This window comes from Dendropsophus ebraccatus, chromosome 8, assembly GCF_027789765.1.
Source record: "Dendropsophus ebraccatus isolate aDenEbr1 chromosome 8, aDenEbr1.pat, whole genome shotgun sequence".
Taxonomy (NCBI): domain Eukaryota; kingdom Metazoa; phylum Chordata; class Amphibia; order Anura; family Hylidae; genus Dendropsophus; species Dendropsophus ebraccatus.
In genome coordinates this window covers 28,099,879-28,223,659 of record NC_091461.1, presented here as the reverse complement: position 1 = coordinate 28,223,659, position 123,781 = coordinate 28,099,879, and the positions used below count along the sequence as shown (strand labels likewise).

The window sequence follows — 123,781 nt, the reverse complement described above, 5'->3', positions numbered from 1 at the left end:
GGACAGCCGAAGCTTTAGCTTCGGCTGTCCAGGCATGATGGGAATTGTAGTTTTGCAACACCTGGAGGGCCGAAGGTTCCCCATCCCTGCTTTACACCATGTTTGATAACTCTGGCCGGGCACCTCTGACTACTTATATCTACGCATTTGTGGAGGTTTATTATTTTAGGTATGAGTTTTTAAATATTCAAATGTAAATGGCAAAGTGATCAGCTGATCAGCAAAGGTCTGGATTTCATGGCTCTAAAAATCCTCCAAACTAGGGATGAAAGTGAACAGCCGCCTAAACCATCCAGCAACTGTTCGAGTGTCGACACTGAAAATATTGGGCAGTTTAAAGGGACCTTTCAACAATCACCAACAAATGTGAACACAGATGATCAGGGCACTAGAGAAGAGCAAACCTGGCGATAGTTTGAACTTATATGAACCTGAACGATCAGCATTTGAATCCCGCTGTCTGGAAAACATGGATAAAGACTATGGCCTATGGCTGCATCCATATTTACCAGGCATGCCTAGGGCTACATCCACCTTCTCTAGGCAGCGGGATTCAAATGGCAGTTGTTCGAGTTTGTGCACGCCCGAGCTTTTGGCAGGTTTGTTCATCTCTACAAGGTATCTATCTGTTCGCGTGACTTTGCATGGACTCTCAGTGCTCTCTGCTGCCACTTTTGTCTGTGACAGGAACTGTCCAGAGCAGGAGAAGTTGTCTATGGAAATATGCTACTGCTCTGGACAGTTCCTGACATGGACAGAGGTGGCAGCAGAGAGCACTGTGTCAGACAGGAGAGAATACACCACTTCCTGCAGGACATACAGCAGCTGATAAGTACTGGAAGAATAAAATTTTAAATACAGTGGTACCTCGGTTCTCGAACTTAATTGGTTCCAGAAGGCAGTTTGAGAACCAAGCAGTTTGAGAACCGAGCAGTGTCTTCCCATAGGAAATAATGTAAATGGGTTTAATTGGTTCCAACACCCACCAATAATTACCTAGAATACTAATTTATTACATTGAAAAGTGTCCAGTTTTATCCCTACAGTACAGTGCAGAATGGTACTATATTGTACAGTGCATTATATACAAGAAATGTTCAACAAAAGCAACAATAATAGTACAGAAGTCACTAACGCCTCACTCATCCTTTACTGTATAGAGTCCCCCCGACAATCCCAACGCTGTAACAGATGGGAGATGGTGGTGTACTACTACTGTACTATATATGCAGTCCGGCAGTCTTATACAGTACTGTACTGTATGTGAAGCCTCACCAGTGCTAAACTCACCTGGTACATCCCACCGTCCAGGCTCGCAAAAATGTTCAGATACCGAGTAAAGTGCCCGAAAAGTGTTTGAGAACTGAGCAGAGTTTGAGAACCAAAGCAAACTTTCCTTGAAATTACAGTTTGAGGTCCAGCAGTTTGAGAACTGAGGTACCACAGTATAAGTAAATTACAAATCTATAAAATCTATATTTCTGATATCAGTTGATTTGAAAGAATTTTTTTGTCGCTGGATAACCCCTTTAAGGGTCAGATGAAAGTTTGTGGAGGCCATGGGCAAAAAAAAAAGTAACTCAGTAACAGTACCATGTAACAGATGTGAGTATGCCAGGGATCTGAAAAATGACCTATTAGCGCGGATTAACATCTTTCTGTTGCTGATGGTAACATATATCATACCACTCTGGTGTATGGAGTCTTTTTCTTGATGTACCATATAGATTACAAATAACATGGGGATTAACATTATCTCCCTGATATACAGCGTGGATTATAAATTAACCCTTCCAAAACTGTATGAATGACAGTTATTCCCTTGACAGCTGCACAGGTTACAAATGACCTTCTTCATCTACTGTGAGGAGTAACACCCAGTGCTTGAAGTAATTTAGTACATGGAAGAACTTCATCTATCCCCAATGTCTAAAAATTTTACAAAAAAATAGCTAAGGGGGTAGTTGCCCCCGTCACTCTCTGTACACTCTGGCCTAGAATAACATCCACCAATGGGATAGATATAATTTATGCTAGAATTACCAGTTGCCTGGATTGTTCTTCTCTACTGCTGGGTATTATACAGTATAAAGTCTTCAATGTGACCTTGACAATATCATAGGTGAACATTAGAGAAGAGCAAACCTCAAGCACAGTCTGAACCCAAGTCTGCAGCATTTGATTACCAATGGATGAAAAAGTTGGATACCACCCCAGGGAGTCCTTGAAAACATAAATACAGCCTAAGGGCCCTATATCCTTATATCGTTCGACTTTAAAGCGTAACTGTCATTTCAGGGCCATTTTTTTGAAAACATTAAATATCAACAGTACAAGCGATTTTAAGAAATTCTGTAATAGGTTTTATAAACCAAAGGGTTTTCTTCTGGACTGAAAAAGCAATCTCCCAGCCTCCCCCCTAACTTCAGAAGCAGCAGGATTTCTGTCTCCATTATGTGGCTATGGAGAGGGGAGGGGCTGTTAGGAGTGACTGAGCACGGAGCAGTCTTGAAAAGCACAACACCCTGCAATCTTCTCTCAGTAAGTTCATAGATAAGCACTGACCTTTCTGACCCCAGAATCCTGTGTTTTAGGTGCCCAGAGAGTCTACAAACAGCTGACCTTCATGTCACCTCTTCCTGCTCCCTCATTTCACTCGGCCCCTCCCCCCTCAATAAGGATAGAATGGAGAGAGCAGAACCCGTCTTCACTGGCTTCTCTGTAATGAAGACATGTTTGCCTGATAATACACAGATAAGAAGTCAGGGGGGGAGGCTGGGAGATTGCTTCTTGAGTACAGGAGGAGGCTTTTTTGGCTGATGAAACCTATTACAGAGTTTCTTAAAATCGCTTATACTACTGATTTCTGCAATAAAAAAAAATATGACAGTTACGCTTTAAGACTATGTTCACACTACGTAAAAGTACGTCCGTTGTTGCCATCGGCAACAACGGCCGTACTTTGTATGCCTGTGAACACTGCCTATTGATCTATGGGATCCCGGCCGGAGCGTATACACATAGTATATGCTCTGGCCGGGATCCTGTGCGGCGCCGCAAATAACTGACATGCCAGTGAATTGCGGCCGTAGGAAACCTTGTCAGTTCACACAACTAAGCGAGTGGTTCCGCCAGCTTGCTTCATTGTGTGCTGTGGGAGGGCGGCTCTGCCCGCTTGCTTCATTGTGTGCTGTAGGAGGTACTTAAGTACCGGCCGGGATAATCTGGGCAGAGACCGGTCTGGGTCACGGAACGGCCGGTCGTTCACGTAATGTGAACATAGCCTAAGTGTGTATGCAGGCAACAAACTAACGACCAGCAACATACTAAAGAATTTTTGTTAATCGAATCTTTTGAGTCGACCATAAAGTCATTGTTAATCGTTAGCAAATCTTTCGGTATATGTACACATCGACCCTATGGCTGTATCCATGTTACCCAGGCAGTCTTAGCTGTAGAAGTTGAATGCAGCCCTATCAGTAATCGAATGCCGCTCGGGTTTGGATGAACCTTAGCGTGCTCAAAGTTCGCTCATCTCTAGTGACCATATCTAGGAAGAACATACTAGAACATAGGTTCTTATGTGGACTTTTTCATTTCTTTGATGATGTACAGTTTGAAATAGAAGGACTAATGTGGGGTTAAAATCCAATAAGGGCAACATCTGCATGGAATTATTATGTATTAGTTTCCTCTCGGTAGTCCACTTTCCTTCCAAACTTGGATAATTTGGCAGACCCAACAGGATACCATCACGAGATAAAGTATGGCAGCTATGCAACATTCTAAGAGACCCATGGATGGTCCCCCCTTGCTTACTTGTCAATGGTATGGAGTATTTACTACACATAAGCCAAGGAGCTAGGCATGAGGGCACGTAGACCCCTTAGATAACTCCAGCCTGATCCCTTCTGCATGAAGAGACTGATGAAATTGCCCTACAAGCGTTACTAAGCAGAAGGGCTGAGCGGTGACGGAGTGTACTGCACTATATAATATAAATGAATGTAATGGGGCGTAAGTCCTCGCAATATGACCTAATTACACCCCATTAACTACATTAATCATTCCCTACATCCTGGTTTTCTTAATGTGAACCTACAGTATGTCTTATTTTTGTCAAAGTCAACAATTTACAACCGGCTTTGAGTCGTTCATAGAGGGTCTATATTTCTAGTACTCTATAATGTACTATATAGTGTCTGCTTTTATGGTAGATAGGAGTGTAATAATGTATTCCAACATTGTAAACTGGACTCCACTTAACTTCCTAGATACAGTCTGCTAAGCTGTAATAATTATGTATGTACGTGTACAACAGTTAAGGGGATTGGCAATTATTACAACTCTGCCTTATGCGAGCGCACATGTGACGTCAGCACTGGGGGAGAGAGCATAAAGCTGCCCCAAGCCACAAGAGTGATTGACAGGGCGCAGAGCCAATTGCTCCTCCCCTGTCAATCAAAGCGCCACATTAAACTTATCAGGAGCAAATAAAATTAAAGGGTTAGGCTAACCATCTGGCAGTGCTTGCCCGGGTGCTAGCAATGCATTTGAAATTCTTGCCAGTTTCTTGATGCGCACCAGAAGCTGTCTGGAATAGTAGATGCTCTCATAGACTTCTATGGGGTCATCTATCTGGATTTGCTTATAAGAAATTTACTGGATGTGTGCATGCAGTCTTAGGCTATGTTCACACTACGTATCTTTCCAGCCGTAGTGCGAACCGCGAATATACGCACGTAGGGGGATATGTATCATTTGGCGTATCTTTGATTTTTGGTGGAAAGTGGTGTTTTGCGAATAAAATATTCGCAAAATGGCACTTTCCGCTGGGTACGCCGGGGGGCGGGGAGGAGTGTGTGGAGGGGGCGGAACGGGGGCGCGGACTCATAGTCCGCGCGATTCATTATCTTTTTCTGTTAAAGTTACGCCGAAAACCTACTCCAGTCCTCAGCTGGCGTAGGTTTTCGGCTGTGCGGAGCATTTTTAAGTCCGGCGCAAAAATGTTATTTCCCCCTCTGCTGCACGCTGGCGCGTATACTGACCACAGGTTAATGGTGTCCCGTGGCGCGGCCATGTTCCGGTCACATGACGCGCTCCTGTGGCCCCTCTTCTGTCTCTTGTGAATTAAGGACGGAAGTCACGCTTTCCAATGCATTCTGTATGGGAGAGTGTGACTTTCGGCCTTCAATCACACTTCTAACCTGTCTATTTCAGTAACTTTACCTGTATTTTTGTGAAATCACAATTCTGGAGCATCTTTTTACAATTATGTGTTGTGCCCTTGCTCTGTTATTTTTACTATAAATATGATACAATAGCAAACTGGGTGTTATTAGTTGGGGGCGTGTCCCTACATTGTCTTAGACTATTCAATCACACCTGATAGTGTCAGACAATGCAGGGACACGCCCCCAAATGGTAACACCCAGTTGACAATTTAGTCTTACATTTCTACAGATTAATCAACTATTCATCAACCTGCTATAGTCTTGTAAACAATATTAGGTTGCCCCATAGTGAAGATATGAGCTGCCCCCTCACATTGCCATGCTATCTAGGGGCATGTCATATCAACGGCTTTAGGAATTTCCCTAGCCTAGGGGTGGATCAACTATTCAGGATATTAGTTTAAAATAGAATAAGATCACTTCTTTCAGATGTGTCTGGTTTATTGCAGGAAATGGATAACGTGCTTCGGGGCCAGATCGAGTCCGGACCAAAACGCGTTGTTCATTCTCTGCAATAAACTCCTCTCAGCACGGCGTAGCGCTTCTATATACATTAATCGCCCCTTTTGAACTACTGTTTATATCCTTTTCCTAGATGACGCTAGGATGCAGTACCTGGGGAAATGATCCTGGGAGCCCACCAATAAAGAACCGGTGAGAAATGACATGACAGTTAGTGTTCAAGCAGGTTCTGAGCTGGGGGCCCACCGGAGGGTGGGCCTGTCCGACACTGCTAGGAAGCTAAGGGAGCTGCAACCACTGCATTCTGTTCATTTACAACCGCTTTAGGGTAGTACTTGTAGAACCTGGTTATGCACAACCACTCCAGATGGGTGTGATTTTCAGTGTTCTCTGAATCTTATTATTATTATTTTATTTTATTTATTTATTTATTTTTGCACGGCTCACAAGTCACCCTGAGGCCAGTTCTGTGGAGACACATAATGCAGCAAATGGAGATAGCCATTAAATAATGTAACATAATTCAGCATTCATAGGTTATGGAGTTCTTTAATCGAACCTATAAAACGGCACCATATGCATTAGGAACACTTGGTAAATGGCACGTCCCTGCTTTTATGAAGGCTGTAGAGTTATATAATAGCAGCAGCTGTCAATTCTTTTCTGCCATGAAACTTGCCTACATTAGATGTTTTGGCAGACACAGCTTTCCTGTTTGGAGGCAGGGATTTCAGAGAAGGATAATCCATTATCATGAAAATAATCTTCAGACTGCAGGATGATAAATGGTCTTTACGGAGGACCGGCCAGAGCTGCAGACATGTCTGTTTCAGTATCTCTACGCATTCACAATGCAATAACAATCCTGGTCGCATATCTAAAAATCTGCATTGTGTCGTCCTACTGTTTTTCCTCCTGGAAATGTACAACTAAATTGACTACTGGATTGTACCAATACCCTTGTGTAGTGTTCCAGTTACAGTTACCATCCATCAGTGTACAGCCCTTTTCTACCCTGTGTGGGGTCCTGTAAGTAAAGTCTTCGTATAACATTGCACTCAATCAAAAATATTTGAATATGTCTTGAAAGGATGAGTGATGCCTTGGTCACATGATGCATTGAAACTTTTTTTTAAACTGAGGATATTATAATCAGGGCCGGCCTTTGGGGTGTGCGACCTGTGCCTTTGCACAGGGCGCATCACTCCTGGCCAGCTGGGGGGGCACTCTGCAGACAGCTGCACACATAACTGGTCTGGCAGACAGACATTCTGTCTGTCTGCCAGAGCGCCTCCCTAGCTGGCCGCCTGCCCTCTTTGCATAGGGGTTGGTTCGGGCGCTCCTAAAGCCAGACGGACTGGGGACCTGGCAAATTAACTTTCCGGGTACATCCCGGTAAGCTCGGCCCCCCGTCGATAAGCCCCGCCCCTGGCACCCACCGCGGGTGGGATACTTTGCCACAATGCAGCATGCTGAACTGGAGTGTCATCAGCTGTGTGTGTCAGCTGTTCTCTGTGGCACAGTAGCATCAGTGTGGTGACCTGTCACCTCTGCCCACCCGTGTGCCTCCTCCCTCCAGCAATTCCTGCAGTGTCCAGCATGCTGTGCCCCTGCTGTAAGCCTGATGCTTCTCTCTCCTCTGTCTAGCTCTTTATCCTCCCTCTCATCTACCTCTCTCTATCTCTTTTATCTATCTCTCCCCTATCTATCTCCTATCTATCTATATATCTCCTATCTATCTATATATCTCCTATCTATCTATCTATCTATCTATCTATCTATCTATCTATCTATCTCCTATCTATCTATCTATCTATCTCCTATCTATCTATCTATCTATCTATCTATCTATCTATCTCCTATCTATCTATCTCCTATCTATCTATCTATCTATCTATCTATCTATCTATCTCCTATCTATCTATATATCTCCTATCTATCTATCTATCTATCTATCTATCTATCTATCTATCTATTATCTATCTATCTCCTATCTATCTATCTATCTATCTATCTATCTATCTATCTATCTATCTCCTCAAAAATTTATTCACATCCCAAATCAATACATTGAAAGCTTTCATTGTATTGATATGGGATGTGAATAAATTTTTGCACCATTTTTTCACTACCTCCGGAGTGCTGCAGCCTTTTTGAAGGATATATTTACCATTGCCTGGTGGACCCCCAGCATGCTTGCCGGCACCCAATTTTCTTCTCTGAGTGCCGTGTACACTATTTGCATTTTATCTATCTATCTATCTATCTCCATTCAATTATCTAACTATTAGGTGGTATCAACAGTGGCGGGGGGTGGGGGGCGCCAAAAGAAAGCTTCGCACAGGGCGCCATCTACCCTAAGGCCGGCCCTGATTATAATACAGTTGTTTGAGAGAACGATGCCCCCTGCTGAATTTCCTTCTAGGAGAAGTTCTAGCCTCCTAAGTGCCTCTGAGCCCAGCCTAGTTTAAGTCAAATTTGTTACAAGGAAGTCACTGTCCTGTTTCAGTCCATGCTGCAAGGATATAGACCTTCATGTCTTCTCCTCCAAGAAAGATTTATATCATTGTCAGGGGAGAATAACGCTAAATAAAGGTCCATGTGCAAATCTCTTTTGAGGTCTTCAGTCTTAGTGCTGGATGGCTGATACATCATCATGTATCCTGCTTACTTGCCTACAGTTATAGTTCAGAGTACAAGCGTCAGTAACTGGACTGTGTGTATCCTTTCTTTATCATATAGCAATAGTGCTCTCACTAGCAAATTAGTAAAATGCCTTAGATGTTTTCTATTCAGTACACCTGATAATGAAGTGACTATTAAAGGGACAGTGACCAAATACTCAACCACCCTTGGGCTTTGTTCACAAAGAGTATTTTTGCTCAGTATTGTTCAACCAAAACCAGGAGTAGAATGAAACCATAGAAAGGCTCTGTTCTCACACTGTGGAAACTTTGTGAATGGCAAATAATTGCTGTTATTTTAAAACAACAGTTTTGCCCATCCCTACTACCTTTAGTACTCTAAACCTAACATATTGTAATCCTTACCTCCCTTACTATACCAGCACTCTCATATCTACTATACTCAGGGCCGTCTTAACCATTGGGCATGGTAGGCGGCTGCCCGGGGGCCCTTGCGTCCTAGGGGGCCCCTGCCCTGTGTCATATTCCCTGGCCCTTTAACTGGGAGTGCTCCTGATCAGCGCTGGTAGATAGGGGCTGTGCACAGCTCGCTCTTGTGGCCGGAAGCTGCATTCTGCTTCCGGTCACTAGAGGTCTCTCTCACCCCCTGCATTCCCGTGCGGAGCAGGAGAGTGACGTCACCAGCAGAGCCCTGAGAGGAAGAAGCTGGAGGCCTGAAGCACAAAGCCTGAGTGAGTATGTGCTGATACCAGAGGGGGGAGGCTAGCTGGCAGGGAAGGTGTTAATCATGGGAGTGCTCTCTGCAGGGATGCAGACAGGGCCGTGGGTGAACTGGTAAACAGGGAGGGGGAGGGATCGGGGGTGTAACTCCTCTGAGTGTATATATATATCTCCATTCAGTGTATACAGCAATGTATTATATACTTATCCTCCTCCTGAGTGTGTATATATATCTCCATTCAGTGTATACAGCAGTGTATTATATACTCATCCTTCACCTATCACTCCATTGTTGTCTCCCTGTATGTATACTGTATAATACAATATACAGGGAAACAACATGGTTCATATATAATATAATAGTCATGTTGTTGCCCCTCTGTACATATGAGACATGTTGTTTTGCCCTTCTCTATATATAAGCCATGTTGTTTCCCTGTATTCTGTATTATACAGTATACATACAGGGAGACAACATGGTTCTCATATATAATAGTCATGTTGTTGCCCCTCTGTATATATGAGACATGTTGTTGCCCCTCTCTATATATGAACCATGTTGTTTCCCTGTATATTGTATTATACAGTATACATACAGGGAAACAACATGGTTCTCATATATAATAGTCATGTTGTTGCCCCTCTGTATATATGAACCATGTTGTTTCCCTGTACAGTATATTGTATTATACAGTATACATACAGGGAAACAACATGGTTCATATATAATAGTCATGTTGTTGCCCCTCTGTATATATGAGACATGTTGTTTTGCCCTTCTCTATATATAAGCCGTGTTGTTTCCCTGTATACTGTATAATACAGTATACACAGACTCCCTGTATTATACAGTATACAGGGAGACAACATGGCGTATATGCAGAGGGACAGCAACATGTCTCATATATAGAGAGGGGCACCAATATATATTAATTAGGCTTTTACCCACCACCTGTATACCCCACATATACCTGTACCCCCCATATATATATTTGTACACATATATCACTATTATAGGCTATATAACCACCTACCTACTGCTCCACCCTTATACCTGTATCTATATGGTAGATAAATAGGTGGTAAGGTATATTGCCTGTAATAGTGATATACTGTATGTGTGCAACATATATGACAATCACTATTATAGGCAATATACAGTGGTGCCTTGGATTACGAGCATAATTCGTTCCAGGACCGTGCTTGTAATCCAAATCACTCTTAAACCAAAGCAAATTTTCCCATAAGAAATTATAGAAATGCAGACAATTGGTTCCACACCCAAAAAATAATGATTTATTATTCTGAATAACATGTAAAACAGATGAAACAAACATATTGTGATATTATAAGTTACTGTACAGTAATGGAGCGGATGGGAAACACAAGGGCTGATAGAGACTGCAGGGAGCATGAAGGAATGAGCAGGACAGATGTGGGCACATACATGCAGCGCTCTCTGTCCGGGGAGAGAGGGGTTACAGCTATGGAGAGATTACCCCCACAGTCCTGTCCCCTGATGTAGGCCCCAGCCTGAAGTGGATCTGCTATGATTTGGCAGGTGAGGGAGACTTCCTGGGTCAGAGTACAGAGCTGTAGACCCCGCTATTCAGACCATGTCCCTCCTCCACCCGCCCTCCCACCCAATACAGGGAGCTCTTAAACCAAAACAATGCTCTTAAACCAAGTCACAGTTTTGAAAAACTGTGAGCTCTTAAACCAAGTTACTCTTAAACCAAGGTACCACTGTACCTCACCAGATAAAAGGGGCGGCGGCAGCTAGCGGGGGGGGGGGGGTTAATTCGCACCTCTGCCCAGGGGCCCATAATGCTGTTAAGACGGCCCTGACTATCCTAGTTCTACTATCTCTACCATACCAACCCCCACCATACTGTCCATCCCTACAGTCTTTATTATAGCAGCTCTTTGCCCATCTCCTTTGCAGACCATTAATCCTATGTGCACTAAGCTGACACAGGATTCTGGTCTTTTCATGTATTACTTCTATTTGCAAGATCAGAATTTGATCACTGCTGGAACAAATCAATAAAAGAACAGACTGGGGGCGCCATTAAGCTAACAGTATTCTTAGGACCTAGTGCAGGGATGGGAAACCTTCGGCCATATAGCTGTTGCAAGACTACAATTCCCATCATGCCTGGGCTTTAGCTTTGGCTACCCCGGCATGATGGGAATTGTAGTTTTGCAACAACTGGAGGGCCAAAGGTTCCCCATCCCTGACCTAGTGTTACCAGTGATGCTACTTTCTCTGAAATTTTGGTTTGTGGTATACATACATACAGCTCTATGTTCACTTGAATGGGCCTCAATGAATGTGTGAATGTGTGTGAATAAGAACAGACATGGCTTGAGTGTGCTGAGCGATGGGGGTTCCTGGGGGTCAAACCCTCTTTATTAAACTTCAATGTCTAATTCCTAGAGAATCTCTTTTAAATAAAATATACTTAGAAGCAGAACAACAAAAAAGATGGCGTGCCAGATTTGTCAAATGGCAAACATCATTGATGCCCAGTAACTCCAATTATTTACAAGGCCCATTGGTGTCATAGTACAGTCCGCTTTACTATTATGTTCAGCAAGTGCCATAGAGGCTCTGAAGTGACCTCCAATGCAGATGTGAACAGAGTCATATAACAACATAAACAGTACTACAGAAACACATGGCATAACTGAAAAGCTATAATAATAGAAACACCCTGTATACCCCAACCTTCATTATTCAAGAAACTGTCCATAGAAATCATAGGTCATCAATTTCACCCTTCCATACACCCCTATTTATACATTGTCCTTATGAATGTCCTTGGCAGGATGTTCTATAGGAATATACATTTCCTCTTGGAATACATCCCAGAATTCCACCATGTTGATATCATTGCTTTTCATATCTCTTCAAAGCAGATTTTAAAATAATAAGGTGCAAACTGTGGGAAATATCCATAAAGCTCCATGTAACTGTAATATATTCACATTCCCACATTGGTGAAAGAGGTTTCTCAAACCCAATTTAAAAATGAAGACATATCTTTCTGTGGCCTTTAAGGCTTATTTTATGGAAACTGTGTTCTAGTGTACATGCTGTAACTGATTCCTGCTCCTGTTGAACACTCTAGTCAGGAATTTAGCCTTCTCTATCTCCATCCCACTAAGTGGCAGGCTTCTGTGGGTGTATTCTGCAAGGTTTTGGTCAAGAAGGTGAATCGGAAGGAAGATAGAGTTGGCTGAATTCTTGGCTAGAGTGTATAACAGGAACAGGAAGGAAGTACAATAGACAGGAAATCAGGCAATAAAAACAGCAGCAGAAGGAAAGCACGAAAAACCACAGAAAGGTAATAAAATAGCTTCATTTGCCAATATATGTTCATTTATTAGACAGTAGAAAAAAGATTTTATTCAGGTTTATAGGTTTATTGGTAAACCCTATTAATGCAGGACCATTCATGGTAGCTGTACTGAATGAAGTTAACACAAGTGATGATCGATCCCATTAATTCTGGCAGGTCTGGCCATCTCATGTATAAGGGGGCACAACTTTTTTCCTAACAGATTATGTTATGGGATAGAAGGAAATGACAATGCAGTGCAAGGGATGACATCATAGCCCATCATAGCTCTAATGGAGAATTTGAATAATTTTTTTGTTTCTAAGATTTAAACTAAGTTATTAAACTATATTGTTCCCAAATACAAACTGTCATAGACGCCAGCTGTCACACTGCCAGCACCGCCATCTAATCATAATTAAAGCTCTCTTATGAAAATCCAGTCTTGGCTGCCGCTAACCCATTACTTTTCTCGTCTGATCAATGCGCAATTGACTTCTAAATTGGTAAAATTTGATGTTTTGTTTATTTTCATGTAAATTATTCAAAAATATGAAAAAAAAAATATTTTTTTAATATAACACAATAGATGATTGTGGAATAAAAAGGGAAATGTTTACAAAATATTTTGGAATGAAAAGTAAGGAGTGTTAGTCCCTGTTCATACAATGGATTTTCATGTGGTTTTTGATGTGAATTTCTTGGGCAAGATTTATCAAACATGGTGTAAAGTGAAACTGGCTCAGTTGCCCCTAGCAACCAATCAGATTCCACCTTTCATTCCTCACAGACTCTTTGGAAAATGAAAGGTGAAATCTGATTGGTTGCTAGGGGCAACTGAGCCAGTTTCACTTTACACCATGTTGGATAAATCTCGCCCAAGTGTTTTTCACTGCAAACCATGTCACATCTATTCTGTCATCAATTGAGAGGACCCGTCTCAGTGACATGAATGGGAAACATTACTGAGCATACTCTGTGACCTGTAAAGAGAGGGGGAGACTGAGCTGTGAGCTTCCTGTATCATCATGTACTGGTGCCACCTTTTGCTGCAATGCTGCACAGATCACTGTTCAGCAGCCTCCTCCTTATCACTACAGACGGAACAGGAATTACCAGCTTAGTTTTTGGCATAGTAGTGAATGATTCTTTTATAATATGTAATGTAAAAATGAAAATTATGCACACAAAATTCTTTAGAGTATTTTCAGGGGATCTGCCCTATACACAAAGTCCTGCAATCATGGCAACATACTGCAAGTGTGTGTAGTGGGATATAGAGTACATGTTACTGCTTTACCATTAGTAATATGCCCAGTGCCCCATCTTTCTCCAAAGCCAAAATGTTTTAAAGAGGCACTCAAACACAAGGTCCTTAAAGAACATGTCAAAAATTTCTATTTAAAAAAAAAAAAAAGAAAATCTCCAGTCTTCCAGTATTTATCAGCTGCTGTGTGTCCTGCAGTAAGTGATATATTCTTTCCAGTCTGACTTGGTGCTCTCTGCTGCCACCTCTGTTCATGTCAAGAACTGTCCAGAGCAGCAGGAAATCACCATAGAAAACTTATGCTGAATGTATGTTACCACAATTTTATATCTATATAATATACCGAATGTTATTCCTGTTGTTTCTAAACGTTAACTATACTGTTGGCACTAAAGTCAGTGCTTGTAGATTGGTTTGCAAAGTCATTGATGGAAGATTGGTTTGCAATTAAGCTCCATTTACTTCAATGGAACTGATTTTAAAACCTAAATGGTGCGTTTACACAGACAGATTTATCTGACAGATCTTTGAAGCCAAAATCAGGAACAGACTATAAACAGGGATCAGGTTATAAAGGAAAGACTGGGATCTATCCTCTTTTCAAATCCATTCCTGGCTTTGGCTTCCAAAATCTGTCAGATAAATCTTTCTGTGTAAACGTGTAAAAGCGTTTTGCAAGAAGAGCTCACAAGTTTTAAAATTTAAACTTGGTTTAAGAGCATTGCTTTGGTTTAAGAGCCCCCTGTATTGGATGGGAGCTCCAGCTGAAGTGAATAAGAACATGGCCACTACATAGTTTAGAGAGTCATCTACTTTCTGCTCTGTTGGTACCCCACCAAGCAAATATTGATCAACTATCTTAATGCTCCGTTTACACGGAACGATAATTTGCCCGATCGTACGATTAACGACTTCGAAGTAACGATTTTTCTTTTATAACGATCAGCGTTTAGAAGGAGCGATATATCGTACGGAAAATTAGTTTTGCGATCGTTTTGCGCACATAGGTAAAATAGGTGAAGAACTGTTTACACGGAACGATCTGCAAATTTTTTGCGAACGACGATTTAAGAACATTCAAAGATCAAAATGAACGATTTCTCGCTCGTCGTTTGATCGTTCTTTGCGTTTACACGTACGATTATCGTTCAAATTCGATCGTTATTGTGCAAATTTGCACGATAATCGTTCTGTGTTAACGCAGCATTAGGATAGGTCATTAATATGTGTAAATGGAAAACCCCTTTAATCGCTATATAAGGCCATGTTTAGATCATAATAATAATAGATGTAAATGGGGTTTTCTGATGCAGATTTTCTAATTCCTTTGTCGTGGTTTGACGTGGTTCCATTGAAGCGAATCTGAACTGCAATTCCACACACAACCTGAGAACAGGGGTGGTGCTGTTTTTGCAAGAAAGTAGCTGTGCTTTTTTCTAATCCTGGATAACCCTTTTAATCACAACCTCTGACGCATAGCACATGACAAAGCTGCCATAGAAGTGCACTGGACCAACTTCCCCTTCATAAGCCTTCATTTACATGCACAGGTATAGGGATGCTTTTTTCTTCACATTTTCTAGGAACTCTATAGGAAGCAAGAATACAATCCCTGCCTTTCTCTTTATGTATGTAGAGCACATTGCTTCTGATTGATCCACCCAGGAGACCCTTTTACTCTTCGCTCTCCATCCCATCACTGTGCACGTTCAGGATGAGATGGATCCTGCTGCACCAACGCTACAATACTTTTCCATCTGTCAGCAGTAATGGCTTTACTTCTATAGAGCAATAATAAAGATGGATAAGGGAAGTGGGAGAGGTAGGTGGAACCATAGTGGTGCATGAACAAATTGCCTGCCGAGATATATTAAACCCTTTACGATTCCAACCTCCCTCCCCTTCAATACTGATGGAGGAGAATATGACATAATTTGCTATTAGCGAGTGATATAAAGATCCTGAGATGGCTTATACTCTATGTATAATTGCCATGAGATATTCTCACCATGAGTGATTACATTGTCATTATGCGGTTATATTCCACCCTCCATTATAACATCAATGATCTTATTACATGTAAATGGTCTCCGCTATCTCACACAATCATATGAAGACACTCATTTACTCTAATGGCTGCATAATGTTGTAGTTATCAGATCTATAGAAGATGCTGGGACTCCAAGTAGTGAGGGGGGAAACCATCCGGAAAGCAATGACATGGATGAGAATTGTGAATTCCAGCGAGAAAATTCTGAGGGGCTCTGGAGGAACTTGGGAAGTCTACTGACGTACATGCTAAACATGTCCGCGGGCATTCATTTGCATTGCGTCCTTTTAGCCTGTATGTGTAAGCATATCATAAAATAACAAGAGTGTGGATTGGCATAGCAGACAATGTTCTTCCAGTCCTTTACCCGCATACTTTTTGTAATGTAAGCCTACGGGTGATATGGATGCCTCTGTATGACGCAAAATCCAAAAACACAACTCGGCTATGTTCTCACTTCCCGTCCACCCATTGGGCGAGCAGGGGATACAGCAGGGGCACGCCAGGAGAAGGGGCGAATCTGCACCTTCTGCCTGCCGTATACCAGGGGGCAACAATAGTAAATGTCTCCTTTATTGTTTATGGCTATGGAAACGCTGCCACCTCTTTAAATAGATGGCCGCTAATCATGATCGTGATCAAAATTAGCGGCCCTCTATGTTACGAGATGGCCGCCTTTATCTGATATTTTTCCGAAGTGCGAACATAGCCATAGACACTAAGGGGGATATTTACTATTGTTGCGCCCCTGGTGTACGGTATACCCCGATGGGTGGGCGGGAAGGGGGGTGGTGCGGCAAGGCGGAGAGGGGGAGTAAATCATAACAGAAATCTACACCTGCTCATGAGGGTGTGTGGCGGGCGCAAGTCAGGCCAGATTTACTAAGAGGTGTGCATCTCTTAGTGAATCTGGCGGGGCAATTGATAGCGGGGCCTAATTTAAGACCAGCATCCGAGTACGCCGGTCTTCATAAATGCTTCCTAAATATATAAATTAGGCCTCATGCACACATCCGTTTTTCTCCAGGATGCATGATGTCCAGGAGAACCCATCACTGTGTCATCAGTCTTTGCTAATCCGCAAAGGGTAAGGGTATGTGCACATAGAACCCTGACAAAAAACCCGTCACAGATTCCACAGCTCGCACCCGCTCGCCGACTCTGTTCATTCTTTGGACGGACCGCAGAATCCGTCCATGCATAAAATGGAGTCTATGGCACAGGCCGAAATGCACGCGGCCGCCAGAGGCCCCGAGCGGGTGCGAGCTGTGGAATTTCAGACAGGTTTTCTGTCGGCATTCCATAGTGTGCACATACCCTTATAAAATGCCTCAGAGTGGAGCCTGTCTAGGGCTTGTTAGTAGTGTTGAGCGGACCTGTTCAACCGTTTGGGTTCAGCAACGTTCTCTGAAACCAAACGCTCAGTATTTGATTCTCCAAGGCTACAGAATTTGGATGCCGCCCTAGAGCTGGCAGGAAAACCCAGATATAGCCTATGGCTTTATCCATGTTTTCCAGGACTCCCTAGGGTGGCATCCAAATTCTGCAGCCTTGGGGAATCAAATACTCAGCGTTTGGTTTCAGAGAACGTTGCTGAACTCAAAAGATTGGACAGGTCCGCTCAACACTAATAGCTAGGCAATGCTGCAGTAAAAACCAGATGGATGGTGCATCCTGTGTTGTCCGTTAAGGACTGACCCACTGACTTCTATTGGTGCTAGTGCTACTTTTTTCACGGAACAAATCAGTGATCAAAATGGATGTGTGAATAACCACACTGAAACGAATAGGTTTTTTTTTTGTCCGCGAATCAGGATCATCTGTGACATCAGGGTGACATCATCAGATAGAACCCGAACACTAAACACACTCGGCTATATGGAGGGATCTTACATGCTTTCAGGAAATTTTGGAGGCCTAAAGGTGCCCATACACCTTTAATAGCTGTTGAGTATTTCTTCCAATGCCTCCATACACATGAATGATCGGCTCAGCCAAACAATTATGTCTTCTAAAAGGAGAGAAGGGAGTTAAGTTGCTGCCAGACAGCTCTGGTGGCAGCTTATCTCCCCAAAAACAAAATGGTCAGCAATGAAGTCTAACATGCCCAGGGTTTCTCTCACAGAGATGAGTTGGGAGTCTGGCATGCACATCTGAGAGTAGGCCAGTCCTACCATAGCAGAGTTGGCTGACTTTTAACCAATCACAGCTCAGCTCTCAATTCTAATATCACACTAGTAAAATGAATGCTAAGCTGTGATTGGTTGCTATGAACAACAGCAGTTTCAGTAGAAATGAATGGGTCAATGATTGGTTGCTATGGGCAACAAACAGATGTTAATTATATGACAATTAGCTGGTCTCCCTGAGCTCAGCGATTGCTGTGTTTTGTTGGTCTATTTTTCATCGCCCCCATAGCGAGAATCCTACTCCACACTGACGAGGGGCAACTAACCTGAAACGGCCGTCTGTAGATGGATGCCTGCCTTGGTAAACCCTTGTCATGTCGCAATACTCGCCACAGAGTTAGACTTTGACGTAAAAAGGGGCCACCCTGGTAATTCCCTATTTATGTTCCAATACTCACAACCGAGTGGGACTTAAGGGGCTATGTATCAGGGTGGTTTGGTGATCTCCCCACTGGGAGGCACCCCCATGGCAATAGGCTTTCCTCTCCTGGAGGGATATCTGGCTATTCCAGTGTTTTGAGACTCGTAACTGAGGCTCCACAGACCCCTCTTTGGCATATTTAAATTTATAGGGGGCAATGTATCAATGGAGACTCTCAAGTGAGTACTCCATCTGATTTTTTGTCACTGGTCTCCCTGAGCTCAGCGATTGCTGTTTTGTTAATTATATGACAACGCCATAAATCTCTCCGGAAATCATACATCTATAGTAACTATGGCAGTATATGGAGTTTGAAATAATTGATATATTCAATGTTCACCTATGTCTCAGCGTTTGTAGTGTGCTGCTATATTGTGCACATCTGTCATACACCTCCAGAAAATATACTATGCCTCCCTGGGGGAGCTCCATTGGCATAACCCTCTGGGAGCTCCACTTTCTAAAAAGGTGCTCTTGTATGGAGGCTCTTATAGAAGATGCAATGCTGCAAACAGAAGCAGATTCTGCTAGACGCACGGCTTCTTGTCTGGATATAGAGAGGGGCTATATGATGACGTATCCCACTGTATACTATTAGGAAGATACTGTGCAGATTTCCATCTGGGCTCTGTTGGGGGTCCTCAGAGGGAAGGCGTACAATGTAATGTGAACACAGCCCGAGACAGGAACATTTAGTTTAGGAAATGACAGGACCTGAACTTCATAGACTGCTCTAGGGTGGCTATCCCCTTAAAGGGGGTTTCTAGGACGCAACAACTTGTTGCCTATCCTTAGTATTAGACTTTCAGGGTACCATCACATCGCACTCCTGATGATCAGCTGTCCGGCACCCCAATCTACACAGTGAACAGGCCCAGCCCTGCATCATTCATCGTATTTTTGATGTTTCTCTGTCACTGCCGCTCAGCTCCCATTAAAGTGAATAGAAGCATCAAATTGGAGCCATCACTATAAAATAAAGAGCACACGGCATACTGGCCACGTTCGCTGTGTAGTGCAGGCCACCAACTGGCGATTGATTGATTTATTATTTATTATCCTGAGGATAGGCCATCAATCTTTTCAGCCCTGGAAACCCCTTTAAATTTGGAAACATTTCTGAAACCTTATTTAAAGGGTATTGCCATCTCGACAAGTTATGGATTATCGGCAGGATCCATAAGATAGGGCATAATTTATTGTAGGCGGTCTGACCACTGGAGCCCTCCACAATCCTGAGTATGGGAAAATCCCAGCAGGATGGAGCTATAGGCCATGCATGGGTGCCACTGTTTCATTAATTCCCTATAGACCTGCTGGAGACAGACAAATGCAGCTGTCGGCTATGTTCGGCAGCACCATAAAAATAAATGGAGCAGTGGCATGTATGTACAGCCTGTTGCTTAGATTTTGTGGGGACGGTCCATTTTCGAGATCCTAGGGGGGGGCCCCTGTGGTTGGACCTCCCTGATTTCTTAGTTAACCTGTAGATACTGTGAATAGGGCATAACTTTCAAGAAAGGTAATGTCCCTTTAAAAGGCTTTGTCTATGCTAAGCTATTCCCTGGTCCTATAGTAGAAGGACTACACACCAGGCCCGCATTGGTAATCTGGCGGACCAGGCAGATGCCTGCTGGACCGCCAAGATTACCAGTCAGTGGGGCCGCACACACACACACACACACACACATAAAAAAAGAGGTGATCGGGGGCCTTCCACTATAGGAATGCCCAGGGACCAGCTACAGTCTGTAGTAGAACTAAGTAGTAGGGAAATAAAGCATTACATTAAAATTCCCATTACAATTAAAGGACCATAGGGCCATGTTCACACATTCAGGATTCTATCAGGATATATGTATAAATCCCCTCCCTAAACTCTCAGCAATTATACCTGCAAAATGCAGCTAGTGCAAATGAAAGGGTATTTTATTGCCTATTCATATGCAGCAGAAAAAAAATCCATATAGAATAATGAATAATAACAAAAACTCACTGAATGACTGAAAGAGATCTTAAAGCTGTGTATACTGAAGAATAGGATCACTTCTAATATCCCTTTAAATAGTATTCACACTGACTCCTTGCATCATATCACATTGCTCTCAGGATTTCCTTCCTCATTGTTCAGCAGTTCTCATTGTGATTATGTACAGTAAGTTCATGTTCCATGAGATATCTGCATAATCTAAACAGTCCTTAGTTTTTAGGCATGGTAACATACCAAGTAGATTGTTATAGAGAACTATTCTTCTAGGGCACCTTAATTGTCTGGCAGAGCTGCACTGTAATTATAGATATGGCTGATCCCCAGCAGACCCTTTATAGAGGTACTTTGAAATCAACTGGTGTCAGAAAGTTATATAGATTTGTAATTTACTTCCATTTAAAAATATCAAGTCTTCCAATACTTATCAGCTGCTGTAGGTCCTGCAGGAAGTGGTGTATTCTTTTCAGTCTGACACAGTGCTCTCTGCTGACACCTCTGTCCGAGACAGAAACTGTGCACAGAAGAAGGGGTACTCTATGGGGATATGCCACTGCAAATACTCCCATCTTGTTGACCCCCCTCCCTCGTCTTCCCACTTATCCTCTTGTCTCTCCTGTCGGTTGCTGTTGCACCTTCTGTTTTTTTTGTCTGTACTTAAGCCACAAGCAGCGTGCAACCTGCAGTGTGAACAGAGTCATAGATGCCATAGTCCTCTGTTGGGAAATGATTGCACCTAACCATCAGCAATGTAGTAGTGAAGATTGTTGGTGGTTCGGAGCATGATAACTCTAATATTCTGCATACTCTATAGGATATGGTAGCAACATGAGGCTGGATACTTCATGGAAAGTCAGGAAAATTGTCAGAGCTTCAATTCTAATCCATGACAGCATCACCATAGAATGTCACACAGACAATGCTCCCCTGTTCTGATAGATGGAACATAGGGATTATATGGCCGACCAGCTTTTCTCCCAAGCTCTTGTGATGTCCCCACACGCTCCCTTTGTTTTCATAGCTAAGGAAGACGCATTTATTGCTTGGAGTTGAACATAGAGACACATTCAAGTAGAAGAGCCTGAACGAACATTATTGTTATATAGTGGGGGTACTTTACTTTGAAAGGGAGTCTTCATGACTAAAATAATATTGGTAACCTTTTTTAAAGGGGGTATTTCGAGTTGTTACTTTTATTTTATTTTTTAAGTGCCCAACTTATACTTTTTTTGCTACCTTCTCTCCTTGTTTCTTGTTTTTGGGGTCAGCACATCTACTGGCCACAGGCCTAATCACTTTAAACTGCATATGATGGCAAGTATTAATACTGAAAACTCCCAGTCTGACATTATCTGGTCCCCGCTCGTCACCACTACTAACAAGGAACCGCCTGTTCGGCCAATCACTGGCCACCGTGGAGCCCCGCCTCAGTCATCATTGGCTGAGCAGACTGCTCCTCTGGGGGAGATTTATCAAACATGGTGTAAAGTGAAACTGGCTCAGTTGCCCCTGGCAACCAATCAGATTCCACCTTTTATTTTCCAAAGAGTCTGTGAGGGAAGAAAGGTGGAATCCGATTGGTTGCTAGGGGCAACTGAGCCAGTTTCACTTTACACCATGTTTGATAAATCTCCCCCATTGTCTTTGGCACAAAACAAAGCAATTATGTGCTGGGACCTAATGAAGTGGGGGATCAGGGAAGGGGAGTACAAGTTTTTTTTTTATCACACCCCCAACCAACCATATTTTTAAAAAGTGCATGTCCCCAGATTTCCCCTTTAAATAAACATCCCAGTGTCTGCATTATAAAGGTTGTCTAATTACTGACAACTTCTTTAATGGGAGCAGCTGATCCAAAACCTGTAGGCCAAGACCAGCCCTAAAGTTACAATACGGCGGCCACTACAGAAGAAATAGTAGTATTACAGGTGGCTATTCAGATCAGCCAGAGCAAGAATCGCTTTGGCTCATATAATTTACCTTTATAGAGCATATGAATTATGGTCGTCCTGACGGAACGCCGCCTTTAATGCATGACATCAGTATAAAAATATCGGTCAATAAACACGTGGCTACAATGTCAACAATAAATCAAGAGTGACTTGTGTAACTTAGGCCTCCTTGTAAACGCGCCTTTAATTTCCTATACTGTATACAAAACAAAGTAAATATATAATAGAATAAAAAAGTGGCACAAAACATCACGAAAGCCGAAAGAACAAATAAATAGTCAGGATGTGGATTAAGTGTCGCCTGGGGCAATCTTCCTATTGTATTGTCTGTATACAGAAGGATTATACAGGCGTTCTTCGAACATGCCTGCCCTTCTTACGGCTTCTCTGGAAAGATGAAAAGCAATGCTGCCAGCCAGCAGATCTGCCTTCACAGCAAATCACAAATGCACACAAAGAATGCATTGCTATACAATGTATACTGCCCCCACCAGCGTTATATGACACAGTACTGTACATCAGAGCATGTAACTACACCAGCACAGAAGCAGCTATAGTAGCAAGATACCTAGCAAGATGTGGCAGAGCTGAGTTTGTCATATGGTACAACTCACTGCATCATTATATCAGAATGGCTTGTAGGTATACCTCCTGCATTATCCTAATGCAAAGTATTAACATATCAGATCAACTCTGCTATATCTGTATAGCATGCATACATTAACGGCCGAGACTGTATAACCTGTAAGAAATAGCTTATAACTGCACCTTGACTACACCATTGATCCTTGAAAAATCTATTAGAATTGACGGCAGGGTGCAACTACAAGTTACCATTTGCAATAGAGGTATCACATGTAGGGTGAATTCAGCTGCATATGGGTGGAACGGCTGCAGTCAATCCACCAAAATACAGCAGGCCTTACGTTACATTGCAACAGGAAAAACAATGTCTACATCAAGATGATAAACGCAATAGAAAAGCATGCATATACAGTACATAGCATGATAGGGACCAACCTTATAAGAACAGATCCATGGATCTCTGCTCCATTACCTGTGGATAACACATCAGGTACTAAATGCAGCAGGTCCTTCCTATTACAGCTACACTAGTCTCATCCCCCCCTATATACATGCAAGCCATTTCTGCTGTGGATTTCCATAATGTGCAGGGAGGGGGATGCTGGATGTATGATGAAAAAAAAAATCTACATGTAGCAAATGGAAGAAAGCTGCTCACCATATATACACACCCACAAAGTGGAGCATCAGGCCAGCCTAGCTGAGAGGATGCTGAGGATGGATTTCACAGGAAAGATGCTGTTTCCCAGTGATGCACTGTGAGTTCTGCTCCCTCCTGGGAGAATGAGCTCATTGCTAGCATTCACCAACCTCCTATCAGCCTTTGCAGTGTCATTGCAGCTAGCATTTCAGTGCAAGCACGTCATCAAGCGAACACTTATAAAACTGCAAAACCTTCTTCTTCGCAGACAGAAGGGAAAGTGCCCTGAGCAAAGATGCCCCAGCGAGCCAACCGATGCCAAACAAACCCTGGCAGTGCCGCCTGCTAATGTAATAACCTTGATGTCAATTCCTTCACTCCTGCTATGCATGCTGGTCCTAAGCTCTCCCATTCCCTGACCGGATTACAAAATAATGGAAGAAGTGATATTGTGGGATTGCTACGGGGATGGATTGTGAAAGCGAGGCCTAAAAAGAGGCAGAGGCCCTGGAATTGCTGGAGAAGATAAGGGGTTAAAAAGAGAATGAATTCCTGGAGACTTTCCCCGGTTTCTCTTGGAAATGGACGGATACGCTAAAGATCCAGGGCTGGGGTTGTAGAGAGGAGATTGTGCTTATTATAATATTTATATTATTATTACTATTATTATATAAACATTGGTATTTCTTTATTTTGCACACACCATGGAAAAAAATCCATCCGTTCTATGTTGTATTTTGTAGGATTTATTAGGTTCTTCGCTTTATGTCAGAAGCTTTTCTCACAAGGGTCCTAAATAGAGATGAGCGAACCGGGTTCGGGTTCGAGTCGATCCGACCCCGATTGTTCGGTATTTGATTAGCTGGGGCTGCTAAACTTGGATAAAGCTCTAAGGTTGTCTGGAAAACATGGATACAGCCAATGACTATATCCATGATTTCCACATAGCCTTAGGGCTTTATCCAACTTCAGCAGCCCCCGCTAATCAAATGCCGAACGTTTGGGTTCGGATCGACTCGAGCATGCTCCAGGTTCACTCATCTCTAGTCCTAAACCAATAGACTATTCACCCCCCTTGGCAGTTTCACCACAAAGGAGATTAAAGCATACCTGTAAAGATTTTTAAAGGCTTCCATGGTTTTCTTAGGGTCCTATTACACAAATCGATTTTTAACGATTAACGGCTAACGATAAACGTTGGCAAACGAGATTGTTTATCGTTAACCTGAAATCGCTGACTATATTACACAGAACGATGGTTGTTAGTTACGATTGTTACTATGATCGTTATTACGATCGTTTACTCTTTCTGATCCCAGCAAAACAATGAACAATTTGCAATTACACTGAACGATTAGTGAACAAATGCCAAACTTGAGCGAACGAATGTGGAATTACAGCGAACAATTAGCGAGCGATTAACGATAATTTTAGGGTCAGCTCTAAGGGCCCTATTCCACCGGACAATTATCGTTCAGATTATCGTTAAATCGTTCGAATCTAAACGATAATCGTTCGGTTGAAATGCAGTTAACGATTGACGACCGAACGAGAAATCGTTGATCGCTTTATAAGACCTGGACCTATTTTTATCTTTGCTCGTTCGCAAAACGTTCGCAAATGGTTCGCATTGAATAAGACATCGTTCGGTCGTTCGCAATAGATACGCAATAGCGAATAAATAGCGAAGAAAAAACTATCGCAGTTACAATCGTAAGTAACGATTATCGTTCCATGGAGATGAGTGAACGTTTTCAGGTCTTTCGCAATAGCGGTCGTTTGAGATCGTTAATCGTTAACGATTATGCAAACAATAATCGTCCGGTGGAATAGGGCCCTAAATCAACGATCAACGACATCAAAGACAGCCTGGCGTTCATAGTACAGTATAGATAATGTCATGATGTCCTGATTTGTGCAAAATTGCCATAAAAAAACTGTGATTTTTTGCAAATCATGTCGGAAGTGTGGCCTGGAGACAGTACACCACTGAAAGTATAAGTCTTTTTGGGTGGTCATGGGCCCCCCAGGAGCTTAGGGCCCCGGGCTGCCGCCCGAAACGCCCCTGTTATAATCCGCTACTGCTTGAGATAGTGTAAGTCAAAGTTCACTAGACTAAGCAGACTGGAACACAGTACATTACTATAAATGTCATGTGTAGGGAGATGGGGTTGCTGTTGCACTGGGTTTGCAAAGTGCTATGTGAGAAGGCATGACAGTAACAGTATCAAAGCAAATAATGGGTTACACCACGGATAGGGAACCTTTTGGGCCTCCAGTTGTTGCAAAACTACAACTCCCATCATGCCTGGACAGCCAAAGCTAAAGCTTTGGCTGTCCAGGCATGATGGGAATTGTAGTTTTGCAACAGCTGGAGGGCAGAAGGTTCCCCAACCCTGTGTTATACTAAACACTGAATTTCTACTACTGCTTATAGTGATAATGATTCCATTCAGGAGTCAGCACTATGTACACACACAAAAGGACTGCTGCCCAGAACTTTATAAATGATCTGAATTCAGAAAGAAGCCTTGATTTACCTTTAAGACACAGTTTGGACCCTCTGGAGAAGGCAGGCTCACATTTTGCAGGTACATACACTCCTGCACATAACACTAGCTAAGACCCTCTCACACTTTCTGTGTTCTCTTCTGGTGTCTCTGTTACTAGGGAGGGAGTCTAAGACTAGGCATTAGACAGCAGACTGCGGGCAAGTTAGGCGCCTATTGGGGATGACTTTAGGGCTTTTTTTCTGAGGTAGGGAGCTATTTTGGTTGAATGAAATAATTACAAGTATTCTACAGATCACATGAGCTGTCACATGGTGGAAAATTCTGTGAAACAACAATGATCAATTAAAGGGGTACTCCGGTGAAAAGAAATTTCTTTCTGATTATTTATATAGATTTGTAATGTACTTCTGTTTAAATATCTCAAGCCTTCCAGTACTTATCAGCTGCTTTATGTCCTGCAGAAGTGGTGTATTCTTTCCAGTCTGACACAGTGCTCTCTGCTGCCACCTCTGTCCATGACAGGAACTGTCCAGAGCAGCAGCAAATCCCCATAGAAAACCTCTCCTGCTCTGGACAGTTCCTGACATGGACAGAGGTGGCAGTAGAGAACACTGTGAAAAGAAGACACCACTTTCTGCAGGACTTACATGGAGCGAGAAGTCAATAGTTCGGCTTCATCCGAACTCTAATGAAGCCTGGTTCACACCTATATCTGAGCCCGACAGGTCCAATCAACACTGCACATAATAAGGACATTTTTAAAAGCAATGTGAACTAAGGGCACTGAGCACTAGCTTAAGGGCACACTGACATTTTTTTTTTACAGCTTATAAAAAAAGAAATTTTTTGCCAGTTACTTGCCATTTTCTTTTATTAGTTTTTTACATTTTTATATATATATATATATATATATATATATATTATTTTATTTCTTTTTTTCTACAGCAAATACTACTATGCAAACACAGTTTGTTTGTTTGTTTTCTTAAATTAACAGTTTTTGGCCCATACGCAGCGTAAAAACAATCTTGCAAAACCCCACCCAAACTGTAGACAAGAGTGGTGCTGTCTCTAAAAGACAGTGGCCAGCTTTTTTTTAACGCTGGATAACCCCTTTAAGGGAAGTGAGGAAGAGGGAAGTACATTTTTACAACTTGAGGCTATGTTCACACGACATATATTTCAGGCAGTATTTGGTCCTCAAGTCAGGTCCTCATAGCAACCAAAACCAGGAGTGGATTGAAAATACAGAACATCTGTTCACACAATGTTGAAGTTGAGTAGATGGCCTCCATCCTGCAGTAGCGGCCGGGTGATCTTTTGGCCCGCAGAGTTCTGATGCGAGCGCATCAATGCATGCCCGCATCAGAACTCCCCACTGCACACTATGGAGCGACCGTAGCCATTCACTCTGTTGTGTGAACTGACAGGGTCTTCTGCGGCCGCTATTCGCTGAATAGCAGCCGCAGAAAACTGACATGTCAGTTCTTTGCGGTGCCGCTAGGGATCCCGGCCGGAGCGTATACCATGTGTATATGCTCCGGCCAAGATTCCATAGGCAGTAATGTGACGTTTATTTTCGTATAAATTTTTTTAAAGTTTTACGAAAATATACGTTGTGTGAACATAGCCTGATACATATTCTGGCAGGTGAAGTAGCTTTCAATGGTCAGTAAGCCCCTCTAAGCACTGGTTATTGGTCCAGATAAATCACAGAAAGTTATCCTGTAAAGACTCCTCCATGAATCTCCCAGCTCTTATGTTTATAGTAACATTATTACCCTGCTTATGACTACAGTGAGTATCACTGAAACAACTGGCTCTGTCTTATTTCTTACTCCTGACGTGATGTTTATTAGTGGAGGTAACATTTCACTTAGGTATAAAGAGATCCGCCGTGCGCTGTGATCCCTTAATCTCTACCACTGACTCATACACTGAGAATAGACTCTATTACAGCTATACTGGGATACACTCACATTCTATCTATTAATCCATAAAAATCATAGGGAAATTCAAAGCCCATCAGCCCATGGAGGCCATCCACCATATTGTATGAATATATAATCCATTGATTGTGGTGGCATATACTGTGAGCCTCCCCTGATCTCTGTTCTGATGAAGTATTAGTTAGTATTAGGGCCCTATTCCACCAGACGATTATCGTTGAGATTATCGTTAAATCGTTCGAATCTAAACGATAATCGTTTAGTTGAAATGCAGTTAACGATTAACGACCGAACAAGAAATCGTTGATCGCTTTATAAGACCTGGACCTAATTTTATCGTTGCTCGTTCGCAAAATGTTCGCAAATCGTTCGCATCGAATAAGACGTCGTTCGGTCGTTCGCAGTAGCTATGAACGCAATAGCGAAGAAAAAACGATCGCAAATACGATCATAAATAACGATGATCGTTCCATGGAAATGAGTGAACGTTTACAGGTCTTTCGCAATAGCGGTCGTTTGAGATCGTTAATCGTTAACGATTATGCGAACGATAATCGTCCGGTAAAATAGGGCCCTTAGGGTCCATTTACACAGAAAGATTAGCTGACAGATTAACTGCCAAAGATTTGAAGCCAAAGCCAGGAATGGATTTGAAAAGAGTAAAAATCTCAGGCTTTTCTTTATGATCTGATCTCTGTTTATAGTCTGTTCCTGGCTTTGGTTTTAAATTTTTGGCAGATAATCTGTCAGATAATCTTTCTGTGTAAATGGACCCTTAGTATTAGTAATATAGTATTAGAATAGAAATCAGACTTGGAGAAGCTGTCTATGTCAGGAGTGCTGCAGCCATGGCATAGCAGAGTGAGTGGTGACTGTTATCGCCACTCACTATACTACACGGTGCAGAGCCTGCAGCGTTCCTGACACAGACAATTTTGCCAAGTATGATATCTATTCGAGAGCTAAATACCATTAGAATAAAATTCAAGGGAGGCTCAGTAATGCTAGCTCTGCAAACAGCAACACTAGCAATATGTCAGAATTAGGGTTTCAGCAGCCTAGCAGGGTTTCAGCAGCCATTGGCGGCAGTAGAGGGGCTGGTTCTCCCCCTTACTCCACTAATACTATGTAAAAATGTTTAAAAAACGAAGTATACATTTTGTTTAATAAAGTTGCACTCAAAAATTATAAAACTTTATTAAGGAAAAGTAAAAAAAAAACACGGCTGTGTCACAGAACGGCCGCTGTCTGTGAAGTGCACCCGAGTGAATATCACTTCTTTTGAATTGGAATGCAGGCGGAATGTTAGGGTGTGTCCACATTCCAGTTAACCTTAGCAGACAATGTAAAGTATGGCCAGAGCTGCACTTTACATTGTCTGCACAGTCAACTTCATGCGGCCGCTATTCAGTGAATACACATGTATTAGCATTATTATACAGCATGTATACACTCCAGCCTGGATTCCATAGGAAACAATGTGAATTCGCCCTTTTAATAAATAGTGGCCGGTGTTGCAATCTGCTGGTATTTATTGAAACTATACAGCGTGTGAACGAGGCCTAAACCAAGTCCCATGTTTTCATCTGTCTTTGTTGACCAAATATCAAAACCCATCAGGAAGACAGAAGGTTCCCATTAGTACTTTTTCAATTAACATTTTTTTCTCAACGCATCAAAATGAAAAATGGAGCCATTTTGCAAGGTCTTAATTTAAAAAAAATTCCAACTGTTGAGTTTCTACAGCTCATATGCAACCTATACATCTCCGTGGTAACAGACAACAGACGTCACTTTTTTGCTATCCAGCTTAATGTATATCAGCATAAGGTAGGGGGCAAATAGTGTGGCTGACAACAGAGATACAATACAAAGAATTTGTGGTCTGTTACCATGGAGATATATAGAGGGACAGTTACTAAGGAGTCTAATCTGAGTGTTTAATCAGTGCCAGTATGTTGTGTTATTTACTATGAAGTCGCATTGGCTTTGTAAGTGAGTCTAAGGCCGCATTCACACATTCCGTATTGGTGGTGGCAAATAAATTTTATCTCATGGTAGCATAAAATAGAAGCTGAACAGAATGATGTATCACTTACATTGTTCTGTGCAGCTGATATGGAGATATCCTTGTGAATATGTGCATGAGCCCAGTAGTCCTGGATATTCATAAGAAGCAGAAAACTCCACCCACCAGCTGCTGATTGGTAGTTATCTATCCATGCTGTGTATAGGCAGTCAGCTCTCAATCAGCAGCTGGAGAGAAGGGGGAGGGGTGTGGCAAGACTCCTATTCTCCTGCATATTAGGGGAACAGCTGAAAAGAATAATATAAGTAATACACCGATCTGTTCAGCATTCCTGACACTAGTTTATGCTGTACCTTTTTAAGGCAGTATATACCTAGTAAGTTAACAAGAAACATTTCTGCATCTATTTGGATCCCAGCAAACTGGGCTACCAATGTGATTAGTTGGCACGATATTTCAGTTGTATGTGAAATCTGTGTCACATTAGTAGTATTTAAAGGGGTTATCCAGGATTAGAAAAAACTCAGCTACTTTTTTGAAAAACAGCAACACCCCTGTCACCAGGTTATGTGTGGTATTACAATTCAGCTCTATTCACTTCTATTTAACTGAGCAGCAAAACCCCACACCCAAACTGTGGACAAGAGTGGTGCTGTTTCTAAAGGAAAGTGGCCTGCTTTTTTGAGCCTGGATAAACCCTTTAAGCTTGAAACCTCAAACTACTAAGATCTAAGAACAGGTATATAAAAGTAGGTATAGGTGTAGGGAAAAAACAAGATCCTATGTGTAGGACTGCAGCATATTTGGAGATTTTTCTACAATCCCGTATAATATTGAATGCATTTATCATTGTTGAGTTTGTGAAAATCCTTTGTGTTTGTATGTATTCATTTTCCAGTAGATGTTGGCTTGGACAGGGATTTCAGGGGATTTCCATTTCTGTGCAATAGATGTAGTGGTAGCTGTAACTATAACACAAAACAGGTTGAACAATCACCATTTATACTCAAAGGTTAAAGGGGTTATCCAGTGCTACAAAAACATGGCCACTTGCTTCCAGAGACAAAACGATTCTTGTCTCCAGTTCAGGTGCAGTTTGCAATTAAGCTCCATTCACTTCAATGGAACTAAGGTGCAAACCCCACCCAATCTGGAGACTAGAGTGGTGCTGTCTCTGAAAGAAAGTGGCCATGTTTTTGTAGCACTGGATAACCCCTTTAAGGCATCAAGTGCACAGACCCTATACCCTCTGGTCCAGACAGAACAGCCAGTAAATGTAAGGAATGCTGCCTCTCAGGTATATTCAATGGTTCTCAGATGGGTAATGGCTTTAGATGTCCAGTTTGGAAGATGTTTGACATTACTGTGTCATCTCGGCATTTTGACAGCTAAAGAAATATCTTGTGAAATCAAATAAATTGGAGATCTGAGTCATCACGTAAGTATACAAAGTACGGCCGTTTTGCCGATTGCAACGACGGCCGTACTTTTACGCTGTGTGAACATAGCCTTAGAGGGAAAAGTACTGCTAGTGGTGCAGAGATTCCACCTACCTGTATGGTTAAGGAGATTGCAGGGATTTGTTTGCCTTGCATAGGGGTAGGTTCTTATAGTTTGGGCTAGAGGTTCTAAAAGTGGATACCACTGTCAACGTGTTGGCAGCATTGCCTTGGCAAAGACGTGATATTTAGCTAGGTTGTGATCATATTTGCAAAAAAGAAGAGAACTGATGTTGTTTGGCTTTTGTTGGAAGAGGAATGTTGAGTAATTTCAGTACCCAAGCCTTTAAGTTGTTTATAACGTTATTTCCTGTATTGCGGCCAAGTCTGATAAAGGAGAAGTCTAATGAGTACCTTGTAGGCATTCTATAAGAAACTCAGTTGCCATTAGGAAAATCTTTACTATACCAAGTCATTTTACACAACTGTTGCTTTCAAGACTTTGGGATCAGCATGGTAGTGCCCTAGTGCACACAGTAAGGCTCGTAAAAGCATGGTTGGATGAGTTGTGTCCAGCAAAGAGAGAAGCCTTTAAAGGGATTACTTATTCCCTACATTATTCTCCCTACAGGAGATTGAGCAGAGTTCATAGCATGGATATGTTGGAAGGGATTTCCAAACTTTGGGTATCGCAATACGAGTAGGTACCCACTGGTTACCACCTTCTGGCAAAGATCAAAAGCTTAGGGATTTCCTCCAGTTTGTTCCCCGTCCCATAGATATTGCAGCAGCCGAAGGTTTCTCTGAAGCAGATGAGAGAATGGATGCAGAGATATTTGGTGAGATAGAGGTTGAAGCTTCTCAGTCATCTTAGTTGGGAAACCCCATTTGTAAAGGATTTTATTCCCTCTCGGTGAGGATGTAACTGGTCCCAGTTCTTTCCTTTCTAGCTTTGTGGTCTGAGAGAGGTTAATAAAAAGGAAAACTTTGGAACAGGAAGAATAGGGAAGTTCCTGATCGCTACAATAAAGTGAAGCCTGGCCAAGAAGTCACGAGATTTATGTCCTGGCAATCCTTTAGGCTTGGGAAACCTATGTGCCCCATCAATAGCAAAGTCCTAACAAGTTGTGTTTAAAACTGACGCCGCCATAAGCCATAGATATAGGATTCTTCATGCACAGTCCCCTCCCTGGAGTGTCCAACCCTAGAAAAGGGTCTTTATGTATAAGATTGCTGATGGAAGATCAGAGTAGGATGAAAGATCAAAGTATACATATATATATATTGTTTATTTACATCAAAAGTCAAGTCCGGCACAGGAACCTTTATTACCACGGATCACAAAGTACATTGGTAAATTGGTCGAATAAACATGTCAAAGAAAAAGGCAAGAAAGGGTAGGTTCACACTGAGGAATAGGTGAGGAATTAGGTGTGGAATTGAAGAGGAATCCGCTCTTAGGGTGGGTTCACACTACGGAACCTGAGCAGAGAATTTCTACTGGATTCCGTAGCACTTGCCCGTTCACGGACGCGCGCCTCTCCGCCGGCTCCATAGACACCATTCAATGGTCAATTCTTTTGGCGGAATGCGGAATCCACCCGACCCGTGCATAAAATGGTGTCTATGACACGGGCGGAGAGGGGCGCGGCAGTGAACGGGTACGAGCTACGGAATCCGTTGGAAATTCTCTGCTCAGGTTCCATAGTGTGAGCCCACCCTTATTTCAGCTTTAAATTCCTCCCGTAAAATATGTACAGAGTAGGGATGGTCCGAACCCTCCCAGGTTCAGGTTCGTATGAACCCGACCGCTCGGCATCAGATCCCCGCTGTCTGCCCGCTCCTATGGCTATGGCTGTATCCCAGTTTTCCAGGCGGTCCTCCCGCTGGATCCGCCCGCTGCACGGAGCGGGCAGACAGCGGGAATCATTACCGAGAGTTCGGGTTCGGACCATCCCTAGTACAGAGCAATGTCTCATTGTGTTCAATGGGATTTCTTCTCTGTTGTTCACGCTGCAGAATTTCCAAGCAGAATTTTCTGCCGCTGATCTGCTTTCTGCCCAAAATATTGACATGTCAATTCTTTGTGTAGACTCTGCTAGAGGAATCCTATAGAAGTCAGTGGTAGCTTAAAGGGGTTATCCAGCGCTACAAAAACATGGCCACTTTTCCCCCTCTCTTGTCTCCAGGTCAGGTGCAATTTGCACTTAAGCTCCATTTACTTCAATGGAACTGAGTTTGAAACCCCACCCAATCTGCAGACAAGAGAGGGGAAAAAGTGGCCATGTTTTTGTAGTGCTGGATAACCCCTTTAACTTGGTTATCCAGCGCTACAAAAACATGGCCACTTTCTTTCAGAGACCGCCCCACTCTTGTCTCTAGTTCAGGTGCGGTTGGCAATTAAGCTCCATTCACTTCAATGGAACTGAGCAGCAAAACCTGCACCCAAGCTGGATACAAGAGCGGGGCTGTCTCTGGAAGAAAGTGGCCATGTTTTTGTTGTGCTGGATAACCCCTTTAAATTCTACTTGCATTCTGCTCAAATTCTGCTCAAATTCTACTCCTATCCTGCCAGAGCTAAATAGACGAGGAATTTCAAGCAGAAAACTTTCCTCTACAATTCCTCGAGAATTCCTCAGTGTGAACCTACTCTAATTGCTGGACTAACACATATTATAAAGAAAGCTCAAGAAGAATATATAAACTATAAGTAGTTGCTGCAAACCAGCTTTACTATTGTTATTATTACTAGTATTTGCTGGGTAATGGTCTATTCAGTATCATATGTGTTATTTAGGATGAGCATTTTGTCCCTATTGTCCCCTTTTTTTAATCTAAAGTTATTATAACTTATGAGGCCACATTCACATGGTTTAAGGGGAAATCCAATGAAATTTGTTTTGTAATTTACTTCCAGTACTTATCAGCTGCTGTATGTCCTGCAGGAAGCTTTCAGATGCTGTGTAGAGCAGCAACAAATCCCAATAGAAAACCTCTCGTGCTCTGGACAGTTTCTGACATGGACAGAGGTGGAGCAGAGAGCACTGTGTCAGACTGGAAAGAATACACCACTTCCTGCAGGACATACAGCAGCTGATTCTGTTCTGGAAGACTTGAGATTTTCAAATAGAAGTAAATTACAAATCTGTATAATGTTACTTGTAATAGGTAAAATTCTATTGAGGTTTTAGAAAAATAAACATCATAAATCTGATTTCTGCCATAGCATTGCATGAGGATTGGTCTCATTGAAATTCATTCATTATAAAATCCAGGTGTGGTCAATAGTATGAGCTATAGATCACATGTTCGGGGCATAAAATACCTACTGACAATTATTACCTGTTACTACAGATTCTGTTCAGAATTAGTTATAGAACCTGCAAATAAATCTGGACAGAATCCAAAAGCTGTGAACATGGTGAATGGGTCCTATTACATATTACTGAGTCACCCGGTAAACATTCTCTTAGATTGACGCTTGTTTACTGAGTCTTTTCCATCCTTGGTAATTGTGAGATCAGGCTGCATTGCTGGAGCATTCGGGCAGCCCTCTGCCTCTATCAGCCATTGGCTACACATCCTCTATCATACAGGGAGATGTGTGGATGACAGACCATTTTTTGACAGCTCAAAACAATCCTTAGCCCTATTACAGAGAACAGTATGGGCCTGGGCTGCTGATAATCACTCCATATAATAGGGCTTTACCTGATTTTGTATCTCTTGTTGTTGTTTTAGTTTTATATGATTATTATTATTTTTTTTTTAATTATTGTTATACAGTGGTACCTTAATTTGTCCAGAAAAGCAATATACCGAGCAGTGTTTTTCCATTAGGAAATAATGTGAATGTGTTTAATTGGTTCCAACAGCAACCAATAATTAACTACTGTACAGTAATCTGGAATCAAAGGCGCTTTATAAATAAATAAATAAATAAATAATAATAATAATTATTATTAATATAATAATACAATACTCATTTAGGCCGGGTTTACATATGTCCGGCGGTGCGGCGGCGTTTCCCTCCGGCGCAGGAGAAAAGCGCCGGAGGGAAACGCATCTTTGAACTGATCCCATTGTTTTCAGTGGGATCGTTCAAAATGTGCGGCGGTGAACTAGTGGCCGCCGCATCGCCGGACCGTCGGTGCGTTAGGACGCATCTTGCAGCGTCCTGGCGGACCGCCGCTCCGGTGATGCGGCGCCGCACCAATACAATGGAATAGAGCGCCGGATGCCTCGCCGGGCAGGACGCATCCCGTTCGGCTCTGGCATCCGGCGTTCAGGCAAATAGTACACAAAATAAACATATATCTCCCCCTGTGTGCTCTCCCCCTCCCCTATAGTCCCCCCTTGGTCCCCCAGTAGTATATCACCCCCCCCCTGTTTCTCCTCCAGTAGTATATAGCCCCCCTGTTGCCCCCCCAGTAATATTTAGCTTCCCTGTGTGCTCTCCCCCAAGTAGTATACAGCATTGCTGTGCGCTCTCCCCCAATAGTATATAGCCCCCCATGTGCGCTCTCCCCCTCCCATATAGCCCCCCTGTGCGCTCTCCCCCTCCCATATAGCCCCCCTGTGCGCTCTCCCCTTGTAGTATATAGCCCCCCTGTGAGCTCCCCCAATTTAGTATATAGCCCCCGTGCGCTCCCCCGCAAATCCCATTGAAAATGACAGGAAAACATACTGGGGAAAAAAATGTCAACTGATGAGCGCAACTTGTGACAACTGATGACAACTGATGGAAACTGATGGCAACTGATGGTTTTTAATGAAAAGACGGATAGAAAAACTGATGACAACTGATGCATTTTTGGCATCAGTTGTGACATTAGTTGTGGTCAGTTTTTAGGCAAAAAACGCAACTGATGCCAACTTATATATGTAAACCCAGCCTTAGTCCATTGAAAAGTTCCCAGTTAAATCACTGCAGTACAGGACAGAGCAGCATTAGGCTATGTTCACACAGCGTATATTTTCATTCTGACATGCCAGTTTTCTGCGGCCGCAATTCATTGAATAGCGGCCGTAGAAAACCCTGTCAGTTCACACTATGAAGTGAGCATGCTCCATTGTGTGCAGTGGGGAGTTTTGATGCAAGCGCGCAGGGATGTACCTGCATCAGAACTCTGCGGCCGGAATGATCATCTGGCCGGTACTGAAGTACTGGCCGGGATGATCTTTGCAGAAACCGGCGGAACGGCCGGTCTGTTCTGGCGTGTGAACATGGCCTTATTGTGTACAATACATTTAAAACAAGAAATGTCCAATAAAACCAGCAACTGTAGAACAGTAGTCACTAATGGTGCGTTTACACAGACAGATTTATGTGACAGATCTTTGAAACCAGGAACAAACTATAAACTGGCTTTGGCTTCCAAAATCTGTTAGATAAATCTCTCTGTGTAAACGCACCCTAACTCTTCCCTCACTACTGTACTGTAGATGGACTCCAGCTATCTAAATTCACCTCATACAACCCATGATCCACGCTTGCGAAAACTTTCGAATACTGAGCAAAGTTTAAAGGGGTTATCCAGTGCTACAAAAACATGGCCACTTTCCCCTACTGTTGTCTCCAGTTTGGGTGGGGTTTTGAAACTCAGTTCCATTGAAGTAAATGGAGCTTAATTGCAAACCGCACCTGAACTGGAGAAAACAGTAGGGGGAAAAGTGGGGGTTTTGTAACGCTGGATAACCCCTTTAAGTTTCCGAATGTTACTTCCAGGTAAATTGCAGGAATACCGAATAGTTAGAACTCGAAAAGCGTTCAAACACAGAGGTACCACTATATTTATGATTGTTAACATGTTTTTTATCAGAAATATGATGATTACTATTGCTTTTGTGGCATTATTTTATTTTTATTATGATTATTATTATAAATAATAATAATAATAATAATAATTATTATTATTATTATTGTTATTATTATTATTATTATTATTATTACTATTATTATTATGTTGATGCTATTACAATCATCTTTGGTTTTAGAAATATTATTGTTGTTACTGTTTAGGCTATGTTTACATGTAAAATAACATTCATATACAAAATAGTATCAATACACGGCCATATTTTCAATATAATAACGTGCTCCATTCAAGTTAATGGGAAATTGTCCGGCAGTGAATACAAAATCTAGAATAATGGCTGTAATTGATGACAACCGTCCAACGAATAAACATACAGATTATTTACCACCTGCTTTCACAAAATACGGCTGTTTTTTTTTTTTGTTTGTTTTTTTTCCATCTGTTAACACATTGTTTTATTTTCACTCAAAATGATGGGCGGTGTAAACCTAGCCTAAATGTCATCATTAGTGTCATTCTTGTATTATCATTTTTCATTGATTATTTATCATAACAGCTATGACTATTATTGTTATTGTGATTATTATGATGATTGTTGTTCATAATATTGTTACTATTTATATCCTACTGCTGATTGTTGCTATTGTTGTTGCAGGTTATTGGTATCATTGTTTGCCTTAGCCATTACATAACACCTGACTTCCTCTTCTATCCCTGTGATAGCACTGCAGTGCCTGAAGCCTTCCACCAAGTAAAAGGAAACAAAGCGACAGCATCCCTGCAGCCAATTTCTGCTGCGCTGACATACAACTTGTGCAGAACTAGTTGTGCACTGTATAGGCCAATGGCCGCCTGGGATGATTCTGTATTGGAAGCTTGCCCTACACCACAGTGGGAGGGGGCAGCAGCCAGCTAATCAGCTCCTAGCTACGTGTCCAACGTCATCCATGGAGCTTAAAGCAATAACAATAACAACCCAGTGACAAAGACAGCTGCTGCAGCTGTGACTGTGTATATGAGAGCAGTGCGGAGCCCAGGGAAGCAGAGCTGAGCGCACAGCATTACCGCCATGTCCCACAGAGAAGGGCAGAACCTTCAGGATGAGCCCTTGCAGGGTAAGAACATCTCCTTTTACCCTATGATCTTCCTTTAAAAAAAAAAAAATGACAGCGGATACTTATGTAGCAGAGCTAAGTTTGTCATTTAACTCTTTCGTACTTATCGGTTTGGGTAATGCTATATATATATATATATATATAATATTATACAACAATGCAGGTGAGGATATCCGGATGACACGTGCCAGGGCAGACTGCATTGTGTACAGGGTTTTATAGGGAGATCCAGCCTGTGGAATCTGTTGGCGCTATACAAATAAATATTATTATTATTATTATTATTATTATTATTATTATTATTATTATTTGCTCCTTTGTCTGTGCGATCTGTCAGCTGCGTTCGCTGGCACATGTCAACAGTGTAAGGTGTGATTGCTTTTCCCAGGGGTTTGTTGACATGGTATAGACTGGGGGCAATGGAGGCAGCGACTGCGTGTTTCCCAATAGTCAGCAGAGCTGGATTCCTGACATCAGTGGAGTGTGACGCTGTCTGCTCCTCAGATTAAAGTGTCCCCAAATAGAACCTGGCCACGGATAGATCTGATGAGTCAGGTGTAGCAGAACTGAGTTTGTCAGTGTAGCAGGGAAGAAGTCGTAAGGTTGTATCTTTACACGGGACTGTAGGTAAATCTGTTTGCTGGAGAGTAGGTATAAGGCAGGGATGGGGAACCTCGGCTCTCCAGCTGTTGGAAAACTACAACTCCCATCATGCCCGGGCAGCCAAAGCTTTAGCTTTGGCTGTCCGGGTATGATGGGAGTTGTAGTTTTGCAACAGCTAGAGAGCCAACAGCTTTGGCTGTCCAGGCATGATGGGAGGTGTAGTTTTGCAACAGCTCTAGTTTTGGCTGTCCGGGCATGATGGGAGTTGTAGTTTTGCAACAGCTGGAGAGCCAAAGTTCCCTACCTCTGCTATTGCTATAAGGTCTCTTTTTCCTATACTAGTATATCAGTACTATAAATGAAGCATATAAATTGAACTCAGTAAGTGACGCCCAACCAGAACAGAATGGCACAATCTGTTACAATCTGCTACGTCTGTAAGAGTGTTGTGTGTTGAGTTCTGTGTAAACAATGACTCCATGAGGACTGTCAGCTCAGCAGTGCTGTATCGGCTTTTTTCGTGAAAGGTCCTTTGTTGTGCGGGAGTTATAATTTCAAGGTATTTCTGGTAGGTATTATGGCAGAGCTGTGTCTAAGGGTACTATTACACCATGCAATTTTCCGACAACTAACGATTAACGATCTTAAACGACTGCTAAGGCAAATGACCCGAAATCGTTCGCCCAAGTACACGAAACGATGATCATTATTTATGATCGTTCTTGCGGTCGTTTAGTCGTCGCTATTGCGTACGTTTCAGCTGTGAATTCTTATTCCACCGAACGATGTGCGAACGATGAGCGAACGATCAAACGATAAAAATAGGTCTGGATCCTATTAAACGATCAACAATTTCTCGTTGGTCATTTAATCGTTGCCTGCTATTACACGAAATGATTATCGTTCAAATCGGAACAATTTAACGATTTTTCGAACGATAATCGTTCCGTGTAATACCACCCTAAGGCCGGGGCTAGCAGCCACTTTGGTTACACAACATGAAGATGGTAATGTTGGGCTATGTTCACACATAGGATTTCCGTCTTTACATCTTTTTTTTTCAACCAAATCCAGGAATGGAACTGACAAAATTATAATGGAAAGAGTCTATGTTTTCAACCCACTCCTGGTTTTGATTGTAAAAAAAAAACTGATGGAAGTACTATGTATGGGTGGGTTCATACTGAGGAATTCTCGTGGATAATATCCGCGGAATTCCGCTGTCTGTCCGCACACACGGCCGCGCACCTTTCCGCCGGCTCCATAGACACCATTCTATAGGCAGGCGTATTCTGCTATCCGCCGAAAGAAGAAGTATGAACCCACCCTATCTGTATGAACAGTGTCGGACTGGCTCACTAGAGGACCGGAGAATCCTCCGGTGGGCCCCCAGCTTTAGAACCTAACTAACATTGACTGACATGTAGTTTCTCACAGGTTCCTCATTGGTGGACCCCAGGATCATTTGCCCTGGTGGGCCCCAGATACTCCAGTCCGACACTGTGTGAATATAGCCTTGCACTGCGGCGTCTAATCTACTGCTTGTCACTGTGGTTAGCAGGCGACTTTTGACATGATCAATAAACCGCAGTCGTGCAGTATCAACAACTTTTATTGATTTCTGGTTGCAGATCACAAGTCCACAGTGACCTCCAAGCATTTTGTGTATCTGTGATGTGTTTGTAATTTCTTTGCGATTTGGCTCTTCTTTTTGGCAGCTGTAGCCATGTGTACAAGTAGTTTGATTGTGCCAGAAAAGTCCTTGAAAATTTAAAATTTCTCGATATTTGAAATTATCTTGATAATTCTAAAAAAGTTCATCCCACCAGGATAAGCCCTATATCAAAGACACCATAGGTTTGGATTTTAGTATTTATTCTCCTCAGAACATAGAGGGCCTCTCTTTGCAGAAATACTCTGCTTTGGTTTATAAAGGGTGGTTTCTGATCAGGTGACAAAGCGATTTTTACCGATTTACGATAAACAATCGCAAATGAGTTTGTTTATCGATAACTTTGTTCACTGTATGGGGTCCATTCACACAGAAAGATTATCTGACAGATTATCTGCCAAAGATTTGAAGCCAAAGCCAGAAACAGACTATGAGATCAGGTCATAAAGGAAAAGCCTGAGATTTCTCCTCTTTTCAAATCCATTTCTGGCTTTGGCTTCAAATCTTTGGCAGATCTGTCAGATAACCTTACTGTGTAAATGGACCCTTACACAGAACGATAGTCGTTATTTTCGGTCCTTACTAATACCGTTTACGTAATCTGATCCCAACAAATGAAGGAACGATGCAGAATATTAGTGCGTTTACACAGAAAGATTTATCTGACAGGTTATTGAAGTCAAAGCCAGGAATGGATTTATAAAGAGAAGTAATCTCAGTCTTTCCTTTATGACCTGTTCTCTGTTTATAGTCTGACCCTGGCTTTGGCGTCACAAATCTGTCTGATAAATCTGTGTAAACGCACCATTAGGCTCTGTTTCTACTCTGTAAGACACTGGCCATTCCTTGACCGGACCGATGATCATTACTGCCGCTGAATTTGGATGCATCCAAATTGCCCGCTGCACACAATGGAGCGTGCGTCCGGAGCCTTGTCAGTTTCTTGGAATCCCGGCCGTAGTGTATACTATGGGGGAGATTTATCAAACATGGTGTAAAGTGAAACTGTCTCAGTTGCCCCTAGCAACCAATCAGATTCCACCTTTCATTTTCCAAAGAGTCTGTGAGGAATGAAAAGTGGAATCTGATTGGTTGCTAGGGGCAACGGAGCCAGTTTCACAGTTCCGTAGCTGTTACAACGGCCGTGATTATTACACAGTGGGAACATGGCCTTACTCTGAATAATTAGTTAACGATTAACAATGATTTTGGTGCCAGCCCCAAAGGAACGATGAACGGTTTCTCGTTGGTTGTTTGATCGTCGCCTGCATTTATATGAAACGATTATTGTTAACTTCAAACGATATCACGATAATTTGCACGATAATCGTCCCGTGTAATAGGGCCCTTAGTCTCCATCACACTGGTCTCCAACCAGTGACCCTCCAGCTGTTCCAAAACTACAACTCCCAGCATGCCCGGCCAGCCAGTGACAGATCTCTGCTTGCTGTCAGAGAATGAACCATGCAGAGAATGAAATCTTTACCAACTGCTTCACTTGTTTCCAGTGAGCGAAATATACAAGATCCAGTCTCTCTTCTATCAAAGTTGAGTTTGCTACAATGTAGGTCAAATGTAAGAGTCTGGAGTCCCGGCTGTTCAGCTGACAGGATTGTCTAGACTGGGTGAGACTGCAGAATGAGCAGAACTAGGAGGTAGGTTTTTGTTTAGTCTCTTCATGGAGATAACTATGTTTTATTTCACCGACAAGAAGAGGAGATTTTGAAAAGTACAATGAAATACAAAGTATATTTCTAAGTTGCAGTCAGATATTTTTTCAGAATTAAAGGGATTAGAAGAAACATAGTTACTTTATTGCAAAAAGAAGGGGCCACCCCTGTCCTCAGGTTGTATGTGGTATTACAGTTTAGCTCCATTCATTTCAATGGAACTGGGCTGCAAAAAAACCACACTCAAGATGGTCCTGATATGTACAGTAGTTTAGCAGCAGTTACAGTATGAAGGCTTTAGTGTATGCCCACTACTACCAAAACGTTTCTAGTGTATTCATTCAGTGGCATTTCCGCCTATCTGCTCATGATTGACAGGTTTCACCCCATGTATGTGAACAGAGAAAAACCTGTCAATCATAAGTGGATGGCAGTGGGAGTGGCACCTTAAATACTAGACTCCCCTCTGGCAGTAGTGGGCATGCCCTGCAAACTGTAACTGCTACAAAACAAGTGATGGTCCACAGAAAACATAAAGTCCCTATATAATGCTGCCTTCAGGGGGCAACTTTCCGCTGACAGTTATTGAGGTGTTCGGGAACACTAAGGTTACAGGAGTGGGGATTCCATCATAATGAAGGGAATCACCACTCTAAACGGGTGTTCCCAGCAGCAGAGACAGACAGAGAGGCAGGAGCAGGCCGAACCTTTCTCCTGCTGCCCCCAGGCCATCGCTGCTTCTTCCTGCTATGTGGAACAGCTCCTCCAGCCTGCCCCAGCTACCAGCACCCATCACTGGTGGCCTGGAGATGGGTGCCGGCAGCTGGGGCAGGCTGGAGGAAATGTTCCCTGCCGTAGGGTAGAAACAATGGCAGCCTGGAGAAAGCACTGTCCGGTGGCTGCAGGATCAGCTGTGGGGAGGGTCGCCGACACTGTAGCAAGGGTGACACGGCAAGTTCAAACAGCCACCGGCTCCTGCCTCTCTCTCTGCCTCTGCTGCGGGGGTCACCAATTTACAGTAGGGACTCCCCTCATTATGACGGGAATCCCCGCTCCTTTACAGTAAGTAGTTTTACAAGATGCACGGCTACCTACTGCTAGTCTTTACACTCTGGGGGACAGGCGTTCTGCACCTGCACCCATGGAGTGTAAAAAATAATAAAAGACATTTACATTGTTCCCTATGTGTCTGGAAAAGCCTTCCAGAACTGATTAAGTTTGAGAACAGAGATATTACTGTACTTTTGTAATAAAAAAAATAATACAGGAATAAAGTAGTTTACTGTGTCTAATAGAGCAGAACTAATATGTAGCCGATAAGAATTAGGCCGGTCTCCCCCTAACATAATACTAAGGTGTATCTCTGTCTATATAATGCCCACAAGTCCTGGCTGCAGTTCTCACAACCTGAACAGACAGCCGTCAGTCTTGGCCATCAGAAATGCAGTCAGACTTTTGCCCATATTACGAATGCAAAAATAGGTATGTAATACAGTCAAATGTTAGAAGCCTACACAGCTCGATAATCATGCAGCAAGGGCTGTATTCATATATCATTAGCGATGTCTGTGCAGCCCTAGCTTTAAAAATGTAGAATAATAAAGTATATACGTTACCTCTTCACGCTCACTGATGTCTTCCTGGCTTCCACAGTCCCCAGTGGATCTTCACAGATGGTCTCAGAAGTGACAGGCCGCTCAGCCAATCACTGGTCATTGTGGTCCAGCCCCAGCCAGTGATTGGCTGAGCAGCCTGTCACTCTAGAGACCGGCTCTGAAGATATATATATATATATATACTTATATATATATATATATATATAAATGTTTTTCTTCATATTTTAACATGGGTATCTGTCATAGCTGTACACGTTAGAGATATACATTGTCGTATATCACTGTAAAGTGCAGTTTAATATTAGCCTAACCCAGAGTGACGTATAGAAACACACATATATGAAGGTTATTTCCATAGTCATTGTGAGCAGGTTATTTGTCACTGTTGCTTCCCGCAGGCTATGGTTCTTATCATTGTAGTTGCCCTGGTTCTGCGGGTTGTCACGTCTCACCATGCTGTAAAGTATAATGTTATCGAGGTATAGGGGTGGGGCTGTGTAACAATATATGTCTCCAGGCAGCAGTATTATACTGATATACATGTCTCAGATCTGCATGTGCTTTATGCACAGTAAATTCTATAATATATTTTAGTGCATGTGACAAGTATATGTACAATGAGGCTATCCCCATCTATTACTATATGATCAGCAGGCATCTGACCCCCACTAATCCTGAAAATTAAGAGGCTATAGCACTTATTCTGAATTTTCACTGCTCGGTGGAGCCCCCACACTGAAGCTTCCTACATTGTGGATGGCCTAGGCGCATTGTACAGGAAAAATCAGTAAAAAGGGGATACAGCTGTAATATAAGCACTACAGCCCCTCAATCTCAGCTTTGTGGGGGTCTCACAAATAATAAAAGATGGTATATACTAGTGGCAAGCCTTTATAAAATAAGAATAACCCTTTAATACTTAATTTTAACATTTATTATTTCGTTTCCCCTGATAAGTGGGATGTATGGTATAAGAAAGCCATGGCTGCTTTCTTCCCATAACAGTGCCACACATGCCCACAGGCTGTGTCCGGTATTGCAGCTCAGCCCTATTCATGTCAACGGAACTGAGCTGCAATACCAAATGCAACCCAACCCATGGAGAGGATTGGTGCTGATGTGGAGAAAGCAGCCATGTTTTTCTAATTTTTTTTTACAACCTTATGGCTTATTGGAGGAATTCTGAGGTTAAAGGGGGACTTCTATTTAAAAATATCACGTCTACCACTACTTATGAGCTGCTGTATGCCCTGCAGGAAGTGGTGTATTATTTCCAGTCTGACACAGTGCTCTCTGCTGCCCCCTCTGTCCATGTCAGATCAGTAGAGGTTTTCTATGGGGAATTGCTACTGCTCTGGACAGTTCCTGTCATGGACAGAGGTGGCGGCAGAGAGCACTGTGTCAGACTGAAAAGAAAATACCACTTCCTGTAGGGCATACAACAGCTGATAAGTACTGGAAGACGTCAGATTTTTAAATAGAAGTAAATTACAAATCTATATAACTTTCTGACACCAGTTGATTTTAAAGAAAACTATTTTTTTTACCCCTTTAAACTCTCATCTCAGGGCCATCATGTATTATTAAAGGCAGAGAATGGCTACAAAGAGCGTCTTACCTTCTGGAGGACTCAGCGTGTCCTTGCGTTACATTGATTTGAAGAGGGGTCCAGACCATGATGGTTGCTCTACTGGGTGATGAGGACTTTGCTGTAGACTCCATTATTAGCAAACAATTCACCATCACTTATTATATCCATGAGACCTGATGTTTCCCCAGTGTCCTCCACAAACCAATGTCAAATCAATAAAACATTAACAGGAAGTTTATTTTTGGAGCTCCGGCACAAGTCATCTCCGTATTGGCCCCTTAATACTTGGCTTTGTAGACACTGAAGTATTCTGGGGCAGTAATCTGTTAAAGGGGTACTCCAGAGAAAATCAACTGGTGTCAGAAAATTCCACAGATTTGTAATTTACTACTAGTCAATTCCATTACATTCAATTCCATTTCAATTGCAGTATTTATCAGCTGCTGTATGTCCTGCAGGAAGTGGTGTAGTCTGTCCAGAGCAGAAGAGGTTTTTTATGTGGATTTTCTACTGCTCTGGACAGTTCCTGACATGGACAGTGGTGGCTGCAGAGAGCACTGTGTCAGACTGGAAAGAATACACCACTTCTTGCAGGACATACAGAAGCTGATAAGTACCGGAAGGCCGGACATTACAAATATCTACCACTTTCTGGCATCAGTTGATTTGAAAGAAAAAAAATAGCTGGAGTATCACTTTAATGGAACATCCCATATGACGCTCCCGGACTTCCACCATAGCATTATACAGGGTGATAAAAGGTTTGTGATAATGTTACTTTAAGCATAAAGGCAGGCAAAGTTATAACGTAGCAGGGGTCATGGATCTGGTCTCAGGAGTGCAGACCAGCCTCCTGTGAAATCTGCTGCATGTATGTACACAGAAGAGGAGCAGGTCAGTGCAGATCACTTATGTGCACAATAACTTAATCAACTTAACTTAATCAACTTAAATAGCAAATGTTAGGGTCCATTTACACAGAAAGATTATCTGACAGATTATCTGCCAAAGATTTGAAGCCAAAGCCAGCAATGGATTTGAAAAGAGGGGAGATCTCAGGCTTTCCTTTATGACCTGATCTCTGTTTATAGTCTGTTTCTGGCTTTGGCTTCAAATCTTTGGCAGATAATCTGTCAGATAATGTTTCTGTGTAAATGGACGCTTATGCTAAGTTTACATGGAGCGATTATCGGGCGAATTGTCGCGATAACGATCGAATTTGAACGATAATCTAACGTGCAAACGCGTTAAACGATGGAAAAATCATTCATTTTGATCTTTTAACATGTTCATAAATCGTCGTTCGTCGATCGCAAAAAATTCGCCGATCGTTCCGTGTAAACAGTCGTAGCGCGATAGTTCGGCCGCCCGCAGCCCCGCCCGGCCCCCCGCTCGCAGCCCGGCCCCCCGCTCATCCGCAACCCCCTGCGCCGGCTCGATCGCCACCCCCGCCGCCGCACTGATCGCCACCCCCGCCGCTCCGATCGCCCCCACCGCCGTGGCCAAGACCATACGTTACCTGCTCCGCGCAGCAGGTCTTCCGACATCCCCGACTCCCATCTTCAGCGCATTGATTGGCTGAAGAGATGAGCCAGGAATTTCAAACGGCTCCTCTTCAGCCTATCAGTGCTCCTCCGGCGGGCTGGCCGGGCTGTGGGCGCGCGATCGCAAAACGATCGCAAAACAATTTTTCCATACGATATATCGTACCGTCTAAACGCTGATCGTTATTTAAAAAAAATCGTTACTTCGAAATCGTTAATCGTACGATCGGGCCAATAATCGCCTTGTGTAAACTTAGCATTAGCCTGGCCTACAGCTATCTTTCCCTTTCATCCTATACACATGAATGTTTGGCCTGGCTAAATGTTTAAGCTTTGTGAATATAAGCCGCTGCCAGACACCTCCGTCCATGGCTTATTTTGCGAAAAACAAATGGGTAGTGCTGTTGAAATCTAACATTTCTAACACATCATGTGTTAGGGGGAATCATAGGCATTGACAGGGATGTTTTTAGGCAAAGTGCGGCCCTGGGCAAAATGAAAGTTGAGCCCTAAATGGTAAAATAATGTACCAGCAACACGAGCACACACAGTTAATCCAGAAATGGCAGCCATAGCCTCTGCAGCCACTAAACCAATTGTGGTGTCCTACCGTAGGTGTTACTATTTGTTACACCCTTCAGAAAAGTCTGTACTTATTGTATTGAAGTGGCGATGAAAGTAGCTATAAAGTTTCGCCACTAGATGTCGCTGTATTAGATAAGTGTATTCAGATGCTGCACAGCTGAAGTTTGTAAAGGGTTATTGTTTGTTTGTATGTCACATGGATCTGCGAACCAATAGAAATCTGTTCTTCTTCTCTCCTATGATCTCTCTCTTTACTTCTTCTGTTGCAATCTTCACCCACTCACAGCGCACTTTAGATACGCTGAGGAAGGAAGTCACGTGGGTAGAAGAAGTGCATGAGTCTTTCGAGCTGGACATTGTAGAGGAAGGATGCAAGCTAGACAGCTCTCTACAGTGGTCATCTCTGGGCCCTATACAAACCAATCTCTCGGTCTCCCCCTCCTCCCCCCTCCCTTCCGAGATGGGAAAAGTAAACAAGTCCCTGGCAGGCTTTATCTGCAACGTTGTAGCTTTTTTGTAATGCTGGAAGGGTTAGTCTGAGGTCATGTTGCTGATGCTACAAAACCAAAACTCTCTCCAAATGGAAAAGAATACCTGTCTATAGACCGCTATTTTGGGGTCATTGCCCCTCATCAGTACAGTGCAGGGTGCAGGCTGGATAGGGAGATCCATAGGGTTAAGCATTTTTTCCGAAACTGATTTTTGATGGTTCAAAAATTACAAATACAATCTCTGTGGTAAGCGGATGAGGGACACCAAGGTATTGTGGACACCAGACAATGGTTATGTGAGGTCCTCATGTCTGTCAGCTGGTGGGCTGTAAAACCTGGACTAGTCACACATACTTTTATGGCTACTGGGCCACGGGAAGATACGGCTATTGACCTGTATGATATCCCACCTGGACGCTATCTCCTTACTTGTGGAGTATTATATAGAGACAACAGACAGTAATCCTCACTATGGGAACGTCTCCAGAATTTACAGGACCGGAACGTGTCTTTGTGTCTCACGGTTTACTTAAGCTCATTTTAAGTGACAATGGATTCCCGATTACTTGCACATAATTTCAGGATTGCCTAAAGTCATAGTGTACATTGTCACGCAACTGCATAAACTTGCCAAAAGCCAATGACCAAGCGGAACAAATTGCACTTGTGGCTTATACAACATCTCACACTACAATTGGAGTTAGTCCTGCTCAACTTCTTTGACTTCTTAAATTCAGGGAAAAATTACTTTATTTTTAATTTTTACTTTTTGTACATTGAAATGGGGACGGCCATCTTGCCTGGGCTGTTCTTTACAGCATTTAGTGACATGCTTTACAGCAAGACTCATGGACATATATGACAATAGACAGAGTCTGTCCCCTTGAGATGAATGTAATGAGCACACTCTGTGACCTTTGAAGAGGTCATTCCACAGGGAGCAGCTATCTGCAAGGCTGTACAGATCACTTTACAGCAGCCACTTCTTATCACCACAGACACAACAGGAAGTCTCAAATTAGTTTTTGCCCCAGTGGTGAGAATGAAAACTGCAAGATCTCAGAATTCTTAAAAAGTATGTTTACCATAAAAACATTATTTAAACACTAAATCATTTTCTGATTGCACATTCCCTTTAAGGAAGCAAGACAACCTGTGCACAGGGCAGCAGTTCAGGCAGACGTACACTGTCAGCTTTAGACAGGTTGGCACCACTGGCAGTGTGGTACAATATGCTGGAGTAAGCTAATAAACAATGCTCCACACAACACAAGGAAACCTTAGAAGAGAGGCCCCCTCATCATATGACTTTGCTATTTTAATCTGCAGTTATTGGCTCGCTGCTTCTATAATAAGAAGATGGCGGTAACCTGGCCGGGAAGGATCTTACTGGGGATCGGAACATCTGATCACATGATCGTTTCTAATAGGTTTTGCACTTTTTGGCAGCAGCTTCTCTGTGTTGTATAACAAGCAGGGAATCCCTCTCCTCCCCCATAGGATATCTCTGTAGCTGCCTGAGCTGCACAGACCTGTCCAAAGTGCTGTCACATTCTCTATTACTTATACTGAGCAAGGTGTTATAACATGGGACATATATAACAGGGCCAGGAACATACATAAAAAGGCCAGGGAGATATATAACAAGGCCAGGAGCATACATAACAAGGCCAGGGACATACATAACAAGGCCAGGGATATATAACAAGGCCAGGGAGATATATAACAAGGCCAGGGACATATAGAAAAAGGCCAGGGAGATATATAACAAGGCCAGGAGCATACATAACAAGGCCAGGGACATACATAACAAGGCCAGGGACATATATAACAAGGCCAGGGACATACATAACAAGGCCAGGGATATATATAACAAGGCCAGGGAGATATATAACAAGGCCAGGGACATATAGAAAAAGGCCAGGGAGATATATAACAAGGCCAGGAGCATACATAACAAGGCCAGGGACATACATAACAAGGCCAGGGACATACATAACAAGGCCAGGGATATATATAACAAGGCCAGGGAGATATATAACAAGGCCAGGGACATATAGAAAAAGGCCAGGGACATACAGTATATAACAGGGCCAGGAGCATATATAACAAGGCCAGGGACATACAGTATATAACAGGGCCAGGAGCATACATAACAAGGCCAGGGAGATATATAACAAGGCCAGGGATATATATATATAACAAGGCCAGGGATATATATAACAGGGCCAGGGACATATATAACAAGGCCAGGGAGATATATAACAAGGCCAGGGATATATATATAACAAGGCCAGGGATATATATAACAGGGCCAGGGACATATATAACAAGGCCAGGGACATATATAACAAGGCCAGGGACATATATAACAAGGCCAGGGAGATATATAACAAGGCCAGGGATATATATATAACAAGGCCAGGGATATATATATAACAAGGCCAGGGATATATATAACAAGGCCAGGGACATATATAACAAGGCCAGGGACATATATATATATATATATATATATATATATATATATATATAACAGGGCCAGGGGCATACATAAAAAGGCCAGGGGCATATATAACAAGGCCAGGGTCATATATACAAGGGCCAGGGACATATATAACAAGGCCAGGGACATATATACCAGGGCCAAGGACATATATAACAAGGCCAGTGACATATATAACAGGGCCAGGGGAATACATAACAAGGCCAGGGACATATACTGTATAACAAGGCCAGGGACATATACTGTATAACAAGGCCGGGGAGATATATAACAAGGCCAGGGACATATATATATGACAGAGCCAGTGGCATATATAAAAAGGCCAGGGGCATATATAACAAGGCCAGGGACATATATACCAGGGCCAGGGACATATATACCAGGGCCAGGGACATATATAACAGGGCCAGTGGAATACATAAAAAGGCCTTGGACATACATAACAAGGCCAGGGGCATATATAACAAGGCCAGGAACATATATACCAGGGCCAGGGATATATATAACAGGGCCATGAGCATACACAACATGGCCAGGGGCATACATAACAAGGCCAGGGGCATATATAACAAGGCCAAGAACATATATACCAGGGCCAGGAGCATACACAATAAGGCCAGGGGCATATATAACAAGGCCAGGGACATATATAACAAGGCCAGGGTCATATATACCAGGGCCAGGGATATATATAACAAGAAAGTAGCACCTTTGCAGAGGACAAATCATTGAATTTCGTTATGGAGATTTTCTTTTAGCATGGGTTTGGCAACACCAGTCTGACCAGTGCTGACAGATTGCAGCAATGTTGCATCACCGGCCATGTATCCGGGTCATAGTGTCATTCACTTGTGTTATGGATACCTGCCAAACAATGTCATACACCATACGAGAGTAAGTCACACAGTCATCTGCAAACAAAGTGGATTTTCAAACTATGTGTCTAGAGGTACATCATAGATATACACAGAAGTCCTTGCTGTGAATGCTAGGGTACTCCAGGTTTATTTTATTTTTTTTCCTTTCAAATCAACTGGTTTCAGAAAGTTATATTGATTTGTAAATTATTTCTATTTAAAACTCTCTAGTCCTACAGAACGTATCAGCTGCTGCGTGTCCTGCAGGAAGTGGTGGATTCTTTCCAGTCTTACACAGTGCTCTCTGCTGCCACCTCTGTCCTAGACAGGAACTGTCCAGCCCAGTAGCAAATCCCCATAGAAAACCTCTCCTGCTCTGGACAGTTCCTGACACGGACAGTATTCTTTCTAGTCATAGCAGAGAGCACTGTGTCAGACTGGAAAGAATATACAACTTCCTGCAGGTGATAAGTATGGGAAGGCTTGAGATTTTTAAATAGAAGTAAATCACAAGTCTATTGAACGTTCTGAAACCGGTTGATTTTTAACATTTTCGCCCAATACCCCTTTAAGAACTTTATAATTATACCACCTAACTGAAAATGACACCTCCGGAGCCTAGCATTTCCACCTTGAGTATGGAGGCCTCGTGGTCAGAGCTTCAAGCACTGCCCCCTGCTGGTGTGATGATGTGAGGATCCATCATATATGACAGTCGGTCACCCCTAGTAGTGACACTAACAGCTCAGTGATATGTACAGGACGTTGGCTCTTATAGCTTTTATCTACAGGATAATGGTTGCCACACACACACAAGGGTTTCCCAGGAATGTCAGAGTCCTCCGTGACATGGCCGATCACCAGATTTATCTCCAATCAAGCATTTATGGCTTTGGCAAACTATAAGTGTACAGGATCTACAGGCCCAGCTGTAACATGTCTTTGCACAAATTACAAATGATAATGGAAAGTTTTTCCCTCTAGAGGTCTAATGCCGTATTGTCCCTTGGTGTGTCATCATGGTTCAGATTCATGAATTCTTGGCAGTTGAGAGAACGACACTATGACCCGCATACATGGCCAATGTCGCAATGCCCAGAGATGTTGCTGCAATGATTCACCGTCAACAGTGTTGTATCATCAAGTAAATACATTCTACAGAAAATTCTGTAAAGCTGTTAATGTGGAACCATCACTTAAAGGGGTTGTCCAGCGAAAATCTTTTTTTTTTTTTTTTTTTTTTTCAAATCAACTGGTGTCATAAAGTTATATAAATATTGGGGGAGATTTATCAAACATGGTGTAAAGTGAATATGTCTAAGTTGCCCCTAGCAACCAATCAGATTCCACCTTTCATTCCTTACAAACGCTTTGGAAAATAAAAGGTGGAATCTGATTGGTTGTTAGGGGCAACTGAGCCAGCTTAACTTTACACCATGTTTGATAAATCTCCCCCATAGTTTGTAATTGACTTCTATTTAAAAAAATCTCAAGTCATCCCATACTTATTAGCTGCTGTATGTTGTGCAGAAAATGTTTTCTTTTCAGTCTGACACAGTGCTCTCTGCTGACATCTCTGGCCGAGACAGGAACAGCAATAGAGGTTTTCTATGGGGATTCATAGAAAACTGAGACAGAGTACCTGTCTGGGCCAGAGATGTCAGCAGAGAGCAGTGTGTCAGACTGAAAATAAAACAACAATTCCTGCAGGACATACAGCAGCTAATAAGTATGAGAAGACTTGAAATTTTTTAATAGAAGTAAATTACAAATCTATATAACTTTCTGCGCCAGTTGATTTGAGAGAAAAAGATTTTCGCTGGACAACCCCTTTAAAGGGTCACCGTCATCTCACAAAACTTTTGACATGTCAAAGAGACATGTCAAAAGTTTTAGATTGGTCTGGGTCACTCCTGTACCAATCAGGAAAATTAGCGGGGAGAAGACGTGCAGCTCTGTGTCACATGATCAGTCGGGCTCCATAGAGCTCCATTATAAGTCCGACTGATCACGTGACACAGAGTCAGGAGAGGACACGCTGCAGCATGTCTTGTCCTGGCTCTATCTCTATGGCTGCAGAAGATGTAAGCGTGTTTTTCAAGACTCCCTAGGGTGGCATCTAACTTCTGCAGACGTGAGGAGTCAAATGTCGAGCATTTGGGTTGGGAGAACAATGCTGAAACTGAAGAGTTGGGCCTCCCCATTTAACACTGCTGGTGACACGTCAGAGGTTTTAAGAGACAACTATAAGTGAGAAGCATAGATTGTCACTCATATATCTCAAGGGGGGTGGGGGATGGCTAGGGGCTAGGAAGAGAATAAAACACTATTGGAATCAGGACTTTTGGAGTTATTATAAGTGAGTAGGGGGTCACTTATGATATTTGTATCACTCATGGTCCTTGTATCGTGAATATTATAAAACGGCACATTGACCATATACCAGAACATAAGTCCTAACTTAGATTAAGGATGGGGAACCTTCGGCCCTCCAACTGTTGTAAAACTACAATTCCCATCATGCCTAAATAGCCTTTGGAGTTGTAGATTTGCAACACTTTGAGGGCTGATGGTTCCCCACCCCTGACCTAGGGCCCTATTACACGGAACGACAATCAGCCGAATCATTCCGTGTAATAACGATTATCGGCTGACTATGTCTTTTGGTCCTTGCCTAAAATAATCTGCCGCCCACAGCGCATCACTACGTGTAATAACGATGTGTGGCCGACGGCTGATGAATGTGTAAAGAAAATAATAAACTGTATACATTACCTGTCCACAGTCCTCGTTCTTCTGCCGTCTGCTTGCTTCCACTGTTGTAGCTTTAGAGCGGGTTTCTGGACTGACAGGCTGCTCAGCCAATCCCTGCCCATCCCAGTCCTGGTCAGTGATTGGCTGAGCGGCCTGTGAGATCTGCTCTGAAGCTACAGCAGCGGCTCCGGGAAGCGAGAAGTGGGCAGAAGACGGGGACTGTGGACAGGTATATACAGCCCTTGCTGTACGATTATCGAGTCGTGTAATAGACTCAGTAAGCAAGTGCTGATCTAGCAGATTGCTGCTTGCTTACAGGAAGCATCAGGCCATGTAATAGGACCCTTAGATAAACTAATTTTAAGGAATGATATTGCTATATTAGCTACATTCAGCTGTACACATGGAAGCACTAGAGCTCCCACTACCGGAACCTCGCTAGCAGCCAAATATTTCCTATCGGCCACGAAAACGACACAACCTGCAGCAATGGACGCAAACGCTTCATCCTCCTCCTTAATTACCTCCTAACCGAGTTAAAGATTTCTAGATCCATGACTGGCTAAGTGGCGTCCGGTTTCTAGTAACAGCTCAGGACATATTGTATCACTATTTTTAAGTGAACTTTTGTTCTCTCGCCTTCGGCGTAAGGTGAAAACAGATGACATGTGACTGGGAGTCATCTGATTTCCACATTCTGTACAGTGAGTTGCATGGCGGGGAAAGATGACTGTGATAACACAAGCTATGTGGATGGGTGACGTGCAGCGTGTTCTCTCAGCTCCGGGTAAATATTGTCACTGCTCTGCAGGTTAATAATAAAACTGGTGGCGCTTGTCCTGAGGCCTGAACCTAAGTAACCTCCATGCTCATGTTTTTCTGTCACATATAATGGAACAAAGCAGAGATAAATCTCATAGCCATTTCCTGGTATATATAAATAAACTACATTAATTCTGAAATCTTCTTAAAGGGAACCTGTGACCAAGACAATGCTATCTAATCTATCCCCATCATGTTATAGAGCAGGAAGAGCTGAGCAGGTTGATATATATCTTTGTGGGAAAAGATTCAATATAACTTGTAACAGGATGATTGAAATCCCTGATTATTCTGTGATAAGGAGTCCAGTGGGCGGTGTCACTCAATGGACTGGACTCTTTAGCATGTTATAATGAATCTTTTTCCATAAAGATAGTACTGCTCAGCTCCTTCTGCTCTAAAATATGATGCTGAAGCTTAGGCAGGATTTTCATGGTGGCGGGCTCCCTTTAAGCCCCTTTTACATGGGGCGATCAAAGGGAGCAAGCAAGCGGCGACTTGTGAGGTCAGCGCTTGCTTGCTCCTTGTTCCCTGCTTGCTGCCAGTGCTATTACATGTGCCGACAGCGATCAGGTAAGTGCAGTGGGGCTGCAGGGAGCTGCGGGGGGCTACCGGGACTATCTTTAGATCGTCCGGGCAGCCCATACGAGATAGTAGTGGTCTGCTGCAGCCGCTGCTCCTGTTGCGCAGAGTGACAGCAGCAGATCTTTGTAGTTGTTGTCATTAGTGTTTCAACATGTTCAAAAAAGATTTTAAAAGACGATAATCAGCCGACATTGTGCATGTTGGCTGATCGTTGCCTTTTATTACACAAAGCAATTATCGTCCGTAATGGCTGATAATCGGCCAAATACCTCCGATAATCGCTCCATGTAATAGGGCCTTTAGTTCTGTAAGACTTGTTTCTTCATCTGGGAATGATGGTTGGATAAAGAGAAAACTTTCTTGTACATGACTCCGGTTTCACCTTCTCTTGCTCTCTTGTGTTCTGACCGTCAGGTTCCTGGGTGGAGCTGCATTTCAGCAGTAACGGTAATGGTGGCATGGCAATGGTAGAAGGACAAGAACAGGGGCCGGCCTCGATCTCTATTCACAATGGGGACATGGAGAAGATATTGTTGGACGCTCAACATGAGTCTGGCAGGAGCAGCTCCAGAGAGAGTTCCCATTGTGATAGGTATGGTTCATGTGTAGTCGTTAGACCTTATGTAATGGGCTTATAAATCTGCACCTTTAATGGTTGTTAAAGGGAACCTGTCACCAAGACAGTGCTATCTAATCTATCGCCATCATGTTATAGAGAAGAAGCAATGGAGCAGATTGATATATACTGTAACTTCATAAGATATTTAATATAACTATATAAAAATCCTGATTATTCTGTGATAAGGAGTCCAGTGGGCGGTGTCACTCAATGGACTCTTGCAAGGAAGCATCAGAGATTTCAATCAATAAATTACAAGTTAGACTGAATATTTTCCCATAAAAATATATATTAATCCGCTCAGCTCCTTCTGCTCTATAACATGATGCCAATAGCTGAGGTAGCATTTGAGTAACAAGTTCCTTTTAAGCTTTGGGATTAACCTCTGTTCACATTATCATTATAGCTTTCATCCTTTATTCACCGCCAATGCATGCTGTAAATGAGTGCCGATCTTGTAGATCAGCGCTTGTTTAGCAACACTATTACTAGGCTTGACTAGAGAAGGACTGCATGACAAATCAATGGATCATCCATGTGGCCCTATGTACTTTGACCATTACTTAGGCCTGTTTGTTTAATAATCGCTCCTTGTAATGAGATACGTACAGTATTTATGGGGTCCCATGATTTAATGTCAAGAATTGCCCCACAATTTACCCCTAATCAAAAAAAGAGAAATGAAAAACTATGAACATGTGAAGAAATTCTAACTTAAAGGGAATCTGTCACTAGGTTTATTCCACCTTAAATGAGGGCAGCATAAACTAGTGACAGAAATGCTGTACAGATCAGCGTATTACTTACATCATTCTGTTCATCCGTTCTCCTAATATGCAGGAGAATAGGATTCTTGCCGCACCCCTCCCCCCACCCTCCAGCTGCTGATTGACAGTTGACTGCCTGTACACAGCATTGATAGATAACTCAATCAGCAGCTAGTGGGCAGAGTTTTCTGCTTCTCATGGATATCCAGGACTACTGGGCTCATGCACATAATGGAGTGGACTACTTATTGTCCAAGTTATTCAGGAGGAGATCTCTAGATCAGCTGCACAGAACAATGTAAGTGATACATCATTCTATTCAGCTTCTCTGTCACTAGTTTATGTTACTCTTAGATAGGAAAGCATAAACCTGCTGACAGGGTCTCTTTAAGTGAGGTTAAGGGATTCCTCTGGACTTGTATCACAATCGAAGTAAAATAGTGTGTGTGTGTGTGGGGGGTAGTTCTTTTTAGGGTTACTTTCCGCATTGACTTGCCATTATAAAAAAAAAAAAAAAATAGAAAAAAAAAATGTGGATACATGTAAAAATAAAAAATATCCAACTAGGTTAATTTTGATAGTGTTGTCTCACCAATCCACAGTGCTTATGTATTACTACATTTATTACTAAAACTTGCTGATACCACAAAAGCAGCCAATCAGAATATCCGGCATTTTGTCACTGACTACATATAACATTTCTCATATTGTTCTAATGTGTTGATTCTTTCTTGACTTTTCAAGCCCACCGCGATCTCAGACGCCTCAGAGCATTCAGAGACTGAGCGACGCTGACACCCAGGGGAGTAAGGAGAAGAGCAGTTCCCAGGTAAATTATCATAGTGTAATACTAGGTATAATGCTACAGCAGCGATACTATATGTAACAATTCATCTGTTTAATGTGCAATTACTAAATGTGCCAACTTTCTTCCAGAAACAGCACCACTCTGGTCTAGGGGCTGTGACTGGTACTGCAGCTCGGCTCCATTCACTTAGATCAGGAATGGGGAACCTGAGGCCCTCCTTCTGTTGCAAAACTACAACTCCCATTATGTCTGGAGGGTGGCAGGTTCCACACCCCTGACTTCAGTCAGTGATAGGCTGCAATACCATACACAGCAATACCTCACTGGTTATACAGCAGCCTGGCTGGCACGTCAGCTACTCTTTCCTGTGTATATGCTTGTCCGCTATGAGTATGTGGCATTCCACCCTGTGTGTTTCCTCGGAATGAGTTTTCATTATAATCTGTCCTACTTTTACCCTGAAGCTTTTAATCTCCTTTATGTTTGTTTTTTATGCTTTTCATTCCGTTATATTATGTAGAGAGACAAATGATCTTTAATGGAAAACTACCAGAATCCTTGTATAAAAGGCAGGTCGGTGTAGCTGCAAAATCTGAAACGTTTCATTAGCTTACTCATCAGCGGTATTACCATGAAGCTTCTGCGTTCCACTGTTCCCATGACAACACTGCAAAACGCTGATAATAGGGACAGCGAGGGGGACCAAGGCTACCTTCCAAATTGTTCTTATCTAGTCTATGTTTGGTTTGGGGGCACATGCATAAATGCTGATGGCCTACCCCAATTGGCAATTCCCTGAGCTATAATATATCACCCAGTTGTCTATAGGCCATCCCTTATTTCTATATGCTTTAGCTTTTATAGGACGTTATATAGAATTTGACAGCATACAACTTATGGCATGTCCAATTGGATGTCACTATATAGAGATATACAATGCTTCTAGCAGAGACTATGTGCCATGTGGTAGTGAGCACCATAGGGAACTACATGGGACCTCATGTGCGCCTTTCTTTGTTTTGTTACTATTTTATATGCAAGTATTTCATTAACTTTCTCAAGCTAGATAGAAAGTTTTAAAGGAGGAAGTCAACTGGTTTCTGGTTCCTTCTCATCTCCAAAAATAGATTGGTTCCCTTTGCGATTAAAGTTTAGTTGGTTCAGGAAAAAACAAACAATATTTGTGCAAAACCTTTCTATCTGACTCTATCTGATTCTATTTGTAAGATATGCATGAAAGTGACATCTCTACATTGATTTGTGTGCTTTTAATTAAAGGGGCACTCCGGAGGAAAAAAAACCACGTTTTTTTACTATTGTCAGAAAGTTATATAGATTTTTAAATTACTTCTATTTAAAATCTTAAGTCTTCCAGGACTTATGATCTGCTGTACGTCCTGCAGGAAGTAATGTATTCTTTCCAGTCTGCTGCCACCTCTGTCCAGAGCAGCAGCAAATCCCCATAGAAAACCTTTCCTACTCTGGGCAGTTCCTGATATGGACAGAGGTGGCAGCAGAGAGCACTGTGTCAGACTGGAAAGTATACACCACTATCTGCAGGGCATGCAGCAGCTGATAAGTACTGGATGACTTAAAATTTTTAAATAGAAGTAAATTACAAATCTAACTTTCATCTTACATAACTTTCTGATACCAGTTGACTTGAAAGATTTTTTTTTTTCCATCAGCCCCAGACCTTTCCATGGAGCCTTAGCATTGTTTCCATGCCTAATATATTCATGGATAACAGTAGGATCTTCATGGTTGGTTGCACAGAGAGAATTTTTTGCATTCTTGATAATAATAATTATCTCAGATTCTCAAGAAAAAAATGTAATATAAAACCGGGTTATCTTTTTTTCTTCCATAATACAGTCAGAAGAAGATTACATCGAGCGAAGGAAAGAATTAGAAAACTTACTAAAGAAGAATTCAGACTGGATCTGGGATTGGTCTAGCAGGCCCGAAAATATCCCCCCAAAGTAAGATATGTAGCAGTTGGTTGTGTTTGCCTGTGTCGGATGGGGTAAGTCCTGTATACATACACAGGGCCGGCGTCAGCACCCGGCTAACTAGGGCAAATGCCGGGGCCCACAGCTCCTCTAGGGGCCCACTCCCGTTTGTTACTACATTTTTTTGTTAGTAAAAAAGAAAAAAAAGTGTAGTAACAAAGGGGACTGGGCCCCTAGAGGCCGCATGTGACAGTTAGGGGCCACGCCGATACATACTGGGGCCCCCGGGCACCTGTCTTCCTTCACAAATCTTCCCTACAGCCGAGTAGGAAAGGACCTTTGAGTGTGTAGGACCTTTGATGATGTCACGGGTCATGTGATCGGACACCTGACCTGATAGAGGGCAGCACGGTAGGCTCTGCAAACTAAGTGTTCTGTATGTGCTGGTTTCTAGTTGTTTTGTGTATAGAGGTCCTGCTGTAATATATATATATATATATATCTATTACAGCAGGATATATATATATATGTTACAGCAGGACCTCTATACACAAAACAACTAGATATCTGTATCTATCTATCAGCTATCTATGTATCTATCTATGTATCTATCTATGTATCTATCTATCTATCTATCTATCTATCTATCTCCTATCTATCTATCTCCTATCTATCTATCTATATCTATCTATCTATCTATCTCCTATCTATCTCCTATCTATCTATCTATCTATCTATCTATCTATCTATCTATCTATCTCCTATCTATCTATCTATCTATCTATCTATCTATCTCCTATCTATCTATCTATCTATCTATCTATCTATCTATCTATCTATCTATCTATCTTCTATCTATCCTATCTCCTATCTATCTATCTATCTATCTATCTATCTATCTATCTATCTATATCTATCTTCTATCTCTCTCTGTCTCTCTGTCTCTATCATATAAACATGGTGAGACCCCTAGTTCTCCTATATACAGGTCCTGCAGTGATGTTCAGTGTGTATATATATATATATATATATATATATATATATATATATATATGTACACTGTATATCACTGCAGGACCTGTATATAGGAGAACTAGGGGTCTCACCATGTTTATATATATATATATATATATATATATATATATATATATATATATATATATATATAATATCATGCTGGTGCTGCTAGTTCTCCTGTATACAGCTCCTGCTCTGTGTGTGTGCGCTTGTATATATATATACACACACACACACACAGCAGGAGCTGCATGCAGGAGAGATCAGGAGATACAGGAGGAGAAAGATATGCAGCAGCCGCATGTTTCTTTTGCTGCAAATCTTTCCTCACCTGTCTCTCCATGATTTGCTCCTCAAAGGGGCCCACCGAGGCTCTGTCGCCCGAGGGCCCACAAAAAGCTGGAGCCGGCCCTGTACATACATGTCACCCTGTAGGAGCTAGTAATATAACTACACATAGGATGCAACAAGTACAGATAGGGGGAGATTTATCAAACATGGTGGAAAGTGAAACTGGCTCAGTTGCCCCTAGCAACCAATCAGATTCCACCTTTCATTTCCCACAGACTCTTTGGAAAATGAAAGGTGGAATCTGATTGGTTGCTAGGGGCAACTGAGCCAGTTTCACTTTACACCATGTTTGATAAATCTCCCCCATAGTTTGCAATAGTAAAAACTCTATTCCCTACCATACCAGGCAGCCAAGGAAACTCACCTACCATCTATTGTGCAATTTCACACACACAGTCCTTAGGCCAGAATCACAGGTAACAAGTAGCATTTTTTAGAGGTCAGGCTTAAAAAACATGGCAACTTTCTTCCAGAAACAGCGCAACTCTAAGGGTACTATTACATGGGCCGACTGCGGCCTGATTATCATAGTAAATGAGCGCCGATCTGCTAGATTGGCGCTCGTTTACTGGACCTATTAGACAGCCCGATAATCGCTATGTGCAATAGCGATGCGCGGCCGTTGGCCGACGATTGCCCACATACCTGATACCTTGCCTCTCCTCGCTCCCGGTCTTCTCCCCTGTGCTCCCAGTGGCCTCTTAGCTGACAGACCACTCAGCCAATCACAGGCCGCGGTGATCCCGACTGACAGGCCACTCAGACGCTGCAGCCGCTGGGACCAGGAAGCTGCAGAGCACAGGACAAAAGACGGGGAGCGGGGAGAGGTAAATGGTATCTCTAATGACATCATTGTCAACATCATCGATGACATTAACAACATTAAAGATGACATCATAGATAATATAATCGAAGACATCATCAATTACTTCACTGAAGACAATCACTGACAACAATGAGAACTTTACCGACATCATCGTTGACATCACTGATGACATCATTGATTACATTGTCAATGACTTCAGTAGTGATGACATCACCGATGACATCATGAATGAAATCACTGATTACATAATCAATAACATCTCTTATGACATCATTGTCGTCATCATCGATGACATAAACAACATCAATGAAGACATCATTGATAGGATAATCAAAGACATCATCGACGACATCACTGATTACAATCATTGACAACATCATCATCATCGATGACATCAACAACATGGTGTCAGGTGTTTGGGCAATCTTCAGCCAGCGACCGTGCATCGCTATTACAGATAGTGATGCGCGATCCGTGATCGTTTCATCGGCTGATCGTTGTCTTTATTACATGAAGCGATAATCTGACGACACATAGACAACCACTTTAAATTGTCTATAGAAATTCTGATGGATCAGCCAATCCAACATGTATGAGCTGGCAGTGAAGTCGATTATTGGCTGAATGAGCGTTCCCAAGGCTATGTTCACACTTGCAGTAACGCAATGAAATTGCACCGTGAACACATCACTTAATTGCAATAATTGATCATTTCATTGTAGTAATTAATCATTTAAATTCCGTCTAGACATCCTACATCGCATTAACGCAACGAAACTCCAACTTGTGTGAAGATACCCTAAGAGTAATTATATGTTGGATTGGCTGATCTATCTCAATTCCTTCACTCAATTTAAAGTGTTAAATTTCCCTACAGTGCCCCCGCAGGAGGAATCAGGCATTACACTGTGCCAACTGAAACCAATGTGTTGTGGTCCTCCAATGGCGTAAATGGCAGCTTGTGCAATGGCAGCTGGTTCAACTACTCAATAACACATGTAAACTATTTGCTGAAAATGTTCCAAAAACTGGAAATACGCTATAATAATACTTTATCTGACACATAGAGAAGTGTACATGATAGCGAGTAACATGGGGATTTCTTCCAGCATCTCATTACAGACTGTTCTGTTTTCAGGGAATTTGTCTTCAAACATCCAAAGCGAAGCGCGGCATTAAGTATGAGGAACACAAGTGTGATGAAGAAAGGTGGAATATTCTCAGCAGAATTTTTAAAGGTCTTTCTTCCATCCTTACTGCTGTCTCACCTCCTTGCTATTGGACTGGGGTAGGTTTCTACTGACAACCTAGAAGCAATGCTGAACTATTGTCGCCGGTGGTATTACCAATACAGACATGTATAGCTTGTCCTCAGGGTCCATTTACACAGAAAGATAATCTGACAGATTATCTGCCAAGGATTTGAAGCCAAAGCCAGAAATGGATGGAGAAATCTCAGGCTTTCCTTTATTGCCTGTTCTCTGTTTATAGTCTGTTCCTGGCTTTGGCAGATAATCTTTCAGATAATCTTTCTGTGTAAACGGACCCTTAGGATGAGCCATAAACATCTGGTAGGTGAGGATTCCACCTCACACAGTAAGATGACATCTGGATATTGATCGTGTATTGATAACAAAATATGTAATTTGCTAAATATTTCATTTTCAAATGATTAAAGGGGTACTCTGAAGAAAAAAATGTTATACAATTTTATAAATGACTTCTCTTTAAAAATCTCAAGTTTACTAGGACTTAACAGCTGCTGTATGTCCTGCAGGAAGTGGTGTTTTCTTTCTAGTCTGACACAGTGCTCTCTGCTGCCACCTCTGTCTATGTCAGGAACTGTCCAGAGTAGTAGCAAATCCTCCTAGAAAACCTCCCCTTCTCTGGTCAGTTCCTGACATGGACAGAGGTAACAGCAGGGAGCTCTGTGTCAGACTGGAAAGAAAACACCGCTTTCTGCAGCAGCTGATAAGTAATGGAAGACTTGAGATTTTTAAATAGAAGTAATTTACAAATTTGTATGAATATATATATATATATATAGATATATATATAATTTTTTCTTTTTATAAAATTTTCTTTTTTTTCTTTTTAATTGTTACCTGATATTTCACAGATGTGTTCATAATGAAAAAATAATAGTCCTCCATGTATTATTTTTGTATATGTCACCATTTTATTAGTTTTCTTATCCTGACCATGTGTGAAAGTTCTTGCCTGAGGAGCGGGCTCTTATGTCCTACATCTGCCGGTACATCTGGTACTGATACAGATGCCCTTGGTCCCCAGGATCCCTTGCAGCCAGTAATGTGTGAAAGTGTATGGGAGCGTGCAGACATAGGAGAGGAGGAAGACATCCTTAGATGGGTTATATTACAGACTGAACACACAAATGGCCGTCTAATGAATTGTTGTATCAAAGGGACTGTACTTATGGGGGCTTATGTTAACTAGAATAAATTGGAAATGTAATAATCCCACAATAAGAAACCAATATGACCACACTTTTTTTATACTTACTTTATTTATTCATTTCATATTTTTTTTTATATGAAATGAACAAGACCTTCACCAATCAAAACTTTTCACATTCTTATGACAAGTCTAAGGTTTTCCTTTTAAGTAACAAGAACCCTTTAAGTGTTATTTACACAAAAATGAGCCGTCTCTATATATAGCATACATATCATACATCTTTCTGCCAATGTCAATGAGAAGAAAAGTACTTTCCTTATGGTTTACACAACTTATTTGTTATAGTTATTACTGTTTGCTAACTGGTATGAGTAGTGCAGCTATTTCTACCCACACATCTCTCTATATAGTCACTCTCTCTTATGTTTACACATCGATTATATCAAGCTGTAAATGGTGTTTGGTCAATCTATAACCAACTGTATATACCACACGCACATCTGTTATGTATACTACTGTAATGGAACGCCACAATATCATCTGTAAGCACCATTTATAGCCTCGGACTCACATACTATAGACCACTCATGTCCCCTAGCCACTGTCCTTGTAAACCAGTTCCTTGGTGTCACTAGGCATTTGCCCAGGCTATGGACATGAAATGGTTAAAAATTAATGAGGTTAGGTAACAGAAAGTCCACAAAGAAGATTTCAGAACTATCCCTTGTTATGGAAACCTAAACTGGGGCGTAGCTATAGGGTTATTGTAGCAGTTATACTTACGTAGTATTTTTATATTCCATCTGTTTTGAATTCTAAAATATTTGTTAAAAAAAGGGTCATTTAGCTTTTGATTAACTAAGAAGAAATAAGAACTAGTTAAAGTTTTCCATCTTAGACAATTCATATACTGGAGAGTCCCTTGAAAATAAGTTGATCAAAAGCATTCCCTGATGGGACTCCCAACACTCTGACAGTAAGGGTATGTTCACACTGAGGAAATCACGCGCCGTGGATTCCGTCACTAGCCCCTCTGCGCTCCTCCTTGAAGTTCTGCCGGTCCCATAGGCTCCATTTTATGCTCTATTGTCAAGTCAATTCTTTAAGTGGAGGGTGGAATCCGTCTGACCAACGAATGGAGTCTATGGGACGGGTGGAGAGTGAAGTGGGAGGGTGCAGGGATGAGCGACGGAATCCACAGCAAGTGGTTTCCATAGTGTGCATATAAGCTCAGGCTGGGTTTACATTACGGATGCATTTGTGTGTATCCATTTTGATCCCTTTTTTCCACTGACTTCCATTATTAAAAAAAAGGGATGAAAATGCATCCGTTTTGTAACGTACACATAAATAAGGTCAAGTACGTTTTTGTGTATGTTAAAAAAAACTGATGCGTTTTGATCTGGGTTTTTTTTGTAAAAGTCAATGGAAAAAATGGATCAAAACGGATACACTAAATTTTACACAGTTTTATCCGTTTTTCCATCAGTTTTTTGCAAAAACGTAATGTGAACCCAACCTAAGGCTATATTCCCATGTTTCTGAAGTATTTTTTTTAGGACTGTGTATTATGTCCGCAATCTTTACTCCGCAAAAATGCATCCGTAATGCGTCTATATTTTTTGAAGATCCATAAAAGTAGTTGTCACGTCTAGGGAGACAAGGAACGGTACAAGACAGTAGGCCCTGAAGCTCGACCCAACCAATTTCCTTGCCTACTTGCCATGGACGGCCCTAAACGGCCGCGGACAACCGTCGGTCCCTACACTGAGTAAGTGCAACACAAAACGTAGACAGACAGACACAATGGAGGATAGTCAGCTAGCCAAGTCAGAACCAAAATCGGAAAGAGAGTGGCTAGTTGGAGGTCAGGTAGGAGGTCAGAGAACGGGCAGAACAAAAGCAAGGGTATGAGGACAGGGAACACTTGGAAAGGAGCAGGGGAGCTGGGACTAGTGTACACTAATAGCCAGCAATGAGATGCTGGCTTTCACTACACTTTATACTGGATCAGGAGCCCGGACCATAAGTTTATTGGTCCGGCCTCCTGAATGCAGCCACATTGCAGCTGAGGCACCGCAGACTGAATGGCAGAGCGATTTATCACTCAGCCTGAGTGCAATGCCGCTCAGCTGCATGGCCGGCCAGCTGCGAGTGACATGAGACCCGCGGCGTTCTCGGTTGCCGCAGCAGAGCCAGGAGGGGATGTCGCAGGAGCGTGTCCAGGTAAGTTACTGACAGTAGTACTTGATAAAAGAAGGATGACACTAGTTGAATTACGGGTCCGTATTTTTTTGTGGACATTATGGAGGTAACACCAGACAGTGTGAACAGCCCGATTGAAATCAATGGGCCGTAAATGTGTCCATAATTGTGGATCTGCACACTTATGGGATGTGTGAATGAAGCCAAAGTGTTTAGTTTCCCTGCAGCACCCCCACAGGTGACATCGAGTATTGCACAATGTCCATTCAAATACACAGAACTCTGAGGGAGATACTCTTTGTAACTAATGACGAAACTATGTACTTGTAACTATGACCAAAAAATGAGTATTCTGAGCACTTTACCCCTCCATTTTCTCATCATTCACTATCAGGATTTTTTAAATAAGTCTATAAAGCCTCAAGGTTTTGCCTGGTTTCCAGTACAGACAAAGCAATGAACCATGTTTCGTCTTCCTAGTCTCAGGCAAAGTAGGGCAGACGGCTTTATGGATTCTCACAAATCTATTGTTTTCCTCCAGGAGGAGATGAGAAAGAAGGGAGAGGTATAATAAAGGCTCCAGAGACATACATTGTGAAATGGAAGAGGATCAGAGAAGTGAAGGATACTGAGTGCAGCTATTGTTTATACATATATCCCTCATCTCTGGGAAGCTGAGATATGGAGCGCTGTTTGCTATGGTGCCCACACTGCTGGATGTCACTGGGTATATATTTACCCTAATAAAAAAGCCTATTTATGATTCCCGATGAGCCATTTAAATATTATCAAGGAATAAAACTAGGTCATTTAGCATTAAAGGGGTACTCCTGCGAAAATCTTTTTCTTTTAAATCAACTGGTTTCCGAAACTTATATACATTTTTAATTTACTTCTATAAGTCTTTCCATACTTATCAGCTGCTGTATGTCCTGCAGGAAGTGGTGTATTCTTTCCAGTCTGACACAGTGTTCTCTGCTGCCACCTCTGTCCCGAGCAGGAGAGGAGAGGATTTGTTACTGCTCTGGACAGTTCCTGACATGGACAGAGGTGGCAGCAGAGAGCACTGTGTCAGACCGGAAAGAATACACCACTTCCGGCAGGACATACAGCAGCTGATAGGTATGGGAAGACTGGATATTTTTAAACAGAAGTAAATTACAAATCTATATAACTTTCTGAAACCAGTCCATTTGAAAAATATTTTCGCCAGAGTACCCCTTTACTACTTGCCTATTAATTAGGCGGTTTTTAGTCTTGCTTAAAAATAATGTGAAAGCCTTGTGGCCTTTTATGTCCTCCTATAAAGCACAATGATAGTGAGAGCTGAGAGGATTATACACCATCATTAATCCCACACACACATGGCACATACCATTTCCCTTCTCCTATTCCTTTCCATTCTCTCTTTTCGTTGTACTGTTGGTCCAGCGTGTTACTAAAACAGTATGTACCCTGAGCAGGACACTTTATCTAACTTTAGGAACAGTTGGCAACTTACTATTGTCTGGGAATTTCTATCTGGGGTGGATTGCAGCACTTGTGTTTCATCATTGTTTTTAAGAAGTATTTTGTAAATGTATCTAAAGAAACACAGACATGTAAATATTTATTAATAATAATAATAATTGATAAAAACGCCACCACCACCACTAATAATAATAATTAATAAAAATGCCACCACCACCACCACTAATAATAATAACAACAACAACAACAACGATGATAATAATAATAATGATAATAATAATAATAATAATAATAATAATAATAATAATAATAATAATAATATAAAATGTATTATGGTAGTTGTAGCATAGGATATCCCATCTGTGGGGATTTTACCTCCTTCGATGATCACTAGAATTAAATGGCAGTAGCTCTATGATGTCTTCAATGGGTGATAATTTGTCCAGAAAAAGTAGAGCAAAACCATTGATTTAGCCCTGCTGTCACATTAGGGGTTAAATGTTTTGGACAAAGTACACCGAATATTAGTGGCGTATCTACGAATATCTGGTAATATAAGAATGGGGAATAGCATATATTTGGTATAGTCATAACAAACAGCAGATGGAAAAGAGTATGACTGCATGAATCTGACTACAAAAGAATTGTTGTCTGTTACCATGAAGACACATTGGTCTGCATAGGAAATGTTGGCAATAAACCTGATTCCAGAGCACTATACAAGTGATAGGGGGTAACAAAAAAAAAACATTACAAAATTAAAACATGTTATATGAATAAGGTTAAAGGCAGGCGCATAGGGATAGAGGACCCTGCCCGTGAGGGCTTACAATCTACAAGGTGACGCGGGGGAGACAGGAGGTAAAGAGCAGCCAGTCAAAGCGTGATTTAATTAGTAAATAATAATAAAACAAGGTACAGTAAAGCCCCCTGTCCTAGTGCTATCTGCAGGAATCTCTTGTACTGTACACTGCAATACTAGTTAATTGCAGTGTACTGTCATAGCTGATCCTGGCCACTAATGGTGACTGTTACCTTGTAAATAGAAGCTGTCAGCGCCTCGTTATGGAGTATGGAGTCTCTGAGCCTGCTCCATACACCTGACCCAAGTTCAATGCCAAAATGCAAGGAAGGGATAAGTACTTTATACATTTCTGGATGCAGTGATACCTTTTATTTAAATTTACTAACACACTGAGGATATGTAACCCTAACAAAATATTAAGTCTGCATTACTGCTATTTTGTTAAATCACAAGATAATATGTGCATTACTAGGACCATAACAAGTAACCATGAGGCTCTTTTCAGTATCTTTGGCTTTACAGTCCCCTAATCTACAGGGCCCATAGCAGTTCCTTTGTCTGCTACCTTGGTAGTTAAGTCCTGGTATATTAGGATACACTGTAGGCTCCTATTATATGTGGGATCTCAGAGCAAGAATGATGAGGATTTAATGATCCACATGACAGCCGTTTCATCCCTTGGACGTGAATCTAATCCTATTAATCTGTTAGTATGGGATGACTTTTATTATTTTGTAATAGAAGTAGGTAATACATGTACAACAGTACAATGTTATAGATCAGTGCTGTACAGCTTATTATTAACATGTGAAATGGCTTAGTGCTCCATTACCGGAAATACAGATGTATGATGCACAGAAAGCTCAGAATTATTATTATTCATTTTTATTTTTTTATAATAAAATTTATCACAATTTGGTGAACACATAAAGAACAAAAATGACTATAATCTTAACAAATATTGGCAGACTGAAAAGATTAAGACTGTATGAATCTGACTACAACAGAATTGTTGTCTGTTACCATGGAGACACATTGGTCTGCATAAAAACTGTTGGCGATAAACCATAAGGTATTTTTCTTAATCAAGATTATTTGCAAAGTTGTGTCATTTATCATCCTAGATGCAATGGAGCAATAAAGATGTCAAGATGACCTTTAACTCTGTGACTATGAGAAGGGCCAAAGGGGTTATGGACCTCTATAATAGAAGAACTGTGCTCCTATCCCTATACAGATATGTAATGAAATTTTGCTTTTGTCTCTTTATAGGGTATATATTGGAAGGCGTCTGACCACCTCTACAGGGACATACTAGATCGGAGAGTCAGCATCACAGATGAGAAGACACCAGACCAGACCGTTGGTCATACAGTATATCTACTCCTGTTGAATGTTATATCAAAGGCCTGTCCTCCTTAGAATGGGGGTAGTAATCTCTGTAACTAAGGTATCCCATTTCATTCAGTGGGCATGTTTTAAGTAGATTTTCTTCAACTGTGAATCGTAGTTGCTTAAGTATTGGTCAATATTATGTACAGAGTTAAAAATTCCTAGTGCCTATTCTCAGTAGCTGATTTCTCTGGCCAGAAAGACTGCCAGAATAATATCTATCAAGATTTCAATACTGGATATAAGTTCTGGCTATGCTGCCAACGCCATACCATTAAATCCATGTGCTAATACTAAGCAGTCACTGGCTAAGGAATGGACATCACAAGATCTCTGAAGGCTTCCTGTGGTATCTGGTACCAAGATATAAGTTGTGGCCTCCATGGCTCACACTTGTTTTTTCTTCTAGCTGGGATGTGCTGATTGGAATGAGATTTGGGGAATTTGGAGGCCAAGGCAATACCTTCTAAATCTTTGTCGTTCTCCTTATACCTGAAACATTTTTGCAGTGTGGTAGGGGGCACTATCCTGCTAAAGGGGGCACTACCATTAAGGAATCTCATTGCCATTGTGGGAGGATAATGTTTAGGTAGGTGGTATGTGTCACTGTACATGATGCAAAGATCCAAGGTTTTCAGGAGGACATTTCCTAGAGCATTACAATACCACCCTGGTAAGCCGTGCATACACAATGTTCTAAAAGTTCATTCTCGGCACTCACCATCATGCTTCATTATTTTTATTGTAGAAAAAAGTCCATCAAAAAAATACAACGGCAACAGAAAGTTTCGGCGTCAAGCCTTCCTCAACTGTTGAGGAAGGCTGGACGCCGAAAGTTTTTGTTGCTGTTGTATTCTTTTGATGGGCTTTTTTTCTACAATAAAAATTATGAAGCATGATGGTGAGTGCCGAGAATTAACTTTTATAATACTGTTGGAATTTTTTCTTACTGCGAGCACCACCCTAGACACAGAAGTGGCGTCTAAAAGATTTTTTTCCTACATGCATACATAATGGGCACCCACATGTAAACTGAAATGTAGAGATGAGAGAACTTCAAATATGCTTGGGTTCGTTCAAACCCGAACTCTCTGTATTTGATTACCGTTGAAGAAGTTGCTTGGAGCCTTAAGACTGCCTGGAGAATATGGATACAGCCATAGGCCATAGGCTGTAACCATATTTTGCATGACTCTCTAGGGCTGCATCCAACTTCTTCAGCCACCAGTAATCAAATGATGAGAGTTTGGGTTCAGATGAATTTGAACTTACTAGAAGTTTACTCATCTCTACTGAAATGTCATTCAGCAGACCAGGCCAACTTGATCCATTGCACCATGGTCCAGTTTGGTTGCTTATGAGCCCATTGTAGGACCTTTTGGTGATAGACCTTCATCAGCATAGGCACTCTGACCAGTCTGTGGCTAGGTGGCCCTATACACAGCATTGTGGGTTCTGGCACCTTTCTATTATAACCATCAGGAACTAGGGAGCAAGCCCTTCTGGTAGATCAGACTTGAAGTTAAATGGGTTATCCAGCGTTAGAAAAACATGGCCACTATCTTCCAGAGACGACACCACTCTTGTCTCCAGTTTAGGTGTAGGTTTTTTAACTCTGTTCCATTGAAGTTAATAGAACTTGCAAACCACATCTGACCTGGAGACAAGAGTCATGTTGTCTCTGGAAGAAAGTGGTCATGTTTTTCTAACGCTGGATAACCCCATTAACTTTTGGTTCTCACACATATCAATGATCCTTTGATCCATGGCTGTCACTGGTTCACCGGTTGTCCTTCCTTGGACTACATTTAGTAGACACTACCACTACATAGTGGGAGCCATTTTGGAAATGTTCTGACCAGTCATCACAATTCGGCCCAAGTCCACATCGCTCCGATCTTTGCATATTCCTTGGCGGGCGCCATTGTCTCAAGATGCCCAGTGTCATCCACTTTAGTGTCAGTGGTTCTAATGTTATGGTTGATTGGTGTATACCTCTACTTTTAAGCACATGCCTTTTTTTAAAGGGCTACACAATACATGCATGTTTTCATCCTGAAAGGGAATACATTTTTGTGCTTCTCGCTGTCTATTGGAAGGGACCTTAAAAAATCCCTGTGTACAATGGAGAGGAGAGTGTATTGTATGGCTGACTCAACTTCCTGTGACTACTTTAGAACAGTTAGCTACATGTTCTGAATTTGTGGTCACCCAGACAGGAATTAGAGTCGTTGCTAGGCAACAGCCTGAAGAATGGAAAGGAACAGAATCCATTGCAGTAGAATTAGTTTTTAATGGTTCTTATACTGATGTCAGTTCATCTTATACTGAGAAAAAGTATATAAAGATTGTATATATCATCTGTGTAGCTTGCAACAAACCTTACCTGATATTATTATGATTATCAATAAAGGGAGGATTTTTACATTGAATGTAGAGCCAACTCCATTATCCAATATGGCCGCATGTAATGGTTCAGCTATTAGTGGTCATGTTTATAGAAGCGTCAGACAGCACTAAAGAATGTAAAGGAAGCAAAGGAGGAGTGAGGTCTGAGGCCAAAGAAGGAGTCAAAGTGCTCAATGCAAAATTATATATTGTTATATATGCAAAAAGTTACTTTACTACATGCTGTGAAGGGCACCCTCAAAAATAAGTAGGCAGGGGTGCCTTTAAGAAGTGTTTATTTTTTTAAAGGGGTTGTATGGCAATAGAAAGTTTCTTCTAGAAACAGCACCACTCTTGTTCACAGTCTGTATGTGGTATTGCACCCCAGACCCTTTCGCATGAATGTTTTCATGCAATCCCTTTAAGACAAAGAATAGTAAAAAAAATTCAAGTGCCAAATCTGGACACCTTTACAATGTCATAGACATCCCCCCAAAAATCCCATTTTGTATGTGGTATTAAGTGTAGGGAAATCAGCATGGAAAGGAGTGATGGTGTCCTTGTATATCATACAAGGCTATAGGGGCCAAGGTACGATGACACGATTATTCATGTACAATATGTAATGTTCTGAACCCTTGTTGTCCCTGGAGAAGTGCAATGTCCTCACTATGTGATTAGGTGATCTCTACTGATTTTTACCATGAAAAAAAAACAAAAAACTAAAGTAGTAAAATGTTGGGGCAAAATATCCATGAAGGAACATCTTGTGTCTTCATATTCAAAGCCTGAAGAGTCTGTCCAGAACTACATCAATAAAGTTTGTTTGATATAACACCGGACGTGCATCAATTTGTGAATTCGGGGGTCACAATGTAGTTCGGGGTATGGAGACACACACCGTTTGAAAACTGGTTAGTGTTAAAATCGCATGCTGGCGCTGTTTTGGTACAATGTCATATCCCATCACTTCAGATGGTGGGGGAGAAGAGATTTCTGGTCCGACAGTCCTTTAATGGCTATAGCTCTGTAATATTTAGTGATGGGGCACCATCTGCTAGCACAATTCACAGTCTTTTATAGAACTGAAGAGACAGTCTGCAAACTGGTCTACAGTTCAGTAAGGGATAATACGCTGCTTATTTTTCTCTACGTTGGTGGCTTTATATTGTATCCTATTACAGGTTACCCATTCATGCTGCCTGAACGAATAGTCATGAGGGCGGAGCTTGGTGGCTTCTGCCTGTGCTGCCAACCTTGATTAATAGAGCCCTCCTTATACCCAGACAGAGTAAGCAGCTCTATCAATTAAAGCTGCTCAGGGGGTGGGAGGAAAGGTACAGGGGACAGACCCAATGGGGGAAATTTATCAAACTGGTGTAAAGTAGAATCGGCTTTGTTGCCCCTAGCAACCAATCAGATTCCACCTTTAATTTTTCAAAGAATCTGTGAGGAATGAAAGGTGGAATCTGATTGGTTGCTAGGGGCAACTGAGACAATCCTACTTTACACCAGTTTGATAAATCTCCCCCAATGACTTTTGGGCAGCATAAAAGTGATGACACCTTCCCTTGAGTCTTGTACGGATTTAGCTTGCTATCCATCAACAATCATTAGTCTATACTCTACCACCTCTTGGACTCCTTCTGAGAAGATGGCTGTGTGGTGGGCATGGCTGTGTGTCACCATCAGATGACAATGCCATGGAAGGGAGATGCCCACACTGTCCTTATGGAGGAATAAAGAAGGAATGGCACTAATTTAGGAGAGAAAAAAAATGACTGAAAAAACACTGTACCACTGGTCCTGTACTATGACAACTTAGAATGGATCACTCTCAGAACCGAGCATGCTGATATATGTATGCAGTATAAACGTCTAAAAAAACCAAAAAAAAAACCCACTGCCAATATTTCACTGCAGTTTTAACATATCCATTGTCATATGCAGATCTAGCAGAGCTGACTTTGTTTAATTGCGTTGTATGAACCCCCCTTTAAAGGTACGCATTAGAAAACTGATACACTGGGGGGAATTGAAAGGGGTTATCCAGCGCTACAAAAACATGGCCACTTTTCCCCCTCTCTTGTCTCCAGTTCAGGTGTTGTTTGCAATTGAGCTCTATTTACTTCAATGGAACTGAGTATGAAACCCCACCCAATCTGGAGACAAGAGGGGGGAAAAGTGGCCATGTTTTTGTAGTGCCAGATAACAGGGGCGTAGCTAGGAATCACTGGGCCCCATGGCAAAAAATTTTTGATTGCCAGCTGCAGAACAGAGGTCAGAGGTTATCAATGCAGTGAAGCAAAGATCTCTGTCTTATGCTTGTTAACCCTTTTTTGTGTTGCAGTATGTAAGTAAACATTGGGTCACTTACACACTGAAGTACGTATGGGGTTAAGCAGAAGGACACATGCTCTTACCTTCTCCCCCCCCCCCAGGCACCCCTCCTGCACGGGCCCCATAGCAACTGCCTACCCTGTCTCTATGGTATCTACGCCACTGCTGGATAACCTCTTGAATAGTGTGTGCACCGCAGACTTGCTCCCTAGAGTACCAAATTGTGGCGAGTCTGAGTTGTTAAGAAGTGCAAGTTTCCACAGCCAAGTTGTAGTTTAAATGGGCACTGTCACTTAAAAAACTAAACAAAAAAAAACTAAAAACTTTTGACATGTCATTGGTTGGGGTCTGGGTGGGGTGTTCAGACCTTACTGATTGTTGATTGTCTCTTGCAGCGAGGCGGGATGACAGAGCCAGGGAGTGAGGCAGTGGTCACCTTTTCATTGTGCGCACCTTTGTGGACCTCATTAGAAATTTCTGTAGTCCACTGTAAAACCATGAATAACATTATGATATCATGACGACTAGGGTCCTATTAGACAAAGCAATTTTTTTGTTTCCACGTATTAACGATAAACAATTGCAAACGATGGCTTTTGAGAACGACCTGAAATCATTCACCATAATACATGGAACAATAGTTGTTAGTTACCATTGTAATTACGGTTGTTTGTATCCTGTAGTATACGAACGATGTGTACATACACCAAAGGATTAGTATACAGACAAATGTTTGTTAGTCATTTGATTGTTGCCTGGATACACACAGAAAGATTATCGCTTAAATTTGAATAAGGCTGGGTTCACACTGCGTTTTTGCAATCCGTTTTTTTTCATCCGTTTTTTGCAAAAAACGGATGAAAAAAATGGATGCATTTGTGTGCATCCGTTTTGATCCGTTTTTCCATTGACTTCCATTGTAAAAAAAATCAGATCAAAACGGATTCGTTTTTTTTGACGGACACAAAAACGTAGCTGACACTATTTTTGTGTCCGTTAAAAAAAACGGATCCGTTTTGATCCATTTTTTTTTACAATGGGAGTCAATAGAAAAACGGATCAAAACGGTTGCACACAAATGCATCAGTTTTTTTCATCCGTTTTTTGCAAAAACCGATGAAAAAAAAACGGATTGCAAAAACGCAGTGTGAACCCAGCCTATTATAACGATTTGTCAAACGATAATCTTCAGTGTCGGACTGGCCCACCGGAGGACCGGAGAATCCTCCGGTGGGCCCCCAGCTTTAGAACCTGCACCAACATGTCGTTTCTCACTGGTTCTTCATTGGTGGGCCCCAGATACCCCAGTTCGACACTGTTAGGGCCCTAAGTGAGCTCTGCTATACCTGTACTAATCTTGTGCTAAGGCCCAACCGTGCATTTGCACAGAAATTCCTGGAAAGCACCTTAATGTTTAAGAAGGTATCCTGCACATTGTAAAAAAAATAAATAAATAAAAATCTTGTAATTATATAAGTGTGAACAATCTGTAATAGTTGATTTGTACATATAGTATATTGTAAATGAGTGTAGAAATGTTCAGTTCTGCAAAGTTTAATGTTTGTATTTCATTTCTGAAACCAAAGTAATTCCAGAGATGAGGCGCCCTGTGGGTCTGGTCATCTGTGCCATTAAAGCGGACTTAGTGGGTGCAATAACAGTGGACTATGACGTCCCATATGAATCTGACAAGAGAAAATTGTGGCATACGTTACTGGCAGGACTACATAGAATGCCTATGGCACATTACTATGAAGCCACAGGGAAGGGAAATCTGCAGACCGCCAGCTGTTGCAGATCTATAATTTCCATCATGCATTATCTTGTCCAGACATGATGGGGGTTGTAGTTCTGTAACAGCAGGAGGGCCACAGGTTCCACTTTAGAGCACAAGGAGTATAGCACACAACATTCATGCAAGCCGTTCTCTAGGTACCCACTAGTTCAGCTTCAACAGGGCACCCGACAGATCCCTAATTTAAAGGGGTTATCCAGCGCTACAAAAACATGGCCACTTTTCCCCCTACTGTTGTCTCCGGTTCAGGTGCAGTTTGCAATTAAGCTCCATTTACTTCAATGGAACTGAGTTTCAAAACGCCTCCCAAACTGGTGACAACATTAGGGGGGGGGGGGGGGAGTGGCCATGTTTTTGTAGCACTGGATAACCCCTTTAAAAAGGAGAGTATCTTGGTGAGAAGTCCCTTAAAGGAAGTATTTAAAGTGGTTATCTATCCGCTTTCTCCCAGAGACATGCATGAACATGCAAAAACATTAGATACCAAGAGCATAATGCAGCTGCAAGTCCAGCCCAGCCACCTGTCTAATGACCTGAATTGGTAGGAGCACAGATTGTGAACAGACAGATTGCTGGTACAAAGCACAGGCTCCTTCCTGCACATTACACATGCTAAGCCCCGTCTCTACTTCCTGGATTCCATCCTGATATAGCTGTTACAAGAGACTAACTGAGCCTAACAGGCAGTAGACAGCAGATCACAGGGATGGGAGGCATGCAATGAGGAAAACGTGTGCTTCTTTCCTGGGATAACAAAGGAAGGAAGTGGTATGGAATGAAAGTAACAGTTTAAAGGCGTTGTCCGGGACTTTAAACTGTGGGTTTGTATATTCTATATACACTTTCATTAATTATTTCACTTCCGGTGATGTCACGTTGAATAGGTTTCCTGTTCCTTCCATTGAACATGATCAAAGGTGCAGTTATCAGGTGTGTGGGCATGTGTTATCCTATGGGCTCAGTAGTGGAGGCGAGCAGGGACTGATAGTTTTGGACTCCAGCAAGGTAGCCATCAGCCTCTGCTCTCCTCCATTTCATGCTGTCCATTCGGCTACAGCCATGTTACAGGAGACATCAAAGTTGTAAAACTAAAAATTTTTATTCTATTTTATATTACTTCTGACACCCCTCGGCTGTTTCTGCAAGAAAAAGTGTTCTATTCCTGAATAACCACTTTAAATTTAAACAGATGACGCAATTCCTTTAAGACTATGTTCACATGTTGTGGAATAATGTTCACCATTTGAATCTAAAATAACAGCTATCATAATAATGCAATAATTAACATTGGCCGTTGGTTTACAAAATGTATGAAAAGGGCCACTGTTCACAGCGGCTGTCAAACCCATCATTAATTCACAACCGTTTTTACAAACAGCGGACGTTATTTTAAGTAGTTCACACACAGTGCATTGAATTCACCATCCTTCGTATTAAAGTTAATGGACTTTTTAATTAAAGGGGTTATCCAGCGCTACAAAAACATGGCCACTTTTCCCCCTCTCTTGCCTCCAGTTTAGGTGTGGTTTGCAATTAAGCTCCATTTACTTCAATGGAACAGAGTTGGAAACCCCATCCAATCTGGAGACAAGAGAGGGGGAAAAGTGGCCATGTTTTGGTAGCACTGGATAACCCCTTTAAAGGACACACCCAAAAAGGCCATCTCTGAAATAGAATAATGTTCCAATGGCCACTAAAACATTCTAAAACCACGGCCGTTGTTTTGAGTATCAAATAATGGCCGTTGAATTACATCCTAATCTATTAAAAAAAAAGTTGCCATAGACAATAGAAATTCAGGTAAACATTTAAAATTTATTAAACTTTTTTGGTCAAAATAACTGAACAAATATATACAATCCTGTTGTATAGGCCTATTTGCGTTCTTTAAATGTAGGTGGTCAAATTTTATGGCCAAAAAAAAGGGAAAAAAATAAAAATAAAAAGCAAAAGAAAAATTTTCTATAATTTTGCATTTGGAAACAGTGTCACAACCGATATACAAGACTTTTCCCCACCCTCCCCCTCCAAATTCTTTTATTATAATTTGAAAACTCTTAATTTCAAGTTTTAGCTTAGCCTAGTGTTAAGGTTGGTACTCTACTGACGTGAATCAGCGATGAGGTACGTATTTTGTTCTTGCATATTACCATAACTGACCAAGACTGCAGGTCAACCCATCATCTTGTCATCATGGAGGCACAAAATCATTGAACCTGGTACTAAGTCAGTGTTTCCTACTACTAAACCGTATTTACACCTTAGATCAGGGATGAGGAACCTTCGGTCCTCCAGCTGTTGCAAAACTACAATTCCCATCATGCCTGGACAGCCAAAGCTTTAGCCGCCTTACATATAGGAAACGGACTCGAGCAGTAAGATTTTTCTAATAGTTAAACCCATTTGTTCATTGTGGCTTTTTATGGTTGAGAAAAAAAAAAAAAAAACGTTTGGCATTTGCAAATGGAAAATGAAACAGTGGGCTGAAGTGCGATGACAGACATGAACAAATATATATAAAAAACTAGAAAAATATATAAATCATAAAATAATGCACATTTGGTATGATTAGTCAATGATGGTCTAAGTGTTATAACCGTTCTGCATAATACTGTGCAAAATCCCTGTATTTTTTTTTTTAGGGCCCACGTTTTCAGGTGTAACCATTAGGGTGTCTACAAAGTAAAAAATATAAGATTTTTTTTTTTTCTCTACTTGATGCAATTAAAGTTTTTCTTTTGAAAGAACTGACCATGCAGCAACATTACTTCCCAAATGTTCCATCTATCGCAAGAAATCTTCACCTGAGTTTTCTTCCATACTTGATCAATTGCACATTTGGGCTAAGTTCACACTACAAGATTTTTTTGTCCATCAGTGCCAACCTGCAAATAACAGACGTCCTTTCAACGTCCGAAAAATCCCTTGGTGTGAACTTAGCCTTGGAATGCAATATATCATGCACAAAAGAAACAAAAGCCATTGTGAACAAAATAAAGGGTACAGGGTGGCAACTGCACCGATGTTTATGCGCAACCGTCTAGAGGTGATCAAGGAACATGCAAATAAAATTTTAAAAAATTTAAATAAAAAAAAAAAATGAAAAGACTGAAGATCAAATTTAAAAACACTTTTTTTATACTTTGTTATTTTATTAAGTGGTTTCCACAAGGAGGCGTGGTTATTACAGTAAGTAAATATATACGGGAGGGATAATAAAAAAAAAAAAAAAAAAGTCTAGTAGTAAGTGCCAAAATGTTAAATATCTAAGAAAGGCCAGAGAAGGAATGTTACAGGCATGAACACAATGCATGTTTTGTAGTTTTTTTTTTTTAGGAGACCCAAATTCCTGTAAAGCAGATTTAAAAAAAAAAAAAAAAAAAAAAAAAAGGTGGAAAAAGAAAGTTATTTCCCTGCGGTGACTGTTTTGGTCTATGAAATGGGAGAAAAATAACTTATTGAGCAAGTTGGATCAGTGTATACCAGGTTTGCACTTTGGGCGCTCTCTTCCACCCCACTGGACACTGCCGTGATATAAAATCAGGGCCAGCTCTTTTTTTCTTTGTTTTGATTTTCTACAGAGGGAAGTGCATCCATGTTCTTTACCAGAAGGACAGTGAGGTCTGATCTTTTACAGAAAAACAACTAGGTTTAACTATGCAAGAACAAGACTTTGTCCTCAAAAATAAAATAAAAAATAAAAATAAAAATATGGACAAAAAAAAAGAAAAATGAAAGAAAATGCCTTCTTTAATTAACTTTGTCCTGAAATATATACAAATTATTGGTGGCAGCAACAGCGATAATATTTTCTTTTGGGTGCCATGCAGTGTGTAGAATCTTTTTGTTGAAATCTAGGCTGTCAACGTTGATCTCGTCCTTCTTCCTCTTACCACCGGTACAGACTTTCCTTGGCTTTAAAATGGCACGAGGTTTGCTGCTCTCCCTAGATGCTTCCAAGGTGATATCCCGGCGTGTGTTTCTGTCAAACATTCTGAAGAAGTTGTTGTAAGAGCCAGTCATGATTGCGCTGAAAAAAAAAAAAATTACGCAATTAAAGTCAAAAACACTACCTTCATTTCTGCCTTCTTCCAGAATGATTAGTCCAGTGGAATGTGCTAAACAGTAAAAGCATATTTCTGGATGACAACATTTACTCAAAAGGTAAAAGGAAAAGTCTGGCCAAAATGAAAATTCTTCTGATGGCATGGGAACATAAGAATGTATACTTACCAGCCCTTGTGACCCCAAAGCGTGGCATCACCACTCCCACAGCCCTGCAGTACCCGCTCCTGCCAAATCACAACTCGGGCTCAAGACCAGGTTCGCCAGTCAGTGAAAGGAAAAAGGACACAGCTGATTGGCTGAGCAGGTACTTTACCTTGGGAAGACTGGAGCCTGGTAGCGGTCAAGGAGCTGGTGATGCAGGGCTGCTGGGGGCACAGTGGCAGGTAAGCGTACATTCTTTATTAGGTTCCTGCACGCCCCTGCCTTCAATTGAAAAGCTGGAATAGGCCACCGCAAAAAAAAGTGTAATGAGCCTGAATTTGAACTGTTTTATATGAAGATTATGTGGTGGATTTTGAAAACGTCTACAACACATAGGGAAGATGGGAAATGTAAATGTGGGTTTTGTTAGTATATAGCTTGTGCATTATTCGGTTCTTCCTTTGTGGAATTCTCAGAACATCTGTATAAGAGTATGCTGGAAAATAAGGGTACAAAAAAAAATTGTTTGGGATAAAGAATGGTTTCTGCTTAACACCTAAAACTCACCTGTCAGATCCATTCCAGCAGCATTCAAACTTGTCAAAGATGCAGTCATTTTCATACAGCGAACAAAGCTTACTCCGAAGATACTCATGAACCTGTAAAATATTAACCAGAAGTGCATGAAATTTAGATATATCTCCTTCCTCATTAGATTTTTGGTATATGTTTTCTTCCTCCTCCCCTTTTAAGTACCATAACATTTATGGGTTAAGGCAAAAAAAAAAAAAAAAAAAAAAAAAAAAAAAAAAAAGGCAATGACAAATTGTTGGAACAATTTCTCCTGGCTTCACAAAAACAAAAGCAAAGATAAATAAAAATAATAATAATAATAAAAAAATTAAATAAGAAAAGCAACAACCTATTTTACTATCCATTAACCCCTTAAAGGGGTTGTCCGGCGATAAAAAATTATTCACAGAATAACACACATTACAAAGTTATACAACTTTGTAATGTATGTTATGTCTGTGAATGGCCCCATCCCCGTGTTTCCCCCCACCCACGCTAGACCTGGAAGTGTGGTGCATTATACTCACCGCATCTCGTGTCGTCCACGGTCTCCGATCCTCAGCAGTGACGTCTTCTTCGGGAGGACGGCGGATCTTCCCGAGTGCCGGCCACCCTCTGCAGCGTTATCCGAAGCTCAGCCGCGATTGGCTGAGCATAACTGTGCTCGGCCAATCGCGGCTGAGCAGCTGATGACGTGGCCGCAACTACACAACTACACTGAGCTCCCATAGAGATCAGTGTAGCTGTATTACACAGCACTGATCCATGAGACCATGATCCATGAGTGCTCTATTGCTTTGGCCTGCTGCAGACCATTGCAATAGTCATTCCGATGCTGAGGCCCGGCAAGATAAAGGGATTCCCCCCCCCTCCGCAATCGATCCCGCCACTAGACCCCAGGGAATGCCGCATCTAATGGTACTTTTACACGGAGCGATAATTCGCCAGATCGCACAATAACTATTTTGAATGAATGTTTTTTTATAACGATCAGCATTTTGACGGAACGATACATTGTACGGAAAAATCTTTATGCAATCGCTTAAGCCTATCTCACATATAGGTGAAATTGTTGAAAGAATGTTTACACGGAACGATCTGTGAATTTTTTTGTGAACGATCAACGACGATTTGAGAACATGTTGAAAGATCAAAATGAACTATTTCTCGCTCGTCGCTTGATCGTTCGCTGCGTTTACACGTACGATTATCGTTCGAATCCGATCGTTATCGTGCAAAAACGAACGATCAATCGTTCCGTGTAAAAGGACCATAAGACAGTCATGTTTGACAGCTGCATCTAACAGTCTTAATTAGTGGGAGCAACGATTGCCTGCTCCTACGCTGCAGATAGCAGTAGGGATCAGGGCAGTTCAGAGCAGGGTCGCAGCACGGCGCCCCTCTGAACTCCTCTTGCTGATGTATGCCGTACCCAAATGGCATACGTCCTTAAGAGGTTAATGTATTGTTTTTTTTTTAACAAAAAAAACACGCAGTGTGAAATCAGCTTTAGACTGATTCATTAGATCAGCAAGTTGATCACTAAAGCACCAAAAACAGCCATCAAAACAGTTTTAATGTCAGAACAGATATTGCTTTTGGCATCTAAAAATTTAAATTCCCACCATCAACAAGAGCTGTCGTTCATTACCAGCAGGTGAAATTTACAGACAGCGGACGGCAACTGCCGAGTATGGTGCAGGCACAGCTCCTGGGCCTAGGTACGCTCAGTCACCTGACCTATTGGTTGGGAAGGGCATAGATAGATCGATAAGATATAACCATTACAAACCTGATATGTTTCTACTGGTCTACTCTCCATGTTGAGGTCCCACACTTTGACAGACAAGTAATCTCTGGTCATCATGTAGCGACCACTGTGACTGAACTTGACATCTGATATCGAAGAGATAATTTCAGAGAAAAATGATCTGCTGCTCGGGTCCTCAGGTTCCTCAAAAACTGAAGGATAATAAATAAATAAATTATACATGTGAAAAGGAAAGCTCTGTGCTTTATTATTTGCATTTTTAATCAACCTCTTGACATTTATCATCAGAAACATAAAACCATTAAGAAAAAGAAAAAAGAAAAAACACAGCCTTTTTTGTGCACTACACACCTTAAAGAGGTTGTCCGGCGGTCGGCCTTTATTTTTTTTATATATATTGCTGTCGGAGCATATAAAACAAACATGTTATGCTTCACCTGTCCACGCTCCCTCTGTGTACTCCCCTGATGTCACCGGTGTCCCCTGCTGACTGCAGAGCCTCCACTTCCAAGACGGACTTGCCTCAGTAGTGACAACCAGCTCGGCCAATCACTTGCCACGGGGCTGTCCTGTCTCAGTCAGGGATTGGCTGAGCAGGCTGTCAGTCCCGAAGTGAGTTTGTCTCAGAGGTGGAGGCTCTTCTCAGCAGTCATTCAGCCAAGAGCTATCTCTCCTGATGCCACTAAAACATGCAGGTGTGACAAAGCATACGTGTTCTTAATACGGAAAAATCTCCTTTGGGGGAGACTTGTTAAACAATTGAAGTCTAAGATCCCCGACTCTCTAAACATCTGCCGCTGGGGAGAGGAGTTAGACGCCTCATACATATTAGATGGCTGGCAAATACCAACAAGTTAGGTGGGCATGGCTGACATGTACTGTATATAACATCCGTGGTCAGCTCAGAGTGTTACAGCCATTTATATATAAAACTTTGACATGACTGTTATAACCGGGTAAAGTAAGGTGCAATCTAAACTTTTGAAAGACCTGGACTACAAGTATTCCTGTGATTTATATACCCCTTTATAAGCCACTGCCACAAGTACAGAATCCAATAGGAACAAGGAATTGCTAGCAATGACTACATTCCAGAACATGTGCTTGTTATGCATTGGTGCAGACAAAGGGCCCTATTCCACCAGACGATTATCGTTTGCATAATCGTTAACGATCTCAAACGACCGCTATTGCGAAAGACCTGAAAACGTTCACTCATTTCCATGGAACGATAATCGTTATTTATGATCGTATTTGCGATCGTTTTTTCTTCGCTATTTATTCGCTATTGCGTTCGTATCTATTGCGAACGACCGAACAAATGTCTTATTCAATGCGAACGATTTGCGAATGAGCAACAATAAAAATAGGTCCAGGTCTTATAAAGCGATCAACGATTTCTCGTTCGGTCGTTAATCGTTAACTGCATTTCAACCGAACGATTATCGTTTAGATTCGAACGATTTAATGATAATCTGAACGATAATCGTCCGGTGGAATAGGGCCCAAACTGTTTGCACATAATGAAATGCGCCAGAAGGGGAGGTCTAATTTTTTTGGCTGTGGATTTTGGTGCACATTAAATGCAGATATCACCCAACATGTGTGAACTTACACTGAAGGTTACAAAGAACGTTCATCTTCACATTAGGGTGCCTTTACACAGAGAGATTTATCGGACAGATTTTTTAAGCCAAAGCCAGGAACAGACTATAAACAGAACAGGTCATAAAGGTAAGACTGAGATTTCTCCTCTTTTCGAATCCATTCCTGGCTTTGGCTTCAAACTTCTGTCAGATAAATCTCTGTGCAAAGGCGCCCTTAATAGTGTAAAACTAAAATCTAGCTCTATTTAGGCTCGTGGACTTACATTTTGAATGTCTATCGCAGAGCGCAGAATCCCGCATATCACAAAGTCTAATTGTTCCTTTGCTACTGCTGTAGACGAACACATTACATTGGTGAGGGTGGAATTCAGCAGCTGTGATGACTTCTGTCAATTCTTCCATGTTAGCAGGCTTAATATCTACAATGTCTGGTAATGTGGTTAAGGTCTTACTACTGCCAAAAAAAAAAGAAAAAAAAAAGAATCGAAACCTTTACATTGAGCTTTTTACCATGGTTATGATAGTTCGTAATGGATAAGATAGCATAATCTGATTTATCATGTAGCTGGTTTCCACAGCTTTACAGCATAGAGGCAGTGATTTCTGTACCATGCACCATTCTATAAAAGCCAAAAGTCTACTTTATATAATACTATCACACTTTAGAATAGGCTCTGCCACTAAAAAACCCCACACACCTTTCATGTTTTGTAGAAGCATATTAAAATCAAAAACATATCAAAGGCTGATTGGAGTGATGCTATATAGAGCTGGTAGAAAGCTGTGCCAAGTGTGTTCAATTCCAGCACTATACCAAGAGACAGGGACTCATAATTGTTCCAGGAATTGGTTGGGGTTGGAACACCCTACCCAAAAATAAGGTAGGCAAGGTGTTCGGAATCAAGAACACGATATCAGTAAAGAAGGGGTTAATCAGTTAACTCTTCCTCCACACAAAGAACTCCCAAGTTGGATACAAACCTGCAGGTGCGTATACTAGTGCCGGCTGCCTGAAGCAGCTATAAGTGAAGCGGTCCGATCACTGGCAGAGTTGAGCAGGTAACAGTGGGTTAAAATGAGAGGGCTTTCTGCCCAGTCCAGTATCAGGATGGGAACACTGGGGCTTATATTACCAAATCTTAATTTTTTTTTCAAACTGTTAGCTTGTTTTGCAAAATGCGCTCATATATACTACTAATCATAAAAATTTAAATATATTAATTTTCACACACAGCTTTGTTTATACCAGAAAAGGATACTAAAACTTCTATCTGTAATTTCTAAATGCCATAAATTAATTCTCAGATCATCTGCGGAGAGGTATGTTTCATGATCGCTATTAACTGAAATAGAGTTTATGTGATATGTATGTGCATTTGCAAATATCCTCCGTGGACTTGCTTCAACCATTAGGTCCATGGGTTTCAGTATTGGCACCTAAGGAGTAAAAAAGGAAATAAGGACAGAATGAGTGACAGGAAAAAAATATTTTTAACATCTAATAATCATAACAGGATTAGACGAAACACTGTTCGATAGGAAACTGTCTTTTTATATGCCTGTAAGGCAAAAGGTACAGTCTCTTCTACGACAGGGTGTGTTTAAAGGGAAACTAACAGCAGGTTGGAATGCTCTGACCGTCCATTAGGTTCCCATGATAACTTAATATTCATTTAAAAGGGTCGGCTGGAGTCCTCCTCCCTGCACCAAATTGCCCAATTATACTAAAGATTTAGCAAAAACGGTGCTGAGGATGAAGAAGTAGTAACCTTTATCCTCAGCATCCTGTGCAATAAAAGGGACATAACAGCAGGTTCGAATTTTCTAACTTGCTGTTAGTTTCCCTTTAATACATGGTGGAAAGGAAAGCAGTATCTTACAGCAAAGGTTGGGGCAAAACCAAAACATGTGAAAACAGATTTGCACCTCTGTTGTATGTAAGACACCCTACCGATACTGGCTTACAAAAAATTGTCTCCCTAATTGTATGCGGACACCGGATACCATGCAAATTATCTGGTATACATTGGCCCATTACAGAGTGTATTCCACGATACAAGACACTAGTGCATTGCAATGTTACAGCAACTATGCATAGGCTGTGTAACTGGCCATGCAGAAGTATCTTGGGTTAAGGGATGTGGACACTCAAAGATTACAGAGCTCTTTTTTAAAGGCAGACATCAGCGTCTCTCCTCGCTAACCCCTTAGATGCCATAGGCAATAGCAATTTGCCACCCCACAAAAGCAAGGTTACAGCATGTTTCCAGGACCTAATGACACACAGAATAGTTGCTAAAAGTTAAATCTCTAAAGTACCCGTTGCTGGTATCCCTATGGATAACTAACATATGGGGCTCCATCCTCAGTTACTCAACAGCAATGCTGGTACACCTTATAGAAGGAAATGATAATCTGCCATACTAGTAACTATGGAGTAACAGTCTGTTGACTGTCAAGTTAACATTTTTCTTGTATCTGTCTATGCTTCCACAGCATAGAAATATGATTCTATTCTCTGGCAAAAAGCGTTGAAGGAAAACCATCCGCCGCTGATGTCTTGATACAGCGCACTGGGTGCTGAGGATTGAGGTAAGTATCTGACCTTTATCCTCGGCGTCATTTCTGTGATAAGGAGTTTATTCTCTAACCAAATTAGGCATTTTGGTGCATAGGGACGGGGCTACTGTCCCCAGTGCACTAATTCACCACCGTCCGCTCCTAATGAATATCAGCAAAGCGAGCCGGCTGGGTGCCCTAGTGCCCCCAGTGCACTAACTGCCCATCATCCGCTACTAATATTTATCTGCACAGCAAAGCAGCCAGGTGCACTGGTGGCAGTAGTGCCCCCAGTGCACCAAAACGCCCAATTAGAACAGAAGATAAGCTTACCTTCATCCTCAGCGCCCAGTGCACTATAGGGACATACCACCAGGTTAGATGCTTCCAACCTGCTGATAGTATCCCTTTAAAAAAAAAAAAAGGGTGTTCCCAAGCCCATAATGTACACATTACTGAGGACTGAAATGCCTCCTCATTGCCTCTCATGCACTGTGCATCTGAATTGTGCACAGGTGAGAGATTTGGAAATAGCTCCTTAGCTTTAGCTGACTTAATTAAGCAAGGTACAGTATAGGAGGGGGAATGAGGAGGCCTTCAGTCCAAAAAATAAAGGTTTTATTTTTCTTTTCCCAGGAGTAACATGATTTCTCACTAGACAACATTACTTTCCCCAATATAATGCTATTCTGGTTCCACCATTTGTCTATATACTTGTTTTAGTCCACAGAGCAGTCGCTGAGGGAATCAAAGTCCCTTTCTCTATGAATCTATATGAAACTCACCTTGAGAGTCTTTGAGATGATTAGAGAAAGTAACTTCTGATCCACACAAGAGGAGATCTGTGAATTGGGCAGTCACCAGGCATGGACCAGTGCAGCATTTTATTGGGGAAATTAAGTCGTATCGCAGATAACTTTATCACATAACTTCCAGGATGAAGCAAAGTTTTTCCCCCCAGGGCGTCCTTTTAACTCAATTAACATTTAATATTGAGAAGAATTATGGTGCGTTTACCCAGACAGATTTATCTTAACACATTTTTGAAGCCAAAGCCAGGAACAGACTATAAACAGAGAACAGGTCATATAGGAAAGACTGGGATTTCTCCTCTTTTCACTCCGGCTTCAAAAGTCTTTAAGATAAATCTCTGTGTAAACACACCATTAATGTTTAAGATGGTGTGTGTGAGTAGTGTCAGTAAATGCTTGCACCCACTTACCCGTAGAGAAGTGATTCTAAAAGGATCCCGTAGTCTGCCATCCTCATCCTTTAGGTTGTAACCTTCTGCTCTTTTATCGCGTTCACTAATTTTCCACAACTTTATAGTCTTGTCTAGAAACAAACCATATTTTTTTTAAACATAAAACGCATATACAGAGGCCTCATGCAAGAGAGCAAAATCAATGTTTCATACAAACACACAGGCCGTAACCTGAAGTTTATTACCTGCTGACTAAAAGACAATGATGTAAATGTCACTGCTAATAAGACTTATGTAAGGGTATGACTCTGTATCCTGGTATCACTGTGGATTGTGACTGCTCTTGTTGGTTCTCTAATATTCTGAGAACAATGAAAATGTTATCCTACACGGAAAGGCTGTGTGTCAAATTTTACGGCACATGTGTCAAACTCGTGGCCCTCCAATTGTTGCAAAACCACAATTCCCATCATGCCTGGACAGCCAAAGCTGTGGTCTACGGGATTCATATAATAGACAAGATGACCGACTTACCATTGGTAGAAAGAAGAAAGTGTGCGGCATTCTGCTGCGGCAACCACCTAATTTTGTTAATTTTCTCTTCAATTTCTAGACTTTTTAAGTAGTCAAATTCAGGTTCATGGCTCTGAAAGGTGCTGTAAACATTGTATTCACCCCTAGAATGAGGACGGCTTTTACTCTGCAGTGGGGAAACAATACACACGTCACGTATGCAGATATACACACTGAAGATTTAAAAAAAAATGCTAAAGATAGAAATCCACAGTGAAAACCACTCTTGTCAGTCTGCAGGGTCCTAAAATGGTCCTGCAGAGGACAAAGGGGTTAATCCTGCTGATCTGTTCTATTTTCAGCAGAGGGAAGTGTGATATAATATTGATATCATACAGAACAGAGGTGGGAAGCTCCTGCCGCAGATGTCCTACAGCTCGACACAGAACAGAGAAAAAGAAGGGACAATGAGGGGGATAAAGAAGATTTTTCTATTTCTTTGGCTTCAGCTTTGGTGTATACACTAAAATAGTGGCTGTGACAGATGCCTAAACGCATATGCCAACTATACACCGATTTGGAATCCGTTTAATAGAACAGACGGTAACATTTCTAATGACAATCTGTTAAACAGATGCCCCTATGACCAATGATAAAGCCTATGGGTTACGGATACCAAAGTCAGTCTACATAATCAATGCACCATAAAAAGTTATTAGAAGGGGTACTCCTGCAAAAACACCTCCTTTCAAATTAACTGGGGTCAGAGTTCTATAGATTTGTAATTTAGTCCTATTCAAAAATCTAAAATATCCCAGTACTTATCAGCTGCTGTATGTCCTGCAGGAGTGGAGTATTCTTTTCAGTCTGACACTCTGGTGTCTGCTACCACCTCTGTCCATGTCAGGAACTGTCCAAAGCAGGAATAAATCCCCATAGAAAACCTCTCGTGCTTTCCTGTCATGAACTGAGGTGGTGGCAGAGCACACCATGTCATACTGTAAAGGATACACCACTTCTTGTAGAACATACAGCAGCTAATAAGTACTGGAAGACTGGAGATTTTTTTTTTTTTTTTAATAGAAGTCAATTACAAATTTGTATAACTCCTTGATACCAGATTTTGGGAAAAAAATAAATTAAAGAGTCACTGTCGTATTTTTTTTTTTTTTTTTTGCAGAATTCAATAGTCCAGGCGATTTTAGGAGACTTTGTAATTGGGTTTATTAGCCAAATATGACATTATCTGCATTTAAAAAGCCTTTTCCCAGGTCCCCCCTCCCTCCTCTTCCATCCACTGCAAAAAATCATGCGAAATGCGGACTGCAGGCAGAGGGGCTGAAGGGGGCAACGGGGATGCTGGGTGCGGGTAGCAGGGGGTTAAAGCACATACTGGCAGCGAGATGTCAATTTCGCTGCTAGTTTGTGCTATCATAGGGATGAATGGGACCGGATCCGCAGCAGATTTTGCTGCAAATTCGCAGCGTAAAAATCTGCTGCGGATCCGGTACGTGTGAAGGCACCCTTAAAGCGTAACTGTCATTTCAGGGTCATTTTTTGAAAACATTAAATAACAATAGTACAAGCGATTTTAAGAAACTCTGTAAGAGGTTTTATAAACCAAAAGAGTTTCCTTCTGGACTGAAAAAGCAATCTCCCAGCCTCCCCCCTCACTGCAGAAGCAGCAGGATTTCTCTGTCCATTATTGTGGCTATGGAGAGGGGAGGGGCTGTTAGGAGTAACTGAGCACGGAGCAGTCTTGCACAGCACAACACCCTGCAATCTTCTCTCAGTAAGTTCATAGATAAGCACTGACCTTTCTGACCCCAGAATCCTGCGGTTTAGGTGCCCAAAGAGTCTACAGACAGCTGACCTTCATGTCACCTCTTCCTGCTCCCTCATCTCCCTCGGCCCCTCCCCCCTCCATAAGGATAGAATGGAGAGAGCAGAACCCGTCTTCACTGGCTTCTCTGTAATGAAGACGTGTTTGCCTGATAATGCACAGATAAGAAGTCGGGGGGGGGGGGGGGGGGGGGGGGGGGGGGGGGGGAGGCTGGGAGATTGCTTCTTGAGTACAGAAGGAGGCTTTTTTGGCTGATAAAACCTATTACAGAGTTTCTTAAAATCGATTATACTACTGATTTCCGCAATAAAAAAAAATATGACAGTTACGCTTTAAGTTGAAAATGAGCAATGGTAACAGACCATTGTCAATCTCTAATAGAAAATGATCTGCGATCAGTAAATTAAGCCCAACACAACAGAAGACACATACCTACATACCACATGTTACTATGATTCAGAACCACAATGACTTAAGTTACTGACAAGTAATAGACAATAAATACAAGAACGCTGACTGTCCTGGTATGCGATTCATTGCTAGATGTAAATACGGAGGCAGAGCTGTGACTCTGCAGGTAGGTCCCGGTCAGATGATACGTCACATTAGAAGTTTCTAGAAAGCAAATACAGACCTCCTGTTCCCTTTGAAATATGACGACTCTTCCGCCTTTGTCTCCTGTTGCTAACAGATCTCCAGAGAAGTTGAATTCGACAGTTGAAATAATATCGGCTGTAAGAGTGAAGACAAGAGTTAGGAAGATATAGGTATATAGCTCACTGTACACATAGGTATATAGCTCACTGTACACATCTATTGAAGGTGCTGCCCATATCTGCATCAAGGTCAGTCCAGAAAACACCATGGGGGGAGATTTATCAAACATGGTGTAAAGTGAAACTGGCTCAGTTGCCCCTAGCAACCAATCAGATTCCACCTTTCATTTCCCAAAGAGACTGTGAGGAATGAAAGGTGGAATCTGATTGGTTGCTGGGGGCAACTGAGCCCGTTTCACTTTACACCATGTTTGATAAATCTCCCCCCATGGTGTTATGGTGGTCTGTTGACTAATACTGTTCATACTGAAGGTCAGGATCCCTACTACATAGCCAAGGTCCCAGGCCACCACTACCTGCCCAGCCACGGTACACGATCAGTAGAACAATTAACACACTTAGGTACTTTAACTTAAAACGTGTACAAACACAAAGAAACCCGCCCCACGTTGTGCCTGAAAATAACACACCCTGTAAATGCTGGCTGAGCCGAGTAGTAAAAATAGAGAGGCGTATTTAATTATATGTATTACAGGCTAGGGAATAAAAGGCTAGTGTTCTCGCCGAGAGCGTGGAAGTGACGGAGGTGGAGATCCCTTCATACTTATAAGGGCTTGTTCACATGAGCAAAAAAAACAAACAAAAAAAAAAAACACTGAAATCAAAATTCAGCTTTAAAATAGACTACATGGATTTCACACAGTTTTTGATGTAGGTTTTTCAGAGAAGCTTTGTCCTGCTGATTTCAATTGGAGCTCAAAGAAGAACTGTGACAAGTCTATGTGGCTATGTTCCAAAGCTGTACAACGATCATTAATTCTGGCCGTAGGTAGCACTAAACAACGTCCGGTCATGGTGGAACAGCCGTTGTTAGTACAGCCTGTGAACTGCACTCTTTCCCTACGTCTCTTACTGAAAGCAATGATAGATGGCTATAAGCTAAACCAGTGTGGTTTTGGAGATGGTAACCTGCACAGTTCAGCATCAAAAACCACATGGTATTCGGTTGTGTTTACATGCCCTAAAGGAATTCAATATAAGAGCTTCTGATGTCAAAGTATGTACCTGGACCGCGCTATCGGCAATGCTCAATGGATGGAAATCACAAAGTATCAAATGAAAATGAGGCACACATGGCCACTTTTACATGATGTTTGTTACTTGATTGTTTCAAATAGAAAACCATCAGGTTATATGTCAATGTACAGTGGTCCCTCAACATATAATATTAATTGCTTCCAGGACGACCATTGTATGTTGAGACTGGTCTCAAGTTACAATACAATATTTTCAATGTACAATGTTCTATCTTGAGGCCATTGTAAGTTGAGGGATCACTGTATAATGCCAGATGACATACTCAGTTATACTACATCTGTATTGAAGTTAAGCTGTACTGCAATATTAGGTGGAATACCTTGATCTCCACTGAATCTTGATGTTACCCAAAGCCAATAAAACAAACACTTGGGTAGGTCTCAAGAAGGCACAGGGTTAATTTTCCACCATGGATCTAGCTATAAATCCACATGACATGGATGTTTTGCTGTGGATTTTACATCTGCAGATTCACAGGATGCTAATGTGAAAACCGCCTGTAATACGTGGAAAATATTGGTAAAGTCTCATCCACTTGCCAGGTCCTGTAATCCTCTACCAATCTTACCCGTGTGAATTCACCTTATTAAGATGAAAAATAGAGACAAAGCACATTGTGGTTTTGCAAATACGAGTTATGCAAGTTTAATACCGGGCACAAAATGAGCACCTGTGTTTTATGGGCTCAGCGGCTGACATCAGGCTACACACCCTGTACTCTATAGCAGATGTCAGGACATCGGTGTCTACTCACATCCCAACGCCATATACTAAGGAAATGTGCAGATAGGAAATACAGGAGCTTGCTGAATATTTCATACTCCACATGTCCCCATCTACCAATGATCACACATGGGCCGTGAATCCAATAAAGTGACAATGATCAGCCAAGGGCGGAAAAACGCCTCATCTTCGGCTTAGCGTTATATTTTGCCACAGAACAAAAGATGCGATATCGGCCACACATCACCCTGTGTAAACAGGGGATGTGTGGCCGATAGCAATACATTTAAAATGGCTGCACCAATGATACAGTGATCATTTGTGCGGCCCGGGCACTCAATTCGTCATGCCTTCTAAAGGCACTGCAAACCAGCACTGACCTCTCTGATCAGCAGTCATTTGTGGCCAGGGACGGCCAAAGATCTGCACATGTAAAAGGACCTTCAGCTATGTCTTCAGCTAGGGAAAATAAAAAACAAAAGCAGTGTAATCTGCTGTTCTCTCTTATCAGCCAGTCCAGACTGCAGAAAACTAACTCTAGTATCCACTAAAGGCCCTTTACATGTGGTGATGATCAGCCAAATGAGCGTTCATAGGAAGCTAGCTCCCAATGATTGTCCTTGTGTAAACACAGTGAACGATCAAGCGATGCGCGAGAAATCGTTCAATGTGATCTTTCAACGTGTTGTTCAAATCGCCGTTGGTCGTTCGCTGTAAATTCACAGATCGCTTCATGTAAACAGTCTTTCACCGATTCACCCTGTGTGTGAGATGGGCTTAAGCGATCTTAAAACGATCGCAATAGCGTTTTTTCAAACGATATATCGTTTCGTCTAAACGCTGATAGTTATAAAAACCAAATTGTTACTTTGAAGACGTTAATCGTTTGATTGGGCAAATTATCGCTCCGTTTAAACGCACCATAAGGGTGAGCTATAGCTCACATGAGAAAACACTCAGGAAATACACCAGTTCTAGTATTAGAAGTGGCACACTTTTGAACTATGGGGCAGGGTTATGGACCAGCAGAGTCTACTCCAGTTTCATTTGTCTTAAATCCTTTAAAGGGGTAGTGCGGACTGGAATTGAGAAGCACTGCACTAACAGATCAGACGGGGTTTAATTGTGTGTTTACACAGAGATTTATCTGACAGATTTTGGAAGCCAAAGCCAGGAATGGATTTGAAAACAGGAGAAATCTCTTTCCTTTATGACCTGTTCAGTCTGTTCCTGGCTTTGGCTTCAAAAATCTGTCATAAAGGAAAGAGATTTCTCCTGTTTTCAAATCCATTCCTGGCTTTGGCTTCCAAAATCTGTCAGATAAATCTGTCTGTGTAAACGCACAATTAATATACTATTTAGTTATCACTAGTCCAACCCCAGACAACAGGTTTACTGTCACTGAAGAGGTCAAATATTCTTCTACGATTAACACAGAAGATTTACACGCCAAACGTGTTTATAGGCTTCCATTGCCAGTTAGCGGCCATCCATAAAATACTAACCCACCTATGGCAATTCAATGGTGTCACAAAAAGCCGTGGATTACAATAGAGTAGACCAAATAAAATTACCATTTAGTATAATAGGGCATAGTAAAGTGGAAATTCCCATCTCTAAGCCACTGCATATTGCTGGGACTTTGGGGGTCTGCTCTGTGGCACTGCACCATTCAAGTAAATGGGGACCTGCAGCTGCAGCCTGTTCATAGCCAGGGGGCAACTCAGTAAGGTATATAACCATTATACAGTGATATCTACAAAGGTGTTATTCCAATCATACGAGAAGCTGGAACATATCCAGACTGATCTATTGCAGGTTTCCCCCTTTCAATTCAATTTTTTGGCCACTCCATGGAAAGGGTTATCCAGGCTTAGAAAGACACGTCCGCTTTTCTCCAAAACGTTTTCAGTCCTCAATCTGTGTGCGGTTTTGCAATTTTTCTTGGCCTTGAATTGTAATACCACACACAAACTGAGGACAGGGGTGGCGCTGTTTTTGCTAGAAAGCAGCTCTGTTTGCCCTAATCTGGATGACTCCCTTGAGATGGATGAAGAATTAATAAAAAGTTATTACTGGGGCTATAAATCACCAAGTAAGTGTCCAGGATAAACAGAGCACTTCAGCGTCACGACACTAAGGAATGACAAATCTTGTGAAAATACAGGAATATGTGGGAGGGGGAAAGAAGGAGGGAATATGTTTGTGCAGATTTTTGAGGGAGAAGTGTTGAAAGATTTCGGTTCCTTGTGAAGGGAATGTGATACCCCACCGAGGGAACGTTATAAATATCTGCACTCAAGAAACGCTGGAAATAAACCAGAAGAATTGCTCGGTTTTGTGAAGATATTTGTTTTACTACCCCCCTCAAGGTCAAAGCAAGACCCTGAGCTCATAGACTAAACTTCAGTGGTCAACAAGCTAACCTCAGGCTGTAATATAATGGACGATTCTGGAAGTCGGAGGTATAAGTAACGGGACAGGTGACAGTATAGCTGAAGGCCTAACACAATGCTTTAGGTTTTTTCTCATACACGGATTCTATCCTCCTCTAAGGTTACTTTGTAAAACAGATTCACGGGAAATGTCAGAATGACCACTTTGCACTTATTGGGTTATCATATCATTATTAGCACCTGTCATATGTTTAAAGGGGCCACGGCACTAGTGTGATCGCTGCCGCCTCTCTAGCCACCTTTAACTGCAGATCCGTTCTTGCCTGCACACACTGTACTATTAGCAGAGACAGCGAGAAGTTCTGCAGCCTTGTCCTATTTAAAGGGAACCAATCACGGCTGTAAGGCATATAACAGCTCACAGAGCATTCTCTTACTGTAGCAGTGTGCCGTCCTCCTAGGAAGTATATAGAAGAAAACACTGCTTTATTCCGGCGCACGTGGCAGGCAGTTTGTAGCTAGTCAAATGGGTGGAACTAGTCACGGCTCTCTGCCTGTCAATCATCCCTACAGAGAACACTGACAGGCTGAGGACTGTGACTATTACGGTCCAGATGACTAGTCACGGCTCTCCCCCCGCAGCGTGCACCAGAATAAAACCATGTCTTCCCCTATATACCTATGGTAACAGCACACCAAGTACGGTAAGAGAACGCTCTAGCAGCTCTATCACGAGCTGCTAAACAGAGTTATATGCCTTATAGTTGTGTCTGGTTCCCTTTAAGGAAACAGGACCACACTGCGGTACTACAAATAGTATGGATTTGCATGTAAGACTGTAGCACATGCAATGCGGTCCTTTCAAAGAGCTGACCGGCAGCAGTGCACAGAGTCAGACCCCTGCTGACCTAATACTGATGACATATGCTGAGGATAAGCCATGGATTCTTAGGCTGGGTAACCCCTTTAACATATAAAAAATATGTCTGATTACTGACAAACCCTAAATAATGTGTATTATACCCAAACAACAAGACTAGAAAAGACTGACTACAGAAGCCCATTCCCTGAGGAGACAGAAGTATGTCCTGCTCACGCGCTGCTGTCCTGGACACAAGTGGCCGCCTCCACTCAGCTTCCTGTCCTAGGTCAGCGGTGGTCTGCCTGAGGGACAGCACTATTTCCCAGGAAAAACGCTCCCTTGTCAAGAGAGTCCATATTCTATAAAAGCCCCATGTTTCTTTATATACAGTTCTTAAAGGGAACCAATCATGCTCAAATCGCTGTTACAGCTCTAAATAAGTCCCTATATGCCCCCCCAGGACTGGTTTCGGACATAGAAGTAAATACTGTGACCGTTACGGATATGTTCCCTGGCAGCATTGGCGTATAGGAGCTGGTAGTTTTTCCAGAACATGTAAGTAATGTTTGCAGCATTTACCTATATGTCCGACAACAGTGCTGGGGGGAATATACGGACGTGTTTAGAAATGTAACAGTGTTTTTAGCGCGATTGGTCACTGTTCATGACAAGTCATATTCTAAATCCTCTTCCCTTAGAGTTCCCATTCTCTGTAAAGCTGGTCAGCGGGTCTATATGGAATTGATGTACGTATTAGTGATGTCACGATACCAGAATTTTGAGTTCCATAGCGATACCAGCTGTTTTATTTTGATACTCGATACCATTTCAATACTAAAGTTTAAAAAACAACAACTGTAAAAATACAAATATAATGCCCCCCCCAGACTGCAGATATGTGCACAACACCTCCCAGCATGCCTCTATGTGCAGAAGGAGGTATGCTGGGAGTTGTTATGTACAAAGAGGTATGCTGGGAGTTGTCGTGCAGAAGGAGGTATGCTGGGAGTTGTCGTGCAGAAGGAGGTATGCTGGGAGTTGTCGTGCAGAAGGAGGTATGCTGGGAAGTTTTGTGTACAAGGATGTATGCTGGGAAGTTTTGTGTACAAGGAGGTATGCTGTGAGTTGTCGTGTACAAGGAGGTATGCTGGGAGTTGTCGTGTACAAGGAGGTATGCTGGGAGTTGTCGTGTACAAGGAGGTATGCTGTGAGTTGTCGTGTACAAGGAGGTATGCTGGGAGTTGTTGTGTACAAGGAGGTATGCTTGGAGTTGTCGTGTACAAGGAGGTATGCTGGGAGTTGTCGTGTACAAGGAGGTATGCTGGGAGTTGTCGTGTACAAGGAGGTATGCTGGGAGTTGTCGTGTACAAGGAGGTATGCTGGGAGTTGTTGTGTACAAGGAGGTATGCTGGGAGTTGTGTCAGGAGGCTGATGCTGTACAACTGCAGCTCCCAACATATCTCTTTGTGCACTACAACTCCCACCAATCAGCTAGTTATTCCGTTTCCTATATTTTGGGAGGCTGCAATGCAGTTATTGCCCACAAGGTAATTAAATATGTAAAAACCTGCAACAAGTAACCATACCGCAGCATGTGAACACAGCCGCAACTGGCCAGTAACTTGTGTCATAAGAATTATAGCAAATGATCCGGATATTTATAGAATTGTTATATATATTGTAAGTGTCTGTATATATTGTGGCACTGCAGCGGGTCTATGCACAGCACCAGGGTTGGCACAATGTACATGGGGGGAGACCGCCACAGAATATTCAGACACTACAATGCCATAGATAGAGGGGGCAGAGAGAGGAGAGAGAGAGAGAGAGAGAGAGAGAGAGAGAGAGAGAGAGAGAGAGAGAGAGAGAGAGAGAGAGAGAGAGAGAGAGAGAGAGAGAGAGAGATAGGAGACAGAGAGAAAGAGGAAATAGATAGATACTGTAGATAGATTGATTGATATGAGAGAGATAGATAGATAGCAGATAGATAGATAGCAGATAGATAGATAGATAGATAGATAGCAGATAGATAGATAGATAGATAGCAGATAGATAGGAGATAGAGAGGAGATACAGGGCACTCACACTGACTGATGGACACAAGAAGAGTGGAGATAAGCCTCCACCGGCTTACAGCACAGGGAGAGGGTCCTGGACACTGCACGGGGAGGCTGTGGAGGAGGGTGTAGACACAGGCCGGGCAGAGGTCACCACACTGCCCGGGAAGCACGGCCTGTGCTATGGAGACCGCTGTGCAGCTGCCTTACATACAGAGCAGTGATTGATGTCCTGACGACCTGTCCGGGCTATCGGGCGGCTGCAGCGTTCTCTTCAGGCCCCCTGCATCCCGGTCAGTGTGATGACATGCGATTTCCCCTGGACGCTGTCTGCACTGCAATGCCGTTCTTAATAAAATGAAGGCTGCACAGCCGGCACCGTGTGACAGGGTAATCTGTAGCTTACATCCCCCTATAGCCAGAGCCGATCACCTCCACTGATGTCCACACTGATCCTGACAGCCCCGGCCTCCCCCACCTCACAGCTCAGCTACATATATAGTGGCCGCATCTCCTCCTCCTCCTCAGCGGGGCCGCTCCATATGCAGGAGACTCGTGCTGCCTATGGAGCGGCTCGGGAAGGGGTTAAATGCCGCTGTCAGGTGTGACAGCGGCATGTACACTGTAAAATAGCCGGCACTAGCGATCACTGTGTGCCGGCTATTTGAATTTGCCGCCGCCGGGAGAGCAGAGAAGGTGACTGCAGGGAGCAGGGGGCGGCACACAGAGAACACGGCCGGCGCTCAGCTAGCCGCCCGCCGTGTTCTCTGCTCTATACTTTATATTAAGCTGTGTTATTAGGCAGCTTAATATAAAGTATCGATACCAGGAAATCCTGGTACCGAACCGTATTTTTGCCCGAAATATCGATAGTAGTATCGATATTTCGGTGCATCGTGCATCCCTAGTATGTATTGGAGGCTGAATATCTATCATGACAGCTTCTCAACACAGGACGACATGCAGAACAGTACACAGTGAGAGACAGGGAAAGGTGGCTGCAGGGAATTACATTAGATGCAAACTAGCCTTGCCAGCAAAATGGGACTATCCAGGACATCACTTAGGGGTCTGCTATGCACAAAGAAGGTCGCCCCACCTGCACAAACTACTTTTAATGCTGGTTTCTCACATAGTATAGAGCTGCATGGCCGATTGGCACACTGCACTTCTGCAATGTAGTTATTGGGCATGCAATGGTGAATTAGTGGTTACTAGACCTGTGGATACATGTGAAGCCAGTCTTCGGTCCAGCTCACACAGCATAAAAGTGGTGGAATCCCGCCAGCCTCCATGTCATACAGGCAGTCTATGGAAGGCTCACGGGCCTACCCTCTCAGCGTGGAAGAATTTACATGCAATTCTTCCGAGCGGAGAGGCACGGAGAGGAGGCACATGAACCTCCCATAGACTGCCTGTATGACATAAAGGCTGGCGGGATTCCGCCATTTTTACTCCGTGTGAACTGGCCCTTATCCCGCAGGTCCTCTGATGTGTGATGGACACCTTAGAATATGGCCCTTTTCCCTCATGATTTAACCTGCAATTTTTTAGCAGAAGAAATGTATTACACGCAACACATTCAAGTGAATGCACAAGCATGTACAAGGATGTGTCTGAACAGGGGGCTTGGTCTCTTAATGTCTGATACAGAGGTCATGCTAAGGCTATAAGTTATCACACGATATGTGACGAGTATCTGACCAGTGGGGGTCCCAATGGATGCAGTTCTTACATTTAATTAAGAGGTTAGTTCAAGATTAGAACTTATAACCTAGCCACAGGATAAATTCTAACTAATTAATCACTAGGGACCCTCACTGATCATACATGTAAAAGAGGGGTCACTTGAGTGAATGGAGCGGCAGTGTATCCACTTCTTCATTCATTCTCTATGAGAATGACACAGCCCCCCCCCCAATCCCCTCCAAGCCATACACATGGAGGGAGATTTATCAACCTGTCAAATAATGTCCTTATCCCCCATTCATTGTAACCAATCCCAGCTCAGCTTTCATATACGAAGTTTGGGAAAAGTGACAGCTAAGTAGTAATAGGTTGCTACAAACAATAAAGACAATCTTACTATAAGAGAGCATGATAAACTCCCCCGTTGTCTCTTAAGGGCCTCCTACACAGGCAGATCAGCAACATGCAAAAAAATTATTTAATCGGTCGAATGTAAGCGATAATCTTTGGGTGTAAACACGTCAAGGATCAAACGAAAATTTGTATGTCGTTCATCGCACCTCAAAATTATTGTTAATCGTTCAAGTCTTTCAGGGTAAACGCTCATCGTTCACAGTATATAGATACGCAGGCAATAACTCATCCACAGAATATATATGAACGCAATTATGATCATATTTCCGATTGTATTAGCGACTTTTCGGCACGATTTATCTCCTAGTCTAAATGCTTATTGTTTAAAAGAAAAAAAAACAAATGCTCGTCGCTCACTAAACAACCGCTTAAATGATTTATCTGTATAAATTGTATTTATGTGTAAAAGGACCCTTACCTTATATAGAAATAAACTGTATAAATATGAGAGTTATTACACTGCCCCTCTCCCCCCAGCAGGCAGAGATGGTACGGCCTCTAGCTGCCCATGTGATGCTGTACTGATGCATCATGGGAATGAACGCAGATTTGAAAGGGAGAGAATACAGTTTTGACATTTTAAAGTCAAGATGGTGGCTGACACGAGATCAGGTGACCCTACTACAGTAAAGTATGAAAGCAGCAGAGCTGGGGTAATGCACATGACACTGCAGGAAGAGTGATGCTGAGTGTGCATTAAACGCTTCTTCAAAAGGGTTGTCCGGTTTAAATCTAGGCTGCTGCTGAGGACATCACAGTGCCACGTACTTACCTGTCCCAATCCACCACAGCTGCTGCTTCGCAGGCTGCCCACTTGCCGCCACTGTCAGGGTTAAAGCATCGGCTGATGTGCTGTTCAGCAAGGACACTATGCAGTCTATGCTGAGCGGCCATTTCCAGTGGGAATGGCACGTCAAAGAATTCTGTCAAGACTGACAGCGTTAAGGAGCAGGCGGCCTGGGGACCAGGAGCAGTGGGACAGGTAAGTATGCATCACTGGTATGTCCCCTGCAGTAGCCTAGATTCATAGTTCATCCTGGACAACCCCTTTAAGTGTCAACACCTATAGGAAAAGGGGGGTCCCAGGTCCAGAGCAATTGCCTGCTCAGCCAATCAGTGACTGGGGCATGACACCACCCCAGCCACTGACTGGCAGAGAAGGCAACTGCTCAGCTGTGCCATGACGCTAAAGCTGGAAGAGCCAGGTACATGACATTCCCAGATCAAGCACAGAATGACAAGTGGCCGGCAGTGAGACCCAGGAGCAGCGCTAGAGAGGCACAGGTAAGTAAACATTGATTATTCATTTCCCTCCCCCTGTCTGTTTTTATTTTATGGGACTTCCCATTACAATCAATGGAACGCATCATAGAGGGGAGGGAATTCCTGGCACCAGAAATTTTATTTAGTCAACTACCCCTTTAATTGTAGATTTCAGCTATTTACATACGACGTGTAGCGGGAACATACCTTAAGGGTACAAACACACACATCGTATACGCTACGTATTTACTGCTGCGATACGCAGCAGATTAGATCTAAATAACTGAACACAGCATCAAATCTGCTGCGTATCTGCTGCGTATCTGCTACATATACGCTGTGTGTGTTTATACCCTTAGGGTACAAACCCACTTGACGTATTTGCTGCGTGAATCAGTCTTAAAAATAAGCAGGCAAAACGCAGGTTGGCTTTATACGATTGTTCTGCGTTAAAATACGCAATTGCGTATTTTTGAAGCGTGAAGCTTGTTGTTAGCAAAGCATCAGTTAACAACCTGTGCGAAAAACGCATGTAGCTTCACGCTTCAAAAATACGCAATTGCGTATTTTAACACAGAACAATTGTATAAAGCCAACCTGCGTTTTGCCTGCTTATTTTTAAGACTGATTCACGCAGCAAATACGTCAAGTGGGTTTGTACCCTAAAGGGATTTTAACAGCCACAGGATGAGTAATAAACATGTTATATAGCACCGACATATTCCACAGCACTGTACACAACCTATATATGATAAAGCCTCTGGGTGGACATCACCTATCAGTCTCACAGCAGTGAATAGAGCAGGTCTGTCAGTCCCCTATAGATCTGACACTATAGAGCAACATCATCCAACCTGTGGGGACATCAGTATACAACCGCCACATCCTCGTCTATGGCACCTTATGACTATATTAAAAAATAAATAAATCTCCAGTCAGTACTTATCAGCTGCTGTATGTCCTGCAGGAAGTCTGCAGTCTTTCCAGTCTGACACAGTGCTCTCTACTGCCACCTCTTCAGCAGCACATACAGCAGCTGATAAGTACTGGAAGACTAGGGTTTTTTTTTTTTATAGAAGTAAATTACAAACCCGTATAGCTTTCTGGCACCAGTTGTTTAAAGTGACTGTACCACCAGGCCCAGGCTGAAGCACTGGAGGCGGCTGACCCACCCTTAGTGGGAGGAAACCCTAGCCCCTCTATGATAGGGTTCCATTGATTCTAATGGAGTCACGTCATGGAGGGGCTGGGGTTTCTTCCCACTAAGGGTGGGTCGGCCCGCCTCCAGTGCTTCAGCCTGGGCCTGGTGGTACAATCACTTTAAAATAAGAAAAAAAAAATATTGGTGAACTGCCCCTTTAATTGTAGATTTCATTGTAGATTTCAGCTTATTTACGACGCGTAGGGTGAACATCCAAAGGATTTTAACAGTAACAAACATGTTATATAGCACCAACATATTCCACAATCTATATATGATGATAGAGTTCAGCTCTGAGGCTCCTGGGTGGGATGGCTGCTCCATTCACTGCTATGCATCTGGGTGGACATCACCTATCAGTCCCATGGCAGTGAATGGAGCAGGTCTGTCGGTCACCCATAGATCAGCCAACCTGTGGGATCTCCAGCTGCTGCAAAACTACAACTCCCAGCATGCCTGGACAGCCTTCGGCTGTCCAGGCATGCTGGGAGTTGTAGTTTTGCAGCAGCTGGAGCGGCAGCGCTTGGGGACATGAGTATACATGGTGGTCCCCATCCCCGTACTCACCCTCCGCCACATCCTCGTCTATGGCACCTTTGACTTGGGAGAAACACCACTGGAAATCGTTCCCTCCGCCCACTCCTGCAACACAAGAGAGCAGAGCCGGTGAGGAGAGGCCTGTAGGCCGCAGCGCCCCCCGCCTCCCTCTTATTTACCTGCCATGGCTTCCCTCTAGGCCTCCCAATCCGGGCGTCGCTGACGAGGAGGAGGAGAAGGAGGACGGGGAGGGTTCGCCCTTCACACTCTCCCCCTCCCGGGTACGTGTGTGTGTACGGAGCCCGGGCTGTGTGTGCTGCTGCTGGCGGCGGTGCTGGCTGTTCCGGTGCCGGTGACTTGGGGGGAAGGAAGGATGGAAGGAGGAGGAGGAGGAGGCGGGCAGGAGTCGGAGGGGGCACGCGCTGCTCAGGAGCCGCTCTTCTCGGCTTCTCCGGGATGAGGTTTCAAAATGGCGCACATTGCTCGTCGACATGATTCGGTGACGTCATTTAACCCTCCCGCCGCCGGGCGCGGCACTTAGTCACTCACACACGCGCATAGCAGAAGCCCTGTGCTTCAGACCTGCGCAGCAGCCGGAGGGTTAAAAGAGCAGAATGTATGCGGAGTAGACTGTCACACAAATATATATGCATTGGGCAGAACCAAGAGAAAAAATATATGGGGGGGAGAACTAGTAGAGACGTTGTCCTTAGCAGCCAATTAGATTCCGGCTCTCTGGTTCCAGCATTCCTATGGAGAGTGAAAGCAGCAATCTGATTGGTCGCCAGATTTGAATTTACTCTAGGTTGAGGTTGCTAGGTTACCATCAGTCACCAGGGCCAGTGAAAGCCTAAAACTAGGCCTGACCCTCATTTATCGTATTGTAGTGCCTGTATTAGGTGTGTTAGTACATAAGCACTATATGGTAATGGTATCATATAAACACTAAGGGGGAGATTTATCAAACATGGTGTAAAGTGAAACCTGCTCAGTTGCCCCTAGCAACCAACCAGATTCCCCCTTTCATTTTCTGAAGAGTCTGTGAGGAATGAAAGGTGGCATCTGATTGGTTGCTAGGGGCAACTGAGTCAGTTTCACTTTACACCAGGGGTCTCAAACTCAATTTACCCGGGGGCCGCTGTAGAGTCTGGGTGAGGCTGGGCCGCATCAGGGTTTCCACAAGAAAAGCTCTTACAAAAACATTCCAATGTCATCAAATGTTTGTTTTTTTCATCTGTTAAAACCACATATAGTTGCTGACTATAGAAATGTAATTATTATTATTCAGATTCAAATGTCTGTATTGACAGTTCCTTAACATTTAATGTATATAAGCCCCCCTGTGCAGCACCCCCCCCATGTATATAAGCCCCCCTGTGCAGCACCCCCCCCATGTATATAAGCCCCCCTGTGCAGCACCCCCCCATGTATATAAGCCCCCCCTGTGCAGCATCCCCCCCATGTATATAAGCCCCCCTGTGCATCACCCCCCCCATGTATATAGGCCCCCCTGTGCATCACCCCCCCATGTATATAAGCCCCCCTGTGCAGCATCCCCCCCATGTATATAAGCCCCCCTGTGCAGCACCCCCCCCATGTATATAAGCCCCCCTGTGCAGCACCCCCCCCATGTATATAAGCCCCCCTGTGCAGCACCCCCCCATGTATATAAGCCCCCCTGTGCATCACCCCCCATGTATATAAGCCCCCCTGTGCATCACCCCCCCATGTATATAAGCCCCCCTGTGCATCACCCCCCCATGTATATAAGCCCCCCTGTGCATCACCCCCCCATGTATATAAGCCCCCCTGTGCATCACCCCCCCCTGTATATAAGCCCCCCTGTGCATCACCCCCCCATGTATATAAGCCCCCCCTGTGCATCACCTCCCCATGTATATAAGCCCCCCTGTGCAGCAACCCCCCCTATGTATATAAGCCCCCCTGTGCATCACCCCCCCATGTATATAAGCCCCCCTGTGCAGCACCCCCCCATGTATATAAGCCCCCCTGTGCATCACCCCCCCATGTATATAAGCCCCCCTGTGCATCACCTCCCCATGTATATAAGCCCCCCTGTGCAGCAACCCCCCCTATGTATATAAGCCCCCCTGTGCATCACCCCCCCATGTATATAAGCCCCCCTGTGCAGCATCCCCCCCCCCATGTATATAAGCCCCCTTGTGCAGCAAACAAAATAATAATAAAAGCCTACTCACCTCTCACAGTGATCCTCAGCAGTGTCCCTCTCCATCCTGGAGCTCCAGTCCCATGCAGCTTCCTGGACTTCTTTCCTCTTCTGGCCTCCACTCCTTGCTCCTCCGCGCCGGCGTGCGTCCAGGAAGTGACGTCACCAGGAGGAGGACGCTCTAACAGATGTGCCTGTGCGTGGTACGTCTGCTGACATTGGAGGGCAATTTAAAGGGGCAGGGCGGCCGCGGTCCGTCCCGCATACAGACTGTCGGGCAGGGCCCCCAAACATTAATACAGTGCTGCTGCGTCTGACGCTTGGGTCTAGTCAGGTGGTGACAGCAGCACTGTATCACTGTCTGGGGCCCATCCACCAGACAGTCAGTGTGCGGGAGGAGGGGCCGCACTTACAGTAAAATTACCATTGAGGTGGGGGCCGCAAACTAGTGTCCCGAGGGCCGCAGTTGGCCCGCGGGCCGCGAGTTTGAGACCCCTGCTTTACACCATGTTTGATAAATCTCCCCCTATATGATGGTATTATATGAACACTGTATCACCAGAATAGGGGTACGGCCTTCACCTTCAGTTCAACCTCAGGCCGCATCTTTTGTGTGGGCAGTAAAATTATGTGTGGCTAATAGCAATGCATTTTAATGGCCGCAGGAAGGATACCACGATTGTTTGTGCGGCCAGGCAGCATGATTAATCATGCTTTCTGAAGAGACTGCGATCACTCTTGCATCCTTGCATGGCTGTGTAAAAGGACTCTAAGGTGCCAATACACCTAAGGGTGCCTTCACACCTAGCAACTTCACACCTAGCAACTCGTGCTCTCCCGCCCGGCCAATCAGTGGCTGCGGCAGGGAAACACGCTGATTGGCAGGGCGGGAGAGCAGGACGCCGGACCCGTGCAGCGAGGAGAGGTAATGTATAGGGAGCAGAGCAGGAGCTGGGTGGCAGCTGAAGGGGTTAAGGGGTCAGCAGAATTTCATACACGCAGTGGTCGTTCAGACCACTGCGTGTATGTAGTGAAAGTGATCTGCCAGGACCTAGCCAACTCGCAGCGTAATTTACGCTGCGAGTCGCTAGGTGTTAAGGCACCCTAAAAAATGATAGTCGGTTATCTCTTCTGCCTGCTAGCTGTCCTCCCCATACATAGGAATGCTCCTGTGTTCTCTATGGGGAGGGGTAAGCTGCAGTGAGAGTGGCTTATCTCTCTCTGAACAAAGGGGTCAGACATGATTTTTCATCACAGCCGGCCCCTAACACCTCTGACATTATCTGTCTGTGCTTGTTCGTAGGGGCCTCATACATATGAGCGGTGGGTTAGGCCGACAAAACTCTGTGTCATTCACAGTATGAAATTCACAATTTTTACTAGAAGTCCGACGAATTATATAATCCGTCAGGGACAGGGGGGAAATTGATTACAAGTATTATCTTACCTCTCCCTGTGCCCACGGTGAGTGGTGGGACCGGCCTCGGGACCCCCACTTGGCTCCAGGGTCTCCGACACTGACATGTCATGACCCGGCTGATGGACTGTAAGCTCAACCATTCAGTGACTGGGACGGGACGCTACTCCAGTTACTAATTGACTGAAGTGGCCAGTCCATCAGCCGGGACAAGTCTGTGACGTCATCACAACTGGGGGGAAATGCCTTCCAGCGGGGTCCCAAGGTCAGTCCCGCCACTTACCGCAGTAAGGTAAGTTAGTACTTGTAATCAGTTTCCCCCCTGCCCCTTCCAGCTGCTGGATTTGATTATCCCCCGGACTTCTCCTTTAAAGAGGACCTGTCACCCCCCGTGCCGGGGTGACAGGCTCCCGATCCCCTGTTAGATCCCCCTATACTTACGCGAACCCGTCGGGTCCCGCTTCCTGAGCCGGCCAGGTCCCAGAGATTCCAGCGCCCGAAGCCCGGCGCGCGCGCAGAGAGATGAGTCCGATGCCCATAGAGAATGACGGAGCATCGGACTCCCCATTCATTCTCTATGGGAATCTGACTCTGCTGTCAGCGTGTGCGCCGGGCTTCCGGCGCTGAAATCTCCGGGACCCGGCCGGCTCAGGAAGCGGGACCCAGCGGGATCACGTAAGTATAGGGGGATCTAACAGGGGGTCGGGAGCCTGTCACCCCGGCATGGGGGGTGACAGGTGTCCTTTAAAGATCCTAGAAATGGCGCTGTGTATGGTCGCATTCCTGGAAGTACAGACCTGTTATATACATCTGTATTTGTGTTTCTGAAGCTCAAAAATAACCTGTAAATAATGCACATTTCCAATAGACTTTAGGGGAGAGTTATCAATCAGTCGTACAGTAGCAACTAATCACAGCCCAGCTTCTACTTTATCAGGGCTCATGAATATTTGAAAGGTGAGCTGTGATTGGTTGCTACAGGCATAAATATCCCCTTATGTGTTTCAATTCCTCACTGTGTTAATCCAGATATTGAGGCAGTGGGGCAGTGCCTATCCTAAACTGACATAGGAGCAATTCTTGAAGGATTAGTGGTCTGTCATTGGCTTCAATGAGCCATCCACTTGGCTTCGGGTAAAGTGTTTTCTTAGGGACCTATTACATTATTGGCTGAACAGGCTTACAGCATGCAGTATAAGGCTATGTTCACACATTGTAAGAGACACCGGTTATTCCGTGACCTGGTCACGGCCGGATGATCTTTAGCGCCGCAAAAACTCCCCACAGCACACAATGGAGCATGCGGCCGGAGCCGCTCGCTCCATAGTGCGCACTGACAGGGTTTTGTGCGGCCGATATTCACTGAATAGCAGGCGCAGAAAACTGACGTATCAGTTTTCTACGGCACCGCTAGGGATCCCGACCGGAGTGTATACCCTGTGTATTCACTTTGGCCGGGATTCCTTCAGAAGGCAGCACTACGTGAGTTCCGTGGGTATCACAGCCGTTGTAACAATGGCCTTGATTCCCACGGAACTTACGTTGTGTGAATATAGCCTAATAGTGCACATAATGGTACATATGACCTTCAATAGAATCTCTAGGGATGTGGATCTTGTGGCCTTTAGACCAGCTATGTTACAGCAGCCTTACCGTCTATAGCCAGCATCCAGGCTTATGTTCTGGTCCTTTATAATCTCTCATCTGTGTGTATAGCACGGTTGTAAACATGCCAAATACTGGATTGTAATCACGTCATCAAAGTAATGGCAGGCTACCAAACCCCACCCGGCAGAATCACCTGTGACGTTGGTAGGTGCAGATAGTCATTGCCGGGAAGGAATTGTACAGTATTGACAGGTATGCAGTTATTCACACCACAGGCAAGTATTCATAGCCGTCTGATCACCCGTCCGTCACACACATAACTCTAGTAATAATTTTTTTAGACTAAATATTCATACATGCACTGTAGACTAAATCCTTTAGAAAATACTGAAACAAAGAACATCTATGTGGCCACAGACTGTGCGTGATATATCTTATCAGAAAAAGGTGCCTCTTCTTTTATCAAGCTTTTTTTTTTCTCCCCTGCTAAATGTTCATTCACTTTGAAATACAGCTCATTTTCGTACTGTTATGCAAGACAGACTGTCAACTTAGTGAGAGATCATATTACATGCTGCCATTACTTGCCAAGTCTATGGAGAGGGGCAAAGATGGAGATGGGAGTGAGCTGAGGCACCAGAAACTGCAGACAGGCTACAATAAAGCTACTGTTAGTAGTCCATCTCGTTGTAGATTTACCAGCTTTCTTCCTTCTACGTCTCTTGGACATCCCATCTAAGACTGGTGATTATTGGTCCTACATCTGGCCAGTGCTGCAAGCTTCTCTATGGCTACAAAAGGTGGAGGATATCTATTGTATGGAGGATCTTATGGCTCAACTGTACATTTATCATGTCCCCTTGGTTCTACTGGCAATAATTTGTAGACACCAATGAATATACGGCTGTCATGTCTGGGATAAGCGATAAAAAACATAAAATCATGTGGTCTCATCAAACGAATAGGAAACATGTATATTTTATGCAATCTGTCTGCAGAGTGTGAACGTCCCTGTGAACGTTCCGGGCCTTTTCAGTGTTTAATTCAGTGTTACATGCATTGTCTATTGTATCTAGTAAGATCCCATCTGATACATCTGATTTGTCCTTGTCCTTTTTATTAATGAAATCTGAGCGTAAACGGAACACTGGAAGAACGTGGGCTCTCTTTGCTCTTGTAGATTTACTGCATCGGATCTTTTAATAAAACGTCCATAAATAGAACAGGTTGTTTTTAATAAGATAGCTGAGCGTGCCAAGTTTCATCGCTGCATTGCCAAATGTTTCAGCTTCTCCCAGATGACGGAGCGGCGACCTGATCGTAGGTTTAGCATATTGTAAAGATAGTATTACTTTCATAATATTTAGATGCTTTTACGTTCACTACAACATTGCAAAAATCCATAAATAAATTGTACGCTAACGTTCCTAATCCACTCATCTTTTCTCTCAGTGTTCGGCTATAAATGTACCTAAAATCTCATTGCAACGTATGCCAAAGTGTTCCCACCCATTGAACTGAAGATAATCTAAAGCGTAAATTAGGCTTCGTCCCCATTCACCCCATTGGATTTACTAAGAAGCACACGCCTATTGAAAGACAGGTGCAGAAATTTGTTTCCAGGTGTAAGGGTGGTATTACACAGGCCGATGGGGGCCCGATAATACCTGTATTATTGTTCCGTGTAATAGTACCCTAAATCATGATAAATTCGGTGTGGGAGAAGCCCATGCCTCCTTCCCGCTGTGCTGCACCCTCTGCCCACCCATCAGGCCGCATGCCACGGAAAAGGCGGATTTTCGTGCTAACGGGGTGATTTGTGCAAACTCTGCACTTTTTCCGTACACATTGATAAATGTGCCCCCTAGTATTTAGGTCAATGTTTTTAGCAAAAACACAGAAAAAAAAATTGAAGATCTTTCTGGTATAGTTTTTCTCTTCACTTTTGGTTTTGCCTAAAAACTCCTCCTTCCTCTCTCCTTGGCTGCCTAAGTTGCTGGTGAGTTTACTTGTCTTACCTCTTGGGTTTGTTGCCTGGTACCTGCTGTTCTATTCTTGGTTTTGACCCTTATCCCACCCTCTAACTATGTCTCTGTCTTATCCTTTGACTTGTCTCATCTGGCCTGGTAATACCTTCCTCATATTCCCACTATTGTTACATTTCTATCAATGCTTTTGCCACCAACCTTGGAGTCGGACCTAGAAAATCCATACCTCTTTCTGGGTGATAAAACTCTGCATTAGGGATGGTCCGAAACTGCCGAGGTTCGGGTTCGTATGAACCCGAACGCTCGACATCAGATTCCCGCTGTCTGCCCGCTCCATGCAGCGGGTGGATACAGCGGGAGGACCGCCTGGAAAACTGGGATACAGCCATAGCCATAGGCTGTATCCCAGTTTTCCAGGCGGTCCTCCCGCTGTATCCACCCTCTCCATGGAGCGGGCAGACAGTGGGAATCATTGCCGAGAGTTCGGATTCGATCGAAACCGAACTCGGTTCGGACCATCTCTACTCTGCACCCCAGTCTAGCCAGAACCATGCCAACTTCATTGATGGATCCTCTTCTCTAGTGAGATATGTTACACTAACCATAATATATACTATATTCTATTGTAAGGGCCCTATTCCACCGGACGATTATCGTTCGCATAATCGTTAACGATTAACAATCTCAAACAACCGCTATTGCGAAAGACCTGAAAACGTTCACTCATTTCCATGGAACGATAATCGTTACTTATGATCGTATTTGCGATAGTTTTTTTCTTCGCTATTGCCTTGTATCTACAGCGAATGATCGAACGACGTCTTATTCAATGCGAATGATTTGCAAACGTTTTGCGAACGAGCAACGATAAAAATAGGTCCAGATCTTATAAAGCGATCAACGATTTCTCGTTCGGTCGTTAATCGTTAACTGCATTTCAACCGAACGATTATCGTTTAGATTCGAACGATTTAACAATAATCTGAACGATAATCGTTCGGTGGAATAGGGCCCTAAGAACTCAACCTAACAGTACTGCTAGGAAGAGGGGTGTACAGCGAGTGCACTACTTGGTTGGCACCAAGAACCAGCAAATATGAGTAATAGAAGTAGTAGGCTCTCTAGCGTAACTCCCCTTAAATTATCCAAGTTAATATGTATAGTCTTAGATATATATCATTTCTGGTTATATCATAAATGGTTGATTATAATAAGTCAGAATTGTGTGTAGAGATAAATAGTTTTTATATTCATAAGATGAAACAAATAAAAATAAAATTAACCAGTGAAGAATACAAGCAAAATTAAAAAACACACCTGTATCAAGATTCATAAGGCTCTATAGGCATATATATCAGTATATATCTTCATAATATGATAATCACAGGAGTATATATATATTAAAAATCTTAGTGTAAAACACATATAAAAAACATATAAAAAAACATAGCATAGCTTGAAGGATGTTTCCTATGCTATGTTTTTATATGCACCTTATTTTGAGAAAGGGGACCTGCTTGTTCCCGAAACGCGTCAATTTCTGTGCTTTTTATGAATAAATTGCATCTTTATTCTATCTGGCAATTCTTGGATGTCTTCCTTGGGCAGCGCTGAGTAAGAAGTACCCTGTTTTTTATTTTATTTTTTTTCACTGTATGATATAACCAGAAATGATATATATCTAAGACTATACATATTAACTTGGATAATTTAAGGGGAGTTACGCTAGAGAGCCTACTACTTCTATTACATAATATATACTACACTACACTAATATGAATAAGAAGGTCGCCTTTGTATCACCATTACTTTCCCTCTTATACAGTGTTTTAAAGTGTCACTGTCAGTTAAATTTTTTTTCAAAAATCAATAGTCCAGGCAATTTTAAGAAACTTTGTAATTGGGTTTATTAGGCAAATATGCCATTATCTGCATTCAAAAAGAATTTCCCCAGCCCCCCCCTCCCTCCTCTCTCTCATTCACTGCTCATCATCTATGGGTTGCACTTGCACACGGTGGAGACACCAACACCTTCACAGTCATGATGTTCAAGTGCATATACCTGCTGTAATGCCATGACTGTGGAGCTGTTAGCATCTCTATCGTCTGCAAGTGCAGCTGGCTCAGTTGCCCCTAGCAACCAATCAGATTTCACCTTTCATTTTCCAAAGAGCCTGTTAGGATTGAAAGGTGGAATCTGATTGGTTACTAGGGGCAACTGAGCCAGTTTCACTTTACAACATGTTTGATAAATCTCCCCCTTGGTGTAAAGTGAAACTGGTATATTTTATCAGCTGAACTGATGAAATAAAGAGTGGACTCTGTATTTCTTTTGATGGACTGGTGCTGTACTCTGCTGAGAGTTAGCACCATAATTCCCTATACGGCCTATAACCTGAGCTACCTTCACGTCCTACCCATTATAGCCGTAGTGCCAGTCGCTGTTGCACACCTGGATTCCCACAATAAGATGGTTGGAAGGTGCCATGCTGCAGCGATTCTCAGACTGTAAACCCTCACAGGCAGCGTCCTCTTTTCCTAAGTAACCAGAACCAATTTGTTTTATTCATGTTTTCTTGATTTTATTTAACCCCTTAATATATATATATATATATATATATATATATATATATATATATATATATGCCATCTTGCAGCATTAATACAAGTCACGTCAAGCATTAAAGACTTCCTATTCCTAAGAAACAACCTTATGTAATGCATTGATGTGCCGAGTCTTCGGCATGTTGAAGCTGCTCTCCACTTTTATTAGTGGATGAGGTTCGGCTTTACGTCATAAGTTCACACTTTGAAGATTCATTCAGTGCGTTAAGAAGTATATACGTTGGTGACAAGGCAACAATAAGTCTAGTAAAAAGAAATAAAGGAATAAATAAAAGTACATACTTTGTAAGGCTGGTCTTGTGCAAAACAAAGGTCAGTGACGGCTTACTATAAAGCTCTATTCTGGAAGCGGCCCAATAGAGAAATATAATAAGGATGTAGCATGTGCAAGGTGACTTCTTTTACGTAGATGTTAGAAAGCACAAAAATAAAATGATTTCAAAAGTGCAATATATATATATATATATATATATATATATATGGGTTATGAAGAGGGAGATTTATCCAACATGGTGTAAAGTGAAACTGGCTCAGTTGCCCCTAGCAACCAATCAGATTCCACCTTTCATTTTCCAAAGAGTCTGTGAGGAATGAAAAGTGGAATCTGATTGGTTTCTAGAGGCAACTGAGCCAGTTTCACTTTACACCATGTTTGATAAATCTTCCCCATGTTTGATAAATCTCCCCCCTCATAACCATATCACACATACTGTCCACCTACTTTTGGACCACCCTGTATAGGTTGCAATCAGTAGCATAATTTGGTGGGGGCAGAGGGGGCGGCTGCTCCCGGGCCCACACAGGCAGGGGGCCCACTGAAAATTTCTCTAGTTAATGCTGTCTGCAAAAGCTATTGTTTTTCAGACAGCCTTAACAAATGTGGCCCCTGGCCAGCACCCAGTAAGTGCAGCCCCCCCTGTACCTGGGGGGCCCACTCGGCTGCTGGGTGCTGTGCCCCACCATTTAACTGTAGCTCTCCTGAGGAGCACATACAATTAAGGGTGGCAGGCTAGTTGACAAAGCAACAAGAGCATTGACTCTCCCCGTGGGCAACAGTGAGGAACAAGATGGTGCTTTAGCAAGGAGCCTAAAATATTTGTCTGGCATTCTCCACTCAGGAAACGTATAAAAGCAAAAAGGTGTTGTCATGTGACAACCTACTAAAGTATAATTAAACCAGTTGTATCACCGCATAATTGTTTTTTCTCTAGCTTTAAAGGGGTGTTCCGATTGTAACTAATATAGCTAAACTTATAGGGGTCCTCAAATTAAATATGTTTGCAAATTCAGTCATTTAGCAAACTTGCCTTCTTCTCCCGATATGCCTTTCTTTCCCTCCTATTGTTGACAGCTGTCTAGGTTACCGACCACCACTCTGCTCTAAAAGCAGTTGTCTGGCTGGTGTGTATATATAGCTATAATTTAAAATTATAGAAAGATATATTGTTACTATACTATAATTATGTATACACCAGCCAGACCACTGCTTTTAGAGTAGAATGGTGGTCGGTAACCTAGACAAAAAAACTGTCAACAATGGAAGGGAAAGACTTGCACATCAGGAGCAGGAGACAAGTTTGTTAAATTATTGTATTTGCTAAAATATTTAACTTTACATATTCAACTATGTTAGCTGAGGGGAGAATACCCCTTTCAGTGCAGAAAAATGATATATACTGTGTGTTATTCACAGTCTGTTTCCCATTGTAATTTTAAAGGGGTAGTCCCATGATTGCTGAGATCAGTGGAGTCTGACCAATGGACTCACCCTGGACCAAATGAGAATAAAGGGGATACAGCCCTGGTGTAGTGTTCCAGACCCTGTGTTTTCCTGCACCAGCTGTGCAAGGCAATGCATTCAAGCAAATATGGCTGGTTGCAGTTTTCTACACAACTAGAGATGAGTGAAGCTGCCGGAAATTCGTTTTGTGAGCTTCACAGATTTTCGGTCAAACTCGTTACGATTTGCGAAGCGAATCTTAACGAATTTCATAAAGACAGCCAAAACTATAGTAGCTACAATACTGGGACTATTACAGAGGGATGAATTTGTTAAAGGAAACCCGCCCGCCTGCCCCCCCGGAGGAGCATCATATATACTTACCACTTGCCCGAAGTCCCGGTCCTGGACCCGGTCCCGCCGCCGAGATATCGCCATCGGAAGCAGTCATTCTCTATGAGCGTCGGACTCATCTATGATGAGCGCGCACACAGCTTCCGACAGCAAAATCGCGGCGGTGGGACAGAGTCCAGGACTGGGACCTCGGGGAAGGGGTTAGTATATGGTGCTCCACCGGGGGGGGGGGGTAAGGCGGTGACAGGTTTGCATTAAAGCGACTCTGTGCCCAGAATCTGCCCCCCCCCCAAACCACTTGTATCCTCTGATAGCTGCTTTTAATCCAAGATCTGTCCTGCGGTCCGTTCGGCAGGTGATGCAATTATTGTTCTAAAAACAACTTTTAAACTTGCAGCCCCGTGTCAAATTGGTGTGGCTTAGAGTGTCTATGCCCCAGGCTTGCACCATCTCGTGCGTCCCTCCTCCCCATCCTCTTTAGCATTAGCATTTTTCCTATTCCTCACTTGTCTGAACACTGCACAGGTGCCTTAGCGATCCAACACATGTGCAGTGTTCACACAGTTGATGAATATAAGAAATCCTGCCTGGGGCATTCCTTATAGTGAAGAGGGTGGGGAAGAGGAACAGAGAGGCGGTGCAAGCCTAGGGCACACACACTCTAGGCCACATCAATTTGACACAGGGATCCAAGTTTAAAAGTTGTTTTTAGGACAATAACTGCACCACCTGCCGAACGGACCCCAGGACAGATCTTGCATTAAAAGCAGCTATCCGAAGGTACAAGTGGTTTGGGGGGACAGATTGTGGGTACAGAGTCGCTTTTAAGCATGATGCTGTAAAAGTGTCAAAAGTCGGAAAATCTGAATTTAAAAAAAGGCATCCATAGAATTTCCGCCATTCCTCTCCTCTCTGTCACTATATCGCTCTGTTATGATGAGTTTACACGAAGCGATAATTCGGCCAATCGATCGTTTAACGATTTTGAAGCAACAATTTGGTTTTTATAACGATCAGCGTTTAGACGAATAAATCGTTAGAACAATCGTTAGAAAAATCGTTGTGATCGTTTTTAAGATCGCTTAAGCCCATCTCACACATAAGGTGAATCTTTGAAAGGCTGTTTACACAAAGCGATCTGTGAATTTTTAGTGAACGACCAATGACGTTTGAGAACATGTTGAAAGATCACGATGAACAATTTCTCACTCGTCGCTTGATTGTTCGCTTTGTTTGCACAAGCCGATTATCGCTCAAATGCAATTATCATTATTATTATTGCGAAAATTCGAACGATAATCGTTCCATGTAAATGCACCATTAGTCTCTCCCTGCTCTGCTGTAATCGCCTGCTGCCATCCTGCTTTCTCCTCCACACAGAGCCGTCTGGCCACCTCCGTTATCGAACCTCCATATAAAGAGGGGGAGGGGCTGACATCACAGAGGGGCCTGCAGCTGATTGGATGGGCGCTAGGGATTATGGTTGATCCCTTTCTCCTGCAATCAGGAGATTTACAGTAGATAAGTGCACCGATGAGAAATAAAAGTGCATTTGGAGAAACAACAGTGGCTCTGCATTTTTTTGAATGCCGCCACAATATTTGTGATTTACGGTGGCAAGTGATTGAACAACTTGAGGTATTTAATGATAGCGAGGAGAACAGTAGACGTCTCCTTCGTCGTGAAGTATTTTGGATCACTGAACTTGAGACATTGAGTCCTAATGGTCTCAATGAGGCATGTAGCTTTAGGCTATGTTCACACTGTGTATGATTCCGGCCGTAGTGTGAACCGCGAATATACGCACGTAGTTTTGAGGTTGATGCGTTCGCTTGAAAGTATACGATATACGCCCGCACAGTGCACACTACACATGAGCTTACGGCCGGATCGTATACGGCGCCATGAAAAATGAACAAGACCTTTGTTTGAGGACGGAAATGTTGAAACTCACGGCCGTGGATTTCCATGCGGTCCCGTACGGAGTACTTATTTCAGCCAAATTGAACTTGATTTTTCGATCCAAAATGTTCTGTGTGGTTTACGGGGCTGGGCGAAGATTTCCAAGTAAATGACCTGCCTCAGATCGCTTCGAAACAAGCTAGGGAAGCATAACTCTACTACGGGCGTATGTTCGCGGTTCGTACGCATCCGACCGCATGTCGATTTTTCCCACGCTCGTAGTTTCAGCCGCACATGTACGACGACGTACGAAATGCGTCCGGACTCATACGCAGTGTGAACATAGCCCTAAAGTATTTTTGTAAGTAGCATAATGATGTTTCTGATTTTCCTCCTTATACGATCATGCGTGTAATATATGGATAGTCAATTGTTATAAGTATTTATGTATTTATCATAGATTGTTATATTGATTAATGTGTTATTTCTGACTCACGTATATTAGACCCTCCACCCCTTACGTCCTTGCGCATGAGGAAGGAGGAGCCTTATCCTCCGAAACGTCCGCAGGACATCAGGTGGACGCCTGGGTGTGTGGTTCAGCCTGTGAGCGAAATTGTACCAAGTATCTGCAAATAAACCATTGTTTGGACAGCAGCTCAAGTGCGTGGATTCCTTCCTTCACGATATCCAGCTTAAAAAGAGGACTACAACCTTGGGATACGCAGGTACAGGGTGGTTAAACACCTATCTACTCTAACTATTTTTGTTGCCTCTCCTTCTCCTGCCCAGTGATGCTCCAGATTTTTTTTTTGCGAATTTTCTTAACGAATCAGCGGGAATTTACTTCGCAGAACGAAGCGACTTGACAGTGTTATTCGCAGCGAATCTCTTTACACAACCAAGAGGCTGGTTATACCACCGTGCACAAAAAGCACCAGTGCTGCATCCCCTGATGTGGAAATACCAAAGGTCGGACCCTCCGATGATTATAAAGTGATGGTATATCCCAGCAAGGTGCCATCAGCTAATGGGAAGGGAAACTCCTATAGTGTCCCACTTCTTAATGCTAATCAGAGTATTGTGGTTTCCTGCCCGTTCTGCAGTTTTCCCTACAGCGCCCGTCATCCTGATTCTTTTCCTTAAGAAAATCTACACATCTACTTTTTCCATTGCATTCTGTAATTTCTATTGCTAGGAATCAGGAATAATAGGGTTAATCCATCACGTTAGCTGTCTGGAAACAATGAGAAAATGTGGACTGGTACAGGAAGACAGGGAGGGGACGGCTTTCTCAGAACGTTCTCCGGCTGCTATAAATAACCTCTTCCATTATCTGTGTACTCAGCATTTGGGTTAGCTTTGCAAGTGTCAATTACACATAAGGTTGGAGAAAGCCGCTGTCTCTGAGGTTCCAGGTGATGGGCAAATGTCTTCAGATTCTGTCTTCCTTTCACACCTATTTTAGTAGGATTTGTGATATTAGCCGTCAGGCTGTCTGTGTTTGTCTGTTTGCTTCTGCCTTCCTATAATTACACAGAATGATGTCATAAAAGCCAAAATAAAGATACAAGACGGACAATATAAATGCAATCCCCAACATCTCTGCCGGTTACAGAAAAAGTATTTGTCCTCTCAAGCTTATTTCCTCACCCCCCCTCTCCTCTACATTGCTGACAGAAGAAGAATTAAAGGCGATGCCTGGCAGGAAAAAATACTTAAAAAAAAGAGAAGACTGGCTTAAAGTGAATGTACCATCAGGTACATTTTTTTTTTTTTTACATTAGCCGATCTGTGCCGGTGCAGGAGTCTCAGTGGTACGGTCCTGTTCTAAAGTGTTGCTCAGTTCCTGCGCTTGGCCCCAGTCTTTTCCCGTGCACTGGCTCGAAGCACTGGGGGTAGGCCCGGCTCCCCGATGCAGCTCCATTGATGGAGGCGTATTATAAAGGGGAGGGGATATCGTCACACTGTAGGGTATCAGGCCTACCCCCAGTACTCCGGTCAGTGCACGGGAAAAGATGAGCGCCAAGTGCGGGAACTGGGCTGCATTTAAAAAATAGGACCATGCCATCGGGACCCCTGCACCGGCACAGATTGGCTAATGTAAAAAAAAAAGCAATGTTTATGATGGCATATTTACTTTAAAAATGAATAAATAAGTACTACTTATCTCCCCAATCCCCCACCACCATTGCGGTTCCTGGTCCCATTTCGACACACAAGAAGTGCCTGCTCTGCCAGCACTGATACACTTTAAATAGGTACTCCAGCTAAAAAAAAAAATTAATTCTTTCAAAATCAACTGGTGCTAGAAACTGCCAGATATTTATAATTTACTTCTACTATAAAATCTCATCTTCCAGTACTTATCAGCTGCTGTATGTCCTGCAGGAAGTGGTGTATTCTTTCCAGTCTGGAGAGAAGGAAAGGTTTTCTATGGGGATTTCCTACTGTTCTCGACAGTTCCTGTCACGGACAGAGAGCACTGTATCAGAATGGAGAGAATACATCACTTCCTGCAGGACATATAGCAGCTGATAAGTACTGGAAGACTTAAGATTTTTTTAATAGAAGTAAATTATAATCTCTGGCACTTTCTGACACCAGTTGATCTGAAAGACAACTATTTTTGCTGCATTAAGCACTGTGAATTCATCAGCAACCTGACCTCAGATTTATCCTCCTAGCATTACAAAGAAGCTACAGAGATGCAGATAAAGCGAAGGAAGGAGGGGGAGACAAGGAGAAAAGCTCACACACAGTTGTTTGTCTCATCAGCAGAAAGCAGCTCAGAACTGGGGGAAGGAGACGGAATACATAATAATAAGTATGGAAGGAATTGTTATTCTTATCATGGGTAGCAACATATGAAAAGTTATGTTTGAGTGGAATACCCCTGTAACACATATTTACACTTTTGTATTTTTACATCTATTTTCTATTTCTGGATCCCATAGACTGCTATTGGCTGATCAGTAAAGCAATCATTGTCAGTATTAGGACATGTCCTATTTTTTGCAGTGCAGAGTGCCTATTCGTAAACTACAGATAGTGTGAATAGCCCGATAGAAATGGGAACTGTGTATGTATGTAATTGTGAATCCGCAGTTACAGACATCATTACAGCATGTGTGAATAAGGTCTAAGAAGTTCCAGTGAAGGTTTCCTCAGTGATGACATAGAAGAAGTTCTGCTTTGATGAATAACACATTACAGACTGAACACAGATGATATCGTGTGGACGAATGTTTAGGGCCATGTGACGATGCAATTTGCCAATGAGTTACCCATGATGCCGTGTGGCCCTAGACAGGTAGCTGTCATCTTTTTTGTCACTTTTCTAACAAATCCCGTACATCTCTGGAAACAGTTGGCAATTTTTTAAAAAAATAAGAAGTAAAAGTTTTTTCAGCTTTTTCTGTCATTGACTTCCATAGTAAAGAAAAAATATAGGGTACCTTAATGCCAAGGTTCTCATGTATCCAAATTGTAGCTAAAAGAGCATAGCAACAAATCACTGCGCTGCCTGCAACAAGGCAAGTGTTTCCATCTGACAGTTTTGATAAATGAGCCCCGGGGTCTCTAGGGGGTGCTGTTCAGACTGTGCCTGTAACAGATGCAGTATAGTATATGATCATAGCCTTAGGGGGTACTGTGACGCAGCTGTGGGGGCACACACAAATGAGGGGGCACACATAAATTTAGCACTGGGGCCTAGGAACTTTACATTACGCCTCTGGAATAGAGCCAGGGATACTAGATGGAACGTAACCTGTACAATTCTTATTTGCAGTTCATACAGATGACAAGGGGAACGGGTCATTAATACATGAAACTGTACTTTTACATTTTATTTGTTTTTGCTTATGTAATTCTGACATATTCTGAAGCACTGTACACAGATTATTATCATTTACATGGGTACCTGTGTGAGATCCCAGGGGAGACGATAGGGGTTGTAGTGGTAGGTAAGGCGAGAGTAGTAGTTGTATGGCAGAGTGATGTAAATACAGTCACCTGGGAACCCAAAGCTGTGTTGTTAGTGGGGGTCTGCATGAGGTATAAAAGGGGATATGGAGAGGACGGCACTTCCGTGGGTCGGTGGTGCCCGAGCTGGTAATAGCCAGATATATAGTAGAGAAGACCCGGCACTCACCAAGTTAGTTCTGCTGTTTTATTAAAGTGCAGATAACATCAGGTACATACAGGATGCGTTTTGGTAAAGCATGGCCTTAATCAGCATAGTGGTAGTACACCACTGAGATAATGAAGGCCATGCTTGGCCGAAACATGTCCTGTATGTACCTGATGTTACCTGCACTTTAATAAACCAGCAAAACTAACTTGGTGAGTGCCGGGTCTTCTCTACTATATGCTTGAGATTAGGAATGGTCCGAACGTGCCAAGGTTTGGGTTCGTACGAACCTGAACTCTCGGCAATGATTCCCGCACAAGTCCCGCAATAAGTCACACTTATTCACCACCATACGTTGTGAAATGAATAGAAAATAGAGTCAAGACATTGACAAGGTTAGAAATAATGATTGGTATTTGAAATAACATTGTTTTTACATCACACTTAGCTTTTGTCAAAGAATCCTCCTTTTGCAGCATTGCACACCTTTGGCATTCTAGCTATTAACCTGTTGAGGTAAGTTGGAGAAATTGCACCCCACGCTTCTAGAAGCAGCTCCCACAAGTTGGATTGGTTGGATGGGCACTTCTGGCGTACCATACGGTCAAGCTGCTCCCACCACAGCTCAATGGGGTTCAGATCTGGTGACTGCGCTGGCCACTCCATTACCTATGATAGAATACCAGCTGCTGCTCCTGCTGTAATAGTTCTTGCACAATTTGGAGGTGTGTTTAGGGTCATTGTCCTGTTGTAGGATGAAATTGGCTCTAATCAAGCGCTGTCCACTGGGTATGCCATGGCGTTGCAAAATTGAGTGATAGCCTTCCTTATTCAGAATCCCTTTTACCCTGTACAAATCTCCCACCATACCATAACCAAAGCAACCCCAGACCATCACATTACCTCCACCATGCTTAACAGATGGCGTCAGGCATTCTTCCAGCATCTTTTCATTTGTTCTGTGTCTCACAAACGTTCTTCTTTGTGATCCAAACACCTCAAACTTGGATTCATCCGTCCACAACACTTTTTTCCAGTCTTCCTCTGTCCAATGTCTGTGTTCTTTTGCCCATCTTAATCTTTTTCTTTTATTGGTCAGTCTCAGATATGGCTTTTTCTTTGCCACTCTGCCCTGAAGCCCAAAATCCCGCAGCTGCCTCTTCACTGTAGATGTTGACACTGGTGTTTTGCGGGTACTATTTAATGAAGATGCTAGTTGGGGACCTGTAAGGCGTCTGTTTCTCAAACTAGAGACTCTAATGTGCTTATCTTCTTGCTTAGTTGTGCAACACGGCCTCACACTTCTTTTTATACTCTGGTTAGAGCCTGTTTGTGCTGTCCTCTGAAGGGAGTAGTACACACCAATGTAGGAAATCTTCAATTTCTTACCAATTTCTCACATGGAATAGCCTTCATTTCTAAGAACAAGAATAGACTGTCGAGTTTCAGATGAAAGTTCTCTTTTTCCAGCCATTTTGAGCGTTTAATTGACCCCACAAATGTGATGCTCCAGAAACACAATCTGCTCAAAGGAAGGTCAGTTTTGTAGATTCTGTAACGAGCTAGACTGTTTTCAGATGTGTGAACATGATTGCACAAGGGTTTTCTAATCATCAATTAGCCTTCTAAACCAATCAGCAAACACATTGTACCATTAGAACACTGGAGTGATAGTTGCTGGAAATGGGCCTCTATACACCTATGTAGATATTGCACCAAAAAACAGACATTTGCAGCTAG

At 42.6% G+C, this 123,781-nt stretch overlaps 2 protein-coding genes across 2 annotated transcripts; one reads left to right on the top strand and one right to left on the bottom strand.

Annotated features, from left to right (window-relative positions):
- The first annotated feature begins 38,222 nt into the window (after window positions 1–38,222).
- On the top strand, window positions 38,223–71,041 carry BNIP3 (BCL2 interacting protein 3). Its single transcript, XM_069980067.1, has 6 exons — window positions 38,223–38,360; window positions 56,071–56,248; window positions 57,787–57,871; window positions 59,726–59,832; window positions 63,135–63,284; window positions 70,167–71,041. Exons 1-6 carry the CDS (start codon window positions 38,315–38,317, stop codon window positions 70,210–70,212), a joined length of 612 nt encoding a protein of 203 aa, XP_069836168.1. The 5' UTR covers window positions 38,223–38,314; the 3' UTR covers window positions 70,213–71,041.
- A 9,106-nt stretch (window positions 71,042–80,147) lies between these two features.
- On the bottom strand, window positions 80,148–104,755 carry PPP2R2D (protein phosphatase 2 regulatory subunit Bdelta). The gene is made up of 10 exons (XM_069980066.1): window positions 104,284–104,755; window positions 104,135–104,209; window positions 91,723–91,820; window positions 89,267–89,432; window positions 88,751–88,863; window positions 86,229–86,406; window positions 85,233–85,397; window positions 83,384–83,553; window positions 81,586–81,677; window positions 80,148–80,839 (listed from the first exon to the last, which is right to left on the bottom strand). Exons 1-10 carry the CDS (start codon window positions 104,288–104,290, stop codon window positions 80,560–80,562), a joined length of 1,344 nt encoding a protein of 447 aa, XP_069836167.1. The 5' UTR covers window positions 104,291–104,755; the 3' UTR covers window positions 80,148–80,559.
- Window positions 104,756–123,781: the final 19,026 nt, after the last annotated feature.

Bases quoted from the DNA above. Each gene is read 5' to 3' on its own strand.
- BNIP3 (XM_069980067.1), top strand. From the start codon at position 38,315: ATGTCCCACAGAGAAGGGCAGAACCTTCAGGATGAGCCCTTGCAGG. The intron at 56,249-57,786 runs GTATGGTTCATG...TGACTTTTCAAG, and splicing joins GAGAGTTCCCATTGTGATAG to CCCACCGCGATCTCAGACGC. The intron at 59,833-63,134 runs GTAAGATATGTA...TTCTGTTTTCAG, and splicing joins CCCGAAAATATCCCCCCAAA to GGAATTTGTCTTCAAACATC.
- PPP2R2D (XM_069980066.1), bottom strand. The intron at 89,433-91,722 runs GTCTGTATTTGC...TCCCCACTGCAG, and splicing joins TATTTCAAAGGGAACAGGAG to AGTAAAAGCCGTCCTCATTC. The intron at 81,678-83,383 runs GTTTGTAATGGT...AATATTTTACAG, and splicing joins GACCAGTAGAAACATATCAG to GTTCATGAGTATCTTCGGAG.